The following is a 113455-nucleotide window of genomic DNA, read 5'->3' on the forward strand; positions in this document are numbered from 1 at the left end:
ACAAAGGGGGGACTCAGAGAGGGAACACAAGAGGTTTCCACAGGTGGAAACCATTATGGAGAAAACAAAAGGAAGACAAGTAGTAGAAACTGAAACAAGATGTAAGGAAACCAAATATCTGGAAAAAAAAAAAATAACTGAAAGAAAAAAAAATAACAAGATAGGAACCGAAATTCAATGACATCACAAAAGCTGAGGTCCATAGTGTAGCCAGACAGCAGGAAAATACGCTCTGGATGAATGATGCACTGCTGCGCCTCACATGTTCTTAAACCTTAAATTAGGGATGTCAAACTCATTTTACACCATGGGCCACATACTTTGATCTGTCAGTGTCAGAGGTGGGAAGAACTTAGGTATCTGTACTTTACTTAAGTATTTATTTTTTTGACAACTTTTACACCCTAAATTTTAACACAAATATCTGTACTTTCTACTTCTTACAAAACAGACTTTAGGTTCATCTATGGGGTTTATACGGCTGGAAGGACTGCAGGCGTCTGTAAGTTATGTTTGTGGAACTGCAGAAGAGGAGGATGCATGAAGGGAATGGCATCTTTTAAGGGGCAGATGGGGCAGATCAAATGTTGCAAGAAAATACTGGTAGTTTTGTCCAGGATAAACAACTTAGTTTGCATCAATGTGGTAAATGTATAGTAAAGCAGCAGTGCCCAACCTTTTTTGCGCCACAGACCGGTTTAATGTCCGACAGTACTTTCACAGACAGGCCTTTAAGGTGTCGCGGATAAATACAACAAAATAAAACGATACGACCAAGACAAAATCTGTGGTTTTTTGTAAATATAATAATAAACGTGAATTCACTGTGTAATTGTGTAATTTTATTAGCAGCTGAAATGCCTCCTGAAATGCGCTAACAACATTGAGAGTAACATCCTCCTCTCTGCCCCTTAATGCTCTCTGGTTGCTATGGTAACGCATAAATATTTCTTTCAAAATAAGACAGAGTTAACGATAAAAACCCTGAAAACCATAAATTTCACACCCGAGCCTCAACCTTTGCGGCCCGGTACCAAACGACTCACGGCCCGGGGGTTGGGGACTGCTGTAGTAAAGTGACTGGTGCACAGCAGCTGTGGTGCTCATGGTCAGAGTTAGGTTAAAGGGTAGCAGAAATGAATTTGCATTTCAGATAATGACAGAATCATTAATAATTACCAACTTTATACCAACTGTATACAGTCTAGTATAAAGACACTATAAACAGTGTAATGTCAGTGTAGGAAATAGAGATCAGCTGAGATATCTGTGAAACATCTGCTTACATCTTGTTGAATTCAGTTGTGTAAATCCACAAAGAGCAGCAGGTCAGCTGATCACATCATGTACATTCATTAGAATGAGAATTTAGATTTGTATATTTGCATTCATATAATATTATTTTATTATTATATTAAAATATAGCACAAGGTTCAGTTACCTTTGTACCAAAATTGTAGGTAGAATTGTCCTTCAAAGAGCTACTTTTTACTTTCTTACTTTGAGTACCTTTCAGAGCCTGTTACGTTTTCACTTCTGCTTGAGTGAAGAAGTTGCTTCAGTGCGTCAACTTTTACTGGAGTATTATTTAACACAAGCATCTGTACTTCTACTTAAGTATAGAAAGTCTTTGCTTTAGCCACCTCTGGTCAGTGTAAATAAGTTTAACTACACATTTAATCGCTCATCTATCCTAATATAAGACAAAGAATTTCAACAGTACAGTTTTTCTACATGATAAAGAAATAAATCTGTCAGCACGACTCTCTGAGCTTAAGTAGTAAGAAATTACTGTGTAAAGTTACAGAAAAGTTCAGGTACCTCATGCCCCAGACTGTCTTGTAATTATAAAACAGAAAGTTTTTGTTAATTTGCAGAATGATCCACATAACACAAACAGTAGATAGGGGAAAACATGAACTTTCCCGTTATTTAATTGTTTATCTATTACTTAATTACTTTGGTGTCGTATGAATTGCCATGGGGGAGGTCTTTATCAGTAGAAAAAGATGTAAAACTGCTGTAAACGTTTTCCAGAACCGTCCAGTATACCCGATTAGAATCTGTGCTGGGCAGATTCTGGCCTGCGGGCCTTAGGTTTGACCCCCCCCCCTCCCAGTTTAAATGCAATGGTGCATGGTAAACTCTGACTGTTTTCATTTCACATTTCTCATCCCAGGTAAGCTTTTAAACCACAAATCTTCGATTAAAATGAACACACGAGTTTGCATGTAGCTACAGATTCTAACTATATCTGTAGGCATGAGCATAAAAATGATGCTCCACCCTTCATGATATGTCAATAGAAAATTGTACTTAGTAGTCAGTATAATCTTTTAATAATATAAGTTTGCATATGATAGAATACTGCATGATGACCTCTTTATAACTCAAACTGTTTTTAATTCACTGTGACCCGTTATCATGCAGGGAAGGAGCAGTACCTGCTAGATAAGACCTTAATAAGCAGTTTCACTTTGTACCAGGTAGAGGAGCCTCTCCTGGCACACGCACACACGCGCACACACACACACACACACACATATCCGCACATGCTCGCGCATCAACATTCCACTGAACAAACGTATTCACTGTTGTATTACTCTTCTTGTATATAACTAAAGACCAGGGCAGTGGCAGAGTGCGAGTCCCGGAGCCCTCACTCCAGGTGCAGGTGCTCTGTGGCTGCCCTTGCATGCAAGTAAAACTGTGTTTCTCCTCTCTGATTCTCAGCTGAAGAAGTGTCTTAGAGTACATCTCTTGACATGATATGAACCATTTATACACAGTTATATACATGCAGTATTACGTTTTGTTTGAGAGGCTATGAGCTGAGTAAAAATAACCAAAACAAATATTAGACTATATTTAGTAACACTGCTTTGCTGTTGCCATGATCATGACAAACTGGAGTTATTTGTTTGCATAATTAAGCTCTAAACAAGTAAAGAGAGGTCATTCAAATACAAAAAAGGATAATGATTTGTTCTAGAAAACAGATGAACCCCACCTTTAGCTCCCTAAAAATAACTATTCCAACTGTACGTAACCAGAGCAACGGTACTAATGCCTGACATAACAAGCCATTTCCTAATTCTTCAGTTTTTAGCAACAAACACACTCAAATTGAGGCACTATCAGAGGTAAAAATGGTCCAGATTCTTCTCCAATTATATGATCAGTGTAGATGTTCTCCCAGGTGTTACAATCAAGCTCAGCATTCATACACCAACCAAACCGAGAGGTCCAGGCTCCTGATCTTTTTTGATAAGATAAAAGAGCAAAAAACGTTCATCTGAACAATGCTGCAGCTCTTTACACAGAAACATGTAACTTTCACATTTGAATGGTATGCTTTAAAGGTACAGTCAATCATTTTTTGAGTTTATTCATTACGGAAAAAAAGATATTGTACTGATAAATATGCACTGATTACGTCTTCTCATACTTAAAGTAAACCCATTAAAAATAAATAGGTGAGAGTGACAGTTTATGGAAACAGCCATGTTGAATACAGCAGCCCAATGGCATTTTATGCAAATGCCTCGAGACTAGCCATCTACACAACTAGTCAAAAGTTTAGGCACATCTTCTCCTTTTTATTTTATTTAAGAAAATAAAGAAAGAAAAATAATGGTTAGGTCATTGTGTCCTGATTTATGTTCAATCATCCGGGTAAGTAAATCCCAAAAGGTTGATTCTGTTTATCAGGACGTAACATTTTCAGTGGGAGAAACAACTTTATACACAGTACATTTTCACAAGGACTGAAACTAGCCCACTGAAGGAACAATGGGCTGTGGGATCAATTCCTTGATCATTAATATGCAAATTGTCATGACCATTGATCAATGGCCATGAGTACTGTTTATAAGGTTGGGGAAACCTGCAGTCAGCTGAGACTGAAGAAGTCACTTGGATGAGTGACGAAATGTTTCTCCCACTGAAAACGCTACGTCCAGATGAACAGAATCAACGTTTTGGGAAAGGTTATGTTAGGTTTCGCTTTTTTAAAATGACTATTTACATTGTAGATTTTCACTAAAGGCATCAAAACTATGAATGAACATATTGAATGAACAATATTTAGAACACAAAATTAGTGTGAAATATCTCAAAACATGTTTGATATTTTAGATTCTTCAAAATAGTGACCCTTTGCTTTGATTACTGCTTTGCACACTTTGACATTCTCTCGATGAGCTTCATGAGGTAGTCACCTGAAATGGTTTTCCAACAGTCTTGAAGAAGTTCCAAGAGATGCTGATCACTCGTTGGCCCTTTTGCTTTCACTCTGAGGTCCATCTCATCCTGAACCATCTCCATTGGGTTTAGGTCAGGTGACCGTGCAGGCCAGGCCATCTGGTGCAGCACTCCATCACTCTCCTTCTTGGTCAAATAGCCCTTACACAGCCTGGAGGTGTGTTTGGTTCAACTAAATGCCAACTGGATGGGATGGCTTGTCGCTGCAGGATGCTGTGTTAGCCATGCTGCTTCAGTGTGCTTTCAGTTTTGAATAAATCCCCAACAGTGTCAGCAGCAAAGCACCCCCACACCATTGCGCAGTCTCCTCTGAACAGTTAATGTGAGATGTGTCTGCTACTGGAGCTCTGTGTGGCATTTATCTGGGCTCTAATCTGAGGTGCTGTTAACTTTTGATTTCTGAGGCTGGTGACTCGGATGAATTTATCCTCAGCAGCAGAGGTGACTCTTGGTCTTCCTGCGGCGATCCTCATGTGTCCTCAGTTTTATCGTAGCACTTGATGGTTTTTGCGACTGCACTTGGGGGCACATTCAAAGTCTGAGCAATTTTCTGGACTGACTGACCTTCAGTTCTTAAAGTAATGATGGACTTCCTCTTTACTTAGCTGATTGGTTCTTGTTACAATATGAATTTTAACAGCTGTCAAATTGGGCCGTCAGCCGTGTACCAACCTCACTTCTGTACAACACAACTGATGGTCCCAACCCCATTAACAAGGCAAGAAATTCCACAAATGGACCCTGACAAGGCACACCTGTGAAGGCCAAGGGTTTGCAGCACTGTCACTACTTTCAGGAGTCTAAAATATAAAACATGTTAAAGTTATTTATCAATTTTTTCGTTGCTACATACAATATCGCACAAAAGTGGGTACACCCCTCACATTTTTGTAGATATTTTATTAAATCTTTTCATGGGACATCACTGAAGATATGACACTTTGATACAATGTGAAGTAATCAGTGTACAGATTGTATCAAAGTGTAAATTTGATGTCCCCTCAAAATAACTCAACACACAGCCATTAATGTCTAAACCACTGGCAACAAAAGTGAGTATACTGCTAAAGGAAAATGTCTAAATTGTGCCCAAAGTGTCAATAAGAAGAAGGAAAAACAAAACCTCCAACAATATTTCGGAGAGTATGTTTGTGTGATGACGGCCTTGTCATTGTGGTAAGTTAGGATTGATGTGGCACATACGTTACACGACAAATTTAAATTCAGCTGTTTTTTCACAGCATGTTCGATGTGTAAGTCTTGTTGGTGCTGATACGTCAAATTTTTGATCCCTTGACTCTTTTTCCAGACTGTGTTATCTGTCTTAGCCATATATAATCCTATTTGACTGAAGAATCTGAGTCACAGCGACTCATCTCTTATGCTTTTTGCAATAAAATGTTCGATAAATAACGAGTAATGGTAATCGTCTCGCACAACAGCAGATGATACTACATATCCAGTGCTTGTCATCAGCTCTCAGTAACCCTTTGTGTGTTATGACGTAAAGCTACAACCTCAGTTCAAGAGCAGAGCAACACAACAGCGTAGCAACCACCCACCGGTGTATGCCCGGAGGTTTGCTCTGAAACAGTTTAAGCACACATACTCTTACATTATGGATGAATGCTCTGTGCCGGTGGTGCTGATACAGAGGTGGTCCAGCAGCACTCGAGTCCCAATGAATTCAGTTTCAAGTGCAGTATGAAAAAGACACCTGGACACTCGGCTGCATTTAGACAAGGAAGGAGCCCCCGCGCTCCCTTTTAAACACCTACACACGCAGGCGCGTATACCTGGAAGGAAATCATCCAATCCCGCATCCATTACAAACTCAAAAAGGAATAGTGTCCTTATGCAGATCTCTGTTTCTTTCAATCTCATTGTTAGCTTACTGTACACGGTCCATATATCCAAATCAATTCGTTTTTATAGAAAAAAAACTTGGAACAAAAACGGACGCGTTATTAAAACAGAGGTTTTATTCATCCCTTTGCTGGATGTTTAGGATTCATTTCTACACATGAAGCTTTTCCATTTTCCTTCGCGGGCCGCAGGCGACGTCTCGTGTGAATGAATCTCCCGGGAGATCGAGCACCAGCACGGACAGGACAGGGGAGCCCTATTACACCCTGCTTCCCATCAATTGTTCTGACACATGGGTTGATGAGACCGCAGCAATGGACCCACTATGATGGACATGGTCACACATATTATCACGTGCGAATTGCTTAGAAATTCTTCCTGTTGAGCTTTTTCTTTCTTTTTTTTTGGGCCACGTTATTCCTCCCGTCTCATATGACGGAGATGGGAATGTATTAGCTCGAAGAAATTAATGTAATATATTGGCTTTCTAATTTATTTTTGACTTCCCTCTCTGTGTGGTGTTCATTTTCTATTCTAAATTAAACTGATGACAGGAGTGAAAAGAGGGAAAACAAATTTGAATGAAGGAAAGAGAGCAGACAAAAGGAAGAGTCTCAGATTTAAAAACAAGAGGAAGGAAGGAATCATTAACAGCAGGTATAGTTTAGCTGATTTAAAAGACGTTCAGGTGGTCAATAGTATGGATTCACTTTAATGAAAACATTGTTTCACCTGCTTTTTGAAAAGCCTCTCTGCCGCCAGAGCTTAAGGCAGCTCGTGGTTTCCAGGAGCATCTGCGCTTTCATTTTTCCACTTTTCACATTTCATGATAAGCTCATCTGTTAACACATTGTTCCAGCAGCACATAGTTGGCCCTCTGCGATTTGTAGTAAATGAGCCTTTTTCTCATATTTAACTTTGAAACGGCGGTGGTTATCAGTCTATGTAGAGTAGACTCGTGTGGGTTATGTTTTGCATGTTTCATTTACATACAAATAAAAGGCATTACATTTTGTATTCACTGAGAAGACTATATTTCCTCTCAGTCTAAAGATTCAAGTTAGTTTGCTATTTGCTAAATTGCATCTCATCAGCTCGGGACTAATTTGTGAATGTCACAAAAACCAAGCCAACTCCAGCGAGCTGGCAGACTCTTGCTTCTATTTGGTAGTCCAAACATGCAAAATTTACATCATCTCCAGCCAAATAAGCCATGGCAGCGTACCCATGTGGTTCTCTACAATGAGCATACACTGAATGATCAGCTCCATCAAAACATGCATGATTTGGCACATGAACTATAAGCTATATTTTTTTTAAAAACAACAACAACAACACTACAGCTCCTGCTATGCTCCCGTAGCTCCATTGAAAACACTCACTGTTTTACCTACCTGTTTAAGCCTAATCTTAAAAGTAGAGATAGTGTCTGTCTCCCAAATCCAAACTGGGAGCTGGTTCCACAGAAGAGGGGCCTGAAAGCTGAAGGCTCTGCCTCCCAGTATACTTTTAAATACTTTAGGAAGCACAAAAACAGCAAAGTCCTCTAATGAGGTGATACGGTACTATGACTTTGTATGTGAGGAGAAGGAGTTTACATTTGATTCTGAATTTAACAGAATCTTTTCAGGGAGTTTTTAGGACATCCTGATAATAATGAACCACAATAGTTCAGCTTAGAAGTAATAAATGCATGAACTAGTTTGTCAGCATCACTCTGAGACAGGAAGTTTCTAATTTTAGAGATTGCACAAATGCAACAAACCAGTCCTACATATTTCTTTCATGTGCACACTGAAGGACATATCGTGGTCAAAAACAACTCAAAGATTCCTCACAGTGTTACTGAAGGCCATCCAGATTCAGGTCAAGTCAAGAGTAAAGAACAGCCAACATCATTTTATAGCTTTGCCCTCAACAACATCTGAATCAGTTTCCTGAAGCCTGGCACAACAGAGACAGGCGTTTTTGAGGCAGAACACATGACACTTCTTATTATTCAGTCACCTTGTTGCTGTAGACTGAACTGCAAACAGTATTAAATGTGTCATTGTGACTTTTGCAGAAGTCAAATCGCATGATGTCAAACAGGGAAAAGTGGGAAAACTGATTCGATTTCCACAGTTAGTAATGGCGGGTAATGAGACTGTACCGAGATGGGGTCATCTATTTAGGTGAACTCGTGTCAACCTAGGATGTAAAATGCAGCAGAGCTGTAACAGTCTATTTGCTTTTAATGTCGTTTTTGTTAAGGATAAAATTTAGATACACAAACATATTGTGTATTTCACTGGGAAGCCAGGTTTTTGCCCTCAGCTATATTCTCGCAAACTGTTCCTTCGTGTCCTGATCTTTGGCATCTCCTCGTCAGGACTTGTTATATAACAGCATCACTTTTCTTATTTAGAAAACTGCTGGCGTCGGGGGATACAGCCCAGAAGAAGCGAAAACTGTCAAAATAAGTAGGGCTTTTGTTTTTTTATAGATATCCTGACCTGCAATCCCAAGCATGGATCTGCGTCTTTAGAGGGAGAACGGCTTTTAAAGAAAACTTGCTCATTAATGCTTGCAAAAGGCTTCCAGCTGAAATGCTTTTTTTGGATTGTCCTCCCAAAAAACAGGAACAGCTTCCATTAAGAAACTATTTCCTGTACAATAAATTTTCCTCCTAGCTGCTCGGCTAAAGCCTGAATCAGGACGCAATATGTTATCGTGCACATTTGCATTCGACTCATACAGTATGTGCGCGTGCACATGTTTATCTGTATGTGTGCAGTCAGCTGCTATATTGACTGTATGTGAATCGTGCGCATCCAATTAAGTTGATGAGCCTTCATTAATTGACGCCACATTTCTGAACCCAAAGCAATTAACAAAGCTTTTGAAGGAAAGGCAGCCTGTGACGAAAACTAGTGAAGGCCTATAGAAGAAGATGGGGTAAGCTGAAACCTTATTAATTCTGTCATGGAACATGGATCACACCGGACAGGCGCCGCACACACAAAGTTTTTCCTGCTGTCAGTCCTCCCAGTTTTTATCTGAAAGCTCTAAAATGTCATCAACGAATTTGCACGGCGTGTTTACACATGCGGCACACATGGGTGGAGAGGGGCCCGAGAGGATGGTGGTTGTGTCTCGGCTGCGGCGTTGTCTGCAGGAAAGCTATCCGTGTGCCTCCTCTGGCTCTACTTGGTCTCTGCACTGAATTATAAATGATCCTGTGGTGTGTCACGGCTGACAGACGACAGTGGATATACTGTAGGTTACTCCGACTGAGCAAACAGCGGCATCAAGCAGCGAAAAGATATCTGAGATGGCTTTATTCCTACACTTATACTTAGACACGGACTCATGTGCAGTAAATGTGAAACAGTATGAGTTTTTTTTCTCTTCAATTTAACAAAAGGGGCAAATGGGACTCTTTTCATCAACTCTGACTCGTAGGGGCTGCAAATCAGACGGCTGTAACTGACAGAAACGCGGTAAAAGCTAATAAAAATATTGCATTTAGGAACATAAGAGGGAGATAAGGTTAGGATCAAAAGGGAAGAGGAGCCACATCTTTTTTTATCACGAGTGGATAAACTGCTGATGATTACGCATGCAGTGAAACCACTTGTGTATTCTACGTGTGCGCATGTTTAGGTCAATTTTCTTTTTTAACAAACTCATTTCATGTGTATTTCATCAAAAAACACAAACACAGCATACAGCTGTTGATCAATGTGTCCCAAATGACAGATTCTGGTTTATTCTGATTGTAAGAAAGAACAGGGAAAAATTCTGTTTTTTATTTGTATTAGATTTTGATATAGACATTCATCTTCAGTCATGGCCTCAGATTTCAATGTGCAAACAAAAAAAGGGGGTCTGTCACGTGAGGGTGTGTGGTAGGTAGAGAGAGGACTCAAAATGCAGGACTTAGTAGGCTTACAACTTAAACAGCTTAAACAGTTCAGGAAATAAAATACAAAACAACAAGAAACACAAACCTAAATTGAATATAAGAACTTACTGAGTTCATAACAGAGCAAACAGGAAACAGACGAGAAGGAAATGATGACGATGTGACAAGGAACAGAGGAAAACTAAGGATAAATGCACAGGATAAAAAGAGGATGGGCAACAGGTGGAAAACACAGATGGAAGAAATCCAACTAATGAAACACAGGAAGCAAAACCAAATGTAACACACATGAGACGAGGGACTATCAAAATAAAACAGGAAGTTGCCAGCACACTGAGACTCACACAAAGACGTGAGCTTGACACTCGTACATGGGATAACAGACATGGAAGCACACAACAGACCGGAAAGACAAAACAGACTAGACACGAAAAGGGGAACAGACATGAAAGCAAGCAACAGCCAAAGTAGAACATGAGAACCACACATGACAAGGCCAACAGACACGGGTCAAATGTAAACAGACATGACTGACAACACACTGCGGACGCTGAGCAGCGAGGAAGGACTAAGAGACTGGACAAGAAAAGGGAATGAAATTAAACAAGAACTAATAACTAGAACTTTAACAAAGCTCAGAGGCTCTCTCGATATTCTGCAACAACAAGTCTAAACAAACTCAAAAACTCACAACAGGCTCTGAAAACGGATGGATGGACCAGCAGACATAATTAAATATATATCAAAACCTTAACATGAAGTTTTTATACAAATCGCAGCTAGTTGTGCAGAAAATGTGATGATTTGAGAAGAAATGGTCCAGATCTAAAAAATTAAAAAAATAAAGACATACTTTACAAAATTCTTTATTTTATTTTTTAATTTCTTTTTTTCAAATATCTGGTCAGCTAATATTTTATTAGCTGACCAGAAACTTCACATTTTTATTCTAGAGAAGACAGTATTCTGACATATTTGTTTAATCCAGGCATTTTGGCATTTTCTCAATTTTTCTTTTAGGTCACAACTGATTAAGAATTTCATATTAAAAAGTATGTTACTCACAACAATCATTCTATGTGTCCAAACTTTAAACCATAAAATTTTAAGGCAAAGAAAAAATGGTTAACTAGAAAATGTTTGTAAAATATGCTAATTTGAGATGGAATGACTCATCATTCTGAAATACTGGAGCTACAGCTGTATGTCCCAGACACAATCAGCATCTTCACCAGCAGCTCGTTCATTTAGTCAAAGTTTTTTTTTAAAGTAGCGCTCAACAGTCTAATGGATACTTTGTCACAGAGATGCTGCTACCAACGCCACAGGACTACACTACTCAGTGGGTGAAGTCAGAGTGATGGGCTCCGTCCATGCAAGCCTGGAGACGGATCGACAACATTCTGGCAACCACTGCACGAAAGATAAACATTCCCTGACTGGTTGGTGACTGGTTGCTGGAGGTTATTCCCTGACCTGTTGGCCAAAAACTCCTTGCAGTCACTTTGGTTGTTTGCACATTGCACATCCAAAGAAGGACAAAGATCTGGAACAACTTTATTAGCTGACTAACACGTTTCAGCTTGTGGCCTTCAGCCGTGGTCACCCAGTGTTTACATGGAAGTTGCAGACTTGTCTGGAAACTGCTAGAGCTGTGTGCTTAAGCAAGAAAGTAAAAGTTGCTCCTTTTAAGATGTGTTGGGTTCAGCAGTAACGTGCAAAACTTTTACTTTCAAGCCAAGTGGGTTTCCAGTTTAGCTTTCTTATCTTGGCAAGTAGTTAGCAAGTGTTTGCAGACAAGTTGTTGTCTTTTATACAAAATACAGCTGCAGCAATCTGCTTGCAACCAATGCAGTGACAAGTAGGTTTTTGGGGGAACTTGCATTTTTCCCTAGTGACTGGTAGTTGTATCGCATCCAATATGGAGGAAACTTCATGATTAATTTGTCCAGGACTTTAGAAAAACTTAAGAAAATGACAACACCTGATAATTTATTTTTAAGTTCTAAATGTATTTAGACTGTTCCTCAGTAAGCTCACCAATACAACATTGTCAAAAATTAAACACTAACTCTGTTTTAAATCATCTCCCTTCATTTTGGTTTTTGGAAAGTTTCACTTGATTCATCACGTTTTGTTTTTTTTCCACCTCACGGTGTTTGCCTGGGAAGACTCGGGCGCGTTAATGCAAACCACAACTCACGTCAAAGCCAGTTAAGTACAAATCCATTAGATAAATCATTAAATATTAAACACGCGCTAACTGTCATTTAGAATGATGGACTCACACTTGGATGTGCGTATATGAAGCGTGCGCCGCAGATTTTGTGTTCAATGTTTGCGCTGGTGACACAAGAAGGAATCGGCCAATAAAAGGAGATAAGCAGCGGTCGTTATCTGTCATCAGGGGAAACCATTAACTAGATTTAAAATCCAGCCCGGAGAATCTCTATTGATTGCTGCAGTTGTAACGATCAAACACATCTTAACAAACTAACCAAATATTGATCGGCTGAGATTAATATTTATGCGCCGCATGTGACACGTGCGATTGCTCAAGGAAATGTATAATACTGCGTGTTCTGGATCGCAAAGAATAACACAGCATATTGACTTTAAACTATTTTTATTTTTTATTTATTTATTGTGTGATTAGGCAGCATGAATGTAAAAAAAGAACAATAGATAAGGCTTAAAGGGTTTGCACCAGAAACAACAAACTGAAGGTGTGACTGCGGCAGATTGCTGCCGGTGTCCGCTCTGTTATGTCACCTATTGCTCTGTAAGCTTTCCTGCCAGCTTTGCTGAATTTGAATGAGGTTTTTCTTTTTTTTTTTTATGTCTCTCAGTCATAAAAATTAGAACAAATTAGTGTCAGTTAACTAAAATCTTCATACAAATGTTCTCACTATTCTTTCAACTTCCATTTCTAAATACTTGTTGAATCCTAAAGACAGCAGGGAAGTTTATGACTTAAGAACACACACACACACACACACACACCCTTTGCCTGGCTCTGCCTCGAACAGGATGTACTATTAATTATGCGTTAGTGGAGTTTGGCAGCTGCTGGCTCTGTGAGAGTTCAGAGTAGTAATGTGACACAAATTTGGCAATTACCAGAAGTAAAGGGTCCAAGCAGAGAGAAGAAGGAGAGTGTGTGGGGGTGTGCAAGCACTGACCCGAGAGAATGACAGATGCTGAAAGCACTGAGGTACGTTGCACATGTCAGAGATGCTGCTGAGGAATTCAGAATTGGAAAGCATCTATTAGTCTTCCTAACCAGCAGTGATTCAGTCGATCCAATCCAAAAGATTTTTAGGTGATAATGGCTTTTGTCCATCCATCCATCCATTCGCTTCCACTTATCCTTATCAGGGTCGCGGGGGGCGCTGGAGCCTATCCCAGCTGTCATAGGGCGAGAGGCGGGGTACATCCTGGACAGGTCGCCAGTCTGTCACAGGGCCAACACACAGGGACAGACAATCATTCACACTCACATTCACACCTAGTGACAATTTCGATTATCCAATTAACCTATCCCCACAAGCTGCATGTCTTTGGACGGTGGGAGGAAGCCGGAGTGCCCGGAGGGAACCCACGCAAACACAGGGAGAACATGCAAACTCCACACAGAAAGACCCCGGCCTGATGGTGGAATTGAACTCAGGACCTTCTTGCTGTGCGGCAACAGTGCTCAGGGCTTGTGTCACCCTGGCTCTTCTTAAAAACACAAAAAAAATATGTTTGCTTCTGGTAATGTGCTGCTTCAGCCGTCAGCCATGGAAATACCAGAATATGTACGTGGAGTTGTTAATAAATCTTTCTGAGTTTTATCACACTCACAGTCCTGTGAAAAAGTATTTGCTCCCTTCCTTCTTCCGTTTTTTCCATATTTGCCATACTTAGATGTTTCAGATCAACAAAAATAGACTGGGCAAAAATGGCATCCATGGTAAAGCTCCAAGGAAAAAACCACAGCAGACCAAAAAGAATAAAAAGGTTTGTCTCACATTTGCCCAAAAACATTTTGAGGGTCCCCGAGACTTCTGGGAAAATATTCTGTGGACTCTCGAGACAAATGTTGAACTTTTAGGAAAGTTTGAGTCCCGTCACATCTAAAACTAAAACGAACAGCAGTTCATAAAAAGAACATCACACCAACAGTCAAACATGGTGGCGGTACTGTGATGGTCTGGAGCTGGTTTGTTGCACATTTGAATTATGCAGCAGGACATTGATCTGAAAGACCGCAGCGACTCCACCTCTGAATGGCTAAAAAAAAAGAAAGAAAATGAAGGTTTCTTTGATGTAGAAGACGTCCATAGTGAAATCAGGTTGAGATGTTTGGGCTTGACCTTAAATAGGCTGTTTATGGTGAAAAACCCTCCAATGTGGCAGAATGAAAACAATTCTTCAAAGAAGAGCGAGCCAAAATCCCTCCAAAGGGAAATACTCATTACCAGTAATCACAAACGCTTGATTCCAGTTATTGCTCCCAAGGGTGGCACAACCACACCAAGCCAAGTAGGTTGGATAACTTTATTTCCCTTAAATGAAATCATAATTTAAAACTGCATTTTGTATTTACTCAGGATGATCTGAAACATTTAAGTGTGACAAATATGCAACAAAAATAAGAACTCATCACACTGTAGATGTATATATTAATAAAATATATTTATTAGACTTTTAATGACTTAAGCTTACTTTCAATTATAGTTTGGGTATTTTTCCCTTTTTTGCACAGTGGAGCTGTAAAGATTAGACAGGAATGGGCGACCAGTTGAATTAGAATTTTGACTGCTGATTTTTCTTTCATGTGCTATATGGTTGCCTGCTTACCCAGTGAGCTAAACCAGCACCTTAATAAAAGTAAAGTTTTTACTTTCCATTAAATATGTGTAATTTCTAGACCATGATCTTTTTAGGGTGACAGTTAAGTTTTTTCTGAGCACCCTCAGGACTTCAAAATGCTTTGATGTGTTCAACAAAACAACATCAGTTAGCTAAAATCAGTTAGAAGTGTTTAAATTGATTAGTTGTTTCCAGTGTAGGGAATCAGCTGGTGTCCCGGTATAACTGGACATGTCACCAGTGACTAGATCTATAAATCTAACTTCTAACTCTATATTTGTGTTTTTGATTTTTTTTTTTTTTTTATTTTGCTAGAGATTCAACTTGCAACTTTCATGGAAACTTATAGTATTTGTTGTATAAATCATCAGCTATACAGCATCTGTTTTCTGATGGGATTTTGTCAGCAAAATTTGACCTTTATCATTGCTTTTAAGGGAATAAATAGAAGGAGTGGGTAGTAAGCTGAACACTGATCGCCACCTTGAATAAACAGAGTGCCACCTACGGAGAGAGTGCTGACAGGAAGCGCTGTCTGATTGACAGATTATCTCTAGGAGGTGCAAAAACACTCCTCTTATCATCTTATACAGAGCTATTAGTACAGAGAAAAAACACAAAAGCTTGCAAGAAATTTAATTATGAGGACTGCAAAACACCCACTGAGAGCAGATTTGGTCTGTTTCAAGAAGAGTGCCTTACAAACAACTCGTGTAACACATAAGCAGCAACCTGTGGGTCTGGCCAGTGCAGAACTGCTGAAAACTGCAGTTTCTAGCTTGAACACTTGAGGCCAGATCAGAAGGCTGGTGTGATATGTTCACACCTAAAGCCCCTTTTTTTTAATGCAGCTACAAAAGTATCTTCTCAGACATGGAGTCTGTAATTTTGGGAGCTAAAAATGCAGTAAATTTAAACATTTAATAAGCTAACAGTTAGCGTTTGGGTCAGGGATGTTCTATCAGAGCTAAATGTACCGTAAACGTGATATGCTCAGCTTTGAACGTGACACTCAAGGCTTAAACCAGTGGTTCTCAAACTGTGGTACGCGTACCACTGGTGGTATGTGGTCTCCCTCTAGTGGTATGTGGGAAGTCTCCAAAAAACAATTTAAGATTAAATGAGACACCATGTTCCGATTGAGCGATTTCTGAAAAATTACAACATACAGCTCTGCTATCACTTTCAACATAAATAAAGACACAAAACTAAACAGCAGTGATGTTATAGGGTTACTGAAGTTAGGCTAGCTGGTATATAATGATGTGCTACGTGGTGGCGAGATACACAGCTGTGGTTAGCATAATATAAACATTATTAACACAGTGAAGCTGGAGGATGAACGCTAACTTTTTTCCTCTCGATAAAAGTTAACGTGATGGTTCCTGATGGTTAGGGTCAAATGCAATCGCATGGCAGGATGCTGTAAACGGACCAAACTTCAGTCAGGAGAACAACTGAGATAATCCATCCACAACACGAGGTTAGTCATTAATATACTAATAAATTAATAAAGGAATTATATTCACATGTAATTCCTTTATTATTCGAAACTTTATCATCCATATATTTAAAACTGTGGACAAATCTTTTAATTTACAGAACTGCTGGAAATAAATCCAAGAATCCACACATACACAAAAATACTATGAAAACATTTTTGGGTGGGAATGGTGGGGACATTTTTTTTTTCCTTGGAAAACACAGTCATATAGTAGCACAGCAATGACAGGCTAAACGCTCCTAACTAGAGCTGGCATGAAGGAATTAGTCACAGAGCCATGACAACAGCCACACTGAAACCCAGACAGTCATTTTATGTGGGCACTCGGTCTCTCTTTCTCACACATCCCGACAGCTACATCCAGCTCCCAGCTTATTGCATATGGATGTCCGTAGCCTCGAACCCTGCTGAAATACAGTATGCATGGTATGGCTGTGTGTGTGTGTGTGTGTGTGTGTGTGTGTGTGTGTCTATGAATCATAATGAATATTTCATATTTGGCATGCCTTGTCCAGATAAGCAGATGGTACCTCTTCTGCCTGTCTCCTGTACACCTGGACCTTGTTCACGTATTAGCATTTAAGAATGTATTTCTCTCTCTCTCCACTCTCCTTTCTCTCTTCTTTGCACACATTGTGTACTCAGTTTCCAGGAAAGGTCTGGTTAGTTGGGCATGGCTACATTAGATCAGCTGCTCAATTGCTTCCCGATTTCACCACATTTTGTTCTTTTCAGACTCAAATGGGATCCATAAAAAATTTGAAAGTCATGCAGCCAGTTGCTTCTCTGTAAACATCCTTTTTTCTACTCGAATTTGTCTTACTTTAGGTTTAATGACCAAAGATGCTGTTTCACATTTGTCAGGAAGTTTACAAAGAAAAGCAGGAAAGCTTAAAAAGGAAGTCACTCCGTAAGGCGAGTTGACTAGGTGGTTATTTGCTCAGAGCTAATTTTAATACTTTGGCAATAACGCAAGCCTGACAATAGCGCTTCGTCTTCTTTTCTAGAGTAACTAAAAAATTAGATAAAAGCTTTTTAACTTCTACATCTTTAAACAAAAGTCAATCCTAAGAAATTAACAATGTGCAGACTCATAAATATTTGTTAACAGAGACGTCTAATGCACAGCCACGTTACCCATGTGGCAGACAACCCATTAGTCCATGTGGTCCACGAGATACCAAAGTAAAAAATAGACGAAGAAGAAAGCAACCTGAATCTACAGAGAATCCCACAGAGACGAAGCCAAACAGGCGAGGCAGCACTAAGGCTTGACAGACGATCTCAGAGGAGCCAAGCCGCCCATCTCCCAGATGGCTCCATCCACAAGCGGTTAGGGGGGTGTAGGCTTCAAAATTCCTTTAAGAACTAATGAAGCTTCTGTCGCTGTGCGAAAACCTCTTTAAAACAGACCACGTTCAGGTCTGGGAGAAAGTGTGAAGCTCTTCAATTTGGTTATAACGCTGTGAAAGTGAAAATGAAAAAAGGCTGTACTCCAAGTTTCCTTTTTGTAATAACATTTAAATTGACCCTTGTGTGGATTTTACGATGTCATACGACCAGGCTGGCTTGTGCTTGTGTTTGCGAAGTGTTCAGATGACATGATTTACTCATCTGACAGACGGTAAACCGCCAAGAGTTTTAATAAAACTGAGAAGTTATTATTTATAGGAGATATTTAGAGTCTAAAAATGGTTCCGGCTCCTCAAAACATCTTTTGGTTTTTGGACGAGCAGTTAGAATACGTTGCCATTTTTTCAATAAATCAATGAATAATCAAATGGTTTCAGTGAGTCTTTAGGTAAGACTGTGTGTTGAGCTGTTTAACAACAGGTCATAAAATTCTGAGTGCATTTTAGCAAACTGTAAGTTTTCCCACTTAAAACTGTATGTGCTTAATTTGTAATAAAGTATTTTTCCATGTATTAATCTGAAGTTTCAACAGTATAGGAAAAGCTCAGTTTGCATTAGCAGTAACCAAATCACCACATTTTGCAGGAATAAGACCCCACCGGAGTGATGTGGGTGGGCCTCATGGGGCCAGGGCCCGCCCACTTCACCAGCAGGCCCGTCCTGACTGCCCGTGCTTATTCTTAGGTTTTGTTTTCAGTTCTTAAAATTAATATTTAAATAAGCAGCAGATGAAATGTGTTTACTTTTATTAAGTTAGCATAGGTGAATCGCAACAGCCCGTAATTCAGTGACCAGTACGTGTTAAATCTGAGCAGCACGTCACAGTTCAGAGGTCGCTCAACAGAGAATTAAAACGCTTTCCTTAATATTTTATAATTTATTTGTTGCATTTATAGCTCTGTTTAGGACTATCAATTCTGGCTGCAGAGAATGTGGGACAACAGATTAGACTGAGTACCCCTTGAAGCAGCAAATAGTAAAAAAAACAAACTAGAGAACAATAGATAAAACAAGAGTTAGAGGAATTTTTCAGTGTGTCTGAAAGCATATGCAGAGATAAGTTAATGAATTTACAGCTCAGTGAACCGCTCTCTCCCTGTTGACATAAGTGAGTGTAGCTCACTCAGCAGCCCCTTCCTTATTTATATGACAGCAACAGCAGCAAAAAATGTAAATTTTCTGGCAATTACCTCATGCTTGAAGCTTTACACAGTTAATAATCAGACATCTATAGACATATAGACATCGTAACTTTGGTACGGGATGTTTTCTGGTTTTTATTTCAAGTCTGCTGAGAGAATATTCCCCAGTCCTGTTTGAGTGGATGAGTCAAGAAAAAGATGGATGGATGTTTTAATGGACTTTGGCTTCATCCAAGTAAACAGTCTGAGAGCAGAAGAGTAGCACATCGGCTGATTGGCTTTCTTGAAAGCATTGGCTACCATCTTACAGTGTTTTCCTTTTTTCTTTTTTTAAAAATCGGCTTTGCTTTCTTTATTTATTTGACTGAATCTGAATGTGAACGTGGGATGGCACATGATCCAGGAAGTCCGTTATGAAAATACTTGCTGGCTACACTGCTCCCTAAAGTGGTCTAAGTAATCAGTTAATAGAAGAGGCGTTTCCAGACTTCACAGCTCTTTATACAGTAAATACATAAATATTGTAATACTTTCCTCAGTGGTCACCTTTGTGAATTTGGTTATGAATACTGACTTTCACTAACCGTATGAAGTTTACCATGTTAGTGGTTTGGAGTGATTCCCTGATAGCATTGGAGTCTTGCTGGGAAAACCCTTCTGAAGTCTCCGGCCTATCATAGAGCTAACATTTAAAGACAACCATTTGCACCTAAGGCCAATTTAAAGCTCTATGTAACCCAGCATGCATTTGTTTGGACTTGGGGACGAAGCAAGAGGACCAGAGAGAATCCATACAAGCACAGGGAGAACATGCAATCTGCTCCAGCTGACTGAACCCAGAGCCTTCTTGTTCTCCCCTGCACCAGTGCAGCCATCTAACAACTTGCATTACTGTTTTAATTCAGCTTTAAATTAAATAATACACTAATTCTGAAGAGTTATTTGAAATGTTGTATCACAGAGAGAGAGAAAAAACAAGTTTTCACAGCATGCTTTGCACTTTGATCCATTCAGTTGACTCATATTACACTAATGGACCAGAAACTGCGCGGCTGAAATGACTTGCGCGCACAGCGAGTCTTATCACTCCAATACATGGATATTAGATATAATTTTATCCTCGAGAATTTATGAAGTTCATTTTGTGCGAGTTTTAATGGCTTGTACGAGATGAGCGAACAGCAGTGAACAGCTGGGTCTTTCAGTGATCGAGGTTACTCGGGAATGAATTGGATCATTCATTTTTTTTCTGGGGAAGATTAAAAACTGCACGTTAGCCCCAGATGTGCTGTTGTAGTTTGAGCATGGGCTAAATTTTTAAAAAAAATCAAATAAATGTATCAACATTGACCGTAACTCCTAATTTTGTCCCCCCCCCCCCCCTCGGTTGAAGTATGTGGGTGATACAGTAAAGAGGCAATGCTGCACCTCTGGGAGGCTTTAATAAAGACAAAATGTCTCAAATGTTTTATGTAATTTAGGGCAAACTACCTCTCTTGACTGATTACTTGTCATTTTAGTGTAAGCCATGTCCTGTAACAGTACTAATTATCACTCCCTCTAAGACAAGGGAATTGACAATGGAGCACTCAAGACTAAAATCAATCTGCACTGATGTTTGTCTGAGGGGGTGTTAATTAGAAAGAGGGGGTGATAACATCTGTCTGTCCCTCAATCACAGCTGTGGTTTTGTCTTTTTTCTTCTCCGTTCCTTTACTGTTCGTCAGGAGAAGCAGGAGCTACAACGCAGCGATGATCGACTGCTTCGATTTCTATAAGGCCATCCTATCGCTGACCCTACCAAAAATACGCCAGCGCTGCTCCTAATTAAATTATTACAGTAGATTATTTAATTTCCTGCGAGAAGCAGTCAGTAATTGAAAAACAACTTGTTGCTGTGCAGCTTGAGAGAATGACAACAGCTAGAGACACCACAATGGTCAGAAATGATTCAGGGAACACTCGATCATCGCGGCGTGACACAAAGTCAGCGAAGCTTCAGGGATGTCATCTGTCCAGCTAGGAAGCAGAAACCACGGTGAATGCATTTCATCTGCTTTGGTGCAAATGGAAGTGACAACAGGTGCACTGAAGAGACTATTGAGACAAACCCTAAAAAGGGAACCGTTTAGCAGGTGGTGGCCACAGACCATTGCATTATCCTCCTCACTGGTTTTTCTATAGTTTTGCTTTTCACTGGTGTCCTTCTCACTGCTGGTGGCATGGCACGTTTCCTGCAGCCCATTTAGGTTGCACAGGGACTCCAGCTCCAGGAATTTTTACTGTCTCCCTGCACAGTTCAAGAGTGTACAGGAGATGCTGGGAGATACACGAGGAGAGCTGGACAGGTCTGCAGAATGGCTTCAACCAAGCAGCAGGAGCGCTATCTGCTCCTTCGCATATGGAACAGGAGGAGCACTGCCAGAACCCCATGAAATGACCTCCAGCAGGTTATTCGTGGGCATGTTTCTGACCAAAGGTCTTAGTGTCCGTGAGGGTGGGATGTAGTCACAGCCCAGCAGCTCAACTGGCATTCACCAGAGATCACCAGGACTAGCAGGTCCACCACTGGCACCCCATTCTCTGCACAGATGAGAGCAGGTTCACACTGACCACATGTGAAAGGCGTGAAAGAGTCTGGAGACACCTTGGTGAACATTATGCTCTCTACAACATCATCTGTGAATAGAATAGGGCACTGGCACCAGTTTAGCTCACCTGGTTTAGAGAGAACCCATATGCTGCTAGGCTCACTGCAGCAGCCTGAGTTTGACCAAAGGTAACATTAATGTGCACCAATTTCTTATCTAATGCACTAATATTCACTGTTCTGGTAAACAAACACCCTTTAATTTTTCTTTTTGTTTATTTTTAAAAACAATAGAACACCAATAGTGTAATTTATTAATTAATAACAATAATAATAATAGGTTCAGGTGTAAGGATAATAACTTTACTAATATGTAAGCATCACAGTGGATTTAGTTGAATGGACTGCAGGAGTCCCTTAAACCTGGATTCTTTCTAATGGCCATACATCACTCTTTACAAATAAGTCCAATTACATAAAACTCAATGGGAAAACAACCGTTCAGCTCATGGTTCAGTTTTCCACTTCATTATTTTGTCCATCCTTCTTTGTATTAGTTTGGCTTAGGTCATGAAAAATAATCTATAACAGTAAACTCTGTCCCCAAAAGATGTTGTAGTCCTTACACTCTGAATAATTTCACTAAACCTTTCACCAGCAGTGGGCATGCATTGCCTGGCTAAATAGCTCATTACACCACCTAGTGGTACAAACTGATATTTGACAAAAGTACAGCCCAGCCCTACTTCAGCTTCAGCTGATATCTCTTCACCAAAGTACTGCACACAGATGTTTTTGGAAACAAAAACACTGAAGTTTTTTCCTTGACATTTTCTTAAGAAATGTAAAGAAAGCTTTTTAAAACAGGAATTTGCAATAAGTAACTTTAACAATCGTGTATGAGTCAAGGATATCTATCTTAGGCAACAAACCAGTGCTCTCAGTTTAAGCCACAGACCCAATCTTAGCTTTTCCATGAAGTGTCAACATTTTAAATTTTTAACTTTTACCCTGTGGCACTTCCGTGTTTTTGCAGTGCCACTGATCACCAGTGTTTTTGCTGTCAAAGTGAGTCCCCTCAGCTACAGAAAGATTTAGCATGTGTTTGAGAATGCAAAAACGGGCACGCATCCATCCATAACTGCCTCTTTAAAAATGTACTACAGTTCTCCCAGCAGCGTCACATCACTTGTCCTCCATGCTGACAGCGAGGACGGCAGTAAAGCTTCTAATCTCTTGATCCCGCTGTCCTGTTCAACCTGATGGATTCATCCACAATCACCGCATGTCAAAATACAGCAGCCTTGAGACACACAACAATCACAACAGCATATGGCGGTGCTTCTGCTGTTGCAGAGGGATATTTACACAGGGGTCTATGCATGGTGGAAGGTTATCGGTCTGCTTCTCATTTTACACCAAATATCACATGTGTTTCTAGCTCAAGTCAAGTCATCACCATAATAATGATGAAGATGAAAAAATCCTTCACTGTCATTCGTCTTAATTCATGAAAGCCTGCAGACCTTTGTGGTGACGTGCCATTATGAAGTCTCCCTGGTCTTCATTAGTTTTTATTCCAAACTTTTGTTACAGAGTAAGAACGAAAGAGAAAAGGGAATAAAGGAAGAGGAAATAGAGTTGGGAGCAAAGGAAGACAGAGGTGGGGAGACGGCAGAGATTTCAGAGAACATTTGCACTTCAAATGCATTTCTGCCATTCTCCTCAATTATCAGTTTAAGAGCAAAGATAGACGTGATTAAATGTATCCAGCTGGAATGCAGAACAACTGGAGCCTTTGGGTAAATGCAGTGAAGTGTAATATCTAAATATGCATAAACCTGCAGTGTATAATTACAGATGCAGACTGAAGTGCTGATGACAGAGAAATGGTCACAGGGTCACAGCTCCTTTAAAGATGTAAAGTGGAAGAAGTTTCGAAGTGTCTGAAATATTCTTCCAATAATAAAAAAGGTACTGCCATCTAAAAAAGAGAAAAAAACAACCTTCTTTTCAATTTGTTTGTCGTCAATAACACTGTGTGCTCCCAGAGAAATAAAACAGATCGAGTGAAATTGCACTGGAAACCATTTCGGCGATGATTCATGTTTGTGTGAGGGCTCGTTGTGTAAGCGGCCGGTTGTCTGGGTCCTTTAAAGATGATCAGTGGGAAAAGGATCAGAGAAACAACTCACTATTGTTAACCTCGTGCATTTTTAATGCACATCCCTTCAATATTTGATGGGCCCAGAGACTTTGCAGATATTGTGGTGTCAACTGACACACGTCGGCTTTCGCAAATCAGGCTCCGAAGTTTAAATCTCAATTCTGTGAAAACGAAAAGAGGCCACGCTTTCTGTGAGCTGTGCTTATTTTTTCTTCTTCTGCACCAAGAAAGAAGGGAACATTAGCAGCATGTGTGAAATTAGGGCTCTGGTTTGGTTTTGTAAGCTGCTTTTCTTTTTTTATTGTGCTGACCTGATTTTCAAAGCCAACTGAGCATCAAGCTTGAACACTGACATGTTATTATGACATATTATTATGACTGACATGTTACTGTTACCTTTAAAAAAAGAAAAGAAAATCTATTAGAAAACAGTAGTTTCACTTATGCAGAGCAGCTGTCACCAGTCGTGCCCGTTGTGTGACAGTATTCACCTCCCTTTGAGGTCCTTTGTTAGGTTTCTGTAAAATAATGGTTCATTTTTGGAGCTTTTTCAATTCATTTTCCACCTAAATGTCTGTTTTTCACGTATCTCACTGATATCCAGAACAAACAAATGCATGTGAGGATATACAGCACATAGCAACTAAAACCTGAATCACTACGACCCCAACCCTGCCCCTGGAAACCTAATCACTCAGTGGTTTGTTGTGCCAACAGCTCCGTGTTTGCCGTCCTCAGGTGATATTGACTGAATCATTACCTGCAATGAAACAAAGACTGTATTGCAGTCCCTTATCTCGCTATCAGATGACTTTTACATGTTGAGCACATATCATTTATGTCAAGATGCGGTTTGTCTCCGTCATCAGCGAAAGTTTACCCACGTGTCCCCTGTAGATCATTAACTACTTGGGTCCTTCGATATAAAATCAGTCATGTCTAAATAAAATAAATGTTAGAAAACAGTTACCACCTGAACCCTCAGACTCAGCTTCTTTTTCTTATCCCCACCAAATAATATTTTTATATTTTGAAAACTGTGATCTCAAGACTGCTAACAGTAAGACAGACAAATGGAACTGATTACATAATTATTACATAATAATTATTATTATTACATAATAATAATGTGTTTGTGTGTTTAACAGGTGTTTGTTTGAGTTTGGGAAATAAAAGGAGTTGGGACCCGGAAACAGCTAATGATATCAGACTTAAGAGGCGGATCCTGGTAATCTATGGCAAATAATGCCCCAGTCTATTTATTTTATGAATCATCTGGGTAACCGGTGGATGTTTTGTTTCTGAGTTTTTTGTTTTTATAGCACAACACCAGACCAACTGCAGGTGTACATAAGTTGCAGTTGCAACTTCAGCATCTAGCTAGCGCGACAAAGGATAAAGAGAGAACATAAAGACAGTGACTTTTTTAAGAGGCAGGTAATTTTAAATGCAGCGTTTCTATGAGCTCAACAAACATCAGCAAATACACAAACTGTGTGCAGTTTGTCTCACAGTGTGTTGCTAGCTAAACCTCCAGCTAACTTCACTCAGAGATGGAGAAAGATAAGAAAGAGGGCAGGAGAGGAAGAATAGAGGTTAGATTTAAAGGTAATGACTGCTCAGTGGGATTTAAGAAATGGGAATGTAAAGCTTAGATCTAAGTCTTTATGTTTTTAAAGCAGATATTGGGTCTGTACATGTAACATTATGTTTTCTTATATTGTAAAACATGCTGTAAAACAAACTAAGGTAGACTAACTGTGTTATTTAAAGACTGCATGAAAATTCTCTGCAGGATTAACAGGTTAGTTTGCTGTACTGTGATGGCTTTAAAATAAAGAACAGTGTGTGACTGGTGCACAGCAGCTGTGGTGCTCATGGTCAGAGTTAGGTTACATCACGTGTAGCAGCGATTAATCTGAATTTAAGCTGATGCTGAGCTTATTCAGTGAATTCCACCTTTACACCAACTGTACAGTGTCTAATATAAAGACAGAATAAACTGTGTACTGTCAGTGTCTTCTTCTTCTTCTTCCTTGCGGTTTATATCCCGCGACGCAGGGTCCGCTATCTTGCATGCCTTCCTCCACTTCTTCCTATCAAGGGCATCTTCTGGTGTAACATTCACAGCCTTCATATCATCCTTGATTCGGTCCATCCAGCGCTTTTTTGGTCTTCCTTGCGGCCTGTTTCCCTCCAGATCTAATTGCTGGGCTGTCTTTGCGATGGAATTTTTATCGCTACGGACAACATGGCTGTACCATCGGAGCCTCGCCTCTCGCATCTTGTCTGTGATCGGTGTCACTCCCCATTGTTTCCTGACATCATCGTTCCTCGCTCGGTGAAGTCGTGTGAGACCCAGAGGCCACCTCAGCATCTTCATCTCCATGGTGTGAAGAGCTTGTTCATGTTTGGTCATCGCTGGCCAGCACTCTGACCCGTAGAGTGCCACTGGGCGCACAATCGACTTATAGACTTTCGCCTTAAGATAGATTGGCATTCTCTTGTGACATAAGACTCCACTCACCTGATGCCACTTCATCCACGCTGTATTGACACGGAGTCTGGCGTCTGGTAGGGTTTCGCAGTCTGAGGTGACAAGGGACCCGAGGTACTTGAATTGGGCAACTATCAGTGTAGAGGATGGAAATCAGCCAGGACAACTCATTAAACATCTGCTGACATCTGGTTAAATTCAGGTGTGTAAATCCACAAAAAGCAGTGAATCTCAGAGCAGCTTAACTATTTCCTCACTTGTGACGTCACCATACCCTACAGCTAATTTGCTTGAGATACACCCATGAGTTAGGGAAGCATCCAAAATTGAAAGCTAAAAGTTTAAGCTTCCCGTAGAGAGCAGTGCTGTTGATTTGCTTGAGGCGTGTGAGTGTTTCCTGCCTCAGCTGCTCGTGTGTGTCTGCCTTTTTACCTTTTTTATGGGGTCTCAAGGACAGCTGGTATCAGAACATAATTTTGCAGTACTTTTTGTCACTGAGTCGGATGTATTTCGGTTTTTGCTAGGTTTTCCTCTCCATTCATGCCCATTTGATGTATCCCAGGAGTTTATCCATGAGATGTCTAATGTTTTCTTGTTGTCTTATAAAGTGTTTACTTGGAAGGATGGATCAATCAAAAATACAGATGACTAAGGTCTAAGCTCTCATTACTTAGACTAATTTATAAAACAGGCCACGAGGCTTTAAAAACCCAGCAAATTCATCTAAAGCGCATCAGAGCTTCAGAATAAAAGCCTCAGCATGAAACAAATTTTGATGCTCTTCACCAGTGGGTTTTTCACAGTCACCAGAGAGGAAGAAACAAACAGAAAACTCTATGAATGAGTGGGAGGTTAAGAGAAAGGATCCAGAAAAGAACACAATCGTGACACAGATGCAGGAAAATGGGTGATGATGATTGATCTGTGTTCATGTGATGACCTGCATGCATGTATGCATGTGTGCTGACCTTTTCACACCGGCAACATGGGAGTTTAGTTTTTAAGAGTAGTTCATTCAGTCTTCAGGCTGTTGACAGACTTGCAGGAAACAAGAACAAGAAAGATGAGGAGACATGCTGAATGAATAAATAAAAGTATTATATTGACAGCAGCACCTGTTTATGCATGGATGACTTCAAGGGGGTTGATTTAACAAACAAGAGTAGTGGGGGGGGGAATCACAAATTGGCTGGGTGAATTATTAAAAAACAGACAAATTGTTAAATTAAGCCAATCTCTGGAGAGACTGAGAGCTTATCTGGAAGCAAGACATAGACCCAAAAAACAAGTCAATAGATAAATATTTATACTGAAAATGTAAAGATGTTTTATGTTTGAGTAGGAAGCTTGTGTCTTTTTCTTTGCATCCTGCTGTGATTTCAAATCTGTGGGGACCTCAAAACTGCAGCTGCTTGGAAAAACTTTATGTATTACTATCCTCCAGCTAGTCCATGAAATGTTATTGGCCAGTTTCACTCATTGTGGCCAAATTGTACATGAAAGGAGTGGAAAAGAGGGCTCTGTTATCCTACCCTGAAACCCTAAGTCCTTGGTTCAGGTATGTGGATGACACCTGGGTGAAAGTCAAATCTCAGGAAACATTTGTTTTTGGAGGCGGTTCCTGGAGGCTGGTGGTGGACCAAAAATCCTCGTGGTCATTGCTTTGGTTGCTAGCAGAATATTTGCCTTTAATTTTTCCTTTCAGGGCAAGCAGGGCTTACCTAGTCATATCTAAAAACAGTCATCAATTATCAATTCAAAAGTGAAAGTGATCATTCCAATCCTCTTATAAAGCTTCTTGCCTATTTGCTTCCATTCTTTCCATCACTGCCATCTTGTGACCGCAGTTCGCTTTTGTCTCTGAAAGCTGTTCTTGCCTTGGATCCGTCTGAAAACTGTAGCATGTCTCCATTTCACAGGTGCGGTAACAATGCCTGGTGCTCTCCGAGCTAACAGGTTAGCAGCTTTTCTGGTTGTTTGCACATGCACATTATGAATAAACCTGTGGTGTTTGGCACAAGACTAATGGGAGGCGTGCAATGAAAGCTGCCTCTGGCTCTACTTTCACTGCTCTGAGATCAGTTACAAGTTGCACTTTGGAAACAGAGCAAGCATTACCTAGTAAACAACCTTCCATGATTTGTCATCATGATGGGTTTCCTCTCGCCAACCACCTTGGCAAACATCTTTGATGTAGAAAAGATGAAAGAAAAGTGTGAAAAACTTATTAGTAACTACTTTAGCATTTTAACAAGGAAAGCTTTGACGATGAAGAGGAGACGTCAAATTTGAAAAAAACAAAACAGGCGTGCTTAATAGGTCAAACCTCAGCTAGCACTTTCAGAGCAGCATCTCTGAGTAATCACTCAAGTTAAAACAACTGTTTTGCCAACACAGAGATGTAGATTTAGAGATATGTGGTCCTCACTGGAGAGTCACTGCAAACATTATTTTATAGAATATGATGTATTATTGTAGATTAGACAGACAGTTTGTGTGTTTCAGTAGTAGTATTAATCCATATAACACTGATTTGGAACATATTCCTGCAGAATCATGTTCTTATTCTTACATTTATGTCCAGCACAGATCTGTGTGTGGTGAGGTTTAACAGGATTTAGATATATTTTCTTTCCTTTGCTTCCCCTGTGACTTTACTGCTCATAAACACAAATGAAAGAAGCCTAATCTCTGGAAAGGAGGGGGTTACATCTGTGAAGGAAAGTCAGTCATCCAAAGTCAGTCTCCTTGTGCTGAGAGGGTACGTGGGATGGATGGACAGGTAATTTGCACCGGAGAATACTGTGCCCAGAACAGCAGGGGTCAGTGGGCTCTAACATGACTCTATGTTGCATCAGTCGCTTCATGTGGTTGTCAGTGCACTGCTTTCTATGAAGGCATGCTCAAATATGTGTGCGTGTATCTTATAAACAGCTCTGATGCACGATGACTATGTAGAGAAGTGGTCAGCCTAGGCAAACTTTGAGGTTACAAGGCTGCTGTGAGTCTGTATTGATTTATGTCCCCCCTCACATTACTCACATTGTGTCTGACAATGGTGCAATTGTGGAGTTGCCATGGCTCCCTGACAGGATGGGAGAAAGATGAAGCTATCATGATGAAATCAACATGAGAAGAAATAAATCAGAGTTCATTGTATACGTCTATAACCCTATGTTTCCAGCTGCTACATGAGCACAGTGTCTTCCACACTGCTCTATCCCATCTTCTGAAAGGATGGGTTACCAAAAACAACTACCAGGAAGGAAAATGAGCCAAAGCGTGACTCAACATGTCACTTCGATCTTCCTCGGTAGAAAAGGGGGCATGAACTTCTTAGGTTAGGATTCATTGAGTATTGTTGTCATCTGTGTAGAAGAGTGTGTGTGAGTAAGTGTGCTCAGGATGTTTGAGAGTGGGTTTGTGTGTGAGAGTGAAACTCACTGACTGTCCTGAAAACGGGTCTTTCCTTCCGTTAAGAAAGTTAGCTTGTATACATGAAATATTTCAGAGGTGGTCCAGTGCCGGGGAGTAGTGACACTATATTTAAAAGATGGCTGTAGCAACTGTGACATCACCCATTGCTTTGTACACGAACATATGAAGTCTCAGGTTTGGCATTGAGGCCATCTTTGTTCTTTGGAGGGGGGAGTGAGTACATTTGCAAGAAAAGATGTAAGTTATGAGCTAAGACTAGCAAGCTCGATTGGGAGTCTGTAGCAAAAATTTCTTGAATGCCTTGTGGCAATATTAACCACACAGCGAGCCCGGTTATCACATATTTGAATTAAAAACACGACAAATAGGCTTGAGAGAGAGAAGTGTGGGTGACAGCAGACTATAAGCACTTTCCTCTTAATCCAGGTAGCTAGCAGCCTCTAACAATGCAATAATGCTAAGCCACAATATTAATAAGAGCTAGCTCAAGCAGGCTTAGAGACCAGTTGCAGACCTGCTGGCAAACTGATTGCAAAGGAAAAATGAATGTTCCCCAACTGTTTGGCAAGTAGTTACTGGGGGTTGTTGGGTGAAATTAGTTACAATAAGGGCCAAAACCTCCTTGGGATTGCTGTGGTTGCTAGCTATTTGCCACTGCCACCTTTACTTTGTATGGAAATTGCAGATTTGTTTGCAAACACTCATTAACTAACCACTGAATTGTAAATGGACTGGTTCTTATATAGTGCTTTTCTACTCTACCTGAGCACTCAAAGCACTTCATACATCATGCCTCATTTACCAATTCATACAAGCTATTTTATCTGTGCTTGCTTTCTAACATTCACACACAGATGGACATATCAGAGAGAAACTTAGTATCTCGCCCAATGATATTAAGCATGCAGACTGGAGCAGGTAGGGATCAAACCGTCAATTTTCTGTAGTAGATGATCTGCTCTACCTCCTGAGTTGCAGGCACCCGAGTCTGAGAGAAACTCTGTTTCCAAAACTGCAAAAGGTGAACATTCAGCATTGTGTAACTGAGGCTTAACAATCAACTTTAATGTCAGCAACCAATCACAAAGGGCTTGAAAGTTTTGGGGTATTTCAAAATGCGAGTCTTTGGGGACTTACTCACTTTTGGAGACAGACTCAAGTGGTTACTCAGTGCTTCCTTCTTTAAATTGCTTGTTCCTTATAGATGAGGTGGATGAGGTAAAGTCTTGGCCTGACACAAACGGTCCCAGAAGCAACCACAGAGAACTAACAGTTGCTGCTTCTGGACATAAGGATGACTTTAACACCTTATTTTTAGCTCCCTGCTGAGCAAAATCTGTCTGTACATTTCTGTCCACAGCTCTGTTCAGCAGGCATGAAAAGAGGCAACAGAGAAAAATCCAACTGCACACATTACATGACACCGTGCACAGTAAGAGATGGAGCAGACATTAGCAGTTAAGACAAAGCATGTGAGCTAAATGAAAAATAAAATGGGGAAAAATGCATAAAATGTTTTTCTGAAATTCACAACATCCAGTCAGGAGAAGTTTTTTGATTTTTTGGTTTTTCCCTGTCTTCACTGTGTGTGTCTTGTTATCTGTCTGAGTGGAAAGCCTCATTATCTCATGAGCAGGCTTGTTTTCTGGTTGTCTCCGTGATGAGGCGGAGCGTAAACATTTCTTGGCTGTGAGTTGGGGTCAATCTGCTTGAAAAGTCTTTGAAGACTGTGAAATACAAGACAAAATCGATGTGCATCTCTCTCCATGTGGTTTCCTCTCCCTGCCGCTCGTGCCACACATTTGCCCCCTCTTTACCGCCTTCCTGACACCACCTCAACTCAGAGGCTTCAATTGGATGTGAAGGCACATAAAGGGTGGGGGGGAGGGCGGAAGGGATGGTCACATTCCTCTGGAGCCTCGAGGACGTCACGCCCGTCATCGCCTCAACGTCAAGACTGCGTCAGCTGCCAGCTCCGCTCCGTACGAATGGGGTCGGCCAAATCCGCCCACGCCTCGGAGTATCAGGTGAAAAATCAGGTCCCTCCAGCGAGAAAGAAAGAAACTTCTTAACTCGTTCACAGCAAACGTAGCAGCGCAGAGATGACTCAAAATGACTTTTTACCCAGTAAAGTGTGTTTGAGTTATGATGCACTTTCTCCCCTTCTCCTTCCCTTCTTTTGCCCCCACTTGAGATCATCATTACTGAGATTTGATCTGATTTGACACCCCAATATACATGTATTGTTTTTCTAAGGGTGAAGCTATATAAACTTGCAGTATTGCACAGCATTACTGTGTAGTGCTGTAGTGCTCACCCTGACCCAGCCATGTGACAGAAACTGCTCATTTCAGAAAACAGAAACCAGGGTTTCCTCAAGTAGGTGTCAGAGGGGGAAAGAGTTAAAGAGAATCATTTTTAATGTACCGTTGATCAGCTTCACATTAAACCTCCATTTTTAACTTGTTAGTGGTTTTAATGGAGGTAGCTAGCTATCTGAAAGGTCCTGATGCATTTAATTCATTACTTCAGTTTCTTCATGATTTCTTGAGTCAGTTATTTTTCATTTTTTCCTCTTATTAACTACTAAAAACTGTGAAACTATGCTGAAACTATCTTTCAGCTCTTTGGTGGCTAAAGGTGACTGAAGCTTTCGGCGGATTCTGGCAGAACAGTCGAGTTTGTGCCGCCACCAAGGCGAAGCAGTCTGGATCTCGGTGCTCTGCGGGGCCTTCTCAGTCTGCTGCAGCTAATTGGCTCCTCTGAGAGCCGCGTACAGTCACTCATAAACACAGTGGATGCAGAGATCCACACGAAAAACACTGACACACCAACTCAGGACCTCCCAGCCATCTGCTGGGGGCTCGCACATACAGGTGCTCCTGTTTTCCCAACTCTGAGCTCAGGAGACGCTCGGGGTCCCAGCAGCCTGCTGTTGTGTTTGATCAGTGACGCCGCGCCGCTCCTTGTCATTGTGATTCTGCAAACCTGCGGTTCACGACTCATGTCTGTCCAAACAGCTGTTTCTTTTGTAAGAATCCCCCTCTCTCTGCCTGAGGACCAGAAGAGCACTTTACACAGCAAGAGAGCTCATCATCATCATCATCATCATCATCACTTTTATGGCCCACAGAAGTCCTGCATTTCACACAGCTTGCAAACCTCATCTTGAACGGAGAGCAGTCACTGCATCAACACGGTATCATACCACAAATCCACTGTGTCATAATTAACCCACAGTGGAGCACTCAGGGAGTGAGGTGTAGCACTGCTGACATCAAGTTGTAGAGAAAGGGAACTGCATTCGACTGCACTGGATGCATTTTTTTCCATCCTTGAGGGGAAGAGAGTGGCAGTCAGAAAAGCACTCCAGCTCACGGGAACTTTAGAAGAAAAGAGCCGCTCAATGCAGACGTCAAAACACAACCAGATTTAGAAATGGAAAAACTTGAGAGGATTAAAATACCTTTCATTAAACAGCTCACATTTAAAACAGCTGCCTTCAGCTAAAGTGGTTCCACCCTCCCAGTGCTGCACAGTGGACCTCCATATCCAATTTTGATTGATCTGCACCATCATCGATAAATTTTGCTTTCAGAGAAACGGCCAAAAAAGTTTAATTCAATTGTCAGATGAAAATTTTAGGCAGTTTTGTACTTAATTATACTAATAGGTTTGCTTTCCTTGCTTTTATCAGTAGTCGGGAAATTTTATCAGGTATAATAATGTTAGGTTGTGTTTTTTTTAAGGCCACAGAATAAGATCCCAGATCCAAGCAATGAAAACAAGCCTTGTCCAAAGGATGGCTGGGCTTCCCTTAGTGATAAGAGGCAGGGGTGCCACCAGGGATTTGGGGCCCTGTGGGGGAAAACAAATGACCACTTTGGGCCCCACCACTTTAATATTGCAAACAATTCCAGCCCCAGAAATATAACACTGTGCAGACATGGATCAATATTCTGCTTAGATAAATAATTCTTTTGATTAGATTGATGTGCAAGCCATTTTTCTTCATTTTAATGTTTTTAATGAAATTATCAACATTATCAGGGTTTGTTTTGATTTTAACATTGATTGGTTCCTTACACCAAAATAAACATTAACTTTTTGGAATGAAGTAAAGTTAAATTCTCGTCAATAAAATTGTGTAAAATTGTTTAAACATTTTCATTTATAATATTTAGTATTTGTAAATATAACCTAAATAATCTTGGAAAGAAAAGCGTCTGGACCCTTTTAGGTTTCTTGAAGACATTTCACCTCTCATCCGAGAAGCTTTTTCAGTTCTAAGCAATTGGTGGAGAGTCCCAGATTTTGACTTTGGTGACCCACACCCGTTTTCACACCTTGGCTCGTGTGATTAGGTAGAGGATCAATAGGGAGTCCAAGGCCCTTCAGATATCAGTGGGCCTGGTTCAGTGTCAGGAGTGTGGGGAGATGGGAGTGGGACTGAGCCAGAGGGTTGATCGGTTTAGCTGGGCAGCAGGTCGGCAGATTAGTTATTTAACACTGAAATGTAATAAGTGTCTGCCTGCACCATCTACGTGCTGGCTAAAATAACACAAATATTATCTTCTGTAGGAATGAAGCTAACTAATAAGCAGCTTCTTTCATGTGGACTTCTCTATGAGTTTAATTTCAACCCGTCTCTCTTTTCTTTTTTGAAACCCAGACTTCACTTTTAACAGCAGTCTAGGTTTTAGTGCTCATCATCAGCTAGGAGTGCGTGCACCTGGACTAAACCAAATCATGAAATAAGGAGGGGGTGTTAGAAGCTAACTGAATTTCATTATTTGTTGCCAAAAATAAAGCTAATGATAGCAAACAAACACCTTTATAAGTTTAGACAGTTTTTAACACCATCAATTTAATGGTTCTCAAATGTAACTTGATACCTGAGTCTGTCTTGTCTAATGTCCGCCCTCCCCTTGTTTAGTCAACTAAGAAATGAGTCACCAGAAACATACCTAGCTAAACAAGCTTGCTAGCCGTTTGCTGTCAGCGCTCCACTCTGTCATCCAAATATGGTTTCCATTTTTTTCTAATGAGAAAACAAACAAACAAAAAAAACAACAAACAAACCGCGGCTGCCACATTGGGCCATGTATGGGCAGTCTATGCATATATCACCCAACCCTGGATTACCTTAGTACCTAAAGGTTTTCTTAATGACTCCTTTTCTCTAAAACAGTGATTTTTTTTTTTTTTTTTTGTGTGTGTGTGTGTCTGTGTGTGTGTGTGAACAGTCTTCCTTTCAAAGCCTTTTCATATATTTTACTTAAATTCACGAAACCCCATCTGCTGTTTCTGGAGATAGAAGTCCAGCAGAGGGGATGTGAAGGTGTGGACTATTACAATAAAGACCCATCTAAATCTGCTTTAAGGTCTTTAATTCAAATAGGATCTAAAATGTAGTCATCTTTATTTTTCCTCTAAGAGTCCTTAAACACAAATCTAGACCATCAGCACCCTGGAGAATGTGCTTATCCACCTTATATCAGCTTTCCAAATTATTAATCTCATTTTTCTTGCTGTGTGATAAAGAAAAATAAATGAGACACATAGGAGCTCTGTAAGAAGTAATGATGTAGCGAGACGTTTCACTGAAAAGCAACATTAGAGAGAAGCTTTTTGCATTACTGACGTTTAATGTAAACTTCCAGTGGGGTGAATGAGGTTTTCTCTCTACATTATGCAATTTTGCATTAGTTTAAATGATGTATCTTAAGGAGATGATGATTTTAGTAACATATCTTGTTGCTGTTCTTGCACTTCCGCTGTGAGGCCTTTCACAAAATAAAAAATAATCATTGCGTTTAGATGGGGCTGCGGTCTCACTACATGCAGTTTTCAAAATTCCACGCAACACCTTAAAAAGTTCATTATGAGTTTTCCCTATACTCTTCTTCTTTCAGCCTATTGCACATGTTTTGTAGCTACAGCTGACTGATTTAAAAGTCAGAGGCGAGTCCAGAAACATGTTGGGAGTGTTGGTCTGTGCCCAACAAAATGTGGTTACTGAGAAGGTGTTAATGTTTACAACCTACCTCAGCAGTAGGCCAGGTTGTAACAAAGTATATAGTCAAACAGGTTAAAAACTTTGCAGTGCACAAATAGTCTGTGAAGTGCTGACACGATCATCGCCGGTCTGGAGTTCAGTCCTGCATGTCAGCTTGTCTCATGATCTTGGAACTTCTTTGAACAAAGATTATTTTTACCCATCGTGTCCACCAGGTGGCGATGACAGCCCATAATGCGCTAATCAAGGACCATCAACATGAGTTCCATCAGATTTTTAAAACTTAATGCACAATTTTACAACACTGCTCAAAATCTTTGTGGTTTTTGTGCTAAGCTCTGTATTTATTTCTTTAATTAAAAGATACTTGCTGTGATCAAGTCTGTTTTATACTGTCTTCAGAGTTTCCTCCAAATATTAGCAATCATTGTAAACCATTTAAACCATTTCTTCACATATTTTTAAACTTCTCATTTTTTCCTAACTGTGGGGACTGTAAAGCTGTTAGCAAAGAAAGGATCATTGCCTAATAGGATGAAGCGCTTGCTTCCCTCCCCCAGTGAAACCAGTGTCTGTCCAATCCAGTTAAATAGTAATCTTGAGGGGGGGCCTAGAGCAGGTTTACCCATTTACTCAGTTATTCTTGGAAGCTTTAACTGGTGTGTGTGGTATTGCTCATAAGAAACTTAACACAGATCCTTAAGTGTAAGTTCACCGTTATTTAGGCTCATAATAAATGTGTGCTTTAATACACAGTATTGTGTAGTAAAGTGATAAAATAATTTCTTGTGAAAAAACAGGAAATTATTTTTTCCAGAGGAAATAACTGAGTAAGTAGCAACCAGGCATTGTGAATCAAATGCACTTGATTGATTGATCATCAGCAGGTATGCTCATGTCTATAAAAGCAGATGTTTTGGCAGTTTGCTGGTTTGGAGCGTTTAAAAGTGTGTGTTAACACAATGCTACAGTCTTCCCAGTATTGCATGTCCTGGCATGGTAGTAGAGAGCTAATGATTCAGGCTTGTTTTGCAGCCACAGGACCTGGACACGCTGCAGTCACTGCATCAACCATGAACCTCTGTGTATACTTAAGTATTCTGGAGTCAAAAGTGAGGCTGTCTGTTTAACAGCTAAAGATTTTCTAGTTTCATGATCCAGCTCGGGCCAATGACCCCAAACAAATCAAGGTGCAACAGTGGTTCAGAGTCCAGACCTCAATCTGACTGAAATGAAAGCTGTACATATACCACAAATACCAACACTGTAAAGAAGAGTGGGCCAAAACTCCTCCACAACAATGTGATGGACAGAAAGTCATACAGAAGATTAGTTGATGTTATTGCTGATAGAAGTGGTGCTACAAGCTATTGAATTGTTGGGTGAGCTTAGTTTTTCCACTGGACTGCATACACCGTAAATACCAATATACTGTCTGGGGAAGTAGGCCAGGATTGGTCGACTAAAGGCAGCACGGCTCAGTGGACGCCTGAGCCACACCGTCTGAGAACTGCAGAGAACTGAGCGTGCCTCTTGTGTTTTTCATTAGGAAGCAGTGATTAGCTGTAGTGTTATCAGAGTGAGGTCTCGGCTGCAGTACTAACAGTGGTTGTATCAAGGTTTCACTGATTATTGAATGTGTAGTGTCAAGCTGACCGTTTGCTTTGAAAATGGGTGGCTCGTTAAACAAAAACCAAAAATCCCAAAAGGAAAAAAAAATTGTTATTTTAAAAGAATTTCATTGGTCCGGCCCACATGTGATGAAACAGGGCTGTGTGAAACAATCCTCATAAGTGTTTTAGCACGGACCAAGAGCAAAAAAAACAAGTCACGGGAGGTTTAAGTCAAAGAAATGCAACTTTATTTAAGTGTAAACAAAGAAAACAACCCCAAAAAAAACAAAACAAAAAAAAAAAACTGCATAGGAAATGTTTAAAGTCCACAGAGTGCAGAGAGAGCAGCACGTGGCCGTTATATTATAGTCTCCGATGCCTTATTTAGACTGAAGACCTGACATTTGCACTTCCATCCAACACACACTGAGATTTAACTGATAACAACACACACACAGCGCAGCGTGGATGAGAAGCACCAGCAGCACCCATCTAAATTCAGCTGGCCACGCGGGCTCACCCCAGCTCTTGGACTGTGAGGAGGATACATTCAGTGGATTTCTGCACAGACGACAAATGCAGCGCACAAACACGCAGACACACGCACAGGGCGCCCACTCGACATGTGACAACTGGCTGCTGGAAGAACAGGACACCGCTGACAGGACGAGCTGGCTCAGGGCGAACGGCTCCCACCTCGGCCGGTGGTAAACGCTGATTTTCTGTGGTCTCTGCTGTGTCGTGTATCTGCCACCAGCAGATGGCGCCGGCGAGTGAGCAGCAAGATGCCATTTAACCCTTTTCTTCACAAAATACATTCTAAAAGGGCCAATGAGCATCAAGTGGTGTGAATAGTTGTACTTTTTGTTAAAGATAAACAAAACAAAACTTGAACCAGAGGGGGAAAGAAAAATAAAATCAGGGTACAAATTGAAAGCATTATTTTCAAATTGAGAAATTATTTGTTTTATAATATGCAAGTGGACACAAAAAGAATCAGACTAGTACAGAGATCATAACAGTGGGGGGATGGGGAGAAAAAAGTCACTACATTATCACTACACGATTCAATGAGACACCTGCAGCACAGCGCTGCTGAGAACTACCTGAGTTTTGTCTTTTTCCTTTCTAAAAACATCCCAACCCCCTTTTTCTCGTTCTTTTCTTAGAGTATACAATCATTTAAAAGCAGGTCTATTACCTCGCACACCTGGCGTGGTGCAGCTTCGTTTTGTTCTCTCCTGTTAAATTGTGTGAGGCCAGAAATAAAATGGTAGCACAACAAAACAAACAAAAACAAAACAAGAAGCAACGCAGAGCAGGGCCGCAGTCGACTGATCATGTGCTCAGCGGCCGTCCCTGCACGCTGTCGGGTTCGGATTCGAGAAGGGGGAGGCAATTTGTGCTGTTCCTCACACCAACTAAAAGGATTTCTCATCTTAAATTTGAGCAGGGAAGCTTTTTACATCACTTCAGCATGAAAGGACAGCATGCTTATACGCCCGCTCATATAAAGCATTTTAGAGGGAGTTCAGGAAAATTCGTTACTAACGGTCGAGGGTCACGCCAGTCAAAACTCTGCCGGTTGTTTCTGTGGATTCAAAGTATGGCTACCCAAACAGTGGGTGCTTTGCAGAGCCTCTAGAGAACAGGAAATACAATCACAAAAGTCAACGGTTAATTCCATCCGACGCAATCCTAACACACGCTCGCGCGCTCAAACACACACGCATCTTTGGGCATCCATTTTGGTAACACCACCCCAATAATCAGCTACCCACTCCATCTCAGTTTATCAACACCTATCTAAAGAGACATCAGTATAATACATAGACTTTTTAAAGCATGCAACAAAATTAAAAATCAAAATAAAAAGGTTTAAAATACATTTTTTTCCTCTTTAAGAGTGAAGACCTAAGGATCTTAAAGATAGAATTCTGTAATCTTAACTAAAAACTAAAACCCAATGCAACACGAACGAACATGTCAAAGAGTAATACTGAGAAGAAGAGGAAAAAAAAAAATCTTACTGGTTAAAACTGGGTGTTGTAGTCAAAGCAGCAGTGGTTAAATGTGCTAACGGCTACATCTACAATCCTGTCATGCATTTGTTTAAACCAGTGATTCCAACCTGTTTCACGATGTTCCCGCCATTCATTCACTACCCGTAGCTACTACTACTACTACTACATTTTTATTTTATTTTTTTTCACATTTCATCTGGCTATTTTAACTATTCAATCCAAGCTATTAGCTAACAATGTATCTGCTACCTGTACTTTTAGTCAAATAACAGAATGTTTTATAAAAATTGGAAACATTTTAGCTAGCTGTTTAAGGTGTCCTTTAGATCCTTTGTTTACCCATTCAGTTTTATTTGTTTATCCATACTGCCATTCAACTGTTTGGCTACGCTTTTAGCAAACAATTTAACAGTTCATCCATCGTGTACTCCAGCCTGGTCTCGCACCAAACCAGAAACTGTCAAAGAAAAACCCCAAAAAACATTGCGGCTAATTTTTGTCTTTTGTGTTTTTTAAATTTTTATTCATAGACATGAATTGTGACAGAGCACAAATTTGTGAGTCATTTGTCAGAAGCAGAATTTTCACCACAGAGTATCATGAAACATGGACGTAGATTTTGGATTGGAAAAACGAAGCAGATATGTCAGTGCCTTAAACCTGCATTCTATCCGAAGGCCACTTGATGGCGATAGCTGTAGTTCCAAAAAAGGCTTCTGGTCCTTCAGAAATATGTGGGGAAATGGCTGTCTTGTCTTTCCTCCTAAGTTTATGTGCTCAGCCACTTGTCTCAAATCATACTAAAGTCCATTTTGTAAATCATGTCCATTTTGTACCATGTTTTTAAATGGAGGCCTATCCGTGGTACGCTCATTGGCTAATGATTTATGATTAACTACTCGTTAGCCAAAGATTAAGTTTCACAATCTGACCTGCCCCTCATCAAAAATGTGGTTTTTGAGAGATTCACATAACAGTGGACGCCATCATGGTAGCTAAGTCTATCTTTTGTATACAGTCTACGATTTTATCCAGAGAAAGTGGGGACGTGTCACCATGGAAACCAAGAAAACAAAGATTTAAAAAGAGGTGACAGATGTGATATTCTAACCTCAATCAAATGAAATCCCATCTTGAAATGATAAAAATGATGTTGAAAATCTGAAATGCAAGACTCGAATTTGGGTCTCTGGTGACTCAGTCCACCACTGATTCCTCAGATCTTTTACTGTGCACCCCCACCCCCACCTTTTAAAAAGTGGGAAAAAAAACATCTATTTCATACAAAAATTAGTACAAGGGTAGTGAACAGTTTAAATGTCATTTTCAGGGACATCATATAACATTTAAATTATTAAAAAGTATTCATTTTAATTTGTGTAGAAACAACAGATTAAAGTTGTGACTACGTTGCATCCCAATGGCTCACAATCAAGTGTTCCAACCACTTTCTCACTTTAAGATACTAGTTAATCATTTTGCAGCTTTTTCCTGATTTATTTTTAAGTTAACTTTACCCCTCACATTTCTTCATCTTCACTCAATCTTTATTGGGGAACAGCTTTTGCTCAGTTGGGAATCACTGCTTTAAACCACCAGTCTGAAAGGATACTCCCAGAGGTTACTCCTCTGGGAGAGCCAACACCAAGCATCCTGAAAATCCACGCTGAAATATTGTGCTGAAATAAGAGGTAATTCATGTGCAGTCAAAAAAAGGCGGACATGTGACGGTGACGCTTTAAAAGAGGACATTTCCTCTTGCCCTCACCCCCGGCTCACTAGAACAACTTACAAGTGGAATGGACATGTCCATTATCATTATGAGGTAAAGGTAAACGGGGCCCAGCCCTCTTAAGTGCATCCAGTCAGAGGAAGAGGATTTATCCTCAGGTGCTCTGATTAAACATTTGTATCTTTGATATAATAGTCCAGTGACATTAGTTGTCTACAACGGCGTGGTCCAAAAATTTTTAACTCTGCTTGGCACAGAACTATCACAGATCATTTTGGCACAACGCTTTCATCTGAATCATTTGGTTTCTTGGTGAGAAAAAGCATAAACATACCAGGACATTTACAGTAGATGCAACAAACCAAGGGCTGTTCAGGTTTACGAGCATGGAGCGATGACCATAAAGCACATTTCATTCAAACTTGGAACAGTACCATGGATCTTTGGTCCTAGAACTATGGGGCATGTACTGTACTGTGAGGTATGTGAGTGAGGTATAAATATCCTAGGAGGTATGCATAAATAAAAGTAAACATGATCTATTCAGAATGAATAACAAAAGTAGAGGTATTTGAAGGTTTACATGCACAGTAGCAACGAGTGACAAACTTGAGGTATTTTTAAGAGTTGAGGTATATGAAACAGGAGTTCTGAGGTAAAGGAAATGTGAGGTGAGAGGATGGAAATCCTGATCACGTGCAGACAGACCTCACCTCAGAGGTGAGAGCCAGTCAGCCAATATTTAATAGTTCAAGGAATAGGCTAAGGAACAGGCTAAGAAAACCGCAATAGTCTGGTGTTTGTGGTGAGAGCCAGACTGAAGGACAAGGGGATTCCCATAGTGCTTTCACCACAAACGAGTCTCCATCACTTTATGGGAATCTGGATGTGTGTGAGGATGACCAAAGACGCTACTTTGAGCCTATGGTAAAACTGTGGCACTGCTCGATGAGCTGGGGGTGATAAAGGTGAGGGGGGAGGGAGAATTTTCTTTGGTGGAAGTATCTCCTGTACTCTATGATAAGGATCTAATTTAAAAATGCACTCGCACAGGCAGGGCCTCTGTCTTAGAGGGAAGTGGAAGTACTTGTGCACAACTAACTGTGACCCCAAGCACGTGTTCTTCTTCAAAACCCACAACTCATTTCAATGAGTGTTATCAACTTTTACACTTCTCAACAACAATGATTATTTGAGAAATGTTTTACAATTGAGATTCTGATTTTCTTTAAAATCGCCAAATCTTCTGTTGGCCATTGTGCAGAATTTCTAACTTTGGTTGACTCTAGTAGTTATTCTGTAGACCTCCATCTTTAGAGGAATTGGTCTACTAGCGTTCAGTCTGGAGGCGTCTCAACTCCAAGCATCAATAAGTAGGGCCGGGCTTTGGAGGTGGTCCTCTCTCATTGGACAGGACTGAATACTTGGCCCCTGGAGCCAAAGAAAGTGGCTTTGAACCACAATATGAATGCAAGGGATTGTAATGTTAGGCCTTTAATCTGATGTCATTAATGTCATCTGGATGGCCAAATGAGGTGTCCATTTCTGAGGCTTTCGTCACACAGCACGCCTCATCATAAGGGTGTCATTCGATTACTTAAATAACCATTTTAATTTATTTTTTTAATTAAACATTCAGACAAATCTATTAGGTACAGATCTTGGAAGATTCAATTCCAAAATCCTTTGTCTAGCCCTCCTATTAGGAGACCAGACAAAGGATGCTGCTTTCCTTGCATATTACTCTCTCTTTAATTAACTGACTGGGTAGTAATTACTAATCCAGTCACTGGATTGGAGGTGAGGCCTTGGTTTATGGGGGGTTATTCAAAGAATTCATATTATTAGAGGGGCTATGTAAATCTGACCTCCTGAACTTTATATTTCTACACATCAGTAAATTCATCATAAAAGCCTTAGCCAGTAAAGCCAGAGGGAGAGCCTGAGGTTACAGTTAATTAATGACCTGAGCTCACTTTAAGTCTATCAAGTTTGGCATCGCTTCACACAGTCTTCTTAGGCTATCATGACACTAACACCACCACAAAGCCGCACAAAGACGACGGTAAATGCGAGAGCAAAAAAAAAAAAGAAAAAGGAAAAAAAGAAACAAATAAAGCAAAACTACAAACATCAAAAGACGCTATTCTACGAGTTTCCTCTCAGCCAAGCCTTCTAATTAGGGCGAATCATGCAACCTCTACAGCGGTCTGAGTATTGTCTCAGCAACAACATTCAGGAGGTTTACTCAAATTTCAAAATGCACAGAAAGAATTCTATTAATCCTGTGCAAATATTAAATGTAGAGTCTATTGTTTTTTTGTTTGTCTCTCTTAAATAACAAAGTATAGAGGTAGACTTTTCTTCTTTGTAAAACTTCACGGACAAAAACCTCTGCTCGAAGACCGTGTACATTCATAAAGAGCTAAATGAGGTAGGTACGGAGCAGAGGGTACAAGATTTGAACAAGTGAGAAATTCCCTGAGATGTTTCCTTAAGGAGAGCCGACGCAGAGAATTTGGAACAGCTGAGGCAGAGGAAGGGAAATATGGCTCTTTTTCTAGTGATTATCAATTTTTAGAGGTCCCCCTTTGATGTATATATCACAGGTATCAGATTTTTTTTTAAAGAATAGAAATGAAAATGACAAAAATAATCTATAGTTTCAATTTCCCTTCATTTCAGCATGCTCCCAATCATCTTTGAGCTCTCCTCCTTTCTGCCGATCCATTCTCTCTCCACCGTTTCCTTCATCGGAAAAACTGCAACAAAAAAAAAAAAAAAAGGAAAAAAAAAGGCAAAGGTAGGGAGAGAATACAAAAAAGTTTGTTTTTTCCTTTTAGAACTTGAGGATGCGATTATTTCCAAAGTCGACGACCACAATGGCTCCATCGGGCGACACGGCCACACCGGAGGGGCGATCCATCTGTCCGAAGCTGCTCCCCTGCGAGCCAAATTTGCATAAGAAGTTTCCGTTGGGCTCGAATATTTGGATTCTGTGGTTGCGGGAGTCGGCCACGATGATGCGGTTCTCTTGGTCCACGGCGACGCCCTGGGGACGCAGAAACTGCCCGTTCCCGGTGCCCTCGGAGCCCAGGAAGCGAGCAGACTGGCAATCTGGTCGAATAACCAAGAGCCGGTGGTTGTTGAAGTCGGTCACCACCAGGTGGTCTTCGTGGTTAAAGGCTACACCTCTGGGAGAGTCGAAGTGTTTCCACAGGGCCCCTTCAAACCCGTACTTGTTGAGGAAAGAGCCGTCAGGGGCAAAGAGCTGCACACGATGGTTTCGGGTGTCTGAGACCAGGATCTTACCCTCAGAGTTGACAGCCACATCCCAGGGATAATTAAACTGCCCATTCTTGGTACCCTTTTCCCCAAACTTCAGCAGGAACTGGCCTTCGAAAGTAAACACCTGTCAGAGAGAGCAAACGTTTTAGAGCCTTGTATGTTTACATGAGGTGTAGATAGAAAGTAAGCGTGAGGAGCTATGTTTTATCAAAAGCAGACTTTTTAAAGGGCTTTACCCTCCCACCCTAATTTTTCTGTGAATAATGGAAAGTTAAAGGCAATTCCAGCTGTGTTGATCAGCTCTAACGGGGCTTTCATACCTGCACACGGTGATTGTCCTTATCAGCCACAACAATTCGCCTCTGAGAGTCACATGCAACCCCAGCCGGACGATCAAACTGACCAGGCCGAGAACCCAGAGAGCCAAACTTATGGTGGAAGGCACCGCAAGGCTTGAATATCTGGAGAGAGAAAACACTGCTTTATTACTCTTTAAAAGTCTCACAGTGCTTCATACTGCAAGACTCATTCATGCACTCACTCTAATGTAAACACAACTAATGCTTTCATGCTAAGCATCACTCAAACACCTCAAAGACCTCAAACCAAGCTGTTCCTTATATTGTACATCTAAAATTCATGCTCACTCTTCAATTCCACAAAGTGCTATTTCTAAGTCTTTCCATTAGTGATGACATCACAATAACAAATCTACCTGTATACGGTTGTTGCTGCGATCAGCCACCACCACGTATCCCTCCTTGTCCACACAGATGCCCCAGGGTCGACACAGTTGACCGTCTCCCTCGCCCTCACTGCCAAAGGATGACACTTGGGTGCCGAGTGACCCATAGCTCCGCCCAGACTTCACAATCACCTTGAAGGGGCTGCCCTGGATGTGCTGGTTGCACACCAGCACGGACACGAGATGCTCCCCCTCACATTTTGGCAGGTAGCCGACGGTGTACGAGCCGTTCTGGTGATCCGTTACATCCGCTGCGGACACGTTACCATCTGTAACCGACATGACTATTGCAGACACCGCGTCCCCACCCGAAAGACGTGGCTCGCCATCGTGATCGTATCCAACCACAGTGAAGGAGGCAGGCTTACCGCGAAGGGCACTTTTCAGACCCTCACCGTGGGCTTTGGTCACGGGGGCAAAAGCCCCGCTGCTAATCAGGCCCATGGACTGGATGGCAATGTAGAGAGCCTGCAGGGACCATTGATGCAGTTAATTGAGATTCTGTGCTATAACATTTATTTGTAAATGTGAAAATATTGAACAGTGAAATGAGGTAAGCTAAGACTGGCTTGCGATCGTTCTAATGCTGACCTGGTCTGGAGGAGTGAACATGAAGCGGTCGTCCTCTTGTGGCTGCAGCAAGCCTCTGAGGGCCTTGAGTTCATGGATCTGAGTGACCATTCTCTCCCTCGCCAGCAACACATCCAGATGGTGGCCCTCATCCAACACCTGGCTTACAGCAGCAATGGTGCTGTCCAGCTTGGTGAGACTCTGGTGGAGTTTCTCCACCTGCAGGTACAGAGACTTGGCCTTCACCTGACGGATCTTCTCCACCTGCAACGAGTTGGTATGGGTGATTAGGAAGACAGCCACAGCGAATGTTTACCCACATTCAAGAGCACCCTGTTCGACAAGATTCAACTCATTGCAAATGCACTTTATTGACTCACAATAGCAAAGTAGAGTATTGCAAAAATAAAACATACCCAACAACACACACAGACTTACTTTGTTTCATGGTGTCACCCCTCTTGTTCAAAAGAACTTAAAGGCTGACTCGATATTTTCTCTTTTTCAGACCATTCCCTGTGAACTCCAGAGATGTTTCCGTGGGAAATTCCCAGAACATCAGCAGCTTCTGAAATGCTCCAACCACCATCAACCATGCCACGTTAAAAGTCACTTAAATCACCTTCCTTCCCCGTTCCTGTGCCATTTGATCTGCAGCAGATCATCCTGACCTGAAGTCTATAGCAAATCGCATTGCGTAGCTGCCATGTGATTGATTGATTAGATGTGTGTTTTAACAAGCAGTTAGCGAGCCTAATGATGTGCCTAATGAAGTGGCCGGTGAGTAGTTTCTGCCATGCGGATCAGGTCACACACCAATAATGTCTGTCAATATTAAACCACTGAGTTTAATGAAGGCTAGTAATGTTACTGTCATAAGTTACTTTCAATAATTTTATCAAACTGCTTAAAATACAACTAGAAGGAAACAGATTTCGCACCTTCTGATTTTCTATCATATAAATACACAGTGAAAATATCAGGTCAGTGTATGTTTAACCCTGAACCAAAAAGCTCAGACATCAGGCTGCTCTAAATGTGCCGTTTCAGACTGTTTTTTCTACCGTTAGTCCTGTATGATGTCAGATAGGATATATGACCGTCTCAGGTATGCATCATCAGCTGTGAGCACAGAACAGCCATCTGCGTTTTAAATTTTCCATTTGTGAAGGCCAGCCAATCCAAAGAAAGTTGCTCAGAGCAGCTAAACAGCTGGTTTCAAACAGAGCATGAACCAGCATAACATAAATGATTATTATTCTGAACTGTGAAGCAAAAACTAAAGAGTCTCCTCTTTTATCAACTGAAAGAAAAACATTTTCTTTATCCAAGTAATGAAATCATGGTGTAGCACATATTCTTAATACCTTTTTGGAAGACTTTTGCAAGTGAAAAACACTGATAAAGATTTGTTTAAATGTTCTAAATGGTTGCTTATATATTTCTGTTATATTTTAAATGCAACATTCACAAAACAAAACATCATCATCTATGCAAAAAGACGACTCTAGTCAACATTTCCTAACCAATGTCCAGAGACCTCCTTTGTTGAACAACAGAACACAATAAAGTGTGTAACACTGTATCAAAGACACCAGGACTGGAGATGAAAAGCTGAGAGGGGAAGAACCAAAATGATTTATTAGTTTAAAAAAAAAAAAAAAAAAAAAAAAAAAGAGAGTGTGTTTTTTTTTTTTCCCACCTCTTTTTAAGTACTTTGACTCTCGTTTAACTGTAACACTGCTCCTGTTAGAAGTCATATTAGGTTCCAGTAGAGTCAGAGAGTATAAAGCATTAAAGAGGGTGGTATAACCTGAGAAGCACCCACTGGGCTCTTACTTACTGCAACCCAACAAAAAGAAAAAAAAAAGAAAGAAGTAAAACACAATAGACTGACTGCCTCTGTGGTTAGAAGGACTTCTGATAGCGGGGAGGGACCCTGAAAGAAACAAAGACTCCAGAAGAGAGGGATTCTTTGTTAACCCGTGGCATAGGTGAAACTGTAATTTGCATCTGTGAGACTAGAGTTACACTTAAGAGTCGCTGAGGACAAAGACTCAAGTTGGGCTTTCTGATGAACCGACAACTAGTTTTAGTCCCTCGGCTGAATGCGGCGAAGAGAAGAATGGCTGAGGTGGTGTGCATTTCAACGAGACACAGAGCAAAGCAGGACCAGCTCCTGTCCTAGTTATTCAGGCGCACACCGACTCAGTCACGTATGCAGCATGTTTACCCTCAACTCAGAGTCATGAAACTGTCCACTTTCAGATATACAGTGCTGGGTGACTGAAGAGCACCTGACTGGAGACTGTTTCCTTTATTCTAGCACCACTGGGCCCACCAGTAACCCTCACAGTGGCCAGAAGACGACGACATCCCTGTTCCGTTTCACATGTGGTACGACCGGTCTGTGGGCGAATCATCCTTATGCTCAAGTTGGTTGTTGGAGCATTTGGAGAGATGTGCACTTGGTATTTTGGAGGACAGCACAGGAGCCCGTTTGCATTGGTTTAAAATGCAGTACGGTAAGTCAAACATGAGGAGCTGCTCAGTGCACCCTGCAAACTCCCCATAGTATGAGAGCAAAGTCTGGAAAGAGTCCTCATAGATAACACTGGTTACATTGTTACACTGTATTTAGGTTGATGCTCATCATGTTTTACTCCAATTAGCCATTATAAAAACCTCTTTAAATTGTGTTTTTACTGAAAAATAGTTACAAATAACCCAAATACCATTTGGTTTAAATTAACAGACACACAATGGAACAAAACTAGCTTGTAAAACTCACTCATAGCACATCAATATTATGCTAAGGACTTCCAAAGTGTTGTGAGGATGTAAGGCTGCTATTACTGTGGTGAGGATTCAAAATGAGAAAAATGAAAAAGCATAAGAATGACTTAAATAATAAGACTTTGGAGGAGCACTGTGTCACGCTCCATCAGGTCAAAATATCAGACTTAGTCATATTTCCTAAACTCGTGACATACGGATTATTTTTATGTGATTCAAATAATGATACGCATGTTGGAGAATTGGAAGCACAGTTATCCCAGAGTGATGGATCTTCCTTTAAACCTGGGTGACCCTGCTTCTTCTGTAGGCCAAACTGTCAGTGTAACAGCTGCTACCTCGATTTTGTTTAATTAACCAATCTCGACATGTACGCTTTCAATCATTAAACTATGATTTACAGCCCCGTGTTTAATCCCCACGGAGACTGCGCCCCAATGGTGATGCTATCATTCGCATTTTTACTCCTGCACTGGTGTGTGTGAATGGTAAAGCTGAGATGATTACATTGGATATGAACCACTTAAAGTAACAGTCATTTTACTGAAAGGTAGAAAAGAGAGAAGACCTCAGGTTGTGTCGAGCATACATGGATTGTCGGAGTGATGAAAAGGAGAAAGAAAATGGATGGAGCAAACCAGATAAAAACAAACAAACAAACAAAACCAACAACAACAATCCTGAAGTCCTTTAAACGCTGGATGTTTAACATGTATGTGAATATTTCCTGCATTAAAAATATTTCTGGACTATTTTTGAACCAAGCTCCATTTTTCACATGCAAATAAACAGATCCAGCCAATCACATCACTGCATTTCCCAACAAATGCACTCACAGCTCAAGACATGCACAGATGCTGAATATATAATGATATAGAAATGGTAACATCCTTAAATATGTAAGCAGTCGTGATACAGCTTCAACTTGAAAATGGATTAATCCAGAATCTCCGTTTCTCACCTTCGTGTTTAGAAACGTCAGGAAGAACTAACTGTTGCTTGATGCTGACTTCAGTGTGTTTTTGAGGAAAAGTTTTTATATATTTTGTTTATACGTTACAACAAGTTTGGATCCAAACAAATTCTGAAGTGTGGGGTGTTTTTCCTTCTATGTGTAATGTCCTTTATCCTTGTTGTTGCAGTGTTGTTGCTACAACATGACCTGTAGTTACTTTTCCTATAGTAGGGTGTAACTCGGCGACACTGGAGGCAACATCTGAGTCTAATTTGAGTTGTTTAAGTCCCACTTTCACAGGAAAAACACATACACTCCACACAGAAAGACACCAGCCGGTCAGTAGATTAAAACCCAGGTTCTTCTTAATGTGAGGACAGTGCTAACCCGCCACGCCACCATGCTGACCATGAACAGTGACCAATAGCATACCTTTTGGACATCCAATATTTAGTAAAGAAGTGTTATCAGTCAAAGGTAGTGACATTTGGACTAATATTTCAGCTGTAATAAGACAATGCACTACCGCCAATCCATTTAAAACTCAATGGCTAAAGAGGAATCAGATCCGTGAGCATTCATTTTGGACTGATCTGTTCTTGTGTGTTTTTATATTTATTTGCTGTTCTCTCTTTTCTTATTGGTTTTTCACAATGTAATCTTATGTATTTGTTATACGCTGTCTGATGGTGCTTTAATGTTCTTATTCATTGTTTTTGTCTTGCCAGCCAAGGACTACAGATAAAAGGTTAGCCGTTACACTAATATGTCCCTTTTGAATAAAATGACTTCAAAGTCAGGTGTAGAAATGTTTCAATAAAGGCTGATAAATACACAAAGTAGCAGCTCACCTTCCATAGAAGCTCACACTCCCTCTCCTCCAGCGCTTTCTTGTGTCTCAGGACAAGAGCCTTCACTTCAGTTTGCACCACTTTAGCCTTGATCTCCACCTGCTCGGCCATAGCCTGGACCTTGTCCATGCTTAGCTAGAGACACACAACACAAAATTGTAAGATGTGACATAGAAACACGTTGGAGACAATCAGAACGAGAAAGAAAGCCCAGGCTGCTATTTAAAAAAAAAAAAAAAAAAAAAAAAAAAAAAAAAAATTCACACCACTAGCAATGGTAAGGCACAAAGAGAGGACTATAATGTGCAAATGTAGCTGTCACTCTGCAGTGTGACAAAGGGCGTTTTATTAGCCAGATGGGACAGAAACAGGACGCAGAGGATCAGGAAACATAAAAGAAAGGACACTGTATGTGACATCTTCCTTCCAAATCAGTGCACGAGCACCTGCAGAGATTTTGTGATCTATTCTTTTTTCACATTTGGTTGTACTTTTAGAAGGGAAGAGGAAACATGGGCCAGGAGTAGGAAGTCACTTCACACTGCCCAAAAATGATGCAACTTCCTGCTTGAAGGGACAGACTTTGAGAGAAGGAAAAAAAAAAAAGAAAAAAAAAAAAAAAAATCACATGAAGATCATGTTTGAAGTGGATTTCTCCATTTGTGGAGACACTGAGGATTTAAAGTCCAAGGAATGGATACTAAAAAGTATTGGAAGATGCCACTGCATGGTTAGACTGGTGAAATTAGGCTAAAGTATTTACAATGTGAATCTCTGTGAACTTAAAAGCAGTCTCATTTTACAGTCGGGCTCAACGGAAAGAGCACGTTTATAACCTGGATCAATACAAGCACTGAAAAGCAATAGCACCAAACAAAAGGTCTTAGCTTTTACAACACTGAGTTTCCCTTTGTCTCCCCCGCCTCAGTTTTATCTGGCCTTTCCTCTGGCAGTTTCTGGGGGGTCAGAGGGTGAACAGGACCTCACAGGGACGAAGGGGAGGAGGGTTTAAGTCTTCCTTTGTGATATCGGCCGCAAGGATCAAAGGTCAGCTAAACCACCGTGGCTCGCGATCTGCAGCCCCTGTCTTAAGACACATAACACCCCCCACCCCCCAATGCATCCCTGCAGCAACAAAGCCTTGCAGCAGGGCTCTTTTCTCTTTGGCCTGGCAATTTGAAACAGCCAGCTAAAGGGACAACTAAATCAGGCCCCCAGAGAAGAAACAGCAGGACGGGAATTCTGAAGGAATCAGAGGGGCCGACTTATCAATAAAGTTAATAAGGAGCCACGTTGAAATTAAAATGCTACCACCTTTTTCTCACCGTCTGTACATTTCTACAAGATTGATTTTTTTGACAGTGATAGGAAATCTATTTAACTATTTCTTTCACCCTCTCCTCTCTTAACCTTCTCAGTTTCCCTCCCCATGATTTTTATTTTGCGTCTCCTGCTTCCACCCCTCCATCTCTCTCTCCCTTGCAGTCTCTGCGTCTCCATCATCTTCCGCATTTCTCTTCACATTCCCAGAGGAGCACAGCTTGCAGCACAAAGAGAGTCAAACTAACCAATCAAACCTTCGGAGGCACAGAGCTCCGGCCAACCAGGAGGTCACAAGTCCAGGGTCAGGGGTCAAGGAAGATAATGGGTATAGAGTGGGCGGAAATTTCCTACCTCAGGGGACAGCAGAGTGTCTGTGTGTGTGTGTGGTGCCTATGCTTACGTGTGTGTTTGCACATTATCTGGCGTCAGTATTTACTCCCGCGGTGACCTGGACAAAAGTGGACAGACACACAAAAACACACACAGCCCAAGGTGCTGCCAGATGGCAGGTGGTGTATCTTATGACCCAGCTACACGTACCCCAGTGCTTCTCGTTAAACCAAGCGTGTGGTGTTTGTTGTTGTTGTTGATGATAATGATGATTCCCAGTGTGTGCTGTGGGACATGATTTTTATATCTGGCCATGAGTTTGGGCAAATCTGTGTAGTGACATTTCAGAATTTGTTGACATAAGCGCTGCTCACGCACCAATAAATCAGCCGAGCAGCACTAAGATACAGACAGTGTGACAAAGACCAAGGGTTAAAACAAACAACAAAACAAACACACGAAAAAGCCACATTTGTTAACTTGCTATTTTAAACACGAGTATCTGCTGAGAATTTCACAATCAGTGCATCCCTATAAGTACCCATCCATTAAGGTACAAAGCAGGGCGCGGTCACACAGAGGTTAAGCTGGGAAATGGATAGGTGAGGCACATGCTCTACTGAATAGATAGTACATGCCAGCAAGTCATGTGACCTCAGCGCAATGAGCTAGTGTTTCATGTTTTGGGTGAGCGTTTACCAAGGTCACAACCACCGCCCCGCCTTTGAGGCAAATTAGATAACACTCGTGTGTCTGACGTATCCCTGTGAGCCACGGTTACCATTTCAAACTAACAGCTAATCCATTACTTGACTTTACGATTGGCTGAGTGTTTGACCACAAGGTATTCAAAAAGGAATTTCTAAACTCCTTTTTTTTTAAGAACTGCTCATTGCAATTTATCCATTCGTCCCCCAACTTTAATCCAAATTTAGATTGACATGTGAATAATTGAAGATTCTAATATTACTCACAGAAATCACAGGAAATCCTTCTGCTCATTGTTTGGAATTTTTAAATGTGAAAAACTACAAGTGTAAAAAAATCAAAAAAACAAAACAAACGGGCAGACTAAACTCTTAATGAAACTCACATTTTTTCCCCAACTTAATCATGTGTCACTGTATAAGCAGGAATTTCAGTTGGGGTTGGGGGCTTTGGAAGCTGCCACCCAATCTATAATTATGTAAATGAAGAGAGGTGTTGTGTGTTTGTGTGGGAGTGGGAGAAAGAGGTGGAGGGGGAGCGAGTGAATATAGGGGGGCAAAGTGCTGCACTTCTGTGAAAGAAGAGGGGAGTTTTCCTTTCTCTGAAATCCTTTAAATACCTCATCTACCCTCCCCCATGCTCCTTTCCACTCCTCCTCCCCTTTGACCTTCAGCCCTATCCCCCCCACACCCCCACCCCCACTCAAAAGAACTCATTCCATACAGCCCCACCCCCCTTTTTTAGGGCCAGCTGGAGACCTCTAACCCCTGAGGCTTGCCAGCACCAGGGACTGGTCACTCTCAAACATATTGAAGCTGACCGTCTCCCATAGGTGGTCACTCTGTCCTGAAGGAAGACGGGGGTGGGGGGTAGGACACACAGCTGCTCTCTAGTTTCCACTCGGCCTCATTAGGCAGTGATAAAGGTTCATTTGCATATTTTAATCTTCACAGGAACCTTGTTTTTGTGGGACAACCTTACCTGTAAATCATTGAATTGTTTGGTTGAGTTAACACTCAAATCACTTTCTTTTGATTCTGCTCTAATATTACACACAGTGCATTGAGTCACCTCACCACCACCAACATACAAACACAACAGAATTTATCAGTGAGGTTGCGGTCCAACCTGCACCGCCTGTCGTCCCTGCTGTGCATCTGCCAGGAGCTGGATGGTGATGGCCCGGCAATCCTGAACGGCATCTTGCAGGTAAACGAAAGTGTGGCCCACGTGACGGCCCACGCTGCACTCTCTGCAGATAGGAACCGTGCAGGTTTCACAGAAGAACAGAAACACCTGAGGAAACAGGAAGCAGACACGTCGTTTCAGCTGTGGGTTCAGACTTCAACATCAATCTCAAAGGGGCCAAAGTCTGGGTGCTGACCACAGCAACTCCAGTCTGCATGCCAAATATCCTTGGGCAAGATATTAACCCCAAATTGCTCTCACAGGCATGCATCAGAGTATGAATGTGTGTGAATGTTAGATAGCTAGATAGCACTTACATATAGAAAAAAAATGCTTATATGAATGTGAATGGTTGAGTGAAGCATGTTGTACCTTTGAATACTCAGGTAGAGTAGAAAAGTGCTATATAAGAACCGGTCCATTTAACATTAATGCTACACACATGCTGACACATTAACCTCATCTCCAAATAATACAATCAAGTCTTGTCTTTCAGATACTGCTAATATGGTCGTGTCTGGCAAAGAAAGCCCCACCCATCTGCTTCTCGAACCGTCGGTTTATGCGGGGCAACCAAACAGAAGAAAGCTGGCTTAAGGGAGCGCGGGGCGGGACCTAAAGCAGCTTGTTTCAGAAAGTGGATATAATAAGGGCAATGCACTGAGGTCCAGTGTAAGATAAACGAGTCTGCTAGGGTAGCTTTGGATGGATCAAAGTATAAACAATTATGCAGCATAGTAGCAACAGGTCTCCTTTAAATTTCCAAATTGCCACAAAATATGGCAATACCACATAAAATGGTAAATGGACTGGTACTACTACCACCATCACCATTCACATATGCATTCATTATTCAGCACAGGACTAGTAGACCTGAGCCACTGCCTGCCTACATGTGAATTTTATACTTTCAACCACAACAATCCGTCCTCTCAGTATCCAGCTGTAATAACGTAGTGAAAGAGAACCCAGCTTTACCTGTGACTGACTGTCCATGTTTCTATCGTCTGTGACTCGTGTCCACACCACTTTGATGTCACTGGACCACTGAGAATTTAAACTTTCAGTTCAATCAGATTATATTGCACCAAAGACAAATTATTATAATTATATTGTCAAAGACAAAAACTAAGACCTGAGGCTATTCAGGTGATGGAGACACAGTTTTGCATCATTCACTATTGCTTTTCATTCACTGATTTAACATGGATAATGATTTAGATGCATGGTTGACTTCCATCTATGCTGTATTTTGTTTTTTGCATTTTAAAACGCTACTAGCACGAGCAGCAAATGTTCAGGTGATGCGTTTTCACGCCTGTTACTGATGGATGTTATTTCTGAAACAGTGCCCGACCCCTCATCTCGACTGTAATGTGGATGCAGCGTCGGCGTTTGAAAAGCTGTTGTGTTTTGCTGCTGTGAGTCAACAAAAGGTCGACGGTAAAATGAGACAAGCTGCATGAATAAATTAAACACCACAATAAGTGTCAGTCCCACACACACACACACACACACACACACACACCCACCCACCCACCCCTAATTAAAGAGAAAAGGCCTTGAATGATAAAGAAGTTATCCATATGCATGTCCTAGCAGGGAGGCTCTAACAGAGCTCAACATCCTTGAGAGCACTTCTCTTCTTAAACATGGCGGCCAAGAGGCCACCGAAACTCAATCAATACTCAATCCGGAAAGAAGTCTTGGGCTTGTTGAGATTTTAACACAAATGTTGCTAATACGCTCCCATGTTTATCAGGATGCACCATATACAGGAGATGTAATGGCTGCACTGATCATTGTGGACAAAAATGTCCCTCAGGACAGAAATGGAAGATGTCATTTAACCTTTGCTGCTAAACACTGGGCTTTGCTTTAAACCCCCCTGCCTGAATACCGATCGCTTGTAATGGAGGGCTAATTAAATATGCACAAGGCGTCATATCCCAAAGAGACACCAGATCAGTGGCACCCAATAGCAGGAGACCTGAGTGGATGGGGAGGGGCCTGCAATCAATCCATCAATACTGGCTGTTCCCCTGGGGAGCAGGATAATCTAATAGGACGCACACCTCCCCCTTTATCCGACTTCCTCCTCTTTCTGCCTCTGGCTGTTGGATCCTTTTCTTCTTGTGCTTTTCTTACAGTCTCTCCTTCTGTTAACCTTAGTCCCTCACTTCGATCTCGGCACCACTTTGTCACTCAGTGCCTTCCTCTTCCAGGCTTTCCTGTCCCATCCCTCCCCCGATGACTTCTCGCAAATTCCAGGAGCACAGGACACACAAAAGCGAGGAATGCAGCTGGTTTGGAGAGGAGGGGGTGAGGAGGACGAGGAAGGTGATGTGGGGTGGAGTTGAGCGATTGACGAATAGCTGCGAATCAGCAGTACAGGGATCAAACACAGCTCCTCCAAGTGACTACTGCATGACCAGTTATTTAATGAAATCTGTAATGTTTAAGACGGGTGGGAAAATTATTTTAGATGAAGACTCTTCTTATAGTCATTTAGGGTGAGAAATGGAGGGGGGAGTCAATTCAACTGAACACCTCTATCATCACTAAAGTTTAATATGGAGCATTCAGAAACCAATACCTCAAAGCTGTGTTATTTCAGGTTGCCATTTGTGCACGTAGTAACATGGCCAAGGGAAAAATAACAGGAGTCTTCTTTCACGGCAGCAGATCTTAGCTGCAAGGCCCTTCACACATTTTTAATCCTATCTGCTCCACACGTGTCATCAACGGTCCTTGAGGTGAATCATACTCTCTCATACACAGTGTTGGAGATTACATAACACACCAGGCCTCTAGGAGCAAGGATCAATATTATTGATTTGCACAGAATACAGTCTCTTTAAGGCAGTGCTCTCTCTCAGCCTGCCTCTGTCTTCAGTACCTCTTTCACTCTGAGGTAGGTTCTTTCTAGGAGATCAGTTTAAGTGGATTTGCAAGTTTTTAACTTTATAAGGACTGTGTTTTTATCAGAAATAGGAGAATCATGTCTGAGAGTTGTAGCTTTATGTTAGGATCACAGACTGTACGTGAAAGATGGACACTGCCATCCTGTCGTCGCCCAGAGGTTTCTAGACTCCATATTTCATTAAATGCTAATATTTGATGAAATAGTGAAGTGTCAAGTTATTTGCAAAGGATGGGTGTATTACACAGTCACTGATTTTAAAATTTAAAGGGGGAAAAAAAAATATGTCAAAAATTGAATCTGCCCCGAGTCCTTTTACTGCTCGTCTTCCCCCTGCTCTCACATTTTTCCTGTTTTCTCTCTAATGCCCTATACTAATAAAGGTTCAAAATTCTTCCCCTGGAGCTGTTATGAAGGAGGAAACCAGTTTTTGTAAAAGACTATGAACTTGCTTTTTAAAAAGGAGTTTAGCCAAGAATTTTATTTACAGTTGCAGCCCACAGATTTTTGGACAGTGAGACACTCTGTAATTGTGTCTATGTACCACCACAACTTTACCTGTTTAGGACTTATGGTCATTTTTCAGTAAACAGTGCCCCAATTTCAGAGGCTCAAAAGCAGGGGTCCCCAATCCCAGTCCACGAGGGCCGGTGTCCCTGCAGGTTTTAGACGTGTCCTTGATCCATCACAGCTGATTTAAATGGATAAATTACCTTCTCAGAGGGCGTTTATCAATATGCGTACTTGTGCGTACTTGTGTTCTCGTGTACTCGTGATACGTCATCAGTCGGAGACCAAGTACTGTTCCAATTCGAAGTACGCATCACGCCGAGAACGCGAAAAAGTCCCGGATGTGTTCTCGATCCGCCCGTTTTATCGAGCATGCATCGGTGTGGACTTGGGACAGCTATATGTCCCAGAATGCATTTCGTCCAAAACTCAACAGCGGACTCCCGGCACATCGTTTTCAACCCCCCCCCCCCCAGCGCTCGCGGACTTCTCACTACTCAGGTTAAAGAAACCCCAGCAGTTGTCTATAGTATTGAGTGTCCACTAGAATAGAAATAAAAGCGTTCTAACATCTCACCTGCTTGTTTCTATTAAGGTATGTACACGTATGTACATGTACACTATTTTTATTATTAGAGGTTTCACTACTGAGGTTAAAAATGATATATAAGTCACTTAGATCACTTCTAAATGTTAGTGTTTGGTTTATTTCAGTGTTTTATTTGTTCCTGAGTAAACCGGTTTGGCTGTGATTAAAGTTAAGCTTCATAACATGTTACTCACAGTTAAAATAAGAGGGGACGGCAGTAAAAACTCCGGACCTGTGACATCATCACGTACGCTGGTGTTCCGACTGTACAAATCACGAGTCCGTGCTCGCGTACTTGAGAATTGAGAAACGGCCCACGAGTCCGTGCTCGCGTTCTCGGCGGGTACGTACTCCCGTGCGTTCTCGGCGAGTACGTACTCACCGAGCACGCGAGTACGTACTGGCGTACTTGGGCATTGATAAACGGCCAGAATGTCTTGAAGTTCTCCAGAGACCTGGTAATGAACTAATCATGTGATTCAGGTGTGTTGACCCAGGGTGAGATCTAAAACCTGCAGGGACACCGGCCCTCGTGGACTGGGATTGGGGACCCCTGCTCAAAAGTAACAGGCCAATTTACTGATGAGCAGCGTCACGGTCAGGTGAGGCCTGTTCCCTGGTTACCTTATGACAAATTATGTAGATAAAAGATTCTGAGATGACTCCATGTGTTGGACTTGTATTTGAAAGCGTCTGACTAGAACTTCAATTGCCAAATCAAAACAACAGTTGCCTCGGGGCGCTTTATAACTGTAAGGTAAAGGTTCTACAATAATACAGTGAAAAATCCAACAACCAGACGTCCCCCTATGAGCAACACTTGGCAACAGTGGGAAGGAAAAACATGCTTTTAACAGGAAGAAACCTCTGGTAGAGCCAGGCTCAGAGAGAGGCCATCACTAGGATGGAAAACCAAAACAAAGCTATCAAAGAGACAGCAAAGCTTTAACAGTCTGCAGACTTTGAAGGACCTAACTGTAACATTCACTTTTCAAACTTAACATGTGCACTTCTGTTGATTTTAAGGTATCAAGGGCAGAACTGACTCTGCATTAATATTATAGCCTGCGTCAGTGGAATCGAATGGTCCAAGTTTTCCTGTTAAAATCTCAGAATTTGGGAAGAAAAAAGAAAAAACCCTGAGAGACAATTCTACAATATTTTGGACATGTCGAATGTCACATCAGGCAGCGACATGCGCTTGCCATGAAGAAATGAGAACAACAACATGAAAAGATGTGAGATGTGGGTCATGCCATCAAAGTTGTAAATTCCACAGAACAGCCTGGAGGGGAGGCCTCAAGGCAGAGCAGACTCACCAACATTATTTATTACACACTTATGTGGCACGAGCAAAAGCTTCAGGTACAGGGACATTCTGCTCATCTACATGCAAAAGGCATGGTGACACAGAGGGTCAAGTACCAATCACATCCAGACTGCTGGATCTTTGCACACTTTTATTGCTTGAATGTTGTTTTGCTCCTATAGGCTCCTATACCTTCTTAGTTCTTCTGCGTTCAGCTCCAAACAGTTCACAAAAGCCTCGTGCCGTAATCAGAATGACAAATTTAAGGCCGATTTCATGAAAATGGTAAACACCTTAGCTAACATTATTATAGATACTATTTTTCAGTTGTGTGATGTAGTGCAAAAGATTCACTATTATAAATTACACAATAATGTAACGACTAATGTCAATACGCGTTAATATTAGCCATTTAATTATTAAACAACTACTAATGTTTACTGTTTTTTGTCTCTTAATTTTTTAACATTTATGATAACCTATGTTTACCACTTTGATGTTGTTCAAACAGGAGCTCTGACCACTGAAATTCGCCCTAAAATCATTGTTCAGTGTTGTGAACTTCATCAATTTTAGCTGTATTGCTATATGAAATGTAGGCGTCCAAATCTTAAAATTATAAAACTAAAAACAAAGCGGAGAAGCTGGAGAGGAAGAGGATGAAAGAAACTGATTCAATGACAAAAATAAATAAATACATTAAAAAAAAAAAAATCAGCATTGATCTTTGTAACCTCAAAATCATGAATTGATTAATAGACTGATGGGTTGGGTGTGCATTTTCACCCGGATCTGACATTGTGTTGCATTTTTGTTTTTTTTTTTAAATAAATGCCAATAATTTCACACCACAGCACCGTCACAAAGCAAAAAGGTTAACTCTTGAGGGAAATAACAGTGATGCACAATGGCTGCGAGTTCCCCATCTTTGTATTCACACAGCAGCAGGATCAATCCTGTTTCCCCTTTCCCACCATGCAATGCACTGGGAAGGGGGGAAGAAAAAAAAAAAATCACTGCATGCAGCATGCGCTCCCTGCGTGCACAGCCGAGTGGGGGGAAGGGACGAGGGCCATGTAACGTCACACAGTGGTGCCACAGAAACAGGGCTGCTTGGGAAACTGAAAACAAGTTCGCTCAAAAGAAAACAAAAAATAAAAACTAATCGCACACGCACTGCAGCTGTGAATTTCTAGAGCTGCCCACTGGTACCAGACAAAGAGATGTTAACCTGCTGGATTACTTCTACAAAGCCTAGTAGTGTGAATAAAGCAGGTAACCATCACATCATCTGACCAGCCCAGTTAAGAGACTCTTGTTAACACAACCTTTAAACTAGATTTAGATTTGAAAAGGAAAATTTTAAGAATTTATTAAATCGCACAAAAAGACCAAGCAATTTTCAGACCTGGCAACCATATTTCTATCAGCCCCTGCAAAGCACTTATGTCTGACAGCTGAAATTTGTAGGTATTTGTCTACAAAGGGTGAAGGTCTATGTAGACTGACTGAACTATTTTAATGGTTTTTAAACACTTTGTATGTTAGAACTTCGTCTCCTCCAAAGCCGACTCAATGATCAACAGCAGCACAAGCAGAAGATGGTTGTCTCTGGTGTTGTTGACAGTAAGCAGCTCCAGCATTTAGAAGGCCGACTCACAGCCCTGCTAGCAACTGCATAAATCACTCACTTTCCACATGTCCGCATGTGCAGCCTCCTCTAATTTGTACAAACACTATCATTTTAAACTCAACTGAAGTAAATTGAAGCAACCTGAAGCCAGCAAGATTTAGCAAGTTTATACTTTAATTTCATAATTCTAAAAAACAGCTGTGATCTAAACACGTTTCCTCCTGGGATTTTATTTTTCCACCAACAGTGTGTAAGAGCTCAGGTCAACAAGATTTGATCTGTGAGAAAACTCATGAACATTTTAACCCAGAATGAATCTGTTTAGGAAAAAGCATTTTAAATTTGAATTCATTTAAAACATCTTTTAAATGGAAATGGTTTCCAAAGTTCAAAAAGTGACCCACGAGTACAACAGGACTCGCTTGAATCATTTAAATAGAGACCTTCTGTTAATCTGTGTCAGCGCCTCAGGTCTGTGTGCTCTTTTCTTTAACTGCCTGTCAACACAAAGACACAGGAAAGGTCAGAGCGAAAAGGAAAATTCCTAGAAGCTGATGTCACATGTCAGTGTGCTTGAATCAAATTTGTGAAAGGCAGTTTTATTCATCAGTGGAAAAAATACAGCTTAAAGTAACCAAGTAACTAAGTAACTCACTTTATGTAATTACTATACTCAGACTGCTCATCTCTTTTTTGAAGAAAACAAAACTTCAAACACTGCTGTTAAAGATAGTTATAGTGGATTTCACTTGGAAGATGTTTTTATGTAACAAACAAACAAAAAAAAAAAAAATGGTAATAAATATATTTCACACAATCATAAAGAGGCAAAAACAAAAACAAAAAAAAAAAAACTATCATTTTCAGAAAGTGTGTCTGTTTAAACTTCTTAACACTTGATTATCAGTCCAGAATTGCAGCACACCCCACTGCAACACTTCAGGCAGGAGCAGACATCAGGACATAAGGTTAAGCATGTGCATGTACACACACAAAACCTTCCTTTACTACGACATGACTTAGAGGCCACAATGTGAAGTGCAGAAAAAAAGAAAAGAAAAAAGCTCTCTCAGCTACAGCAGAGGTTTTTACACCAAGCAGCGTTTATGTATCAGTCATCCTTCAGTGAGCAAACTAACTTCAGCCTGCGCTGGAGTTAAATTAGGAAACTAGAGGAAGATCAGCAGAGTTACTCCACTTATGAAAGCCTAACCAGCCAGCATCAGCACTAAGCCACTTTGGTATGTTCGGGCTGGATAATCTGACAAATAACTGATCCTAACATTCCCAGCAATCCTCGGAAAGCCATCTGGCAGACAAAGGTCCTTCTATGGAAATCACAAACACCTACTCTTATCTTTTGAGAAAACGCTCTGCATATCTTGTTCACAAAGTTTCTCCCTCCCCTCTTTGTTCCCACCATCGCTCTCTCTCCTCTCCTGCTGCCATTCTCAACACCCCGCCCCCACCCCCACCGGCCGCTGCTCCGCCCTCTTGTGGCAACCCCCGTTGGCTCGCTGCCACGAACACAACATGCACACGGACACTCCTGCCGATGTTTTGAAACTCTGCCAGATACGACACACGGAGGGCGGTGGCTGTAATCCAACGATCTGATTGGACAGCCCCGCTGAAGGAAAACAAACCCACAGTCAGCTGGCCTCCTTTGCATGGACAGCATGTGAGTGATTGTGGTGTGCTTACTGGAGCAGTGAAGCTTAAAAAATAAAACAAAATAAACTGAAGTAAGGACACAGAGACGGGGCAGATAAAAGGAATAATCGCAACAATAGAATCATGAAACGCAAGCCGGCAGAAAAGAGGAATGAAATGAAGAGGATGTAATGTGCACCAGCGTTCTGCCTCCATGCTCCATGAGCCTCAGCTCGTCACAGCCGCCTCCTCCCCTCTTTTTCTTAACATAAGGCTTCAACTGTTGTCTTGAAAGCTCATTTGATGGAAAATATTCACAACGTATTTAATAAATTCTGACACTGGTTACAAAAACACACATTAATGTTCACAGTCAGCCCGCCACCCTAGCTGCTTTTAAGCATTTACTTTGTGTACTTTTGTAGCCTGTTCTCTGCACATTACTTGCGCTCTGATGCTGCCACCTTTCTTTGCACTCATGTCAACCATCACACATCACAACATCAGCCTGAAAGCTGAGAGACTCACTGTGAGTGAGGCTGCAAATAATGTCACAGTCTTCACTGCTGAAGTTACACCACCTCAATCACACGATCCCATTCTATGACTGCAGGTAAGCAGTATTTCACAGTTACTCTGCAAATGCTTTTTCCTAAACACTACGGCCATCGTTAACAGGCTTGCTGTCAGACTGTCTGAAGTGGCAGTAAGACCTGAAGTGTGAGCTGCATCAAAAACTGGTGCACATGTTCCTCAAGCACAGAGCCATCATGCAAAAACTGAAGAAGCCCTAGCAATCACCACAAATCAGGCAATAAGCTACTGTTACATATGAAAGGCTAAGATAGTGAAACAGATTAGCCCAAAACTACTTATATTATCAAGGTGTGGAAGCGCAAGAACAGTGCAGGATTAAGACTTATTTTTCTATTTTCTTTTAAAGCTACAGCATCCCTGCTACACATATTCTAAATATCCAATATTCAAATGACTGAAGCAAGTCTTGTGTTATTCTGAATGTTTGTGGGGTTTTTTCCTAAGTTATTTAAGTTTTCACAACTACTGTGTATATCAGCTTTTTTTCTCACTTACTGGAAAAAGAGAGCACGTTAGTCACTGATCAAATCCAGTCGGTACAGTACAAAGATCACTTCTTCATGTTAGCATCGCTTCTGTTTTGGAGGCATGGAGGAGGACACTTAACATATTTATGATTAATAAATGTTCTCTTTTGTTGGAAGATGAAACCTTTATTGTTGGAATGTGAGCCAGAGTCAGTAGCAAATGTGACTGGTTTGCTTTTTGTGTTGCACAACTTAGCGTTAGCACACAGTGTTTCAGTGCTGTAGTCACATTCAAGTCTAAGCCTTACTCTGTCAGAACAACTTTACTTGCACAAATGAGTTATGAGTTTTTCAGAGAAAGTGGCTCATAGAAAGCACTGGCAAAAAAGAAAAACACATCCAAAAGTAACAGAGCATGCAAACTACCATAACTGCATCAAACACCTGCTTAAAGCTTAAAGACTAAATAAAATGAGGTGGACAAATTATGACTGGAAGCTGTGCAGTGTTACCCAAATAAAGTCAAATGTGTTAACAACACAATCCCACCGTCTGAGGTCAAATAATGGCCAATTAAAACCCCATTTGGACACAGCCACGGAGGAGGAAGTGGCAGGCTCCAGCTTTTGAATGGGTTTTAAATCCAGTTGTCAGAGAGAATGTGATAAATGCCTTCCTTTCTATCCATTAAATTTATATGGCCCAAAGTCCTCAAATGGACTTCAAAGTCAGCACACACACACACACACACACACACACACACTTTAGCCTACATGAAACACAGTCACAACACACAGGAAACAAGGAATGCTTTCTAATTACTAGGCACATGTTGCACATTAAAACTCTGGAAGTCCAACTTCATATAATCCAACTCTGGTGGCTGTGTGGAAACACACACACAGAAACACTAAAATCCTCTTCAGAGGATAACTACCTACAGATGGGAGATGCTCTTGGATGAAAATGCTGCCGCCACACTTGCACAGATACTTCAAGGAGCGATGAAAAGTAATCACTCGCTCTTCAACAACAACAGCTGCTACATCACGCCGAGGAGACTTTCTGCATCTATAACGTTCATCGTCTCTGACACAGAACAGAGTGCTGATGGGAAAGGCAGGAGTCGACAGAGGAAATACCCGGTGTGTGTGTGAGAGAGAGAGGGGGGAGAAAGAGAACCCAGGAGGTATAAACTCAAGTTACAGGAATTCCTCTGGCCTTGTATCAGCGTCAGTGTTGGGTTAGGTTTCCTTACAAACATTCTGTGCTAGCGAGCTCTGGGAGAGGGGGAGTAGCGCTCAGGATCACAGAGCCGAGCATGCATGTGTTTTAAGTGATCACGTTCCTCTGCAGAACATGACAATGGTTCAGTAAAGTTTAACAAATAACAAGATGAACTGTGGGAATGCCTGACAAACGCTCCTCGCCAGTACTGACTGAGCAGATAAGACAGTATTAGTTCAAGTAATTAGTTCAACTTCACCTCATCCTTACACCGCCGCACAATTTAGGTACTCACTGCCCAGCCTCCACTTTGTGCCTGCTCTCAGGCTGCTCCACCAACCCCCGAGACTATTTGGGCGTGTGCTGCTGAAAAACCACGCACGTGCACAACCACCCACGTAGCTATGGCGACAACAATTTAATTTGAAGCACAGGGTGACATTCTGTGGGATTATCATACCATTATCCTTCTCTCAGACCGGGATCCATATGTATTTGGGTATTGGAGGGTGACACCACAGCAAGCTGAGGGCACTCCTTCGATGTAATCCAATTTTCCATTTCTACCCCACACACCCACCCACACACACACACACCCACACCCACACACACAGAGAGAGAGAGCGTGGGACACTCTCTGCGCAGTCCAGATTAGGAGCAGGGGCATTTATGCTGCTAAAGTAGACCAACATATTCACTTAGCCGTCGTCTATAGTGCAGCAATACCAACGCAGCCACACCAGAAGCATTAAGAGCAATTTAAAACTCAATGAAAAGTTCTATTTCTTTTAGAGGAAGAGAATAAAGTCGCAGAAAGCCTCAGCAAGTTCACAGTTCATTAACCCAAGTTTCTCCACCATCTTCTTGACAAGAGGACAGCATACACAAAGTCACAAATTTAAATCTTTACATCCTCATTTTACATTTTATTTTTTCTTCTCATATATCAATCAATATCAGCATGCTGCAGCACTTGCTAGTTGCATACCGTATGACATTCAAGAGCAAAAAGTTGATGGACATTACTGATGCAGTAACAATGGAAAAGCAGAGCTGGCTAAAACCCAAGATACGACATCCCAGGTGGAAAATATTTTTATTACCTGACAATGCTGTGCATTCCTGACTGGTAACAAGATTGCGTTCCTTCAGTTGTGAAACAGCCATGTTGTACTTTTATTTGAGGTTTTCAGCCAGAACACTATCAAGGCGGCTTTTGTGCCAGTAGTTGACAGTGCTGTGTCACTGGATACAATGCTGAGTCACTACTATTGCACTGTGATAGTGCTGTTGGCACTGTTTGAGAAGATTCACACCTCAAATTAGACGGTGTGTCATCAGCGCCTGCAGCTAACTGGAAAAGGAGGATGGAAAATGCTCTTGATGTGCTCACACTTACAAGTGCTGCTGCCTGCAAACATGAATAAAATGATATTCCCTATTTTTTTTATTTTAAATGATAAATAAATTTAAATAAAATGTTAATATTATCACACATTTTCTTGTAATATCAAGAATATCTGCGGTGCAGACCAGCCAACATTAGCCATTTGACAACTGATCAGTATCATCATTTATAACAGCCGGTAGAAGTCAAGAAGAGCCGAGGGAAACACCCTTCAACCGTGTTTGAGAGTTGGCGTTGCACAGTTTATCCACCAGATGGTGTTCTTCAACTTCCTTACTGGACACTATACTTTTGGAACGCCACAAAGCGCCTTTTAGAACCTACTCGGATCGACTGTTTTTCCATAACAATCGAGCATCACATGCATAATGTGCATGGTCGTCATCATAGTAACGCGGCCAAGCGTCCTATGATGTAATTAGTATATAACGCGAACGTGACAACAAAGGTGGATGTTGAGGCAATGATATACCTGCTGCTCAGTCTGTGGCTTTTCGTCACTGTGGTGTTGTTTTTGTAGCCATTTCTTTTGTTGCCAGGTTTCAAAAAAAGGCTGTTTTGATTTTTGTGAACAATACTTATCAAGTATGCATGGACCGGTCTATCACATCTCATACCACGTGGCCAGCTTCCTTTATCAGTTCCCTCAGTTCCCTCATCTGCAAATGGTTACTGGACTTCCTGACCAACCGCCCCCAACATGTCCGGCTGGATAACCACTGCTCATCTACCATCACAATGAACACCGGTGTACCACAAGGCTGTGTGATGAGCCCTTTCCTCTACTCCCTCTTCACCCACGACTGCAGACCTGCTGATGGTTCCAATACCATCATTAAGTTTGCAGATGACACCACGGTGATTGGCCTCATCAGTGACAACGATGAGGCCGCCTACAGGGAGGAGGTGGATCGTCTGGCTGAGTGGTGCGACACAAACAACCTGCTGCTTAACACCGAGAAGACCAAGGAGCTCATCGTGGACTACAGGAGGAATGCTGACCCACATCCACCCATCCACATTAAGGGGACGGCTGTGGAGCGTGTGAGCAGCTTCAAGTTCCTGGGAGTCCACATCTCCGAGGATCTCACCTGGACGACCAACTGCTCCAAGCTGGTCAAGAAGGCTCACCAGCGCCTCTTCTTCTTGAGGACTCTGAGGAAGAACCACCTTTCCTCAGACATCCTGGTGAACTTCTATCGCTGCACCATCGAGAGCATCCTGACCAACTGTATAACAGTCTGGTACGGGAACTGCTCTGCCTTGGACCGGAAGGCGTTGCAGAGGGTCGTGAAAACTGCCCAGTGCATCGCCGGAGCACCACTTCCTGCCATAAAAGACATCTACAGGAAGCGGTGTCTGAAAAGGGCTGGGAAAATCATCAGAGACCCCAGTCACCCATCACATGGACTCTTCACCCTCCTGCCCTCTGGGAGGCGCTACAGGAGCCTCCGGACTAAGACCACCAGGTACCGGAACAGCTTCTTCCCCACAGCTGTCAGACTCCTGAACTCTGCCTCCTGACATCTGACAGCCTCTGTAGAAATTATCCACACCCTCACTTATCTTAACTGCACTACTGTATAGCTCTGTGTAAATAATCATTCTGTACATACAATAATTTTTAACCTTACAACTGTTTACAACTTGCATAGTTCCCATTTCTGTATAACTGTATATCTCATATTTCTGTAAAGTTATTTATTTCATATTCTGTATAGTTTTTCATATTTATATCCTGTTCATATCCTGTACATAGCTTGTACTCACTACAGCCTGTACATACCTATAGTTATAGAATATTCACAACATACTTCATACCGTGTACATTATAACATACCACAATAGACCCATTTCTGTAATATACTTACATATCTATATTATTGCTAATATATATTGTAATATATCTATATCACTAAAGCACTTCTGGATGGATGCAAACTGCATTTCGTTGTCCTGTACCTGTGCATGTGCAATGACAATAAAGTTGAATTCTATTCTAATTCTATTCTATTATGGCCTACAGAGCTTCGTCTCCAATCTACATCTCTTCACTGGCAATTCCACCAGTTGGCAATCAAATCAAAGCTGTAGCCAAATGACCTTAAACGAATTAACTGTAGATTAAACCAGTAGGGTAAATATGCAAACGGCAAGAAAACAAGCCAAAGAATTAACATTCATTATACAGATTCTTTAAAGGGGGAGGGGGTTGGCTTTCTCCATTACAGCTAATGAGGTTAAACATGAGTGAGGGTTTCAGCACGTCTCTCCAACACCATCACATCTTTCCTTACAACACTTGAAGAGGCTGAAAAACCTGATCATGCACCGAGTATGAACAGACAGGATTCCCGCTGCACGTCAGCAGCTGCGAGTACAAACAGTCGAAATAAGAAGCGTCATCTGATGATTTCATCAGCTGCTAACAATTAACACCACACCTTTACACATCTGCAGACTGCACTGCATACATACGGTATCATTTCTTTTAGTGTTTCTCCAAACCAAACCGCTGCCTGAAACAGTGTGTTTCAGAATGTTTTTTGGGAGAGTTTTGATAATATGTGCTGAACTTCCAAAGTCCTTCTGGAGGCAGGTTTTGCCTCTTAATGGCCATCTTGAATCTTAGAACAGCTCAAAACAGTACCTCAGTGGGCTTAACTCTTCAGATGGAACAGCTCCTAGAAAAACTCTCGAGGGCCCTCGCAGACCAAGCCAGCCTCGAAGAACTAGCCCAGACAAAAGCCGCACATAACACCTCTCAACTTCTGCTAAGAGTTACACCTGAATACACACAGAGCTTACAGCTGATGGCCAGCTGACCGCCAGACAAACATGAATATCTGGACTTACGTGAGAAGGAGCAACTAGTCAGAATATATTCTGCAGACGGACAAGCAGAAAACCTTAATTGCTCTAGCACATGTCTATTTATAAAGGATACTAAAAGGATAATTCAAATAAAAAGCCCCATGATCAGTAACCAGCTCCCATGATCCACACAATTACAGTACATAAACATCTGATTAAAACTTTGCTGTATAAGAGTATTAAGAGGCCTTTTCATTCTCACACCCAGAACTGTACGAGACTATATGTGGTATATGACGAAGCTATACTGACTCACTGTGCACAAGTGAAGCCGTAAACATCAGTAACTGGATGACAGAGAAAAGAGATGTGAAATTTATCACTTCAGCGATTAAATCAAATGATCTCCTATTGATACTTTGCTGCCAGATATTGAAATCATGTTGTCACGCTTAAAAGGTTACCAACTCTTAATTGATCAGCAATGAAAATATAGAGCAAAGTAACCAATCCCCTATCTGAGACAACCTAAGAAATTGACTTTCACATGGGTTTTTTATGAATAAATGTGTAAACTGTAATGCAGACTAGTATACAGGATTTAGTAGAACACAAGAAACCGATTTTAATTTTGATGAGTAAATATCAAATTGTTTCCCCCGTCAGTCAGAAAGACTAGGCAGTTGATGAAAGTTTAAGATATGATGGACACAGTCCTGGATGCTGGACAATGTCTCAGCTTTCTCAGCACTTGTAGGCAAAGAAAGACTGGCCTGCTCCTGTGTCATTCCCTCCCCCAGGGCTGAAGCTGTGAGTAAGTGAATGGGAAATGAAGCCCTTACTGGAAAACTGAACCCACCTACTTACTGGCAGTGGACAGGGGGTATGTGGGGGTAGGGGTTATTTAAAAAAAAAAAAAAAAAAACTTAAATTGGAAATTTGAACTGGGCTTTAGTGATTAGTTGAGTTACGTTTTTAACACTGCCCCGTTTACTTAAATTTCATACATTTTAACGAACACCAGGTAACTGAACCCCACTCACGCCAGTAAACAGTAAAAGTAAAGCAAGAGAAAGCTGTGCTAAACAGCGCTAATGGTGGGGAGGCAAAGTCGTTAAACTGAAAACTTTACCCGTGTTGTTACATTAAAGTTGGTTCAGTGTTGGCAAAACAAAATGGCCCCCACCCCCCACACACGCTCTACTTTAACGCTGTTCACTTGTATCCATTGAGGCACACATGACTTTCCTAACATCTGCTTCAAACAGAGAGGTTTAAGGCTGTTTGTTCTCCTTCTTACCCTTCACAAGCCTCCGCCTTGTGGGTGCTTTAAGGCTGAGCACTTAACACACCCTGAGGAGTTTGAGCACTAATGACAGGCTTTCCTCTTAGGTATCTGGGGGGCTCAGACACTGCATGTAGAGGGGGAGCATTTTCAGGCTGTTTTTTCAATCATCTGTGACAGCCACCATTTCTCCCTGCTTGTCATGGATTTATTTCCTGGGAGGCACTAACACACAGCACAGGAGCCTTCATCACCTCCAGCAAATTAAACTGGGCTAACCAAACACTACTCCAGGTTTCTAAAAGGCACCAACAGCACAAATACAGCTGATATGTGCAGGTCATTGGCTCAAATTAGGCAAGGCGAGAACTAGGAAAACAGCCACGCCCCCAACTTTAAGCCTTAGCAAATTGTAAACATCACCCCTCCTACATTTGTTATTAAGGGTTAAATCACTCATAGAGACCAAACATGTGTTTTAAGCCAGACAGCAAACAGGTTTATATTTGCTCTAAAGTCAGGCATTTTAACATGAGACTCTGAAGAGAGACTCATTTTTGGAGCCGGCCTCAAGTGGCCAATCAAGGAACTGCAGGGTTTTTTGGGCAGCGTCAGAGGTTGCCACTTGCAAACCAATAGCTAGCTCAACAAGGTGCAAACTGAACAATTTTTTCGTGTTTGACATGATGGTAGATTTGTGTGCGTTTTGCTCATAAAAAGGTTAATCTTGGAAACAGTCCCCAATGCATTTCTGTTCATAAACAAATTCACAATTAGCGCACAGATACTGGCCTTATAGACCGATATTGACAAATAACCTTTACTGATGTTAGCAGCCGATATTAATCTTGCATCACATCAAACCTGTATTAGTTAAAACTTGTCTCATGGCAAGTTCAAACAATAAAACAAGTCAGTTACTTTTGTTATTAAACAAAAATCGGCCATAAATGATGACAAAAATAAAGGAAAAGACATCACCATCACCTTCTGGCTGAATAGTAATTTTTAAAACAATTTGCTTCAGTTTAGAACAAAGCAAATAGCCGTCTGGTCATGAAACTGCACATTTTCATAAAGTCAGACCCTTTCTTTACTTCTCAGCGTTGTATTCTCAGGGTGCACAGCGAGCCTTTAAGTCATTGCAAGGTTCTGTTAACAATGAATGGCATCCTGCAGCGTCTGCAGCATTTAACTGCTGGGACAAGGCTACACATGCTGCTGCAACTTAAAAGATTGATGTGCAACCCATGTCTGTTATTGGTTATGTGAAAAAGTTAGCTCTGCTTTAACATTTGCAGTCGATTATTCTGTTTGATTAAGTGACTTATTAAAATGCAGGTAAATGTACCGGGTGATATTTTGCACTGGTCCGCATCTGGTGACCACACTCGATCGACTGGTTTGCTGACCTGCTCGGGCAAAACTGTTTTGTTTCTGGAAAGTGCGGCGAGAACTATCTGGAAGCAACTCAACAGAAACCAGAAGTGGGTCAAAAATGACATTCCAAGACCTCCTGCTGGTGCTATTTGTTATTCTTCCTGACCATATGACTGTACCAAGAAAAAGCTGTTTTCCTGTTTGACGGGCCTTTGTAGTTGTGCCCAGATCACACAGCGCACAAGGAGAGAATTCCAACTTGTCTTTCCCATTACCAGAGCAAAGGTAGATCTCCACAGCATGTCCAATGCCAAGAACTTCTAACAGTCAGAGAAACATGTGTGCACTTACTACAGGGGCCTCTGTCTGCCCTGAATGGATGGTGTGGTACAGATTAACCAGACTCTGCGTGTGTGTGTGCGCGCACACACACACACACACACACACACACACACACACACACACACACACAGAGCCTGTGTGCATGTGTGTGTGAAAATCCAGCTTAACACACGTGCCTGTTCATCTCCAGGGAACTAGGTGAAGAGCCACTCAGCTCCCTTTGAACCCAAGGCCATATGGCCCCCCAGTATGACTCCATACTACATACATAATGCTATTACACTATAAGAGCATATGTGAACGTGTGCGTGAGACTAAAAACTAGCAAGTATCTAGAATTTACTGGTACTATGAATGAGTGTTTGTCCTCCCCAGTGGTGGTTTACCTCGCTGTCGTGGTGCTGGCAGTAGCTCATGCGATCCTGGAACAGGGACAGCAGTGCAAAGTTGTTCTGCAGGGATTGGGCGAGGGAGACGGACATCCCCGGCTGGCTGGCGTTGCTGTTAGTGTTGACCCTGCTCAGGTGGAGGTTCTCTCCCAGGCGCTCGATGAAGTGGTCTTTGGTGAGTCGCACCCGCTGGTGTGCTCGCACGCAGTTGTCACACAGGTACTCCTGGCAGTCGAGGCAGTGGGATGTGGCCAGGTTCTCCTCGTCGCAGGAGCTGCACTGAGGCTCTCCCAGGTGGTGCGAGTGCAAGAGGCTTCCACGCGATGGATGACTGAAGCCAGAGGAGCCTCCACCCAGACCTCCCCGGGAGTGGTGGTGGTGGTGGTGGTGGTGGTGATGGTGGCCATTCTTGTTCTGGATCTGCTCCTCTGAGCTCACCACCACATCCAGCAGGTTGCTGAAGAGGAAATTGGAGGAAGGCAGGGAGTCCACTCCGGCCTCTGAGATGGACACCTTCTGGTCGCAGGTGGGGCACCGCAGCTTCAGCGGGTCCCCGGGACTGCGCTGTCCCTCCAGGCACTGCCTGCAGAAGGCGTGCAGGCAGGGCAGAACATGAAGCCTCTTGGTGGTTTGGCTGGAGGAGGACGAGGTGTGAGATGAAGACGATGAGGTAGAAGAGCTGGAGGAAATGGGAGCAGAGGAGCCGCACAGCTCCTTGCAGAGCGGGCACGTCTGCAGGTCCGAGTCGGGAAACGAAGCCATCTGCAGCGTCACCAAAACTGGGCTCAGTTTACAACATGCGCGGCGACGAGGCTGAGGTATTCATTTGGGGACACATCAGCCCGTTTGGGGTGTGTAGATAATTATCTCTCCACGTATATGTGGTGTTTGAGGTAGATTCAACGATTTAAAAAATGAAAAAGGAAGAAAGATTTGCCACAAAAAAAAACCCCCAAAACAAAACGAGGAGGTAGCCACTCATTCAAAAAGTTTTTAAAACAGTTGTGAGATTAGAGAAAAAAATCAGAATACTTAAATCAGTTGTGTAAGGCGTTTTTTTCCCCCTCTCTTTAGCAGAACCGACAGTCCTCCTTTTAAATACAGCATTCAGGGGGGCAACAGACGATGTTGGTGCTTCCGTGGAGAAAAATAGTGCGATGCTGTTCGGGATAGCTCATAAAATAAACCCGAAAATGGAAAGATACTGGGTCGGCTGGGGGGCTCGGTCTCTCCTCCCCCACCAGCTCGGCAACATGACTACAGGACTGAGAGCTACAAAGCAGCACCCGGACGAGTAGCTACCTGATTTTTCCCTTTACTTCTCCGTTATCTCTAAGCCTCCAAATTCAGACCGGTGTTGCTGACCGTCGGGATCCGTTCAGGCGGCCAACGGTCGTATGGTTGTCGCAGCGCGAGCCTTGGACCGCGAGAGCTTAAATTATTCATCAAAGCAAGGGTATCATAGTGTGCCTCTGGTCACCGAGGGTTCACCAACAACCACAGCGAGCCTCCAACAAAGCCAAACCACAAGACAGCGCGTCTATCCCCAGTGTGGGAGAATTCACCGGCCCACCTTGTGAGGAGGCCCCCTTCCAGCTCACCTTTCCCCGTCTGCTGGTCTCTCCCTCCGGGCTCTCTGCGTGGAGGAATGCGTACGGTTTACCCCCCGGCTCGGTGTATGGGGGTGGGTGTGGGAACGGTGCCTTACAACCAGGTGAAACTCGGTCCAGCGACAGTTTGGACCTTTAATGTGCTGCTGCTTTTTCTTTCATTCTCGGGTGAATAAAAGAAAAAAATCAAATTAAAAACAAGCTGTGCGCTCTCATGCGCGCGTGCTGCTGGGCTTGCAGCTCCTCGAGCTGCTCTTATCGGACTGAGGAGGAGAAATGGAGCCAGCTACTTCCGCCCTAGGGGAGGAGAGAAGGGTGTGCGCCAAACGCACGCTCCCGATAGCTGGTGTGTAGTCACGTACGCGTGAGTGCGAAGTTATAGGGATTCGCTGTCATCAATTTACCTTTCCTTCAGAATATACTGCGCGTAAATTTTATTATAAAAGAGTTTTGTTGTTGTTTTTAGTTTAGACTAGCTAATGGCTGCCGAAGTCGAGAATCTGGGCCTGAAAATGTCAATATTACTTAGTAACCTCAATGGTGTTCTTATACATCGCACGAAATATCACGATCATCGCGTACTGACGATAACTAAGGTCGGGGGTTCGAACCCTGCCTGGTCCAAGATGTAATTCAAATTGTCCTCGGGTGAGATATTAGCGCTGTGCAATACCCCACATTTTGATATTGATCTGTTACCAAGTGAATACACGGTCAGTATTGCTGATACCAATACCGATACTTTTAATTTACAAACCATCTTATGTAGGGGAGAGGAGTGTGTCATATTTTAAAGACCTCTAAATCACTGTGATTTTTAAATTCAACCATAATTAGTTAATACAGCAAAACAAACTCAACTTTTCGTGTATTTTTAAATTGTTTTTTGGGGGGGAGGCTATATTGTGCATGTTTGAGATTTCTTTTTCACTTCCAAAAAAATAACTAATTTCACACAATTCAGTAGGCTGCATGCTGAGCTTAGAGGACAGAAACAAAGCATTAATCATATCATGCTAGTGTTGAACCGACATCCATACCGTCGATATTTTGATCAGTCTATACAAGATACTGAATCCTGAGTTCTCCCGACGCATCTCTGTATGTGGATGATGGATGGATAGATGGATAGATGTTTTACAGATGTGGTTACAGACTCTCTCGCCACCTCTACGCATGTGTGCATGTTTTTGAGTTGTTTTTTTGTTTGTTTTTTAGTTTAATCCATTTTATCAAACAAAGAATTTTCTGTTTTCTCTAAAATAACAGGAGATGCTCTGCTAAGCTAATGCCACAGGGTTCACCAACACAGGGGTGTGGCTAAAGTGGGCTAAAGGGTGGCATCCACCCTCAGTTTTGTCATATCAAAGCAGCCATGGGTGGAAATGATCAAAGTGAGAGAACATTGCTCTCAACTGTCCACGAAGCACGATGCGTTACACTGTTCCTCGAATAAGCTACTGCAGGCACAGCAGATGATCGCTCGTGGCGCTGACTGCAGAATCAGTGTATTCTTTAAAGCTGAAGAAGAAAAATTCAGATGACACGGGCCAAAGTGCAAAGGGTTGTTGTGAGAGACTGAAGAAGGCGCTCATTAAGACCACTGCTCTGAGTGAAAATGAGTCAGACAAACAGCCCTCTGTTAGGGTGCCATCCTGGAATGACACATGCACAGGCGCCCATTTTCCTGCTCGCTGTATCATCTGACTCAGTGATCTCTTGACAGTGTTCACATAAAGTGCCATCTCTACAGATATTCATAGTCCACAGATACGTGAGGGCTTATTTTGACTCTCTCATAGTTGAAGACATATCTCCGTATTACTTGAGCGTCTCTCGAAATTAAGTTCTAGAAAGGCAGTGAAGTTTGTGGGTTGAAAAGTGATTTCACCATTACATACTGACATACTGCAAGAAACCGAGGGGTACTCCACTTGCCTTTATAAATGGCAGCATTTGTCTCATGGCTGACCCCACCTTAGAACAATACTTCCCCCTGGTGGCTATGAAGCTCTGCCACACCTTCACAGTGCCGTTTAATCACTGCAGAGTAAACACACATGCAGTGAACGTCAGCAGGTAAAGAAAGGGAAAAAGGGGGGGGCGTCACAGCAAAGTGCCAAATGAGCCATCTGGACAGTATTGATGTATGCTCAACCATCCAGGTAAGGAAATCCCAAAAAGTTGATTCTGTTCATCTGGATGAAGAGTTTTCAGTGGGAGAAACCTTTCGTCACTCATCCAAGTGACTTCTTCAGTCTCAGCTGAATGCAGGTTTCACCCACCTTATAAACAGTACATTTGCATAATAACTGAAAAAAGCACCACTGAATGAAAAATGGGCTGGGAGGTCAGTTTTTGATCATTTATATGCAAATTGTCTTGACCTTTGATCGCTGGCCATGAGTACCATTGAAGAAGTGGAAAAAAGGGCTCTGTTATCCTGCCCTGAAACACCAAGTCATTGGTTCAGGCATGTGATGACACCTGGGTGAAAATCAAATCTCAAGACGTACCACAGTTCACTGATCACAGTAACTCAGTGGACCACCGCATGAAGTTCACGAGGAAGGATATTAAAAATGACAGGTTAGCTTTCTTAGACTGTGAGATTTCCATCAGTAATTGGGGAAATTAAAAAGTTGACGTGTACTGTAAACCAATGCATATGGATGAGAATTTAAGGTTTGACTCTCATCATCTACTGGAGCTCCAACTGGGTGTCATTAAGACGCTACAACACTGATCGAACACCATCCCCACAGAAACAGCGGCCAAATGTATATTATACATTTGTTTTGTATAATATTAAGAGAGGAGGAGGACAACTGCTCCCTGAGCGAAACCCTTTAGTGATCCTTCACAGAACAGCTGAGAAACATTTTCACTAAACACCAGTCTCTGTGGCTTTCAAACCCACGTGTCAGCAAATGTGTTTATTTTATGGTCTGCTCATGTCAAAGTTCGCCATCTAGTGGGTGAATAGCAGAAGCACCACGTAAGGGCTACAGCAGAGCTTACTCCAAGCACTCTCAAGGGAAAGTCAAGTCTGTAAGCTCTGGATAGAAGCAACTACATTACATTATTTAGCTGTTCTGCCACAAAGTAAAAAAAAAAAAAATCAAATAAAAATCTCACCACATAGTATGCAAAAACTTTTATTGGCAATCAGCACTTTGATATTTTTGTGACAGAGCTACTGGCCTTAAATTAACAATTAACATTTCAACCAATGCTGCAAAGACTCTGCAACAAATGTTAAATCCAGCTTTCTGTCACGCACGATGAGACATGTCAGTCAGCCAGTGTTGTGCTTTTTAACCAAGACACCGCGTAAAATGGTTCACGCCTCAACTGATGTTCCAGTAATCAAGCTCCTCAAACATGTCGCTGTCACAGATAACTGATTTTTTCCTTTCATGAGGAACTCATCTGCTACTACAGGGACCATAAAATGAGACCCGTACAATGAGCGACGCTGGCTGCGATAAGAAGAGGAAAACATGCCTGAAAGAATTAAGAATAGCAACGTTCTTTGGAACAGAAATAAGTAATGTTGCATATTGTAAAGTGGCCAGAGTCTGAGATTCAGTAACGCTGTATTTACCCGTTACATCATCGCTGGAGGAGAAATGTTTAAGACTGCAGGGAAGCAACTGTGGCCAAATCCAACTGTTCTACAGAAAGGCAATGGCATAATGTAAAAGCCAAGAGTAATACTTTCTTTATGAAAAACACTTTTTACAGAAATGTATTTTCTTATTTGAAGAAAGAAACAAAAAGAGGCCTTTTTTTTTTTTTTTTAAGTAGAACCTTTGTTTGTTTGTTTTTTTAAATATATAGATACATAAAAACTTCATACAAAGAAAATGTAAATCACAGCTCCTTAACTGGCAACAATTGAGGTTTTGACATTAATATAACAACATAATACTGTCAAAGACTAAACACCATTATAAATATATACCTATTTACACTCAGATGTTATTTACAATGAAGTAAACACAATCGTGCAACAACACACGCTGGACTCTGTTCCTAAAGAGACTTTTTGATTTCAAAGAGTCAATCTCGCAAAACGATTGACAAATCAGCTAAAAGAACTCAGGAAACAACCTCTTTACATATTTTAAAATTAGTCTGAACCAAAAAAAAGTAAGAAAGAAAAAAGTAGTTTTTGGTCTTTGTGTTTTTCTGCTCCTCAGCTCAAGTCAATTGAAACATGACCAAGAAATATGCAATCTTTCATATTCCTGATTTCATTGGTTGTTTTCCTGAGAGTCAGCGGCTGTTGAGCACAAGCAGTTTCTAAAGGAAAGAGAAGGAGTAGTTCTGTAGACAGCAGAGAAATAAACAGCTGGTAGTTTAGTGTGTCCACACCTCGTGGGCCCACAGATGATTGTGGCGGAGCCAGCGGCGGGCAGAGGAAACGTCCAGCATGAAGACTTGTTCTTGTTCCGAGTTGACTGCTGTGTAATGGACTATTAGTTTGGGCTGAGGGATACAAGCTGCAGAGAGGAGGCGGCTGCCAGCAGAGAGGTACTCACTCTCACAGCTTTGAGTCCTGGAAGAGGAGAAAGCACGAGCATCACGTACCACTGCGGTCGAATCCTTACACACACACTCACCATGGACAATCGTTTTTTATCATTTTGAATGCAAAGAGTTCTTTATTTCTGGGTGAAATTATCACATATCAAAGTATGCATTAATCCAGCCCCCCCCCATGCCAATATTTCACTGATACCTGAAATATCTGAACAGGCTCCTTATACACAAAAACACAATTTACCTTTTGAGAGTAATGGTGAGAGAAGTAGTGGGCTCTGATAGGTGGTGAATGACTGTTGCGTTGACAGTGATGAACATCTCGAAGGTGAGAGCCAGCTCCACCTCCCCCAGTCGACAGGGGACAATCAGTGTCATGAAACCAGGGGGAGCTGAGACTCCAGGGTAGTAGCCCACACTCAGAGAACCTAATGAACATGACACCTCAGAGTCTAATCCAAATCTTTGATCATCTTGTAAACGTTAGCAGAGACTGATCAGACTCAACATCTGGTGCCGTAATAGAAACTGCAGCTGTTTCCTGCCTTCGACAACTCACATTTATGATGCAGTGATGTAAGTGTAAAAACCAGAGTGTGGTACTTACGTCTGAAGACTTCCCGAGCACGGAGCCAGAGGTTTTGCTTGCCCAGTTTCTGTAAAAGTATCCGAAGCACTGTGTGGTCAACGGCCAGGTTTTTAGAGAGCATAAAGTCCACCGTGTCTGAAGCCACAGGAAGTATCTGCCTGTCCACACACACTTGAAGGTGAGAGTTAAACAAAGGGCTGTACCTGGAGATATCCATCGAGTCTGGGGAAAAAAGAAAAACCTCTTTATCAACTAAATTTTTCTCACAGCTGAGCATCTATTAGCGCTAGCAAATACGGTACACTGCTCAAAATTAAACCAGCACTTTCTGATCAGAGTGTAGCGGGTCAGTTAAACTTGTGGGATATTGATCTGGCCACTTTAGTAGCAAAGCTGACTAACCTGCTGTATCATTGTTTGTTTGTTTTTGTTACTTTAATTTCAGCTCTCTGTAGGTTACTCACCACTTGACTCTTTAACTCCAGGAAGATTACAGAGAACCTCCAGCGTGTCTCTGTGAGAGGTTTTTTCAGCCAGACGTATCAGCACACGAGTCCTACTCTCCAGATCGGCAGGCTCACACGGCCATGAGCACGAACTCAGGAACCACTTGTTTTCTGGATTAACGGATGTATAAACAAAATTTAAACAATTCAGCAAATAACTGGTTTCACAATTCTACAACGTTACCTACAAGACTATGAAAGCAAACATTTCTCAGGGCAGCGAGACGACTATCACTTTTAAGGTTTCCACATAAAGTCCAAGGACATAAACCCAAATTTGCTTTTACTGATTTATATTGAAAGGCACTTTAAGTTTGTGAGTGTTAAGAAAAGACATTAATGGAAACCTATTATTGAGTATTGTGCAAAGTCTTGAGTCATTTTTTACACTTTCCTTGCAAGAAGCCAGACTTGTCTTTGTTAAACAACTGGTCCTGAGCAGCAGCTCTCAACACTTTCTGATGGTCATTCAAATCTTTCTTTTAGACATTGGTTGCTTTTCCCCTCATCTTCAGTGCAGTCCTTGCACCGGACCACTTTCTTGTTTGCAAACACTGACATACAACTCATCCAAGCATAACATACATATCAGACAATTTCTTACATTGATTCTTCAGGCACTTTGTGTTTAGCAGCCAGTCACAAAAACAAAAGAAAATCATGTTTTCATCTTAAGACCTCAGAAAAAAAAAAAAAAACCTTCAGTTCTGACCCAAAAAGCCTCTTGGATCAAATGTCTTGACAAACTTAATGAAGTCCAGTCTCCTTTGTTCCAAGCTCTTAAGACTACCATGAATGAGAACCTACACAGACATGTTCCCATTTCTTTATGCCAAAGATGATACAGGCGCAAAATAATATCTTTGGGAATCAGCTTGTTGACACAAACAGCTATTAGCTGTAAAGTTGACATATCTCAGCACCAGTTAAAAGTTGGCCCTTTAAATGACTTTGCTTTGCTAATGCAGCATAAATCACATTTTCATTCAAGCTGTGAAACTCTGTGCTTATAAACCATGAAAATAAAACGCTGGTTACATTTTAAGCATGACGACATTAGCTAAATGAACATCGATCAGCTTCACGAGTCGCTACCTCGGAGTGTGTTCAGAGCGCCCTCCACGCTGCCACTCAGGAGGAAGAGCTCTGCAGCCACAGTGATCAGGCAGCATCGTGACGCTCCATCCTCGTTCCCAAACAGACCTTTCAGAGTTGAGTAGCAGACTTTTAAAACAGACAGCGTCTCTACCACCCTGCGACCCTGCATCAGTAAACATGACACAGACAGATGTGAGACAGACAGCTCAGATGTGACGAGGACAGAGTGAGCTGCACGGCCTGATTACCTTGGCCCACTGATGAGTTTTGTGGTACCGTAACATCAGAGAGACTCCAATTCTGCCTATGAAACTCCTCACCATGCTGTCCTCACTTTCATTCTGACACACTAAAGAAAATTTGAATGAATAAAAGAAAAACCTTTTTTTTCCAGATGGGAATCTGGTAGGTGCTAGTACACAGAACCACACCGGGGGAAGAAAACCGATGTTTATCTCTACTTACAGCTTTTACCTGTCTCAGCAAATACAGAAAAGGGCAGTGACAGCTTGTCTTTGCCCTCAGACAGGAGTGCGACAGCAATGCGACCGCTGATGCGCTCCACTTGGCTGGGGTGCTGGGTGGACTGGCAGATCCCTCTAAAAACCTCACCTATCCTCCTCCAGTCCTCTTGTTTCATACAAAGCTGACACAGACGACAAATGTACACACATGAGCACAACGCACCACCATCTTTACAGACAAAGCTGTCAAAAGATGTGAAGCTCTTACCTCCATTTCCACAATGGAATGGGCCAAGTTCAGATACTCTGGAAACGGTGCACCAGGGGAAACCCTTTTAGAGGGAAAATAAGAATTATAAGAGTTATGATTAACAAATGAAAACAATTGTGAACTTTGTGGCTCACTCACTTGTTGTTGCCGGACACTGAAGGCGAGTTTGGATGAATCATTTGCTGGAAAAAAGGAGTGTTCCTTACACAGTCGAGGCAGTCCAAACTCAGCTCTAGTCCAGCGTTGGCCATCTGTAAACATACAGACAGACAGTCCAGAGGCACATAAAACAAATGAGCTAAACTCGGAGCATAATGACAGGCAAACAACTGATACCTTGAAAGTGAGCTGCATGAGTTCAGGCACAAAGCCCATCAGACCCTTTTCTCTCACGCAGTTAAAAAGGGAGAGGAGGAACTCATGGCTGGGCTAAAAAGAAAACAAGTTCAGCGTCTAATCTCATGTCAGCATTAATCAGTTGTTTAGTTTTCTCCATGGTTAATGTCAGGACTGCTACACTGACCACTATGTTGTGAGCCAAGCCAACACTGAGGACGGAGAAGACCTCGGACACCATGCCAGCTTTCAGCAGAGCCCAGAGGAGGGAGAAAAATATCGGCAAAGAGAAATACACTCCTGGTGGGTTCTTCTGGTAATATCCTGTAAACACAGCTCCTGAGGAGAACAGGAGTAGAGCAGGAGAGGAGAAAGGAGGCAGATGAATGACGCAGCAAAAACGGGCAATCAGTTTAGCATGCAACGTGCACAAAGGCTGTGGGAGAGAAAGAAATGGGAAGGAAAGGAAGGAAACTCACCTGCTTTCTGAAGGCACATTGGATTTTTGATGAATCTTGTCACGTTTTCAATACAGAACTAGCAAATGAAAAAGAAAGTGTGCAATTACAGCGATGTCACAGCAGAGGGTGATGTTGCCCCTGTAATCTCCAACAATTCAATTTGATTTTTAAATTCAAGATTTAAAACACAAGATTTACACAATAAACAAACAATTTACTGTCTTTGGTGAAATCAAGAAAACTAAATAAAGTAAAAATACAAATCAGAGTGTACCTTTTCATCCCCCTCCGCAGGCAGATGTTGGAAGCGACACATCTTGAACCCACAGGTCAGTGATTCACTGAAGTACAGCCTGCAGTACTGAGCGTTTAGACAGCATCACACAGTCAAGTTATAGAAATGCAATTCACCCACCGTGCAAAACATATTTATTGTAGAGAAGAACAAACTGTACATCCACAGTAACCACGGTGACATTAGTTTAATTCTTTTGGGAAACCTCAAGCTGAAACCGAATGATTGTTTGAGCAGACCGTGAAACGGAGGCCATTTCTGTTCATAGTTTAGAAAATGGAAATCGTGCTGTATTCAGTAAGGATTCACTAGTTTTAGAGACCACAAACTCATCGGTGAATTGTTTACTGAGGTCAGAGATTTAAAGGTATTTGAGACTCATTTTCAAATGGCCGTATCCATCTCTATATACAGACTATGGAAAGGACCCTTATATCTCCAGATATGACAGTAATTTCTTTATAAGTTTAAAATTAGTTGTCCCACTAGAACTTCTAAAACCAGTTCTGACTTTTCCTGATTTGTTTCAGTTATATTCTATTAAATAACTGGAAAGTCCAATCTATGCTAACGCCACCGAACATGTATTTAAACTGAGCATTTTTCAGTAGCAACATGTTAATATACACAGGAACACTTACAGAACTTGATTTCAGGCGCCTAAAATCCATCATGTTTGCTGAGTTTGTGATCCATGCCCCTGCTTGGAGACCAGAAGAGCCAAAGAATAAAGTAACGCTGTACTGAGCACTCACATTGGCAAATAAGTTATAAAATGAGGAGTTATTAGTGAGAACAAGATAAACGTAACAGCAATTAAAGTTCATTGTCTGAGCCCTTTTCATTTTCCCTCACCGGTTCCCATGGACATGAGCGGGGTGATGTTTTGAAAGGAGTTCACTGTCTTGATGGGCTGGCTCCTGTTACAGAACATAAACAATATGATGACCGTGAGACTGAAAGATTAATGTGACAAATCAAAGATCAGGTCATGTGCAATAAGCAAACTGGTACCTTTCTGGGCCACTATTTACATGATTGTTGTTGGTATCAGATTGAACCTATTGGAGAAAAAAAAACAACACATGACAGATACACCATTGTGCATTTACTATACTTTAGAACAGGGGTGCCCAATCCCAGTCCTCGAGAGCTACCGTCCGACAGCTTTTAGATGCATCCTTGGTCAGACACACCTGAATCAAATGAATGGCTTGTTATCAGGCCTTTGCCAAACTTGGTGGCATACAGAAGAGGTAATCAAACCATTTGATTCGGCTGTGTTGGAGTAGGGATGCATCTAAAAGCTGCAGGACAGTAGCTCTTGAGGACTGGGATTGGGCACCCCTGCTTTAGAAGCAGGAGAAACGTATGAAACACCCATTCCTTTGGAAATAAAATTATTTAAATTCAGTATTTGATGTGTCAGATCTTTAAACATTGTCGCTGTAATCCATCAGATTCGGTGCTTTCTAAAATGCACAGAGAGCATTTATGCAGGAGAAGCGCTGTTAAAAGTCCTGCCATGTTTTTCTACAAAACCTCAGGGAAGTTAAAACCACTGACATGCACGCTGCTCCTTTCGCTCTCTCTCTCTCTCTAAATATATATATATATGCATATGATTGTGCAGAGGTGCAGAGGACCCATTACTTTACCACGTGTTTGCTTTGCTTCTCAGTGGAGGTAGGGCATGTGTCGCTCTGTGTTCCAGTATGGCTGTTGCTAGAATGAGGTCTCCATGGCCTGCTGTTACTCTCCTCTATAGGATTTGAAGAAGAAGAAAAAAAAAAAACAATCACAAGTTTATCTCTGGACTACTGAAGTCTGTTCCAATCATAGAGGGGAAAATTTTTTTTACCATCCATATGTCAAAGTTTTGGGTCATTTGAAAATTTCAGGCCATTGTCTCCATTATAATGGCCATTATCAAAGTTAGTTGAGTTAGGCATCTTAAAAAATTTCCACTTGCTAACTCAAACTTCTGAGAAAATAACTTGAAATTTTGAACAAACGTCTGTACTGGACAAAATATATCACATTTACCACATTTCATTTCTCACAAAAGGACCACGAGCTATGAAACTCATGTAAGCAAATAAACTTACTGCACAATATTAACCACAAAAAAAAGAAAATCAATGCTTTTAAGCTTAATGGCGATAAACAACTTAGACATGTTGGTATTTTCATGTGGGACATCATAAGCAGTCAGTTAAATATAAAATGCAAAAAAATCTAATTTAATTTCCTTTTAAAAGCAGTGAGTTTCTCATTTAGGAGCTGTTGGGATTTTCAGTAAGCTCAGTAAAACCAGTTTACATGTCTCTCTAATCTTTGAATTAAAAACAGTTTGAGATATTAGGAGCGATGCGAGAACTAAGTAACTTAGTAATGTACTGCTGCAGAGGTGCCAAAGTGGATTTTAGCCACATAAAAGAATCAACCAGGACATTTTTATTGCTTTAACTGCAGTCGGACGGCTCTTTCCAGCAAGTAAGTGAAGCCATAAAACTCCAGACTCCAGCTGTTTATCTATATCTGTAAAAAAAAAAAAAAAGAAAGAAAGAAAGAAAAGAAACAAAAACAAGCAGCTTTCTCCATTTCTTTCACAGCAACTAGAGCTGTGTGATATGACCAAAATCTCATATCCCGATAGAAGACATTTATCGTTCCAACAACGATAAATATCACAAAATTTTTTTACATTTTCTGTGAATCTCAGGCATCTCAACTTGTGTGAAGTGGCTCAGCTGGGCACCGATGCATGAAACTACATCTTTAGACATAAGTTGAAACAGCCGCAGTTTTCTTTGCGAGTATTTATTACATGGCGTGCTGCAGGGAAAATCCTGTTCTGAGGTTTATTTTTTAGCACCTGACAGCTCTTTTTAGCTTCACGTCCATAAACACTCTGCATACTATTTCATGTGATTCAGTTTATTTTGAAAAATCTCAACAGGATCTTCAGCTTTATTGTGAAAGGTTTATTTGGAAAATAAACAAGCGGACGGCGGAGCCACGCGATGGTTTTACCGTCACTGTTGCTAACGACAGTCGCTTGTCCGTCCGTAGTGTGGTTATACTAAATATAAGAGAAAAGCTTAAGAAATTAATTCTACAATGACCATCAAAACCATGAAAAAATATTGCTGTAAACAGTTTATTTTGCAACACCACAAAAAAAAACGATAGTGTAAAATGAGACGTCAGACGATCACTGCGTCCCATTCATGTGGCCGAACTTTAGGTTGAGCCACAAACACTGACATGCTTTTACTTTTACCAAGCGTTCTACTGTTTTTACTTCATTTTTACTTATTTTCCTTTTTTAAAAATGTTTAGCTTCTTCTGTCTTATTTTCACCTCATACATATCAACAGAAACAATAAAATTACACTGATGCTTTTTAAAGTAGCCTTCCATAAATATAGAAGACACTGTCATCATGGCTCAGTTTCTCTGCGCACTGATCGTACCTGTGTTATCAGGACTGTCGCAAGGCAAACCCACAGTCACCGGAGCCAATCTAGAACAAAAATAACTTTTATTTATAAAGCATTCAACAATTCATCTGTCACTTGCAGGACTTAATGTTAAATATAAGACCTTACCTCTCGTGCAGCTCCTGTGACGCTCCATCTCTTCTTGGAGTATTCACCACAGCAGCAGGTTTGGTTCCCGGAGCCTCGGCAGCTCGGGTAGGACCCAGCTTCAGCAAACTTTGATCAGGCAGGTTGTCAAACAGTTCTGGGTCGTCCTGCATCACGTCAACAAGCAGGATGTCCTGTTCGTAGGCCGTTAACTCGTCCAAAATGCCAGGCTGAGAATCACCAGCTGCTTCTACTTGGATTTTATCCTCTTCCCTGTTTGCTATTTTAGACGGGCTTGATCCCTCTTCTGTGTCTGAGTGCGATTCTCCATCACTCGAGGCCGCAGCGTTCTCTTCGTCACTGCTGGAAGAAGAGCAGGGCTCTGTCAGAACACCTGAGCTAAGGCTCGGCTTTATTTTACGATGTAAGGAAACTTGTTCAGAACTTCCATTACCCTGCTCCATATCCTCCTCCTCAGCACTTTCTTCTTCTCTGCTGGGAGAAGACTGATGTTCCCTTAGTGTCTCAGGAGTTGTAAAGTCTGACAAGACTCTTTCCGACTCTTCAATATTGTGCTCAAGACAATCATATGTTTCATTATTGCAATTATCATTTTGTGGCAAGTTGCTGGCAGCTTTGTTCATTTCTTCCTCTTCTTCTTCCATGTTTTCCTCATCTGTATTGCTCGAGCTGCAGCATGAGAAGCTTCTCTGGCACAACTGCAGTTGTGGTGAACTGACAGGGGAGAGCAAAGGTGGAAGCATGAATTCATTCGAGTCTGACTCTACACAGTGTTCCTGGGAGATGCTGCACAATGGTGAACCCGCTGAAGCGTTGCCCCTAAACGGACTTGTACAATAATACGGCTCCAGTCTGGGGGGACTCCTGCATGGGAACGGTTCCTTGTCATTTGCATGTTCATCTTGAGGAAGGATGGAGGATTCACATGAATGAAAGGAGTCAGGGGTGTGCAGAGGAACATGGGGAGAAGAAGAAGCTGTTTGGGCTTCTTCACAGGAGGACAATATTTTGTCAGCAACATTGAATCTCTTGGGAATAAGCGATGACGGTGGGAGAGAAGATGTTGTGGCTGAGAGGCTGCTCACGCTGCCCTGTGTGAATGGAGATGACATAGGAGACAGAGTGGTGGCAGTGTCCCAGTCACTCAGGCCGAGGACTGAGGGGGAAGGGGTCGATATGGAGGTGACAGTTTCTGGTCCATTAACTAGCAAAGCTGAGGCTGAGACTCCATCAGTGCCACGCTCCCTTCCACACTGAGCTGGAGGGGGGAATGATGCTGTATCTGAATTAGGCCTGGTTTCTGACTCTTCAGGCTGGTTAAACAGCGGTGAGGTCTCCATGTCTTTTCTGTGCCCTTTCTCATTTCCCTGAGCAAAAACGCTTTCTCCATCCTCTTCCCATTTCTCTGTAGGCGCCTTCGGGGGAATGTCCTTGAACAGATTACTGGATGAACCTGGCATACTTTGATTAACTGTTCCAGAGTCAATCCCATCCTTTGCTGATGGATCAATAGTCCCTGCTGTGGTAGAAGCATTTGTTGTGCAAGTCTTTGAGAAAGGCCAGGCCATGTCAGTGCGTGCACATGAAAAATGTATTTTTCTCAAATACGCCCTTACTCTCTGGCAAGTGTACGACTCTGGTGCATCTGTCTCCTCGTCACTAACGTGATCGATGAGATCTGACAACACGTGTGATCCATCAGCATTTGTGGGATCGCCTTTCTGACCACCTGAAGCGCTACACTTATCTGTGGGCGCGAAGTCCAAAGTGCTGCTGCACTCAATGCTATCCCCTACCTTTCCTTTTTCTCTACAAGTCTCTGAGCTTACTGGATCAGATCCTGGACCAAGGTCCTCTTCAGCATCTCTGTCACACATGCCACCTCTGCAGTTGCCTGTGTTTGTATGCTCATCTAGTAAAAAAGAAGCAGAACAAGTTGCAGAGGCTTCGCCTGTCTGACTCCGGTGGAAAGGACTCACAGTATGATGGGATAATGGCTGTGAATGCATGCCTTCATCCGGGTGGTTCTGGCGGATCACACTTTGAGACTGACAGACGGTGTTCTCATCCTGAGCACTTGGACAACACTTGCTACTTTTAACCAGAGTCTTTTTCACAGTTTCTGATTCGTTATGCCTTAAACAAGTAGGCCAAAACCGAAATGAAGCTCTCATCTCCTGCTGGAAGCAACGCACAACCTTGTTCTCAAGAGCATCCGGTAACACATACCCACAATCGTGACCGCAAGCTTCACATTTTTTGGCAACGTCACAAAGGATCACTTTGGGATACTGGTTTATCCACACGATAATCTTCTTAGAGCTCTGAATGATTGTGTTTTCTTTCTCGATTTCCGACTGAGCAGCAGGTGGCTCTGACCCTGGGCTAGCTCTTTTTAGCCTTTTTAGCTTACCCGGTGCCTTGCGCTGAGGGGAAGTGTATTTACATTCCCCACAGAGACCACAATGGGAGGCTCCGACAGCTCTTCTTAGTAACACTTCTGAACCAGCAAGACCGGAGAGGTTTGGCTCTGAATGTCTATCAACATCTGCAAGTGGAAACAAAACACTGTCAGAGAGTGCAAAACGAAATAACACTGATTTACCTACGCATCAGAAAGAAACATCACCATGGTTTTCTTTCCTTTTTTTTTTTTTTTCCTAAGTAACTGCTTTATAAACAGCATCGATTCCAATCAATATCAGCACCATTTGGGATCATCTCATTCACCGTCTTGGACAAAGGCTTAGAGCAGTTGCTGATTTCATTAGATGCAGGAAAGTCAAACAGACCAATCACAACAAATCACAGAGGCATCAAACAAAAAAAAAACCCACCTGAACAGAAATCAAGCAAATCAATCAAAAGCCAAACCAGGACATATATGAACCAATCGTGTTGCTGCACTGAGGAATGTGGATGACATCCTCACATGTATTGCGGTGGATATATCTACTCATGGATCGATTAAATCAGTTAGCCAACAGTGTCCATTCAAATGAACTAGAATTGGATTTGCTCAGTGTTCTGTCAGGATGAGCAGGGACTTTTTTTTCGCATATAATTTTAAATTCTGGTGACAACTCAAAGTTAAGGTGCTCTCTTTTCATTTAGGTAAAGGCTTCAAAATCAGCTGAAATGGCTTCTGAGTCGCAGAGATTTGCTTCTTGAAGAGCTTTGTTAGGATTTGTCTATCTTAACATCTCAACCTTGAGAAAATAAATAAAGTAAAAATCGATTTTCATATCAGTTTAATTTACCGAAGATACCCAGGCACGACTTTTTTTTGAAGGCAAACCCATAAGTGGTTATAATTGTGACTGGTACAACAAAAAGGCAGAGAGGTTTTGAATTATGTCAGAAAATAAGCTCCATAGGAAATAAATGTTAAGACACGTGTGCGCTTTTGTTCAAGAAGCCTCTGAAAATGAAGACACTAAATTATAATACTTTTTTTAGGCCATAAATGAACTACAGTTTCACCACAGAGGTCCTGTGTTCAGTGTAATGACACTGTACACATAATTTACTAGAAAACACCTTCTCTGGGACAATGGACATGATTAAAAAATTAAAAATAAAAAAGATTCACAACTGGGGCACTATTTACTGATCTATTTTATATTGCAGGAAAACAATGTCTAGAGCTTGTGTTAACCAGAGATCTTATTTCAGACATCTAACCAAAATATCACAAAAAAAATATTTAATTTAAGGTACATGAAATACAAAAAATGCAATTTTGTGTTAAGGTTTAGAGAAAGAAAGAAAAAAGCTCTTACTTTATAACTGGTTATGATTTAGTAACAAGGACCGACTGAGTCTGGAAAACGTACATTTGGTTAACGTTCCCACTTCTAATAAAGAACTGCAAAGAGTAGGTTCACTAAGCTCTTGAGTGGCAGCCATGTGGAACAGCTTCCCAGGCTGTGAATGAGACAATCCCCAAATTACCCAACTGAGGTTTTGTCGATGTGTGAAGCACTAACCACGTGACGTTAAACTTTCTGCCATTTGGACGTGTGACTACCACAAGCAAGTGAATAAGGCCTCAGTCACAGGCCCGCAACCATCAGTAATGAGGGAAAATTGAGTACTCCAACCAGTTTTGACTGGATGCTAGAGGTTAATGGCAGTCGCTAAAGGATTGCTGACAGACCGGTGCAAGACCCCCTGGCAACCACCTGCTACTAGGGAAAAAAGTGTATTCCCCAAACATTTGGAAGAAACATACTTTTGACTGCTTTGGTCACTGGCGTTTTGGTTTAAATGATAGTGAATGACTTGCATAGGCTGAGCTCTGAGTCACAACTTTTACTTTCATGACCATTTTCAGGTTTTACTCCAGCTAGGAGAGCAGTATTTGTAGACAAACATGAAAAACTACAGGCAAGTGCACCACCTTTTTCAGCAACTTCCAAGAACATAAGAACCACTCCCACAAAGTGTGGGAATAGGCATGTTTCCCTAGCAACCGGTGGTACTATCACAACCAATATGGGGACAAATCTGTAACAACACTGTTTTTATACACTTTATAAAATAAATAGATTATATTACAAAACCTTAATAGGAATATACAGCCGGGGATTAAGTTAGTCTGTGTAGCTCATGTTCAGCAAATAAGACTAGTACCAACTATATGAACAGGAAATGTATCTCCTATTAGCAGGCTGCTAGTTAGTGTATAATTAAACTCCATCAGCTCCAATCCGGGCAAGTAATAGCAAAGGTGATCCTTCATGTCAGGTTCAACCATGAACTACATGATATCCACTAAAACTGGATTGTGTTCAGTAGGACTTTACCACATTGTTAGCTTAGCATCTAACACAATTTGGCACAAATTAGCCAAGAGTTAGCTAAAAGCATAAACCTATCACAAAACGCCCAATTGTAAAATCAATTTAAAGGCAGTCCAATTTAACCAACCTTAAAACATTTAACCTTAAAAACTCTAACTTATAATCCAGCTAAAGTGCACCTTACTTGGGAGTCGGCGGGGTGTTTCCCTTCGCACTTGTCCCGATTTTGCAGAAGGAGCCGCGGGCTGAGGATCACACCCGGCGGACGTGGCCTTCACTGAACTCCGTCCCTCTCTAACACCGACCCTCACGCTTTTAGTCCGGCGTGCCACACCACTTTCACCCCTTATGTCGCACTGTCTAAAATGACATCTACCCGACTTTAAATCGGCTTGTCTCTTCCTCCCTTTCCTCATGGCCAGAACCGCCTGGCTTGTCAGCTTCATTTGATAGGGTATTTTGGACCTTTCACTCCTTGGTTTCGTCCTACCGTGGAGACGTATGAACCATGCGCTGTATGACCGTTTGCAAACACACCAAATAAACCGAGGTCTGAGGTTGCACATGTTTCTGAAGCCCGCCACTCCACGTTTGCTCTGTTGATACTTGCCTCTAGTGTTCGGCCCGTCGTGTTTATCAGCTCTTCGTGACTCAGAGTCTACTTTACTCTTTGTTTTCTGCGTACCTGAGCCATTCTCCTCCGGTTCCTCCTCGTCGTGAGTGCTCGGCGCCCGTGTCTTCCTTTCGGAACCCATTGTGTGCGTTAAGTTTTGGTCGGGTTCATTGCTGCCCGGAGGTGACACTGTATCTTTCTCTGACATTTGCTGCACGGAATCAAAGTTTTTCTCTTGGTTTTTGCTGTCAGCCGAAATTCTATCCAGTAACTTTGGGAGTCGTCTCCGCCGCGGGGTCAGCTTTAACCCAACAACGTCTTTTAGCGCAACTCTGTTCAGTTTCACCCTGCTAGAAGATGGAAACATGCTAACAGTTAAAACTGTGCCTTCCAAAACTTATTAAAAAGTTTACCAGGCTGCTAAAAAAGTATTTTTCAGAGTAATGCTGGAACTTGTTCTTCTTAAACCATCATTACGTTACTATTCGGGGCCCTCGCACTCGTGTTGCTGCTGCCCAGTGTTAATTTGAGATTGACATGGAGAGCTAAGGTGTGCCCGAATCATTGCGCATGCGCAGAGCATTTCGCGTTTCTTAGCCGTCCTACACACATTGCCCATACAAGTAACTTCTATATCCATACTAACTTTTAACCAGAGGTGGCCTAACTATAGATATTGTGTACTTAATTAGAAGTGCACATACTTGTATTAAAATACTCTGGTAAAAGTGGAAGTAATGATTTAACCTATTCACTCAAGTAATAGTAACAAAGTACAGGCTCTGGAATGTACTCAAAGGAAAAGTAACAATTGAACTTATTTAAGGACGCTTCTACCAGGAATTTTGGTCTAAAGCCAACAGAATCTCGTACTATGTTAATGTAATAAAATCATATTAATTGCTGTGAATACAAACTTATTTCAAATAGAATTTTAATTCTAATGAATGTGCATTAGTCCTCCAGGCTTTGGTCTTCACAGCAGACGAACAGCAACTGAAAGTCATGTACTTAAGAAACAGGAAAAAAACCCAGCAATGACCTGACACAGGACCTGAGAGGTGCATCTGGCCCTTCAGATGATCCATATACTGTTCACTAAAGCCTCGTCAGAAATGTTGTAAGTGAAAGGTTGGCTGTAAAAAAGCCATTCCTGAGGAAGGAAACCGGGGAGAAAAGGCTTAGGTATGCCAAATTACAAAAGAAGTGGACTGAACAACATTTCTGATGACGTAATGAACCCAAAATTCTTTGGTTCACATCACTGTATGTACAGACTAATGTACAGGTTGCTGTTCAGGTTATACCCTGCTTTTCACCCTATCCCTAGCAAAAATGCAATCTGAATCGGATGGATGGTCATTAGTAAGTACATAGGAGGACAGAAGAGAAACACAACAGTCAGTTTCTACAATCATCAGTAAAAGAGGGTGGAGACTTTGTCTTGGTTTGGGGTTACATGAGCTAGTTGCGATGAGGATCTTTTTGAAATTATAATATCTGTGTTTATAATTTCAACCTTGATGAAATTATAAACACAGAAAAGTACCATCAGATATTGAACTCTGTGCAATACCATCTGCAATGTATGGTTTGGCAGCATATTTATTTTTCAGTATGACAGTGATCCCAAACAGACTGTCAATGAAGCATACCTGGATAGAAAAACACACAATGGAGCACTATAAGTCATGGACTGGCCTCCCCAGAGCCCGGATCTCAGCATTAATGTGGGATCATCTTGATCATCTTAATAGAGAACGGAAGAAAAGGCAGCCAACATCCAAAGAGCTTTGAATGTCTAAGAAGCCTTGAACTATTCCTTGACTATTTAAATAAATTATGAGTAAACTTGCCTAAGAGAGTTCAGGTAGTGTTGAAGGTGGTCATACCAAATATTGACTTTCAAGCTTGTTAGATTTGTACAATCTCCGATTTTGCCTTGTATACTGTATTTCCTTTTATATTTGAACATTTCAATAAATCACCTCACGTTTTTCCACATTTCCAAGCAATATATAAAGAAATAAATGGTGGCTTGAGACTTTAACACAGTACTGTAAATAATAAATCAACATTTAAATTAGCCTGCATTTTGCCACTTGTCTGATATGCACCACTGCCTGACTGAGTGATGAAATACATGTCACTGGAGTAGAGTTCAGTAGCAGTGCAGTGTTAGAACAGTCATAAACCTTGAGATTCCCCTGCATAATCCATCCCATTTTCATTTTTAAGGATTGTTTAATTTTCTTTAGGATATTACTGACTGGAGTGAGATAGTCCAAGGATCACATTCCAGCCCTCAGGCCATATTTAGCCAATGTATGATATAGCTGCACATTCTCATGTGAGTGTAATGAGTACATTAATGGGATGAAATAGAAAACTGTTATTATCCAAGGTCTAAAACTAGAGTGGTGCAGCAAATACTGTGTGTAGATGTGCGGGTGAACCGAAACTGTAATTGTTTGATATTAGTGTGGGCGGAGGTGTGGTCCCTGGTTCGGCTGCAGGGGAAGAGTGGTGCAGTGAGCTCAACGGGGTGTTGCTGGGGAGGCAGGTGAGATCACAGCTGATGGCGTTTGGACTGATGACAGTCTTCTTTCCGTTTTTTTAGTGAGGCGGGAGAGGAGAGGAGGTGTGCTTAAAAAAGCTGAGACCGGCGCTGACCAGACTGTGAACAGTCACACAAAAAGTCACAAATAAACATCTCTCTGCATCAATCTGTGTGTGTGTGGAGTGCATTATACATAGTTCTTTTCTGAATTGACTGAAAATGACCAATTATGGCTACAGCATCCTGAAAGTGGGGCTTAGTTTTAGAGTTGTTTTATATACTTCTTTCCATCAACCACATTTGTGCGTAGCTATTCATGCAGATGTCTAAAAAAAGGTGTGCTATGTATTTTGTGCGTAATTTTCAAGTAGATCAATGCATCTCTTGAAACGGGGAAACGAGATGAATGCACCATAATGATGGATGCAGATTAATAAGAAGGAGGTAAAACCGATGTGCCATATATTCATCACATTTTATAATATTAAGTTTCACATGTGTAGGGGCTTGTGTGATTCAGTCAGTTTGCACTGAAGTTCAAGAGCGCTGGCAGCACAGTAAGCCCTTTCCTTGGGCTTATCACACGAAACCATAAATGTCCAGATGTCCCGTCATAAATGAAGTTTATTTACGTCACTGAAACTTTCAGATCGTGAGGCAGGGTACAACCTGGACAGGTCAAAAAGTCAAATATAAAGGCCCTAAAATAGAGCCCTGTGGGATCCCATTACTGTTTGATTCCTATCTAATATGAATGGAACTAATAAGGAGTATTGGCAGCTCTGACATTTTGCTTACAACTTATAATTGGGACAACAAAAAAAATCCTGACAAATGTTCTCAGAAATATTTTTGACAACTTTATTTAACCTCCTAGGACCTGGCGTCATCACATTTTGGGTTATTTAGACTAAAATACTCAATTTTGCTCTACAAGGGCCTGATATCCACTAACGAGGACATTATACCACTACTGTTCTATCAAACTTTTAAACGAATATCCTTATATGTGGCTCTCATTTTTCTTAGAAACAAAAATCAGGTTAAAAAAAAATCTTATAATTCTTCGTTTTTACATTCATCAGGTCCCAATATGCCCAAATATCAAAAAGAAATTAAAAATGCATGCCATGGAAGAGTTCGGGTCTAAGGAGGTTAATTTCCCTTCATTTTTTGACTATTTGTTCTCCAAGAAGCTAAAACTACAGATAATTTATAGTCACATTTTTTTTCACATTTTTTGGAAGATTTATTCATTTACTTTAAAATAATGGCATTTCAACTGCATTCTTTGTTGTATTTGCTCAGATATTATAGTGTGTAATTTACAACACAGGCAATTTCAGTTTCTTTCTGACTCAAGTGAGAAGTAGTTTTTACAAAAGACAAACAAGTAACAACATGAACGAATGTAAGAGACTACAACAACAACAAAACTAGAATATTAGCTGACAAATACACGCACAATGAGATGTGAGGGGTGATGGTGAGACCCTGGTGTTGGGAAGTAGCCGGTCCCTGGACTGTGGCGGCCTGATTCACAACACCAGCTGTCCCGCCCCACCGTGTCCGTGTCAGCAGATGGCGCTCTGATGAGTAAAGTTTTTTTTTTCTCCAGTGGGAAGCAGAGAGGCAGTTCCACCTCATTGCATCCTCCCTGGGTGCACAGAGTCAGCTATGCCTCTTCTTCTCTCTCCTAATCTTCGCTACATCTGTGGCAGCTGTGAAAAAAGAAAAAAAGAAAGAAGAAGATGCAAATTAGAATCCGAGGAAACCATCTGAGGCGAGCAGAGAGAGAGACGCCGAGACACAAGGGAACTTTCTCTGGGTTCCTCTTGTTGGGTTATCGTAAATCCAGACGTGAGCGAGATTCTGGGAGTCTCTGCCCCACCTCTCTACACCTGCCAGACATTAGACCACCCACAACCCCCCGCTTTAGCTCTCCACAGCTCCGAAAACATCCTCTATGCAAATTTTATAATCACGCCACAGCGATGAAGTGCGTGTGTGTACGTACAGTGAAGAGGGGATATAAGCTTTTACTTAGCATATGAAATGAGTTGGGATTAGAGTGAGATAAAGAGCAGAGTGAAGAGCGGAGGGAGTATTACGAGCGGAGGGAGTGTTACGAGAGAGGTCACTCATAATTTTGCTTCTATGAAGCACTTTAAATCTTCCTGACTGCTCTCACAGGCTTTGGAACAGCACGCCGGGCTCGACTCAGTGATAAAGAACACCAGCGGTTTTACCCGTTATTGTGCACTTCAAATTAAAATGGTGGTGAATATCAGCATGATAAAAGAACATTAATGAGAGAGGAGGAATCACCTATCCACCCAGTGATCCCAAACCAGCGAGTCTGATTCCTCCAAAGTGTTAAACGTTTTCACTTTTCCAGCTGATGCTAATTTGTTCTGAAACAGACCCATTAAAGTAAGTCTGCAACGAGCTGTCATGTTTAATATAAATTAACCTTCCAATTATTTTCTTAATTAAACCATTAACAGTTTAGGAAACGGTGTAAACGTCACACAAATACCTACAATTAAGGTCGAAAATGAAGTGCTGTCTGGACTTTTTTCTCCCCCCCTTGATTAATAAACATCATTGTTTCACTCCTGGATCACCCAGGCTGCTGCAGCTTATTTGATCTCTGCCTTAATTTGCTGACTTGGGAAAACTAACTTTCATATCCTGAATACTGTGCTCATAACAGCTTCCTGTGGGGGCTTATTTGGTGTAAAGCTGAGATGGAGAAGTAAAAGAAAAATAAAGCACTGCCTCTCATTCATCAGTTAAATGTTGCGACACATGGGAGGCTAAGCTAAAATCCAATTTCCTCAAGAGGGCAATAGGAAATATATGTACGCTTTCCTTCAAGTCTGCATCTTCAAATGACTATACTGACAGAGAAAGCAGCGTACGAGGAGTGTGTTCCCTTTGTGCACTCTCTCTGCTTTCCTGTGTGTGTGTTGGTGCACAGCAGTTGTTCTTCGTCTCGCACTTGTTTCCTCGTGTGCTGCTGCTGCTGTCCACTGAGAAATACCTCTCTGGAGGAAAAGTATGGGTTTATTTGTCATGAATAATTTGAGACATTACACAGTACAGTGGCCCCTTCTGCAGATAATTCAAGCATATACACATCAATGTAAAATAAAAAAATACCACAAACATCAAGCTTTAACTACATTTTATATTTTTAACAAAAAACAGGAAGTGCATTCGTTTTTTTGCAGTTAGAGGCTGGATGCGTGATTAGCCAGGAAGGCTGCAATTAAAGCTGATTTATTAAAAACACTTCAAATGGTGCTTGGAGAATACATCCTGAGGAGTTGTACACAACAACAAAAAACCAATCAAAACAGAATATTTCAGTATTTTTAAGTTGTTTAAGGGAAGTACGTCTACATTTAGACGCTCCCTGTGTCACATTTTCTCCATTTTGTCACCGAGCCGTAATGCCGGGCATTGGATCGGAGGGCTCGGAAAGACGGGGATCTATTTCTTTGTCTTTCGCTGGACCGGTGTGAAGCTGACGGGAACGCGAGCAGCAGCTGAATTCCTTTAAATAGCTCTGCCTGCTTCATCATATGGTTGCTATGGCAGCCAGCCCCTCGTTTCAAGATAACGTCCACATGCTAGGAGAGAGAGACCCCCCTCCACCACCACCACCACCACCCCTCCTCCTCACTTCCCCACCTCCACCTGAGCACTATGGATCTACACAGCTGCTTGGCAGACAAAAAAAAAAAGCCATTTAACAGCATATACGAATAACGCTTTGTGTGTTCGCCGAATGAGAAATAATCAATATTTGCGCTATACATGTGAGCGAGTTCTCAGAGGGTGATTCAGGAGAAGTGCTTATTGAAGAAAATTGAGTGTTTAAGGCTTGTAAGAGAGGGAGGAAAAAAATTTTAAGGAGGCAGAGAGAAAGAGTATGATGCAAAAATGAGGAGATCAAAAGTGAAACAGATGAGTGAACAGCTGGTACAAGAAATGGGGTGATGCTGCGAGAAATGGAGGGTGAAAAAAGAGGCTGAATGATCTGTGACATTTGTGCGAGAACGCAGGAACCGAAAGATAAGGCGGCGTAATGGCAGATCTTTTCAAATGCGTCTCTTTCTTCTCTTTCAACCGCTGCTTTCTCCATCTCTTCCTCTGATTTCTGCCGCTGCCGGCCCTCCTCCTTTGTCTGCTCCTGCCTCTTCAGTTTTTGTTTTTTTTTACCTTTCGCTCGCAATTAGTCATATGTTTAGCTAAGGGTCAAACAGGATGCTGCACGGTGCAGGATTGTAGGCAGCTGCTGTGGTGTGCGACTGGAACTACGTGGATGAAGCGGACTTTGTCCTTAGTGTCTCCCTAAGCACTTTCACAAAACTACTGCGAAGCTTAAACGTGTGAAATCAATTACAGAGACAGAGAGTGGGAATCTGCTGGTTTCACAAAGCCAGGTTTAAAGAGTGATTCTTTATTTATATCAGGATCTGAGATAAACAGAAACAAAACTGTCAAACTAGCTTATTTTTGGTAATTAAGTAAGTATGTGGTGGGTATTAAAGAAGAAAAAGAGACATTTTGGTGTAAAAAAGTTAAATGTATCTGAATTTAACATTTAGCCCTGCATTTCATTTTAGATGGGCCCTTCGTAAAAAAGAAGCTTAGAAATAACAATTAACTGAAAAAAAACTGTGAGATTGATTGAAAAACCTCTTTTCAGGAGACGTGAGGCTTTAAATCTTAGGACTTAAAGGGCTTTGTTGTTCTTCGGCACCTAAAAATAATCAAAGATTTGGAAAACGTGCTCAGATGAATGAACATTAACCAAGCAGCTAAAGACAAACGCAATTTTTTTAAATCTAAAGAGCAGTGATATTTTGAAGCTACCACAGCATAAATGATGACTACATCTAAAGCTTTGACAGAATGGTTTCAGCAGTCCTCACACGCGTGCTCATATTTTCATGTAAAAGGGAGACAAATTAGGAAAGGTTGGCTGTGAATAAAGTCTGCATGCAGAAAAAGAAAAACAGCAAGTCTCCAGAAGACGAGAGGAGAAGTCAAAAAGGAGTCGATAAAGAAGGCACCCTCAATTTCCTCTTAAAACACACAGGCGGGCTGATTGCATTTGAGAGCGCTGGGCGCGTCTCAGCATCTCCTAATGCGTCTGTAAATTGAGTTGGAAAATGACGATGTCTGTTGTCTTGGGAAGGAAGCCAGGGAGGCAAAAAGCTTTGCTGTGGAGAACATCCTCCCCTCTCTGCATTTTAGACCCACATTATTAACCACAATGTCCACTTCTGTCAAACTCTCCTCCTCTTTATTTATTTATTTCTTTTAGCAAATCATCACACGCTGGGGAAAACAAAAAAAACGGTCACAATGCTGATTTCTTTAGTGTCCCGTTTTGTTCCTCTTTATCTTTAAATCAGATGATAAATGTCTGCGTTAATGGAGCCGAGCGGTCCGCTGTATGGCGGCACATCTTATATATTATCTCTAGAAAGGTACTGAAAGGCTGCGAGGTGTTATTGCGAGTATAAATAGACGTGACTCTGTGTTTTGTGTGTCTGTTATTAAGGAGCTGTGGTGGTCAGCTCTGAGAGCAGCAGCGATAAAGATGCTGGCTGAGCATTTGCCAAGCATCCATTTCCTTTTTACTCAGGTCTGAAAGGCCCTCTGCCAAACACAGGTACACACACACACACACACACACACACACACACACAAACTCATGTCCTCATATTCCCTTTCAGTCCAAAGTGAGCATCCATATCATTCCATTCAAACACTTTAAGAAAACAAGATTATGTCTTTACTTTGGCCTCTTTAACTTTACCTCTTTTATGGCCCGATTTTTAAATTGTCCTTAGGTTAGCACCAAAAACCAGAAGCTCTTTTAAGTGAGTCTCTACTTGTACTGCTCTGTAACAGCACGTATAATTATCAGACATTATGACGGATAAAATATCGCAGGATGTGCGTTCGTCTCATTTAGAAAACAACACAGTGTGTTTACGGTTATCTGGTCCCCATTAAGAGTAGAAGGTAATTTCAGAGATCATATTCGACGTTTTCTTAAATTCTTCTATTTTTTTGTTTTTTTTAAAGTCAAGCTGCTTTTTTTTTCTCCCCCTGGAGCCTCTATTGTATTTATAGGCATTAAGCTAATGGCTTCTTTGTATTGATATTACAGTAGTTGGCAGCGAGAGAGTAGGGGAGACAATTATACACTCAATCAATAGCAGATAGCCGAGGTATCTCACGTTCACACGCATACTCTCTTTCTGTCACACACGCCTATACATACACATCCACAGACACACCCCATCACCAGCCCCGTCTCGTGTGAACGTACAGCTGCGCGTTACTCGTCTCCGTCTTTCCTCGCCGCTATTCAACAGGACGTTGTGTCCACGCCATCGCTTGACAAATGCATTGGAAGCAGCGGCAGAGATCTGAATGTGTATGACCGACCTTTGGCGTGCACGCACACACGCGCCGTTGCTCTCTCTTACACATGAGCACACAAGCCGCACACCCACACAGTCGCGATAAGGCCTGAGCGCTGGTAGTCATTTAGTTCAGCTTTGTCTTTTTAGAGCGTCTCCCTGATGAACTGCAGAAAATGCGAGCACTTGCAGTATTTGAATTATTAGCAAAACGGCACAGCTTTAACTTAATCCAGTGATGCTTATAATCTGTGTGTGTGTGTGTGTGTGTGTGTGTGTGTGTGTGTGTGTGTGTGTGTGTGTGTGTGTGTGTGTGTGTGTGTGTGTGTGTAGGCTAATAAGAGCAGAAAAAAGTGGGTATGTAAATGAAAGAATGCTGCTTATCTCTGTACAAAAGCGTGTGCGACTACATGTGTGCGTGTGTGCGTACTTAAGCAGGCAGCCACCTCTGGAAGCTGCTCTTTCTTAGATAATGTATCGAGCTGCTGTCTGAAGAGAACTGATGAGGAAAATGAACTCTGTGCTCTTTGTGTAAACGCATGAAGAGATCTGAGGATGTCAACAAACAAAATGGCCGTCAGTAAACCCCCACCCCCCTTAAGATGACAACGATACGCCGCTTTCCGTCGCTTGGATTGTGTCTGCGAGGAGCAGCCTTTGTGTTTTATTACCGGCTCTTTGTTCGTTCACCCGCTTTGGTTTTTCTTCCATATTATCTGATTGTCTGGCCTTTGGGTTTAAGTGCAGATCTATAGGTTTACGATATGATTTTGGCACAGAGGCGTGCCAAAGGAGCACTAACCCTGATGACTCCTGCGAGTTGCCAGTTCTGCGCAGGGCTGGCTTGGCTGTTTGGGCGGATGGATGGGTGGGTGGGTAGCTGGACGTGGTGCTGGCCGTGCATTTGGGTCCTGGGCTGGCCAAGGCAGAGAGCTGTAAAGAAACAACAAGGTCAGCTCTTCGGCAGAACACATTCAGCACCTTAATGGCGATCTTTTGATAACGCAGACGTTTTGAAGATGGCCGTCGTCAAGCCGAAAGCCAAAAAAATAAAAATAAAAAAAACGGAGAGGTTGAGTCTTCTTCTCAAAGCTAAACGTCTGCGCTTTTTTCCCGAAGCCAGGAAACATAATCATCAACTGTTACAGTAAGACGGTTTGACATAATGGCTCCTACAGTTTAGGTATACTGAGGTGGGTAATTATGGATTAGCAGAGCTCTCCGGCGAGCGGAGACTTCCCTTGACACAAAGCAAACGAGAAAAAAAAAGCAAACGCAGGATTACGCTCATATAGACTTAGCACACACATCCACACATTTATATACAATCAGGCATACACACAGACAAATACACACGCGCAGCTATACACGCCTCAAACCTACACACTCTTGTCGGCCATCACAGACGGCATGCCGGCTCGGCAGCCATTTTGCAGGACTGTTCTGGAATCTTCAATTAGGGTAATTGTTGCTTGCGCCGTCATTTCGCAGCGTTACAGCCGTCACACGAGCAAACCACGCTGGGCCACTTACCTCATATTATTCAAAAAATATAAGAGGACGCCTTAATTGTGGGTCTACGACGTCTTTTTTGAAGTGTGTGTGTCTGTGTGGGGGGCCTCTCTGTGGAAACCCACGACACGTATGATGGCTGGCGTGTCAGTTGAGTGTGCAGCCGTGTGTGAACTCCACATGGCGTGGATGTATGTACGCTGCATGGCTCGCTGTAAACGTACATTACGGTGTTGGGTGTGTGTGTGTGTGTGTGTGGGGAGGGGGCACGCCCTACAGCTTGTCAGTGCTCACATATGGAGGATGAGGAGGAGGAGGAGGGGGAATGAGTGTGTGCATATGAGCTCGGAGAAAAGAGGAAATGGAAGGGTGAGAAATGGAATAAATTGAAAGGAGGGAGAGAGAAGAAAAGGACACTGAAAGAGAAACGTACAGCTCGTTCTTGTCACCACCATTTTCCCTCGCAGACTGTGCAGTTTGGACACCGACAGCTTCATTTTTTGGGGAGGATGTGGATGACTCAGATCTTACGATGTATAGAATAGCACCGAATGACAGCCCACACCTGTCATGCAATTAAAAAATCCCCATCTGTTTAAGTTCGAGGCATACATAGTGCCTTGTCTTTAGAATACGGGTCTATACATGTGTGACCCGTGCACTCATGTGTCACGGGTCTGAGCCCGGTTCTTCCACCCTCGTAGACCCTCCAGAACCTAACTTTCTTGTCTCGCCCACACTGCGCGAACCACCACAAACCTGATGTGGGAAAAAGATGGAATAGTCTCTTCTTACATAAGAGATATTTTCGTCCAAAGTAAACGGGTCTTTCGGAATGCAAAAATCTTCGTTAATTTAAGTGTCCAACTGTCTGATACAGCATCCCCCCCCCCTTTTAAAATAAAAGCCCATAAAATGCTAATCGAGAGGACTATAAACTTCCCCAGACTGCGCTGCCTCCACAAAGATCTGCAGTCACATGGGCAGGATTTAACAAAGGCCACCTAAGGATATGAGAACATCTATTACAGTAGCTGACACAAAGAGGGGATTGATAATTTAGTGTCATATGGACGGGGTTGAACCAGTTCACAGCCTTGTTAGAGGGAGGCTCTGCTGCTGGTGCCGCTGCTGCTGCAAGACGGCGGAGGGTTAGGGCGGGATGACGACCGGCTGTCAGATGGGATGGGTTGAACGAGGGTGTCAGAGAGGACCACGCACACAGCGGCGCAATGCGATGCACATGTGTGATCTTCGGGAGGCGAACGACACCATACGGGGCGAGCTCATATGTGACGCTCACGCGTTACAGTTTGCACGCGTTTATGGAGCGCATACCATTCAACGTACGGACCCAACCCCCATCACCCCCACCCACCCACCCACCCACGACACGAGACTGCACATATGATCCAACGCCCCTTTGTCTGGGATCATCGGTCAGTAACGGCCGGAGGATTGGCACATTTATGTTCCTCATCTCTGTCTGTGCTCTATTTTTTTTTCCTGGCTGCTCGAACTCTGTCACATGCACGCATGCAGTCATGTGAACGGCAGATAACCCTCTGTCCCCCCACCCCCCCCAGCCCGGACACACAGATTTTAACCCCGTTCTGTACGTCTATTACACATTACAGTAGTGTCATGACCGCCAACCACCCTCCCTCCCCCTTCCTCTCAGCCTCCGTGTCCTCAGAGCGCACCCCCACCCCCACCGACCGGCTGATCATCTGCTGTGACCGTGTCCTCCTATCACCGTGAGTCAGGAGTGTTCGACGAGGATGGGGTGGGAGGTGGTGGTGGTGGGCATCCTATTTGACTTCTTTTTTTTTTTGTGGCTTTTTCTGATCACATATGATTGCTGACAGGGAGAACTTTCCCACCCATTGGCGGCGGTGTGAGCGGTGGTGCTACAGCGCCAGACAGAGGGGACCCTTTGTCTCCCACCACCACAGGGAGGGATGGCGTACGTACGCACACACACATATACGCATATACTGTACATTCTGGCATGGCTACAAACACACACACACACAAATCCACACACTCCACTCAGCTCCACTATTGTGTTAACAGCATCCCAAAAAGTGACACATCCCAGAGCACATGAGCAGCTGAATACCTGTGCATGTAATTCTGCCAATTCAACACATTCCTGCATGTGCAGTCACTTCATGTGTACAGCATGTGTATCAAAGTGTGTGTGTGTCCTCAGACTCACCTGGCGGCACCCCCTGGAGTTGGTTGTCGTGGTAATGCAGCTTCATCTGGGGTTGCAGAGCTGTGACACCTGATGTCCCTCCTCCTCCTCCCTTTCACTCTCTCTCTCGCTGCTGTAGCATGGGATCAGCAGCTACACCCTAGCACTGACAGAAGAGGGGGAGACAGAGAGGAGGGGGTTCTTATCGAGCCGCTGGTGGATCGTACCACCAGCCGCACCGAGCCGAGGGGACGTAAGTGGCCAGAGCTGACAGGGAGGGCCGGGCCGACTGCCTCCAAACCTCCCTGCTGTCTGCTCCGAGATGGTCTCTCCCCGCTCTGATTGGACGACGTGCTTCCTCCTTCATCAAAATGTAAAATTCCAAGACAGAGAGAGTAGTGCATCATTTGTGTGTGTGTCTGTGTGTGTGTGTGCGTGTGTGTGAGAAAGAGAAAAAGAAAAAGAGAGAGTGTGCATGTGAGAGAAAGACAGACAATGCAAGAGAAAAGAAGATGTGCATTTGAGAAATACTTGTCATGCAGACTAGTATGACTGTGGGCATGAATTTAAGTGTGTGAGTGAGTGTGTGTGTGTGCGTGTGTGTTAATTCGAATGTGTGTGTGCGAGTGTTTGCGCCTTTGCGTCAGGGAGACAATATACAGGATGCCATTGTCTGTGTGGGCGTGTGATAGAGGAAGAGGTAGTCGAGGGAGAGAGACACAAGACAAAGAGAGTGAGGGATAGGAAGACATCGTGAGTGTGAGTGTTTCAGTGTGTGTGTGTGTGTGTGTGTGTGAGATGGAGGGGAAAAAGAAAGCAGTGTGTACGGCCTGAGAGATGTCATCATTAGTCTCTCCGCAGTGGTTGGTGTTGAGCTGCAAAGAGCTTGTCAGTCAGTTTCTGTCACAACATGTCACTGAGTGGACGCGTGCACACACACACACTTTCCCAGAGGGAGATCATGTCAAGATGGGGGCCAGGCTGCTCTGACAAGCACATCCAAAACCTCCCCGGTAACCTTTCACCCTCCCACTCCTCTCCCGCACGCAGGATCAATCCCCCGATTCATATTCATATGAAGTGCAAACATCTGATTTTTACAGGAGGGAGGGGGGCAGGTAGAGGCAGTAAAAAGGGCGAGAGAGTGGCAAGAGGCAGATGGCAGCCGGCGCTCACATACAGCCGAGTCTCATGAGAACTAACCGCTGAAATAGTGCTGACTCACTGCGCTCTGAAGGCCCTGAAACACACACAGTTCAACCTCCATATCTCGTGTGTGTGCGTGCACGCAAATCTACCCCGAAAACGACAAAATCGACAATGCGAGCTTGAGGAAAATAAGGCCACACAACGAATGGCGTTTTGCTGGCGTTCAATCGATCCCCGCGATCCCCTGCAGAGGGGAGTTTTACCCTCGCACATAAAGCAGACCTTCCCTTTTTCCCTGGCTTTTCTCTGCCTCTTTCTCCTGCTGCCGATTTAATTACCTTCTATATTTATCGGAGCTCAAGATGCTATTTTGGTTTCGAGAGTCTTGTCACTGATATCGGGAGGCTACATTATTCAGAGTGAGAGCACTGGGGGCCATCAGACAGAGCAAGAGCACTGCTGTTAACCCTATGGAGAAGGATGTGTCGCACAATGTGTGTGTTTGCGTGTTTATTCCCTTTTGCTCATAACATAAGGTGTGGTCTGTGTTTCTCCTGTCTCCATTTTGTGACTGCTTCATCTCAGAGCTCTGCTTCAACCACAGCATCGAGAGAAAGAAGACGACTGTTTCACACGGGACGCACTAACACCGTCACCGACGAGTTACCGCAGACAAAAACAAAGAGCTGAGTCCATCCTTGTGCACACGCGTGCACACAGACACGCACGCAGCGACAAACTCAGTAGGTATAGATCGCTGTCCTCCATATTTGGTTGTGATTTATGATTGCTCTTCAGCAGAGGCCACAGTCATCTGGGAGATGATGGCCATATTGATCTGATAAACAGTTTCATTTACTGCCAAAGCCTGCCATTCATACTAACACACACACACACACACACACACACACACACACACACACAGAGCAAAGACACATAGGTTCACAGCAGGAATAACCCAGCTTTCTGCTTCATCAATTCCTCACCTCCTCCTCCACGTCTGCTTTTCTGTTTCTCTGCTCTTCTTCTTCTTCTTCTCCTCCCCCCCAGGCCACCTCGCCCTCTCCTGTGCTCTCAGCACGCTTTAACCCGTTCCTCTTCGGCCCTCGCTCTCACTCTTTCTACCAGCACCTACTGTCATTCACCTGGCAGCAGATGTCCCGCCTCTTTGTTTCTCCTATAAATTCCACAAGGCTTCAAGTTAAGCTTACGTTAAGGTTTGCCGATGTTTACCAATAAACATAAGAAGACGAGTCGGTTAAGGTTGGGTTAAGTTTACCACTACACAAAACAATGCACAAAATATGATCACAAATCAAAGCATAGATTTTAAGTCTATTTTACTGCAAAACAGAGGCAGTGTAACTCTAACCCTTTGCACAGTTCGCACAAACACCGTAAACCTGAAGATTTTCAAGATACTATATCCAATGCGGATGCATGTAAAGGCACCAATGTCCTTTAATTTGCCAGTTTTCCGGTACAACGTCTGCTGATGATGTCTGATTGCTCCAATTTTTGCAACGCTAATACTAGTACAATGTACTGACAGCTAATGAGCAGCCATCCTGTCTCCTGCACACTCTGTCCAGGCAGCACCCTCACCTAAACCAAACTAAGTATTCTCGGCATTTCTCTGCATCCACAAAAGCACAACTTCACACAATCTGCTAATCTGACTTTCTGACTCTTTGGTTTGTGCGTGAAAACAATATTAGTCACACAGACCAGCAGGGCTATTTAATACAACATGAAATTAATCTTCTAAGTTATGGTCACCATCAGTGTCCAGATGGACGATAAAGCAGGGGATGCTTTAGGGTGGGTCTGTCTTGCACTTTATACGTTGCTACTGTTTCACAGTCAGATCTGCATTGTGTTTGTGGCATCTGCTTTCAAAAAGCTAGCATGGCAACCGAGAAAATGCTCAACTCGCTCGTGGCGTCAAAAATGGGACTACAAACCAAGAGGGGTCACCTGGATGGGTGTTACCTGGGGAGAATCATCAACGTGCAGGGTGGGACAGACGCAGATGGAAAAGCGAGACTAGGCGAAGAAATCTACACCCGAAGAACATCTGGAACTCAAAATACTCAGCCAACACACCAAGATCAGAATCTTGAACACCAACTGTGAAATCTGTGTTGCTCTATGATGCAGAATTAATAAGATACGGACGTTGATCAACAGCTGGCTGAGGAAAGTTTTGAAGGTCTACTGGCTCAACAAGGTCTGCAATTACGACCTGTGGGGAAAAAAGTGAAGCAAGTACCTGTAGAGGGAGAGATGGGAAGAACATGATGGAGATGGACAAGAAGAAACCAACCAACAACATCACCACCAGACAAGCCCTGACGTGGAAGCTCCAAGGGTGGAGAAAAAGAGGAAGGCCAAAGAATGCAATACATGGCGAAGAGACCTCCGAAAGAATACAAGAAATTGATACACACCTGACAACAGATTAAGACTTTAACTCAAAACTGAAGACCTTGGAGGACCCCTTGTTGATGGCCTAGACCGCAGGAGGAATGCTGGGCATAAGTAAACCGATGGGTGACATCAAACCGATGCCTCGGCGTTTTGTAGTCTCTGTTGTTGTGCTAGTTGTTACATTTGGTGCAGAATCACCTGCGTCAGATTTACCTGACCGTCCTTTTTACTTACATGTCCACGCCTCACCAGCAGCGCAGAACCGAGACTCCTTTTTATTTAGGTCTGCCACAACGTGCCCAGTTATAACTCCCCGGTGTTTGAGCTGCTGTTTTATGATATCCACTTCATCTTAACCAACTTAACCCCTAGTAGTTTTGCATTAACATAACAGGTTTTGCTGTCTCTGTGACGACTTGCTCTTCTCCCTGTTTTTTGAGTGGTGTTTGGAACTGCTATTCACACTTTTTATGCACATTAAAGTCTAAAAAGTTGTTTTGTTTTTTAAAAAAAAAATGCATTTGCATTTGTATGCAGCTGTTATCAGCAACTGATGTTAAAAACTGCACATGTTCAGTCTGCGTCGCTTTGAACTGAGGCCCGCTGTGAAATGAAATAGGGACTGATCCATGATATTTTTAATTTAATTTTTTTATAACTGATGTCAGGAATTAATCCAACATTAGAAGGACTAATGTTTTCCTGAGATTCACCACCATTTAATTGGTGTGAGGGGTCAGGCTGCCTTAATTAGACCTTCTGTTACGGCTAAAATTAGTAGGAGAGTTTAGTGTCTGATGACAGCCTAAACATTCATGAAAAGGCTTCGATGCTCTGAAAAGAATAAAACTGTGGCATGAAACTCTGCATATATGTAAACATTCACTGAATAGCCTTCATTAAAACTGGTAAAACTCCTTCATTTATTTATAAATAATGCCAAAACGAGTGGAACTGAAGAAAAACACACCACTGAGTGTACAATATATTCTCCCCACTAGCACATATACACAAGCACTAACCCATACACACACTGAAGGCTTTCAGTTTCTAAATCAATCCCACATCCGTAGCTAATGCAGTGCTGGGCCCTCTTCAGGAAGCATTAGGCCTATTAGTCAAAGTGCGTACGCATTCCTGTCTGTGTGTGTGTGTGTGTGCGTGTGTACAAGCCGCACATTCAGCAGTAGCAGATCTCGGTGGATCCTGTGGGGTCAGCAGGTGCAACAGGGAATGAGGGACCATCTTGTTGTGTGTGCGTGTGCGCGTTCCCTCCCCTCGATATCCTCCGGGCTCTTTATCGCTCTAAAATTATCCTCCATTTACTGGAAGACAGTGGACGGACGGAGAGAGAGAGAGAGAGAGAGAAAGAGAGATGTGGACACTCTAGTTTGAATGTCTTCCTGGATCACTTATGGGCGCAGAATGAAGAGAATAACAGGCTCGCTGCTTTATCGAATAATCTAATTTCATAAGTGCAGATGAGTTAAGAAGCCAGACTGGAAGGGTGGTGATGCCACAGCTAACCGGGTGAGACATTTCAGCTTCACAGAATAACTCATTTGTCAGATCAGACACAGCAGGGAAGCATGAACCTACTGTAGCTACACTGAAACATCGTAGCTGCTACAGCTAAGCATACTCCCCACGGAACAGCAATAAGTCTGTCTCTCTTTTCACCAACAAGTTGCTAACCCCAGTGGGAGTATTACGATTGAATTATTTTAAATACCTAAAAATGAGAGTGACAGTACACTCTGCAAAGTGAGTCGTGTTGTTGTTCTTCCCCTGCAACGCCACAGTGAAACAGAAGGAGTGAATACTGAAGTGAAAAGACTGTCAGTAACAGAGATACCACCTTGACCTGCGTAACAAAGCGTGTATATTTGCACAGAATGATGACGGTGGATTTTGTTCCCTGGTCTGTTATTGCTTTAGGGAGGGATCTCCTCGCAGTCAGTATGGACAGGAGGAATGATTACAGTGACCTGAAACTGTCACTGTGTATAGGCGTGTGAGTACTGTTAGACAGGCTTGAAAAATGTGAAACCATCCTTTAAGGAAGTGAAAGTAAGACTAAGAAGACTTCTAAGTAACAAATTTAAAGGACATTTATTTGATGCTCTGCAAATAATAATCATATAAACTAATCCTTAATAGTCTCACAAGCAAAAACCGCCTATAATTTTTGCTAGTAAGACTGGTAAAAACTGTCTGTAGTAAATTTATCTTCGTCTTGATCTTATTTCTATTTGTTGTATCACTGTATATAACAACAGAATGATCAGAATTATACACACATACACACAAAACCTAAGCTGTGAACCTTAGGAGGTACGTATTTAACCTGTAGTTGTAGGAGACATGTAATAAACACTGCAATGTATTTCTTGTTTGTAAGCCTAAATTTACACAGGCTGATTGTTTAACCTCAAACTGCTGCCGTTATACCAGTGTAAACTTTGTTGACCAATAATTTTCATCCTTTTTTTTCATCTTTTTTCTTCTTACAAATACAAGATGGAAACTAAATGAAAACTATGATGAAGTATATTGGTGCTTTCGTCAGTAAATAAAAACGAGATGAAAAAATTCCTGAGAGATGAGATCCAGTCAGAACTAATTAAGTTGTGTAGAAAGGTGGATGATCCAATCTGAAGTAATCTTTTTGAGCAGTAAGGTTAGACACGCACGTTTAATTTGCCCCCCTGGCTTTTTTGGTTGTTGGTTTTATTTTCTGAGACGGTACGACGAGCTCCGTGTTTCTCATGAAAATGCAACAAATTGTGAAAGCTTGGGAGGAAGGGAAGAGCACACGTACGGACACATTTCACACTTGATGTCAAAGAAAATAAGATGCACTGCAAACTGTGTGAAGCAGCTCTTTACACTTTGTATTTTAACTGAACCAACTCCAGATTTAGTCTGCTATAAAAAAATATTAAACATTAAATTTAAAAACAGTTTTACATTAAATTTTGCAAAACATGCCGTATGGTTCATGCAGTTGTCAAAGCGTCTTGAGCTTTACCATCTGTGACCTCTATGTCTGTGATATTTAAGGACTTTATTTCTAATCCTTCATTTCATATTTTGTGATGACTTGAACAAAATTCCATCACACAAATGTTGGTGACTGTTGTGGCATACAGTACATTGAATGTGACGCATGAAACAAATACAAATGGAGCATAGAACTTAACGCAGCATTCATGGGAGGGTGGGATGAAATTAACATGATATATAAAACAAAAAATCAAAAGAATTGGGATTTCGTTTTTAAAAGGAAACATTTAGATGTTAATAATCGCTGTATGTGTGACGATGTTAGTGCAAAGTTTCGTTCAGATCAGCCCACCCATGGAGGAGGAGCTAGGGCACAAACGGACATATATACTGACGTATGCTGTGATCGTTACAGTAAGATACTGGGCCTCGTCTCAAGCCCTCGGGTCATCCTGTCTGAAACCAGCTGCTTTAGCTGCGATCCACTCGACTTTAATCCACTCCATCTCTGTGCGCACGCACACACACACATATGACAAAAATAAAGAAAACAGTATAACAGGTGCCTTATAAACAAGCCATGGCCTGCAGTTGAGATGCCTTACAATCTGCTGAAATAAAGGACCGACAGACGCAGTATCTCAAAATAAAACTCATCTGAAGGGAGCTCCAGTTACGCACGTGTGCAGCTAAATGTTGATTTATATAAAAAATAAAGCAGAAGAATAAAAACATGATTACTGCGAGGATCTTAATTAAAGTGTAAGATAATCTGGTTATGTAGAAAACGTGTGTCTAGCCTGGGTGCTCTTTAGGGTTTACAGGAACTACAGCTACCTGCAGCAGGCCTCCCATTAACCCCAGTTCAGATGGTTTGGATGCTCTCGAAGGTTTCATGTTGAATTAATTGAAATTCTGAAAAAAATAATAAAATAAAATATTGGTCTCTCACGTAGGGATGCACGGATATATGTGCCTAATATAGCCCAGCACTGAGCTGAGTACAATTTTGATTGTGGTGCCCCGACCTTTTGAAAAATTCAAGGACAACATGTCTCTGCTGGACTATTCCTAATGGAGTGGGAATGGGAAGCTGTGTCTGCAGAACCACACTGTTGTTGACTTTTTAAAAAATTTTCTTTTCGCTGTGAGGTTTTTGTAATTTGATTGAGGCTCTGTGAGAAATCTGAAAACCTCAGCAGATGAGACGTGCATGAAAATCAAACAGAAATCAGTGTCATCTGCCCCTGATTTAAAAATAAACATCAAAGTCTGTCTGTAAAAACCTGTGTCACTCCACTTGGAGGAGTCACTAAGCAAAGAGTAATCATGTTAGTCTGTGTTTTAGTGGAAACTTTCAGAGCCTGGTGACATGGCTGAATGCTGCTCTGAGGCAAATCCCAAACCAAATGCCTTTTTTTTCCGGAGAAATATGATTTTTTTAACAACAAAAATATCTTTCAAGAGCGCTAATTAGACTCAACGTCACAATCGAACACTCAAGATCAATCATCGTGTGCTTTCATTTTACATGCAGACCTCCATTTCCCCTTGTGACCCTCCATCAAGTGTCCTCGTACACCCTCTTCCTCTCTGTATTTGTCCCTGAGGGTTTTACCATCCTGAGCTGGATCAAGTCTCAGTAAAATCAATAGTATCCATTCATGCAGCTTTTGCATGACCACTTGAACATGCACAGACACTGGCGTTACTTCACCTTCATATATATATAATTAGAAAAGACTCTAAATGATTATTGTCATAATCCCCAGACAAATTAAAGTTTCTTTACATTATCTCATGATGGACACAGGTGTTAATATCAGGAACATCCGTAGTAACCCCTGTGGTGGCTGACGGGTCCAGCGCAGAGTTTTTAGATAGTCTGAGGATAGAAATGAGGATGGAGGACGGAGAGAGTCAGTGGAAAAGTGAGCGAGAGGAGAGGACGAAGGAAACTAGTGCAGAAAGCGAGACAGTCAGACTGGCCATTATAAATCATATCCGCTGTTGGCGCCGGCCACGTATCCTAGCAACCAGACAGACCCTCCGCCTCTCCTCCATCCCCATCTCTTTCTTCTGCTAACAGCCTGGTCACTGTTATTACCCATACTGCACTGGGCTATGGCCCATAAACTCATGGCAGAGTTTGGTTTGTGCTTACAGTTTGCTGACTGATGTAAGGAAGGTTTGTACTGAGCAAAGCTGCACACAGTGCTCTCTCACTCTATCGCACACACAACATGTGACTGAAAATATTACAGTACCTTCAATCACTGTATTCTGGATGGTCTTATTCATTCATTGATTCGCAATATAATCCACAAAAGAGCACAAAAATATGGACTGGTTTAAGAAACAGATGATAAATGATTTGTAACAAATTACATTAAGAAAAGGATACAATGTCACACACATGCCTGTGTGGACAATAGCTATGCTGAACGTGGCTACATTTATATAAATACAATGTTGCTAACTCTGCCATCTGTAAAACACGGAGGAGGGTCTGTCATGGTTTTGGGGCTTCATTTGACCCAGTGGTGAAAATCAAAATTGATGGAATTATGAACACAGGAAAGTACAATCAGATCACTGATCCACCATGCAATGCAATCTGGTTG

The 113455-nt window shown here is 42.0% G+C and overlaps 2 protein-coding genes and 1 long non-coding RNA gene across 10 annotated transcripts; all 3 read right to left on the reverse strand.

The window, feature by feature from the left end:
- Positions 1-37507: 37507 nt before the first annotated feature.
- trim71 (tripartite motif containing 71, E3 ubiquitin protein ligase) lies at positions 37508-74257 on the reverse strand. Of its 3 annotated transcripts, none has more exons than XM_005463568.3 (8): positions 72310-74257; positions 53727-53894; positions 50238-50372; positions 45657-45899; positions 45434-45533; positions 45036-45316; positions 44641-44781; positions 37508-44444 (listed from the first exon to the last, which is right to left on the reverse strand). In XM_005463568.3, the coding sequence occupies exons 1-8, from the start codon at positions 73072-73074 to the stop codon at positions 43872-43874; spliced, it is 2406 nt and encodes an 801-aa protein (XP_005463625.1). In that variant the 5' UTR covers positions 73075-74257; the 3' UTR covers positions 37508-43871. The 3 variants fall into 3 exon arrangements, with proteins under 3 accessions (XP_005463625.1, XP_005463624.1, XP_003458555.1); XM_005463567.3 differs by having other exon boundaries at positions 45036-45334; XM_003458507.4 differs by having other exon boundaries at positions 45036-45533.
- A 2807-nt stretch (positions 74258-77064) lies between these two features.
- Positions 77065-92087, reverse strand: topaz1 (testis and ovary specific TOPAZ 1). 6 transcript variants are annotated; one of them, XM_019351077.2, is made up of 20 exons: positions 91595-92087; positions 86105-88652; positions 85970-86019; positions 84149-84252; positions 83505-83551; positions 83346-83410; positions 83132-83193; positions 82470-82556; positions 82214-82271; positions 81922-82073; positions 81735-81827; positions 81537-81649; positions 81396-81459; positions 81129-81309; positions 80912-81012; positions 80661-80826; positions 79524-79676; positions 79078-79281; positions 78715-78898; positions 77065-78486 (listed from the first exon to the last, which is right to left on the reverse strand). In XM_019351077.2, exons 1-20 carry the CDS (start codon positions 91887-91889, stop codon positions 78288-78290), a joined length of 4926 nt encoding a protein of 1641 aa, XP_019206622.1. In that variant the 5' UTR covers positions 91890-92087; the 3' UTR covers positions 77065-78287. The 6 variants fall into 6 exon arrangements, with proteins under 6 accessions (XP_019206622.1, XP_019206621.1, XP_025758253.1 ...); XM_019351076.2 differs by having other exon boundaries at positions 91520-92087; XM_025902468.1 differs by lacking the exon at positions 91595-92087 and adding an exon at positions 91094-91497 and having other exon boundaries at positions 83132-83190.
- Positions 92088-95103: 3016 nt separating this feature from the next.
- LOC102078487 (uncharacterized) lies at positions 95104-104407 on the reverse strand. Its single transcript, XR_267785.4, has 3 exons — positions 104268-104407; positions 101337-101467; positions 95104-95803 (listed from the first exon to the last, which is right to left on the reverse strand). It is a non-coding gene; the product is annotated as an uncharacterized LOC102078487 (long non-coding RNA).
- Between the last annotated feature and the right edge of the window lie 9048 nt (positions 104408-113455).

Source organism: Oreochromis niloticus, linkage group LG22, assembly GCF_001858045.2.
Source record: "Oreochromis niloticus isolate F11D_XX linkage group LG22, O_niloticus_UMD_NMBU, whole genome shotgun sequence".
Lineage (NCBI taxonomy): Eukaryota > Metazoa > Chordata > Actinopteri > Cichliformes > Cichlidae > Oreochromis > Oreochromis niloticus.

What these genes read in the sequence shown, in the direction of transcription:
- topaz1 (XM_025902467.1), bottom strand. Translation starts at nt 91,475, where the DNA reads ATGTGCAACCTCAGACCTCGGTTTATTTGGTGTGTTTGCAAACGGTCA. An exon ending in GGCGCCTGAAATCAAGTTCT is followed by an intron (nt 82,557 to 83,131) that starts GTAAGTGTTCCT and finishes CTAAACGCTCAG; the next exon opens with TACTGCAGGCTGTACTTCAG. An exon ending in AATGTGCCTTCAGAAAGCAG is followed by an intron (nt 82,074 to 82,213) that starts GTGAGTTTCCTT and finishes TGTTCTCCTCAG; the next exon opens with GAGCTGTGTTTACAGGATAT.
- trim71 (XM_003458507.4), bottom strand. Translation starts at nt 73,074, where the DNA reads ATGGCTTCGTTTCCCGACTCGGACCTGCAGACGTGCCCGCTCTGCAAG. An exon ending in AGTGTGAGCTTCTATGGAAG is followed by an intron (nt 45,900 to 50,237) that starts GTGAGCTGCTAC and finishes AACTCGTTGCAG; the next exon opens with GTGGAGAAGATCCGTCAGGT. An exon ending in GCAGCAACAACCGTATACAG is followed by an intron (nt 44,782 to 45,035) that starts GTAGATTTGTTA and finishes TTCTCTCTCCAG; the next exon opens with ATATTCAAGCCTTGCGGTGC.